Source organism: Grus americana, chromosome 4 (genome assembly GCF_028858705.1).
Source record: "Grus americana isolate bGruAme1 chromosome 4, bGruAme1.mat, whole genome shotgun sequence".
In the NCBI taxonomy this organism is placed as follows: Eukaryota; Metazoa; Chordata; class Aves; order Gruiformes; family Gruidae; genus Grus; species Grus americana.
Window position 1 is genome coordinate 2086143 of NC_072855.1, and position 142139 is coordinate 2228281.

Genomic DNA, 142139 nt, shown 5'->3' on the forward strand with positions numbered 1-142139 from the left:
GGAAGGAAAGGGTCGGGGCGAGAAGCCGGTTTGTGTGAGGAGACCCACCCCTCAGCGCTTCATCCGGGCACTCACCACCCCTCTGCCCGCCAAAACCCCGCCGCCCGCTTCCTCAACCGCCGCTCGGCGGCGCCCGCCCCGCCCCGCCCCGCTTGGCCCCGCCCCGCCCTCCAACGGCCACTCGCGGCGCGTGCCGGGGGCGGTACCCGCGCATGCGCGGGGTGGGACCGAGTCCCTAACGACGGGGCGGGTTCGTAGGGCGGCGGCGCGTGCGCAGCAGGGCGGGGCTGGCTGGGCTGGGCTCGCGCCGGCCCGCGGTCCCGGGACGGCCTCTGTGAGGGGAAGGGGCTGGCGGGCAGCCGGGCGGTCTGCCTGCTGCCATGGAGCCGGGAGAGGAGGAGGAGGAGGAGGAGAGCAACGAGAACGAGCAGGTTCCTGTGAGTACGGGGGTCTGCGGAGGAGTTCGGGCAGGCGGCCTTTGGCGGCAACGCGGCAGGGAGGCGGTAACTGCTCTGGGCTGTCCCTCAGCTCTTCTCCGGCCTTGGGGACGGGGGTGTGACAGGCTGGTTCGCTCCTGTTTCTCTCTGCGTGTGTGGAAACTGGCCTGATCTCGCCTTCTGCCCCAGGGAGGGGCTGTCACTGGTTGGGTCTGCCCCAGAAAAAGGGAGGATGCAACTGACCTGAGCCCCCCCCCCGCCCCTCTTCTCTTGCCCTGGAGAAAAGAGGGGCTGTAACTGGTCTGATTCCTCCTGCCCTCCTGGGGAGAGGATGTGTGTGTAATTGTCCTATTTGTGCCTTACTCTGCCCTGGAGAGGGGTGGGTGCGGTTGGCTTGACCAGTGCAGTTGGCTTGGTCACTAACCCTCCTGCGAAGTTGGAGCCAGTGGGACTGGAGTGGCCCCAAGGAGCCATTCACACCCTAGGAGGGCTCGTACATGGCTCTGTGCACTTTGCTGTCTTTGTATCACTGCTGAAGACAGGGGATGAGCAGATTTCTGGAGATCATGGGTGTCCCATCACATGCTGCCGCCCCCATGTTCTGGGATCAACATCTTCCTGAGCTTGCCTCTTGTGAGAGCATTGGGAAGTGTCCTTCCTGTGGTATTACACTGTTCTGGCCCCTGGTCCGAACTGTCCTGCTGTTCTCATGCTGGTTTCCAGAAGTGTGAAGGGTTTGTAGAACCTGCTCAAGTTCTGACTCTTGCAAACTGTTGAGAGACATCTTTGTGCAGAGTATTAGAACAGCTGATGTTGGACACTTGGGTCTGGAGATGTTTATGGATGTCACGTCCATAGTTATGTATTAGGAAGGGTACAAGAGGACAACCCAAAATGAAAAGTTACAAGGATTGGTGATTGTCTCAGAGCTCTGAAGGAACTCACAGAAGCGCAGCAGCCAAATGAAGATGATTAGGGGACCGGAGCATCTCTCATACGAGGAAAGGCTGAGAGAGCTGGGGCTGTTTAGCCTGGAGAAGAGAAGACTGAGAGGGGATCTGATCAATGCTTATAAATATCTAAAGGGTGGATGTCAAGAGGATGGGGCCAGACTCTTCTCAGTGGTGCCCAGTGACAGGACAAGGGACAATGGGCACAAACTGGAACACAGGAAGTTCCATCTCAATGTGAGGAAAAACTTCTTCACTCTGAGGGTGACCGAGCACTGGGACAGGCTGCCCAGAGAGGTTGTGGAGTCTCCTTCTCTGGAGAGATTCAAAACCCACCTGGATGCAATCCTGTGCAACCTGCTTTAGGTGATCCTGCTCTAGCAGGGGGGGTTGGACCAGGTGATCTCCAGAGGTTCCCTCCAACCCCGACCAGTCTGAATCTGTGAAATGGCAACCGGTTGTAGATGCCGTATCAGTTTTTATAAACGTTCCCGGGGAAGAGCCGTGGATTGGTACAGGATTCAATCTTACCAGGAAAAGTAATAGAAACTAAAGGAAAGAATGGAAACAGCTATGTGAATAAACATGACATGTTAAAGGCAAGTCTGGCCTTAACAAACATGTGAATATGGGAACTCAGCATAATCTTAATTCAGTTTCCAAAAGCTTCCTGCTGAAGGACCTTCACCATATGTTTTCATTTGCCACAGAGTAGGAGGGACAGTTCTTGCACTATTGTGTATTCTTGTGTATATTTAAGTAGAAATGAAGTTCATTCGAATGCTGATTTACAGACAAATTTCACAGTTAACTTTATGATTCTAAGTTATGTGTGATGTTATAGATCAATGAACTTGCCTCCTGCTTCTTGTTTTACCTTCGCGGTATTCACCACAGGTCAGTTTATTTTGATGCTTTTTGGGTGTCAAGTTTTGTTGTTTTACGGTGGCCGTTGCTTCCTTCTGTGTTTGTTTTGCACTGTAGTTTAATTGCTGCTCTGACAACCGGAGCTTAGCTCTGGGAATACCAGATGGAGCTGAGCCAAGCTTGTTGCTAGTCTGCTGCTGCTCTTCTGGTTCAAGGGGATGCAGGTGCAGATAGACAGTAGGCCAGGCAGATCTTCTGTCTGTTGTAGTATGGCTGCTCTTACACCTTTATTGTATATTTCTGTTGCAAGAGACTATTTTAGTTATAATTTCAATTGACAAAGAATAACACTGAAAACCTCTCTTTGTAACTTGTAACATGCAAGGCTGTAGTTTCACGAGTGCCATATAAATCAGCAAGCCCTATCAAAAGTGACCTGTGCTGCTGTGCCCTGGTTCCTTGTTGTTGCCTCTATGTTGTTTTGTCACGTATTCCAATAGACAGCAAACCAGCACAGCTAGGCGCTGGACTGTTAACTGTGGTTGAAATTGGTTTAAGAAACATCCACTCAACTCTTACCTCAAGTTTTTGCTTACTGAAGAGAGACTGGGACTGTATCTTCCAGCCAAAGTGCCAGTTTTTGATAATTTAAAGGCATTATGGAACTTTTGGCATCAGACTGTAAGAGTGAGAAGAAATTCTGTAACCAACATAGTGATATTTTTTTACTGTTTATGCTGTTTCTTGTTTTATCAGTGAAAATACTTTGTCTATTTCCTCTTTTATTTTTGATTATGAAGATGATTTAAGCCCTGTCCTGCAAACTTTTTGATTCTACATTTAGTTAAGCATAAGTATTACAGATAAGATCCAGGAGGATCAAGTTTTGATACCTACTGACAAAGGTACCTTTTATTTCAATAATAATATAGTGTGGAAAAGATAAAGGAATGAGCATTTTCTTAAAACTCAGAGGACAGTAAAGTACAAATTATAGCTCTTGTAAGTATGATTTAAAAAAAAATAAAATTAAAAATCAGGGGATACTCAGTGCTTTTTCAGTGGTCCAAAGCTGAGAATGTAAAGAAGTAGTTGACTTTCTCATTACATAAAAGCATTCAGGAATGCTGTTAAATGTTGATATTGGAGTTATGATTTAGACAGCAAGCAGTTAAGGGATTTTTTGCACAGGAATGAAAATAAGTGGCTAAGCTACCTTGTGTGAAATTAAATGTTGTCTTTGATGCAGGTTGATGCTTGGAGGAAAGGGAATAGTTTTGAGCATTACCTGTTAGATTGCTGAAGTGGCTGTAGAACTGAAGGAGCTGAAGAACTACTACCCAGTTTTCCTAGTCAGCTGTTCAAAATTTAATTGGTGCTGTTCCCCTGGGGTCAGTCCTTGCGCTAATGCTGTGTAATGTCATCACTGGTGACCCAGGTGGATGGGGTGAATGCCCTCACATCGAGTTTGTGGATGATAGCAATTTGGAGGGAGTGGATGATATGCTGGAGGACAGGGCTGTGTCCTGGTTGCAGCTGAGAAAGAGTTAATTTTCTTCCTAGTAGCTGATATAGTGCTGTATTTTGGATTTAGTATGAAAATAACGTTGATTAAACACTGATATTTTAGTTGTTGCTAAGCAGTGTTTACAACTAAGTCAAGGACTTTTCAGCTTCTCAGGCCCTGCCAGCCAGGAGGCAGGATCCGTCCACAGGAAATGCACAAGAAGTTGGGAGGGGACACAGCTGACCCCAACTGGACGAAGGGATATTCCATACCATATGACGTCATGCTCAGTATATAAGCTGGGGGAGTTGGCTGGGGAATGCCGTGGCTCAGGACCTAGCTGGGTATTGGTCAATGGGTGGTAAGCAGTTGTGCTGTGCATCGCTTGTTTTATATATTCTATTATTATTATCTTCCTTTTCTGTCCTATTAAACTGTTTTTACCTCAGCCCACGAGTTTTACTTTTTTTTTCTTTCCCTCCATCCCACTGGTGGGGGCGAGTGAGCGAAAGGCTGTGTGGTTGTTTTAGCTGCCTGCTGGGTTAAACCACAACAGACTGTCCTTCAGAGGGACCTTGGCAAGCTGGATTAATGGCCCAAGAGGAATCTCACGAGCTTTACTTATGAAAAATGCAGAATCTTTTGCACTGAGAAAGAAAATCCCCATGCATCGGTACCAACTGGTGGCCCTTCAGAGAAGAGCCTGAGGACGTAGTGGACAGCAAGTTGAAGATGAGTTGACATCTCTTTGCAGCAATGAAGGCCTGCCATGCATTGGGCTGCATTGGTAAGAGCATAACTGGCAGCTGGAGGGAACTGAATATTCCTTCTTCTTGGCCACAGCTGGATCCCGTCTCCTGTTCTGGACAAGAGAGAGGTCAACAAAGTGGCCTGAGTCTGGTGGAGGCCACCAAGACAGTCAGGGGGCTGGAGCAGATGGTGCATGAGGAGAACCTGCAGAGGCTGGGTTTGTCTGGCCTGGGGAGGAAGAGGCTGAAGGTGAGGACCTGGCAGTGGCGCTTCCCTGCCAGACGAGGGATTTGGAGAAGGAAGTCTCTTCATGCAGGTGCCCAGAGAGAGGACAAGCAGTGGTGGTGATGTGTGGCAGTAAGGAGAAATTTTAACTGGAGACGGGGAAATCTGTTTTTCCTGGAGAGGATGGTGACGTGCTGGGCCAGGGCCCACAGAGGTGGTCGAGTCTCCATCCTTGGAAACAGTTCACAAGTTGATGGGATGAGGCCTGAACAACCTGATCTAGCCTTGACGTTAGCCCTGCTTCAAGCCGGAGGTTAGACTAGGTGACCTCCAGAGGTCCTTCCAACATAAGTTACACTGATTACATGAATAAAAGTTCTGCTTCAGGGATTAAGTTGTATTACAGTAATCGGCTTTCAGATTGCCTTACAATGCCCATGGCTGAGGTGTGACTGAACAGAGTACTGTCAGCCTTGGAAGCCTTACTCTCTTAGGAAACTGAGCAAAAAATAGGCAGTCTTGTTGCAGATCAGCAATGATTAATTTTCCACTGGTCGTTTTAGGACACTCCATAAAGCTATTGATGTTATAAATTTGACAGTGAAAACTACTATTTCTAAAAGATTCAAAATAATGCACTAGCAATCTTTGCAATGTCAGTATCTATTGTGTAAATATACAGGTTAACTTTCTGGGACGCTTTCAGCACATCCCTGACAGTTTACCATGTCATGAATCTTCCCTTGTATTTGAGATCTGCCGCACTGGTTCTGATCTCTTGTGGCCATTTGGAAACCCAACGTTCATTGCACAGAAGTGATAAATCAGTTCTGAATTTACATAGTGCCTGATGTACTGGTTGGTGGTGCCTTCTGCCAGGAGGGAATGGCGTGGGTCTGAAAATTACCGCTAGCATGTCAGTCTGTATTGAAAAAACAAGGCGCAACTTAAATAATTTGTGTTTCTCACACCTGACAGCACCAAATCGTTACGTTTCTTCTGAATCATATTTTTGAAATTATATTATTTACTAGTATGTTCATAAATGAACTTCTAATGCTGAACTATTTGCAGGCAATGAGAATTTTGTTACTGATTTCAGTAGCTGGGCTTAAATGCTAACAATTTTCATACAACTTGTGGTGCTGGGCTTCTGGCCAAAAAAACCCCTCTCTGATGTAAAAACTTATTCTACATTTTGAATGAGGCTTTTTTTTACTGTTCTGACATGCAAAGTAGGGTTCATACGGACTATAAAGCCATGATAAATTATTGGATTATTGTGAAGTGCAGTCGCATTTATGTAGCATTAAGGGAATTCTGAGTTTGCATGTAGCCTGTAAAGCGCTTTGGCATGGCAGTTGCTTTGCTTTTCCTTGACTGTTCATTACCAGCTGAATAACTGCCATGAAATGAGCAGGTAGGTGTAAGACAGCGTGACCTACATGCTTTGTGTTCTGGCAAAATTGTTTCTTTAATCTTGAGGGACGCAGTGGTCAATTCCACGTTTTAAGAGGTAAATATGTTCCTGTTTCTCCACGTCCTGTTCTCCTTTGTTCCTTACCCACAGCTGGGGAAGACTTTGCCCTGCAGCAGTGGGTTGCTGACTCCAAGTGGCATGAGGCTTGCACTGCACTGTCCTTGCAGGCGGTGGGAGGGAGTTTTCTTGGTGTGAAAGAACACTCAGACTCAGAGGGGTCAAAGCCATGCTACAGGCTAGAAAGCTTGATTTAGGTATTATTTGTGACAACTTTTTATACCTTTTTAAAATTTATTACCACATAAACTAATGGACAAATAAAACCAAGAAGCTTTTAGTATGTAGTATAAGTTGTGCAGCTATGAAGAAACCTCCAGTGAAGGGATTTCAGTCACGCATCCTTTGGGTCCAGTTATTCAGCAAATGTGCCTGGGGTTTGCAGGGTGGGCACTTTTCTGGTATTCAAAAGTAATGGTGTATACAGACAGTCAAATTCATGCTTATCTGAAATATAAAATGTTGTTTGTTTAATTATTCATTAATTGTGGTTTTTATATTGTGTGTTTGTTTATCCACTGGGAGTAGGTGATAAAAGTCCATAAATGCAAGGATTTAGAACAAGCTATTTGAAACAACTTGAAATAAATTGTTAAGAAAATAGCTAGTGTGACTTTGTTAACAAATGATTTCAAACCCATTTAATTATTATCTTTGAGAGGGTAAATAATCCAGTAGCTAAAGGAGTGGCAGCATATGATTGTATCATGACCTCGGAAGAGTTTTTGATCTTGGGACAAACTAAGAAAATATGCAGCAAGTTTGGAAGGCATTTCAGGTACAGTTTTTGATCACTTTTCTCGGCTCATTGTTAAGTATTTTCATTGATGAATTGCGTGGTTAGTAGATGATGAGACCTAGAAAGTAAGTAGGTAAGCCTATTCTGGGCAAAGTGATCAGTGCTTTTGAAAATGGTATCAGAATCAGGAATGCTCTTGACAAAATGGGGAAAAATAAGTCCTCAATTTAGCAAGATGGAATCCAGCAAAGCCAAATTCAGAGTGGGATCTACCTCTAGCACTCTTACGTGATCACCTAATTTGGTGTAAATGCTCACTGATGTTGGAGGAGTTGGTCCTGAACTCCACTGCCTGTTTGTTCACAGCTGCATGTTCAGATGGATAAGGAAACCGAAACACTGATTTATACTGAATTAACTTGGCCACGTTAAGCCAACTGTATCCTGGGCTGCATCTCCAGCAGCGTGACCAGCAGGTTGAGGGAGGGGATTCCGTCCCTCTGCTCTGGTGAGACCCCCCTGCAGTGCTGCGTCCAGCTCTGGGGTCCCCAGGACAAGAAGGATATGGAGCTGTTGGAGTGAGTCCAGAGGAGGCCACGGAGATGATCCCAGGGCTGGAGCACCTCTGCTATGGAGACAGGCTGAGAGAGTTGGGCTTGTTCAGCCTGGAGAAGAGAAGGCTGCGGGGAGACCTTAGAGCCCCTTCCAGTCCCTGCAGGGGCTGCAGGAAAGCTGGAGAGGGACTGGTGACAAGGGCAGGGAGTGACAGGCCAAGGGGAATGGCCTGAAGCTGCAGGAGGGCAGATGGAGATGGGATGTGAGGCAGAAATCCTTCCCTGTGAGGGTGCTGAGGCCCTGGCCCAGGTTGCCCAGAGAAGCTGTGGCTGCCCCTGGCTCCCTGGCAGTGTTCAAGGCCAGGTTGGATGGGGCTTTGGGCAACCTGGGCTAGTGGAGGGTGTCCCTGCCCATGGCAGGGGTGGCACTGGATGGGCGGTGAGGTCCCTTCCAACCCAAACCAGTCTGTGATTCTGTGTACCTCTGATTTTTAGGAGGGAGAAATGAGATGAAGTGTTTGGAAGAAATTATAGTGTATTTCTGATGTTTTGGGTAGATGAGATTGTTCAAATTACTCATCTAGGTAGTTCTCTTTCCCATATCTCTCTAGATTTTTTTTTCTTTGCTGTGCTGTGTTCTGTTGGATATTTTCACTGGTCTGTAGGTCAGAATAAAGTAAGGAGAGCTAAACCTGGATATTCAAACTTCCAGTGGTTCAAAACTAACAAATGTTTAATTTTCTTTCTATGAAATACAGCATCAGTTAAGAATACCAAACAGGATCTGCTGTTCCTACCATTTAAGTTAATGGCACTGTGTTGTCTGGGGGTGGTTGTAGTTGTTCAGCTTTATTTTTGTCTTTTCCTCTCATTATGTATTTAGCAGCAAAAGCCAACTTTTGTTGTATTGCATTTCAGGAAGAAAAACCTTGTTAAATTTTCTTCATTTGAGTTTAATTATATGGAAGCCCTCAGAGATGATTATACCCATTTACTAGATCCTAATTTTTTTTTTTTTTTTGCAACTGCCTTGTTATGTACCCTGTGTCCTGGTATGCACAGTGCTAATATGTGGCCGATCTCTTCCATTGTGCTGTTTCTTTAATATTGCTCTTTAGTATAAGGATTAAAAATGAAATAATGAAACAGAATGTGCTGTTGCCAGTTTGCTTCCTTCCAGCTACTAACCTATGAGGTCCTAGTGACTTGGCTGTCTTTGAAAAGGAGGGATTATTTCCTTTGTGGTGTTTTGTTAAAGGAACCTGACACGGCCTTAAAGAGCAATGCTAAATGCATAGCACAGGCTTATGTATGCAAGCATGAGAGCTGCAGCTGATGAGTGTGTGGGCCTTAGGCCCTGCCACTTTGAGCTGGGGCATTTGTTAGGTGAAAACACAAATCAAGCTCAGGTGCTAGCAGGAGACTCTGACCTGTGTGGGAAGTATTTGACTTCAGGAAGTGATCATCTTTCCTTGAGGTCCTCCTATTACTTCAGTATCTCAAGCATGATTGGCTTTTGGTTCTCTTTGATTTCAGAACACAAAACTTGGATGTATGCAGTTGTGGGTATATGCAGTTGTGTAAAACTTTTTATTTTGTTGTTTTCTTTGAAGGAAATTTTGAAAGAGCAAACTCCAAAGTCGTCTTAGGTTTTTCTGGGAAGATTTTATGAAATGAGTTGGTATAACTAATACAGTTTGAGAATCATGAGCACAGTTCTTGTGAGGATGTGCAAGAGTTGAACAATTGAAGTAGCGGTATTGGAATGGGTAAATGGATTGGTTTCACTGTGCATTTGCCAGGTGGGCTGCTCTGAAACTGGGGTGGTAGGATTGCTTCTTGATTTGTAGAGCTTTTGGTTTATTGGGTGCCTGGTTTTTCAGGATGGTTGCCTTCCTGGGAGAATCAGTCATTGATGGTAATTTTTTCTTTCACATGAGATGTCTTGGGTCGAACACTACTGATGTTTTCTGAGGAACATGTTTCAGTGGAGAATTCCTGACCAATTATAAGTATATTCCTTTCTCGGGGGTCCTGCTTCATCTCCCTCCCACCACCCCCAATTCAAATCTTCTTCCCTTCCCACCTCCCAACAGCTTTGCAGACAGATCAATCCTTTACGGGCATTTTGATAAGAAATGTTGACAAACAATGAGCTGGAAATCTGAACTGGTAAATCTGGATGGAGTTGGGAGACTTAACAATGAGTGTTTCCTGCTTTTCTGTCATCATATTTTTTCTGCTTGCTTAAGGAAGTATGTTTCTTGTTATATGAGGGAGATGCACACTGCAAAATCATTTGAATTATGTTTTAGCAGGCATTGACTCTGTAAATATCTTTTTTTTCCTCTACAGTCTGCCACTGTGCAGACCACTTCTCATGTTCATGATGCTATAGCATCACTGTGACAATGACAGCAGCTACTTACAAGAAATATTAAAATAGATAAAAGGTATCATATTATCTAATTGTGATACAAATATTTATTTCCTGTCTTATTTCATGTTCTCATTCATGCTTTAATCTCCTTGGCTTGTGATGCTGTAGGTGTTCTTCTTTTTGACTCTTCCTTATAACCTACAGGCAAAGAAAGATGAAATTTTAGAGCATCAAATAAGAGATGTTTGCAGTGTTATGGTCAGATCAGACTACTTGAGGAATCTGCTCTGCCGCTGATTTGCTCTATTGTTGTACACTAAGTTCTCTGTGCCTAGTAAAAGGAGGATAAATATTTATCATGTACATTCTAAAGTAGTGCTGTGAATCAGTGTTTATGAAACATTTTTGGATCTTTGCATGGAAGGTGCTATGTAAGTACTCTTAGCAACACTAATATTGCTTTGATTCCTTCCTGCTCTTCTGGGTGACTGAATATTTGCGCTTTTTGGTAGCTCTGGATATAATTGTACTCTGAATCTTCTAGAATATTGCTATTTGTAGTAATCACATCATAACTCATTAGCATTTTTCCACCAATTTCTTCTTGAGAAATCTGCATATGATACATCTCTGACTCTGTTTTCCCAGAATAAGACTGGTCGAACTTATTCCAAATTCTAATGTGAAATGAATGGGTTTTGAAAACTGTAAGTGCTAGAGGAGTGTTTGGGAGGAGGAAGTACTTCTGGGAAAGAAATTTCCGCAAAGTGGAAACTCGGTTGTATTTTATCCTTCTATACTCTCATTTTATCCCCATTTGCCCAAGACTTGTTCAAGTTAAAACACTCTCTAAGGAAGACTTGGCTGACTTGAGTTGATAGCGAACTGTGCTTTTTTTCATTCTATAATAAAATATTTTGGTAAAAGATTAAGATAGGAAGCTACAAGTGGAAGAAACCTGTTCAGATGATGTTTGCCTTGTTACTTAAGCTGAAGGAGGGTAGATTTAGATGAGATGTGAGGCAGAAATCCTTCCCTGTGAGGGTGGTGAGGCCCTGGCTCAGGTTGCCCAGAGAAGCTGTGGCTGCCCCTGGCTCCCTGGCAGTGTTCAAGGCCAGGTTGGATGGGGCTTTGGGCAACCTGGGCTAGTGGAGGGTGTCCCTGCCCATGGCAGGGGGGTGGGACTAGATGGGCCTTGAGGTCCCTTCCCACCCAAACCAGCCTGGGATTCTATGATTTTTCTTGAGTGTGGTGACAATGAATATGTCACTCCAGGTGTGCTGAAACTGTATGGGGAAAAGGCTAAAATTCAAAGTTCTGCTATAAGGTTTAATGAAATTATTATTTTGGTCATATTTTCTTTAGGTTGCTAGTCAACTTTTTTTTTTTTTTTCTTTTACTGAAAGCAAGTTAATCAGTAGACTTCAGGAACTGAAGAATTCTCTGCATGTGACATGGTTCCTCTGGCATGCTTGTGGGTAGAGTGAGGTGCAGCAGCATAGAAAGGATTTCAATTTAAGTGGCTGACAGGTATACGAGTAATTAAATGATTTTGAGAGGAATTGCTCACCATAGGCTAAAGAAGGTCATTTTAAAGGGGAGAGTAAAGAATAACATGCATGGTTCAGTTGTTTAGTCTTTTGTTCATTGTTTGCGTCTTGAATGCTGTCATTACTCATCTGTTCTAATATCCTCTAGAACACCCACTTAATTAGCTATGCTTAGCGTATCTAAGTAAAATCAATACCTTTTTTTTGGGAATTCGTTTTCTAATCACAGTATGGGTGCCTTATGTAATGCTATTAATTTCCAGTACCTAACACTATTAATTTCCAGTTGGATTAATAAAATTGCCCTTTTCTGAAGATGCATATTGTAAAACCAAATTTTCAATAATAGGCTTTAATTAAATTACCAAATAGCTACTGGAATGCTTTGCCTTCAGAGCTATTGTCACGTACACTTCAGTGCTGCTTCTTTTAATGACTTTATTAGTATGAACAATAGGAACTAGGAGAATGCAATAGGGATTTAATATATGCATACAGGCTACAATTATTATCTTTAGTCCCGACACAAAGCCCAAACAAACTTATTTTGTACAGGGACTTAGTTTGGGAGAGTAGTTTCTGCCTGGTTGAGTCCTAGTTTCACAGTTGTGATTCACACACGATCGGTAATAAACATCTTCCTTTTGAGTGCTATAGCTTTTTAAACTTGGACAAAAATATTCCTGCTGTTCCAAGTAATGTACTTTACAGTGCTGACCTGTATAGAAAGCTACGTCATGTTTTTATTTCGGTGATGCTATTTTTTGGAAGGATTTAAGATGGCATATGGTACTGAAATTCTGGAAATTGTCCTTCCAAAAGCTAAAATTTGCGAGATTACTATGTAGAGTTGAGGTTTTTGTAACTGTGCCTGAAAGATGCAGAGGTGCTGCCCCAACAATGTTCTTCACTTTGCAATTGGACGTTTGAGCAAGTGGCTTATTTTAAAGGAAAACTGGAGTAAAAGGGAAAATCCTGACTTGGAACCCCATCTTACTAGTGCAATGGGCTGCAGTTTCCAGGGAGGAAGAGTTTTAGGGTTACCTATTGTTCATGGGCAGAATCGGGGCTGAAGCTAACTGGAGTGCCTGTGATGCTTTGCCGGTGGGTCTTGGCAGTCTCCTGACCAAATGCTCTTTAAAGGCAAGAGAAATTCAGCCTGTCTTCAGCTCCGCACATTCTCAGACTTAATAAGGATGAAAATAAGCTTTTCACTGCAAGCTCGGATGCCTGGTGATTGGGAATTAGAGGGAAGACCAAACTCTCTCTCTGTTGGTGACAACCTGGCCACCAGATAGTGATTATTTCAGATATCTCTTGAACAGGTGAGTCAGAACCGAAGGGGCTTTCCTTACCTTCTCTGAAATTTGTAAATCCGCTGTCTCTGTGGCAGAATGAATCGCTTTTTAGGAACAAATATGGAGACAGATAAAGATTCATTTGTGATGGCTGTAATTTATTTTTTTGTAGATAGATTGAAGGTGTTATGTTTTGTATGAGAACCACCTTCAACTGAGGTGCCATAAATAGTCAAGAGTGAACTCACCTTTCTTAAGTTTAAATATGAACTAGCAGTCTTGTAATAAATTAAAAAAAATCTTAAGCTTTTATTCACATCCTTTCCAGCTTTTTAGTACATAAGAAAAATGAAACAGAATTCAGGTGTCAGTTTAGCTAATCTAGTAGGTAATATTCACATTTAAAGAAACAATCTCAAATGGTGAATTTTACGTGTTTCTTTTACATTGAAACAGGTCTGTGTTCTGGACTTTTCTCTAAGTTTGTATCTGAACTCTTCCCTTAGAATGTAATTAATGTCTTCATGAAAACTCTCGTGGCTTGCTTTTTTTGTGATAAAGGTTGCAAGTGGTATGCTCAGTCCATCAAGGTAGATTTGTGCTACTGAATGGAAACTTCCACATGAGTATTAGACCAATTTATCAGAAAATCTATTAAAAAAAAAAAAGACAGTTATCACTGAAGGACTTCATAACTTGGGCACGTATCCAGCACTATTATAATTATTCATGTAGAAGGCAGGCTTTTGGGAAATCATTTGCGGCTTCCTCACTGACCCTCTCCTTTTCTCGGTCTGTGACCTTTTACTTCTGCCCTTCACGTGTCGCTTGCCCACATTATGGGTTGCTGTAATTCTCACCACTGCCAGATACCACTAGACAGTAGATGTATAATTCACGGTACCACAGTTGGGGCAGGAGGAAGTTCCCCACCACCTACTTGCGTTCACTGCAGTGTTCCTCAGATCCCACTGTTTGCTAGCTTGGTCACTGAAAATAGCTCCAAGGGCAGCTTGACTTTAAAAAAAAAAAAAAAAAAAAAAAAAATCAGTGAGTTAAATTGGAACTAGAGTTGACATGAGGAAGAGGATGAGGGCAGGGAGGGGTATTAAAGAGGTGAGGGAGCTGCAAGTCCTCCTTCTAGTTTAGGCTTCATGTTAAATTGCTGCATTAATAGTAATACCTGTGCTAGTCTCTAGGGTTGGTTTGTTTGTTTTTTTTAAGCCGATAGCTACTTTCCTGAAACATTTTTGTTTGGGCTGAGTCTTGGTATTCCAGAAATATAATTTTCACAATTCTATACCATTGTGTTTGAACCTGGCTGTCTGTCTTGTCTGGGGAAAGCTGTTACAGTTGCTGTGACCTCAGGCATGGGATATTATGGATGAGAAATTTCATTCTGACTGTAGAACAGCTTCCTCTGTTACCTCGTGGGAAAAAATGTTACAGCTGCTTTTCTAGGCAGAAGTCCAATTTGACTTCAATTCATGCCCTCAAAGTGTGTCAGGTATTGCTAAATTATAATACAGAAATCAACCTAGACTTGCTTTAAGATATTTACATAAGATGCCTTTTAAAATTTAGTTTGACATATAACTTATGAAAGTAAAAACCTTCTGTTTTTTAATAAAAAAAAATATAAAAAAATGAATAAGAAAATGACTATTGGAAATCCCAACAACCACTGTTAATAAATCAGGCAGGACAAATACCAGAACCTGGCTTTGATCTGGTGATAAGTCTTTTTGGTGTTTTGTGATTTACTCAGAGTTGCATGTACGTGGGTTGGAAATGAGAAGTAAATTTCTGTCCCTCAATAGTGATAGGCTAATGTGCAGAAAATCATGCTCGCTGTTTTTTGGGATCTAAAGTGGCAAATGAACCTGCCCCTTTTAGTTACGTTTTGGGACTCTGGATGGAATTTAGGTCACTGCCTAAGTACGTTGAGGTAGATGCCTCGCTTGCGGTGATGGTTTAAGTATTTTATGTATTTCATTGTTCATGACGTAAATGTATACAAATGTTGAAATACCAAGAAATTATTTTCTGTTTTAAAAAATACATATTGTTTCTTTTAGCCTATTGCAACAACTCCACCACATCGTGGCTGGAAGGAAGAATCCCTAAGCCGCAGCAGCAGTGAAACCCAGGCATCAGTTACCAGCGGGATCTCCCTAGGAGAAGCAATACGTCAAAAAACTACCATTAATTGGGTATTTGTACTGTGCCTTTTTTGAAAATAATATCAAGTACTTTATCTGTATACTTTAGACCTCCACCGTCCTCACCCTGTAAAGTGCTGTGTTTCTGTCTCTTGGAACTGTAGAAAAAGAGGACTGTTGTGAATTCTGACAAGTCATTTAATCTAGTCTTGATCCAAGTGCTACAAACCTTTTTGACATTTATCATTCAAAACTGAATCCCCAGTAGTTCAGTGTGTTTGTTCCCCCCGCCCCTTTTCAGTTTTCTGGTTATAAACCTAATATATTTTCCAGTGTAACGTTTTATTCTTTGCAACAGTATCTTTGATCGGTATTCAGTTTGTAATTTGCTATAATCCTGGTCCTGCTACTCCCCCTTAAATTGTCAGATCTGTCTACCTCAAAATCGCCAATTTACATGTTAGCACAGAGCCATGCTTCAGTTCATGTGAAGTCTGATTGCTTTTAGACCTTAGTTGTAATGTTGTTTTCCATATGTGATTAAGAAAAACTTTACTCACATTGTCATAGAACCACTATGACTGTATCTCATGGATATACTGCCAAATATTTCATTACTTTGAGAATTGCATAAGACCACAGGTGTTTTGAAAAGACTGAGTTAAAAATCATTTGGAAATAAAATTTTTTATAAGAGCCTTGTGCAAAAAATATAGTTCATATATGCAAAATTCTGATGTGAAAAGTAGCTTTTAATACCTTAGTAGTGTTTCAAAAGGTAGAAGAGCTTGAAGCTATTCAGTAGGGATAGTACTGTACTTCTACCAATTCATTGGGACACTTTCTTGCTTATATTAACATATATGTAATTATAAGTTATATATACTGATAATAATGGTTTGCCTTGTAAATGATGGATATTCTGAATTCTCTGCACTGAAGACTTGTCTGTGCCTTTTCTATAATTAAAACTTATCTGTTTAATTACTTCCCCAGTAATCCCAATGCAAATTCTTTAATGAATTATGTGAACTAAAGATGCTCCTTTCCATTTGAACATGAACTGAAAGTCTTTTTCTTAAAATATACCAAAGAGTTGGCTGGGACTCTCAGGCATTATCTGTGAACTCAGAATTTCTGTAAATAGAAACTTTCTTTAAAGACAAATCAGAAACTGTTCTGCTTGTTACTCCCCAGTTGTACAAAGCAAACCATCTTTACTACGCAGTGTCAGGAACTGTACTGGCCCAGCATCCTACTGAAGCATTTGTCCTTATCAAGATTTTTCTTTCTAAGTGAGAGATTTCATTCTAGTTTGGAAAAAGCCTTCTGCAGTGGCAGAATGTAGAGATGGAGCTCAGTTTCAGGCAAGCGATGGAAGGCTGGCAATCAGATAGTGAGCAATGACAACTTGGGCACTAGTGAGAACTGATGACTTAAGTGGTTCATAGTGTATCGTAATTCTTTTACATTAAAAACAGAGTATTTGTATAGGAAGTAAAACTTAGAAGCAATAATTCCATTGTTTCACAATGTAGTCTTTATTTCCTTTGGAAATGTCTCTTATAAAACTTTCTTGATGCTTGAATGCTTTTTTTCTCCCTGCCTGTTCTTAGGGTATCGAGTCATGGTATCAACTTCCAGCAGAAGAGGATGCCAGCCATTTAACTGCTGCCTCGGAGACGAAGCTTGGCCAGACTTGTGATAGAAATGACCTGACGGACTTCCCTACACTGGAGGAGGGAGTGTTGCCTTCAGCAGAAGCATCTAGAAGGCGGTCTCTTGGAGATACAGCACATGGCTTACTGCTGGGTATGTTCAAAGATGCCTTTTGTTTAACTGCTAAACAATTAGCATTTTAGTTTTCCTTTTAAATTAGTCCCTAACCTGCGTTTGACTTCTTCTAGTGAGAACTGGTGGTTACGAACTACATTCTGTGTAATTTTATTGTCAAAGCCCATCTTCAAAATGAGATAGAGGGCTTGTGTACCTTCCCTGGACCTCTTAACATGTGAACTGATTATCTTTAGTCTCAGATAAAACTGTAGTCTTGTTTTTCTTTAGAATTAATAGTAAACCTGAGTGAAGTTAGACATTATGGGGGTTCTGTCTAGGTGAGGTGGTAGTCCTCTGTGTCCTTAAAATCTGTACTAATTGGTTAGTCAAAAATCTTCGTTAATTTCAAAATAATAGTTATAGTACTAAAGTAGATATAATTGTATTGATAACATGAAAAACTGTTTGATAAGTGTGTCCGTGCTTTCACCCCTTTCTCATACATTAAAACTACTGTGTACTGCTTCTGTTTCACTGCTTTTTATAGGATTTCTTTATAGACAAGGTAATCTCTAAATACAGTTTTAAAAGCTTTTCAGTAGCCCTTTAAAAAGGTCTAAGTGTTACTGCTCTTTAATTAATCAGTATATGTATTCCTTTTCAGATAAGAGGAAAAACTGAGGAATTATAGCTAGAAGTACTGTACTACTGCAAGATTTAACCCAAACTATCCAGATAAAGGGATTTGCTTATGTAGGAAGTTAGCATAACAAAGACTACATGGAAGGGGAAGGTGGTAATTATTTACAAAATGTCTAAGTAAGTTGATGTTTATCCACTTTCACTGTTGCACTCACAAGCACCAACCCTGTTTTGATTTCTTTTCTTTTTTTCCCCCTCAAGTAGTATAGCTTGCCTGTAACACAGGGGTTTAGGTATAGTAGCGATGAGGTCCTGGCGTGGTGCTTTGCTGTAGCCTGCTATCCTGTTGGGCAAACAGGAAAGGGAGCCGTGTATGTGAAGTGCAACAACCTTGTTGTCATCCTCCAGATGTTGTCAGAGCGCAGGACCTTCTGCTAATGAGTCTTCTGTTCTGGTGCTTAAACACAAGTGTATACACACATTTGTACTTCATTTGTATCAATATTAATATCTTTGTTAAAAGTCCTTACGTTTCTCTCTGGGTCTTGTGCTTTCATAGAATCGTTTAGGTTGGAAAAGACCTTTAAGATCACCAAGTCCAACTGTTAACCTCACATTGCCAAGTCCACCACTAAACCATGTCCCCGAGCACCACATCTATGTGTGTTTTAAATCCCTCCAGGGATGGGGATTCCACCACTTCCCTGGGCAGCCTGTTCCAGGGATTGACAACCCTTTGGGTGAACAAATTTTTCCTAATATCCAATCTAAACTTTCCTTGGTGCAACTGGAGGCCATTTCCTCTTGTCCTATCACTTGTTACTTGGGAGAAGAGACCAACCCCCACCTGGCTACACCCTCCTTTCAGGGAGTTGTAGAGAGCAATCAGGTCTCCCCTCAGCCTCCTGTTCCCCAGGCTAAACACCCCCATTTCCCTCAGCCGCTCCTCACCAGACTTGTGCTCCAGACCCTGCACCACTTGGTTGCCCTTCTCTGGACACGCTCCAGCACCTCAATGTCCTTCTTGTAGTGAGGGGCCCAAAACTGAACATAGTACTCGAGGTGCGGCCTCACCAGTGCTGAGTACAGGGGGACGATCACCACGCTGGTCCTGCTGGCCACACTCTTTCTGATACAAGCCAGGATGCTGTTGGCCTTCTTGGCCACCTGGGCACACTGCTGGCTCATACTGAGCCGCCTGTCGACCAACATCCCCAGGTCCTTTTCTGATGGGCAGCTTTCCAGCCACTCTTCCCCACGCCTGTAGCGTTGCCTGGGGTTCTTGTGACCCAAGTGCAGGACCTGGTACTGAGCCTTGTTGAACGTCATACAGTTACCTTGGCCTATCGATCCAGCCTGTCCAGATCCCTCTCTAGAGCCTTCCTACTCTTAAGCAGATCAACACTCTTGCCCAGCTAGGTGTCATCTGCAAACCTACTGAGGGTGCACTCGGTCCCCTTGTCCAGATCATTAATAAAGATATCAAAGAGAACTGGCCCCAATACTGAGCCCTGGGGAACACCGCTTGTGACTGGCCGCCAACTGGATTTAACTCCATTCAGCACAACTCTTTGGGCCTGGCCATCCAGCCAGTTCTTTACCCAGTGAAGCGTATGCCTGTCCAAGCCACAGGCAGCCAGTTTCTCCAGGGGAATGCTGTGGGAAACGGTGTCAAGGGCTTTAGTAAAGTCCAGGTAGACAACATCCACAGCCTTTCCCTTACCCACTAGGCAGGTCATAGAAGGAGGTCAGGTTAGTAAAGTGGGACCTACCTTTCATGAACCCATGCTGACTGGGCCTGATCACCTGGTTGCCCTGTATGTGCCACATGATGGCACTCCAGATGATCTACTCCATAACCTTCCCCGCCACTGAGATCAGACTGACAGGCATGTAGTTCCTGGATCCTCCTTCCAGCACTTCTTGTAGATGGGCGTCACGTTTGCTAACCTCCAGTCATCTGGGTCCTCCCTGGTTAGCCAGGACTGCTGAAGTTCCAGTATTTAATATTTCACCTGTATCTGTTCTTGGTTGTGTTCATTTTCATCCGTGTGGAGTCAGAGTATTCTGGTCAATTCTGGTGGTATAATATTTAGTCCACTGGTAGTAGTACATTTTTGAAAAAGAAAACTTCTCTTTATAATGCAGCATTATTCTCTGTGTCTTAAGACACCAACCGTATTACTGGCTCATTGTAATAATTTTTAATAACCCTCAAAATGGTGGAAACAGAGACACTCGCTTTTTTTCACTCAGTGGTATTAATCACAGGAAGCACATCTGTCCCCAACAAGGTAAACTTGTTTCTCTTGGAAGTAAAGCCAACTTTTATCAGATCCATTTTTCTTTATTACCTTTATTTGCTCATATTTTCCTCCTTGTTTTTTAACTTGAAGCTTCAGCTGTGGCAATTAATCTGTAAAGAATTATATCTTTCCCTTTTTGTCCATGCGCATTTAATGAAACTGAAGCCAGCAAAAGCAGAACTAAGCCATGTATAGGTAACAATACTCCTATGGCTGAAGTGGTTAGTTTCTCTTCTGTGCTATCTGTGGAAGACAAAATTAGCCAAGGCTGTTACCGAGAGCTGGTTTAGTTACGCAAGCTAGAAAGTTTTCCTTGCCTTACTTTAGTTGTGTTATTTCCATTTGTTGCATTTCTGCTTCCTTATGCATCCAAGTTACTATACTAACTGTTCACCAGACCCCCAGACGTGATTGTTATCCGTTGGTTCCACTCTTCAATTAGCAGTTGTTGCATTTAGGCATAGATTTCTATTTTTTTTAACTCTTAAATGCTAGTTCTAACATCAAATTCAATCATGCACTATATATTAACTTTTGACTTTCAAATTTAGCTCAATTCTAATTGAATTGTTAATTTTTCCTGTGCAAACCTTCATGTATGTATTCTGTAACTGACTGTTATGTCATCTGTGAATTTCTTCTTACCTGCTGATAATGCTTGCTTTTCTTTCTTCTTTACTTTCATGATACCCCACCTAGACTCCTTTTCTGTATATACTTCCTTGGAAACACATAAATTAACAATGCTGTTACTAAGCCCAAAGTGTGTCTTTTTGTATTGATATCCCTTAGAGGATCACTCTGCAAAACCAAGTGTTACCCCGCCTGTTGGGTTGTTACACTTGTGACTCAGTTTTCCAGGATGTAACTGAAATGGCTGAGTAAAGCTGCTTCTAAGGCTGGTTTCAGTATACCATTGGGCTAGGTTTTTTCACAAACAAAATTATTATAGGCAAATAACATGATTGCTTGCGATATTTTAAAATAATAAACCTGCATTGCTTCCAGTTAACTGCAAGTTCAACTTGCAATTTGCCATTCCTGTACCTGCTTGTGTAATCTTACTTGTATGTAGGTTGCTTTTTGGGTTGTTTTTTTTTTTTTTATTCTGAAGTTAAACAACAGCTTAAGGGGATGGACTTGAAATTGCCTTGGGAATAGTCTGGTGTGGTGGGTTGACCCTGGCTGGAGGCCAGGTGCCCACCAGAGCTGCTCTCTCACTCCCCTCATTCACTAAACAGGGAAGAAAAGGCATAACGAAATGCTTGTGGGTCGAGATAAGGACAGGGAGAGATCACTCACTAATTGTTGTCACGAGCAAAACAGACCGAACTTAGAGAGGAAATTCATCTAATTTACTACTAGGCAAAACAGAGTAGAGTAATGAGAAATAAAATCAACTCTTAAAACACCTCCCCCCACCCCTGCCATCTTCCCGGGCTCGACTTCACTCCTGGCTTCAACCTTCCCCCCCTCAGTGGCACAGGGGGATGGGGAATGGGGGTTATGGTCAGTTCATCTCACGGTGTTTCTGCCGCTTCTTCATCCTCAGGGGGACGACTCCTTTCATCGTTCCCCTGCTCCAGCATGGAGTCCCTCTCATGGGGTGCAGACCTTCAGGAGCAAACTGCTCCAGCGTGGGGTCCCCCACGGGGTCACAAGTCCTGCCAGCAAACCTGCCCTGGCGTGGGCTCCCCTCTCCACGGGTCCACCGGTCCGGCAAGGAACTTGCTCCAGTGTGGGCTTCCCATGGAGCCGCAGCCTCCTTCAGGTGCCTCCACCTGCTCCGGCGTGGGGTCCTCCACGGGCTGCAGGTGGAATCTCTACACCCCCTCATCCTTCCTCCATGGGCTGCAGGGGGACAGCCTGCTTCACCATGGCCTTCACCACAGGCTGCAGGGGGATCTCTGCTCTGGCGCCTGGAGCACCTTCTGCCCCTCCTTCTACACTGACCTTGGTGTCTGCAGAGTTTCTTACATCTCACTCCTCTCTCCGGCTGCAAAAGCTCTCTCCCTAGCTTGTTTTTTTTTCCTTCTTAAATATGTTATCACAGAGGCGCTGATTGGCTTGGCCTTGGCCAGCAGCGGGTCCGTCTTGGAGCCGGCTGGCATTGGCTCTGTCAGACACAGGGGAAGCTTCTAGCAGCTTCTCACAGAAGCCACCCCTGTAGCCCCCCCCCCCACTACCAAAACCTTGCCACGCAAACCCAACACACCTGGTAAACATTCATGGCAACTCCCGAGGGTTTTGTGAGTTCAGCTGTTATTACAATATGCAGGTCTTGCTCATTTTCATCAGTTTTGGTGATTATTTTGATAATGCTTTGCTCCATCCTTTGTGAAGGAGCCTGTGACGGGAGAGAGAGAGAGAGAGAACATCTGTGTCTGGTGGATCTGGATCCAGAGGTTCTGGTTCATACTGAACCCCTCTGAGGCCCAAGGCCCAATGCCTTCCACTCTAGGTCTCGCACTCATGGCTGGAACTATGCCTTCTGTCTCCTGTTATGCTTTATACAAAGATTGAATTTGATTTTGGTGACTTGGATTATCTGATTAAAAAAAATTCTGTTTCTCTGCTTGAACCTCTTGTTTTACTTGTTCAGGGATTCTTGTGTGTGGTTCTCTGTTAACTTTATGGTGGTGAATATACATGGATTTCTATGAAGGAAAACAAGACAGAAGATGACTTCTATCTGTAAATGCAGAATCTGGGATGAGGTTAGCTTTGGTGGAGGTAATCCATCTGCTGAAGGAACTTTTAAAATCGTACGTGTGTTACAAAAGCATGAAAGGAAAGACCAGCACTTTTTTTTTTCTTTCTTAGAAACTTGAGGTAATTTACTGGAAATCCCAAACTTTTGCCCATATTAATATGTTGGTTTTAGTCTACACCGAACACTAAGCCCCATCCCGTGCTGCTCTAAGCCTTTTTTATTTTTTGTAGACAACATGTTAGGAAGATGAAGTGAGATTTTATTCTAGCATAACAACACAGGCAGACGAGCTTGGTGTGGCTGAATTAATTGCTGGCTGCTGTGGATTTGGAATTACTTCTGAGATGTTTTTGAAGAGATTTTCTCCTTTATGAATTAAAAAACACTCTTGACTATCTCATGTTTGGGTCTACAGACAGCTTTGTAATTAAATGCCATGTGTGCATGACTGTCTGGCTAGAGTTGGTTTATATTGAATAAAACCCCATTTTTTTTGTTGTTTTGCCATGTAGGAAATCCAGGTTTAAGACAGATTTTAAAAAGTAGAAGGACATGGTAGGTTAGGCATGCTTTGGTTTTGCCTACATCCTCCGTATAAGACTGTTGCATTTAGTGTATTTTATAGCATTTTGTCCACGTTATTGTGGTTTGCAGAACTGGAACCCATTTCATCATGAAAAATTTCCTGATATTTGTCAAAGTTTGCTTTTTAAATGCAATTGGAATTAAAGAGAAAGCATAAGGCTTTTTAATACCATACAGAGATGTAAGAATTCTGTATACTGCTGGTATTTTATTTGTTGCTCTGTAGTGAGTGTGCCAGTAACTACAGCCTTTTTGTATATGCACTTAAATCTCCAGTTATGGGAGGAAAGGTGAGAGCAAAGGGAAAAGCATAAGCTATAATATTAGTTTATTCCTCCTTCTCTTCAAAAAGTGTTTTGAATTTAATTTGAGGAAGGGGGGAAATCACAATGACAGTGTTATTGAAATCATTCCTGCTACACTGTGGAACAGATTGACAAAGCCAAGAAGGTTTTGTTTTTGTTTTGCCTTCCTTTTTTATCTCCCACAAATGGCAATTTGACTCTGGCATTCAGAATTGTCAGCAGGCTGTAAGATAGAGTAGCATGCCCAGCTTTGCTTGCTCAGTGAATTCAACTGTGAGGAAGCTTTTGACCTTCAGAGCGACAGCAGGAAGAATTACTGTTTTGACACAAGATGTTCAAAGAGTGTTGTACTGACGTCACTTGCTGCTTTAAGCGTTGAGCACCTGCTTTTCTGCCTGCAAAACCTAGGTTATGTCTGAGCGTAATGAGCCCCTAAATCATCGCAAGCATCCAAAATATGATAGCGATGATCTTTCTGCCTCCTGAAGAAAACAAGTTACTGAAAGCATTAGAGTTCATGTGCTGTAAGATTAGAAAACATTCAAAACAGCCGGAGGAGGTAGAACATGCGACATGGCTGGAATTATATTTTATATATATAAAAAAAATTGTTTTTGTAGCCCTGGTTAAATGTCATCTGTTGAGCTCCATAAAGGTGCTTCTACAGGTCATCTCTGCAGGTTGCTGCAGGGGGTGAGCTGGAAGAGAGAGTTTCCACCGAGGATGTGGCTGCAGTGGATCTCGACTATTCTCTTTCCTCCTTTTTTTTTTTTTCCCCTCACTCATCTTTCCTGGCCTTGTCAGTCATCTGCTGCTTCAAGTCAGCTATCACCACCACAGTTCCTTCGACTGGAAACCTCTGGGGAAGGTAGGGTACTGTCAGTCTAAGGCAGATTTCTGCTACACGCCAAAACCAGGACGCTCTTTGGAGCAGTCAGGGGAGTAGGACTGCCCGAAATGCAGGCTAGTCTGAGGATGCAGTTTTGCAATCTATTTAGTCAGCTAAAGACTGCTTCTGTAAAGGAAGAGTCTGGCTTTTCCTTGTTCTGCATAATTATTCCTGCTGCATCCCCTCTGCTGAGCCCACTATGTGGATTGGTACAATCAGATCAGCTTGCTGTTCAGACTGAAATGGAATTATAGAGTTGGAAATGGAGATGGTTATGTTTCAGCTGGGTCAGAGTTCTCTTGCCTGTGCAAAAAAAAGGAGGGGGAAAACACATCTCTGGGCTGGGAGGGAGAGACTGGGTCTGTCCCTTCTTGCTGAGATGTAGTCTTACTGCTTCAAACGGAGATGGAGAACGCGGGGGGGTCTTGCTCAGGACTGCATGTAACAGGCTGAGAAGGGAGGGAAGAGAGAATTGAAGCAAGACTTATTTGTGCTGTTCAAATAACTGTTGAAGCCATTAATGATCTATCTAAACAGCCTTGCACATTTTGTAGAGAGCCAGCTACGTTGTTATATTGATGGACTCAGCTGGTCTTATTTGTTGTCTAGGTTTGCATAGCTTCCGTGTTTTAAGTTGTATTCTTGTTATATATTATCTCAACTGGAATGCTCTTAATGACTGAATTTCTGGTCTTGCATACATATATACAAATGTAATTGAGTCTTCCTTAATCTTCTCTTTGATTGTACTAAACAGATCTAGTTCCAGGAGGCTCTCGCGATGAGGGATGTTTCTCCAATCTTTTAGCTGTTTTCTCTGTTCCTCCTGTGATACTAATGAAGATGGAGTTACAATCATTGGAACCTGCAAATTTCAATAGTAGTTTCAGTAAAAGGTTGGAAAGAATAGTCCTTGTTACTATTTATTCACCATTCTTCTTATTATACATGAAAAAATTGCTTGCCATTTTGGATACAGTATTGCACTAATCTCCTGTTGGTGCTTTGTTCATCGTGACCCCAAGTCCTTGTCCAAGTTGTTGCTTTCCATCCTCGACGCTCTTAGATTCACTGGGGTGCTTTGTTCCAACCAATGTATGGCTGGACTCCAGTTGTACTAAAACTTGTGTCCTTTGCCGTGCTGTGATGTCAGGTGATCCAGACTGCCCTGTATCGATGCTCTGTGCAGTGGGATATTTATTGCTTGGCAAATACCTACCTCATCTCTGAGCCTCTCTGTGCCTTCTCTGTAAGAACGTAGGGATTTCTGAAGTTTCAGATAGAGCAGGGACAAGAACGGCTGTTGAAGGGACTGACTAGATACGTACCCACGTAGTGAGGATTTCCTGTTTATAACTCTGCTTGGAGAATGCAAAATCATTTTTCATCTGTTTGAGTGCTGGGTTGACTTTCTTGACACAAATGTTGAGCGGTACTTAAATTTGTGTTGATATAATCCATCTTTTAAAGCATTGATTTATCAGCCAAATGTTGTGACTTGTGTGTGTGTGTATATATATGTGTATATACACATTTATTTTTATCAATACCTGTGTAGATGCATTAAAACTGTTTGGCGAGATCTATTTTTTGACAGCATTTGACAGCTTTTTTTCCAATTGTTTTTTAGTTCCCTCCCACAGTCTTTTTTGTTTCTTAATTTACAAAGACAGCACACCCAGTCTTTATTGTGTGGAAAAGCTTTTTCTTTAATTGCTCCTGACTTTCAGTTTAGCTTGAAAACACATTTTCATTCAAAGTGAAGAAGTTAAGCTGAAAATCAGGAAAGCTTATTTTCCTCTTCTATTGTATGAATAAAAATGAGATGCCAGTTCTGAAAACATTAAGTGTATCATGATGTGAAATGACAAGTCTAATTCGATAACTGCAATTACTGTTGCCTTTGTTCACTAATATAATTTTAAATGTAAAACAAGATTTGGGAGGAAGAAAGTACATCTAACACAGCTAAGATAGGTTAGATTCCAACTTGTTTAATATTTCTTAAAATATGTGTGTTTGCATCTTTAATGCAAATCTGTATCCAAGCTAGCTATGGTTAATCGGTATTTTCAAGTACAACAACAAAAAAATTGTTTGAGTAAATGTACACCAAACAGAATAAATGTTTGAATAAATGCATTGTAAGTACTGTCTACTCCCAGTTAGTGGTTGGGAATAAGGAATCTAATGCGTGAGATGTATTTGGTTCTAAGTCAGTATCAACCACTGAAAGCAAACCTCTTTGTTTTCTGTAAAGTACATTTCAAATAAATGCTGAGGAGATTACAGTGAATTAGATTAGTCTCCTGTTCCATGATTTTAAATCACGATTCAAATTGTGTTTAAAATCACCTAAGTGCCAGTCAGTTCGGTACATTAGACCACAATCTTGCTTGTGCCCTATAATATGACAGAGCCCTGAGGTGCTATTATATTATAAATGAGACATCCCTGACCTTGTTCCTTATTTTCTTGGCTCCTGCTCCCTCTGTGCTGATGCTGCCATTTTCTGTTCTACTTTTTTTACACTTCCATGTGTGGTGGTGTTATTTTTTCATCCAGCTTTGCACAGGCGCTTACCAGTCTGTATTGGAGCCTCTCGTCAAGTTGCTCAGGAGTAGCTATTCATACCTATTTTTTGAAGATGTGTATCGTTTCCTTTCCTATACGCTTCCAAAAAAAGCAGGTGGCCTTTTTTACTTTTCATTCATGTTTGGCATTGCAAATAGTGAAGACAAAAGTGAAATGGAGCAGCGACTAGTACGGTGCATTTAATAATGTAATGAGGAGAGTTTAGCTTTAAAGAGGTACTGGGTGCTAGAAAAACAAAGACTCCCCACTTAAGTTGCTCTAGCATGTTTGTGCCATCTGTACTACAGATGCTGAAGTATAAATTTGGCTTCCTCTAGGAGACATTAGGCCGGCCATGTGGTGGAGACAGCTGCTGAGATAGAAGGGAATCTTTGGAACTGTATAGCAATCATATTATTATTTTTCTAGCTGCTGATGGGGGGAAATAGGGGGCATCCAAATTTTGAGCCAGCTTTGCTGTGCGATGTAGAATTATTTCTATCCATATAATTATCCTCTCACTACGTAGAGTTCTAAAGTAATTAAATAAATGTTAATTGGAAGTATTAAATTAAAAATGAATCAGAAAGGTCATCTTGTGGTTGGATACCACTCATCAGGTGATGTAATACAGGCTGTGGAAAGCTTCGGGATAAAGCTGATGTAATGTGAACTTGATTTTTGGTATGTAATGGTCATCTTATCTGATATGATTATGCTTCTGTAAGTGATACAGAGTGTAGCTTGTCTGAGAGAGTTGAAAACTAATGAGCCTAAATTAAATGAATGTGAATTCTGGTTCTGAAATCATACTCTTCATGAAAAGTAGCTTGTTTTGCTTTAAAAAAAAGCTTATCAAAGTATTGGAAGTAATTTTTTTTTGCATCCATCAAACATGTATGTAGTCACACCTCTCAGATATCAGCTTATAGTTGTTCTTATTCTTGTGGGATAAAACATTACTGTTTGTTTTTGTAAGCAGTGAACTGAAAACAGTGCCAACTACCTCAAAGAACAAAGAAATATATGATAGAAACTAAAATTTATTGCTATGGTAGTAGACAGTGGTACTAGTATAATTGTGATGACTAAGTTTTATTATTACTTGCATCTTGAAACCCTAAAAAAAACCCAACGTACACAGCCTTTGCTATAATCAAAGTTTATGGAAAAAATGGAGACCAAGAAAGGCATGAGTGGGGATTCTTGGTTTTTAAAGAAGTAAACGGTGATCTGGGTAACAGCCCTGTGGACGTTCTCCGATATATACAGGCTGCATGGAATCACGAGGGGGGGTGCTGACTAGTAAGTGGAAAATGACAGAGATGTGTGCAGAAAGAAGTTTAAAGATAAGCGGGTACGTTAGAGATGTCAGTGTCACATGTTTTTTTGAGATTGACGAGAAGAAACCTGAATTTGATATGTGATAATCAGAATTTAATACATGAGGGAACATGCTTCAGCAGAGGATTTAAATGATGGGATTACATAATTTTCACTGTGGTTGGCATGTTTTTGAATTTTGAAGGCTATATTAGTTGGCAGGGCAATTTAAAGAGAGATTGCCTGGCAAGGTTTTGTTACTGCGTTATTGTTATTTTTAACAGATATTCAGGACAGTCAGTCCTCTCCCTGTCTTCCACTGCTGATGTATTCAACACAAGGCCAGAGGTTTTCAGACGAGATGCTTCTCCAGCAATCAGAAATGGATTTTATTCCCTTAAGGTAGGATAAAGTTACCTGGTGTCAGAATGCAAACCTTTTTTCCTGAGTGGCCGTGAATTGTCCTGCATTTGATAATTAAATAATTACAGTAATGGTCACAGAAATAAGACAAAGGTGTGGTTTACTCTTTGTGTTGTATAAAGAGAAGGCATTGTCAGAGTTCTACTCATCTTTTTATTTTGCCTTCAGAAGAGTTTGAACCAGGGAACAGAACAAGACTCTTCTGAACTTGTCATCCTAATGTCCCTGAAGAAAATGGGAAAATGAGGAACTCCACCCTCTGAGACATCCTTCTAGTTTTCTTAGACTCTGAAATAAACCTTGTGAAATTTTGGGGACAAAAATCGTAGAATCATAGAATGGTTTGAGTTGGAAGGCACCTCAAAGACCGTGTAGTTCCAACCCCCTGCCATGGGCAGGGACACCCTCCACTAGCCCAGGCTGCCCAAAGCCCCATCCAACCTGGCCTTGAACACTGCCAGGGAGCCAGGGGCAGCCACAGCTTCTCTGGGCAACCTGGGCCAGGGCCTCAGCACCCTCACAGGGAAGAATTTCTTCCTAACATGTAATATAAATCTACCCTCTTTTAGTTTAAATGCCTTCCCTCCACCATGTTGACCCGCCACACAGCTTGGTGTTGTTGGCAACCTTGCTGAGGGGGCACTCGATCCCACTGTCTGTGTTGCCAACAAAGATGTTAAACAGCGCCAGTCCCAGTACCGACCCCTGAGGAACACCACTTGATCAGATACAACTTGTATTTATGTATACGTATAATATATATATATACACACTACAGTAGTGTATGTTATGTGTAATTTAGAATACACACTTTTATATAAAGCATGAATACATAAAGAAATAGTTATTTTGGTAAAAGTCTTTGTCCAAGCCTTCATTTCAAGGCATGACAAATGATTTCTTTTGTGCAAAGAAGGGAAGAAATCTTCTGCCCTTTATTGAGATCAGTGAGGAGTGGCGTTCCTCAAGGGTCAGTACTGGGACCGGCACTGTTTAACTTCTTTGTTGGCGACATGGACAGTAGGATTGAGTGCACCCTCAGCACGTTTGCTGATGACACCAAACTGTGTGGTGAGTTGATGCACTGGAGGGAAGGGATGCCTTCCTGAGGGACCTGGACAGGCTGGAGAGGTGGGAACGTGTGAACCACATGAGGTTCAACAAGGCCAAATGCAAGGTCTTGCACATGGGTCGGGGCAATCCCAAGCACAACTACAGGCTGGGCAGAGAATGGATTGAGAGCAGCCCGGAGGAGAAGGACTTGGGGGTGTTGGGGGATGAGAAGCTCAACATGACCCAACAATGTGCGCTTGCAGCCCAGAAAGCCACCCGTGTCCTGGGCGGCATCCCCAGCAGCGTGACCAGCAGGTTGAGGGAGGGGATTCTGCCCCTCTCCTCCGCTCTGGTGAGACCCCCCTGCAGTGCTGTGTCCAGCTCAGGGGTCCCCAGCACAAGAAGGACATGGAGCTGTTGGAGCGAGTCCAGAGGAGGCCATGGAGATGATCCCAGGGCTGGAGCACCTCTGCTATGGAGACAGGCTGAGAGAGTTGGGGTTGTTCAGCCTGGAGAAGAGAAGGCTGCGGGGAGACCTTAGAGCCCCTTCCAGTCCCTGCAGGGGCTCCAGGAGAGCTGGAGAGGGGCTGGTGACAAGGGCAGGGAGTGACAGGCCAAGGGGAATGGCCTGAAGCTGCAGGAGGGGAGATGGAGATGAGATGTGAGGCAGAAATCCTTCCCTGTGAGGGTGCTGAGGCCCTGGCCCAGGGTGCCCAGAGAAGCTGTGGCTGCCCCTGGCTCCCTGGCAGTGTTCAAGGCCAGGTTGGATGGGGCTTTGGGCAACCTGGGCTAGTGGAGGGTGTCCCTGCCCATGGCAGGGAAGTTGGAACTAGATGGGCTGTGAGGTCCCTTCCAACTCAAATCAGTCTGGATCTGATGAAAAAGGAAAAAGCTTAACTAATAAACATCCTGTTAGTAAAAAAAAATGCTTCAGTCCAAATTGATTGAAAAATATTGACATACTAAGTAGCAACTAATATTTTCAAATAGTAGGGTTTTTGATATTTTTTGGATTTTGTTAAATGTAAAGAAAGATGTAAAGAATTTCTTCACGTTTTGGCCTGTTTAGGGAATGTATTGATGTTTATATTGCTAATCCCAATTATTTGTTTGAGTGAAGTTCTACTTTTGCCTCTAATATTAAAGCAGAGAATGTGGATGTTGAAGTTAAAAGTATGATCAGAAATTCACTTACTTTTCTTGCTTCTTATAGGGGAGTCCCTGATGTTTCTGGTCCGTCTGAGGAGCGTTCAAAGCCTTCGCACATCTGTGAAGCTGTGTCACCGACAGATGCAGAATCTCTCTCTGATGCCCCTAGCGACTGCTTTACTTTGTCCCAGCATCCTCTTTCATTTGGACACATGGAACCCTGTGATGCCAGTTGTAGTGGTGGTTTATCTCAGCAAACCTCTTTTTCTGGACAGCTACGCATGAACAAGGAGGCAAATGAAGACTGTAAAAATGATACTAACGAGAAGGCGTTAACTCCCCAAACGAGTGACAATTTAGCAAACTCCACATCAAAGGTGATGCTAACTAAGGGAAATAGACTGAGCCAAATGGAAGCTTCTCCTGCAAAGCAGACCTGTAGTACGTCTGTAAGAGAGGAACGTTTCTGCCCTGACAGCAATGTACCAGCTACTGTTTTTGAGCTTTTGGAGAAAGAAAAAGAGTCATCGAGGCATGATGAATTCTCATCTTCAGAAAACTCCTCTTGTAAAACAGCACTGACTAAGAATTCGGAAAAAAGCAAAAGAGAGGTGCAAAAGGAAAAGGTAAAAATGGCTGAGAGGGAGTCAGAAGGGTGCATGAGGCAGCTAGAGAAGCTGGAAAAACATAAGAAGATTTCTGAGCTTGATTTGTCTAATAATTTATCTGATTATTTGAGGCAAGAGAACTGTAAAAATTCGGTTGCACAAGATGTTTTTTCTGCAAAGATTTCTGAAATAGCCAAACTGTCGAAGGAACATAGAGTGGACTTCAATGGCTCTGAAAGCACGAAGTTCGTGGCTGTTACTGAGGAACTCCAGGGAGCTTTCCTTGATCATCAGCGGAAACAACTATCTCCTGCAGTGAGATTTGAGAAAGAGTTTATCCCTATTGTGACAAGCACCAGTGATTGTTCACCTAAACAACTAGTTGTGACTGACATGGAAACTCCTTCTTCATGCAGTGAGAATGCTCCAGTGGAAGTAGAACCTGGAGTAAGCAGGAGTGAATTAACTATTTCAGATTTTTCCATTGAAAGGGGACATAAAGTTACAAACATTTCCCCTTCATTTAATCTTCTTGTAGGTGACGGCTCATTCTCTGGATACTTTGCTCATCCAAGCTACCAGTCTACTCCAGGGATACTTCTAAACAAAAATGCAAAGGCAGAAGAACTTGGTGTCCTTATGATAAAATCAGATATTCAGACCTCTCCTTCATGCTTAAATGAAGAAACTTCAGGGAACTCATCTGCCAGTATACCGGTATCTGTTGAGAAGCAACATTCATGCCAACGCTCTCAGAAAGAAAACAATGAACATTTTGAGTCCTTAAAACTGAAATATCCCCACACTGGAAGAATTCAGTCTCTCCCATCACTGAGTTTCATGGAGAAGGTAGGGGCTTGGAACGTGAGCCAGCCAGAGGAGATACCTGATGCATTGACTTCATGTGACCCAGGTGGAGCTTCTCCTAGAAGGAAAGCCTACAGTGCAATTGCCAGTTCTTCAAACAATATTTTGTCAATACAAAAAAGCAGTGGAGACCCCAAAGTTTATGTTGGTGCTTCCTCTCTGGAGACAGGTTCCCTGGGAAGTTTGCGTTTTCATAACAAAAACTTGCTGCTTGTGCACCCTCTTACTAGATCTCAGTCTGACAACGTGGTAAATGTTTCCAGTAGGAACACATCCTTGGTTGAAGTTACTCCACCAGCAAACTTGACAGAGGCACTGCAGCCTCTAGAAGAAAAAAGTAATGTTTTAGGAGTGTCTGAAAATAGTTCAGGAGGCTCCATGATACAAAAGCTTACAGATGAGATTGTTTCTGGATCTGGTGGTGAAGATGTAGAAAGTAATAGTGCAGGACAAACTCCGGACTCAAATGTTTTAGTTTCCAGTGAAGGAGTTGCTCAGTTCCTTAGAGAGGATGGAAACTGTCCAACTGATGACCAGAAGAATTGTGATGCTCTTCAAAATAAAAGACAGTCTCACAACTTAGGTATTCCTACTGGCCATGTCAGCACGGACAATTTTGGTGATATTTCCCCAGATAGTTTGAATCTTCCTGTTAGTTCTGGGGAAAGTAGTCACGGGGACTTGGGGTCTGCAGAATGCTCTTCAGTGGTTTCGAGGCACCACTTCACCAGCGCAAAAGACGATAACTTCATCCCCATTGGAGCAACTTCTTTGGAAACTCCAGAGAAAGAAGAGCTTAATATTGAAGAAAGGATCCCAGTAAGTTAGTTTCTAACAAAAATTTGTAACTCTTCTTTACCTTTTGGTTATGAAGAGATCAGAGTACGCTTGGCTGTCATAGAGTGAGTAGGACGGAAGTGCAGAAGGTATCACAGGAGTGAGACACTAGCATGCTTATAGTTAGTTTTCAACATCCAGTCATGTTGGGAACAGGTCATGTGATAGTTCATCTTTTAGAAATACGAGTGAATATGTGTTTTATGTAAGCCTAAAAAAAATCTTAACCCTTTATAACTGATTCTAATTTTAAATGCTTGTTTCAGGGGTATGACATTTTTTTTTCCCCACTGCTCTTTTAGGAGACTCTGGTGGAGTCTACATCACTATGGACTAAATGAAATAGTTTTATACTGGTCTGTGCTACTGGTGGATGAAATTCAGTTTATCTTAAATACAGAGGTGGAAGAAATAACTGTTAGATAATATTTAACATGGGCAAAGAAAGGGTTGGATATGGGAAAGACTTTTGTTTGTTCATTCCAGGTATAGATTCTGGTAACAGAATGCAAGAGAAATGTAAAGATTGGTGGCGGAACATAAAGGACAGAAGAACAGGTCATAGTTTTAGTGGTAAAAAGTGAAATCTGTTTGATACGACTTGTAAACAAATTAGGTATAGCTCTTTTAGCAGAGCATTGATAAGCCATTTCTGATCTTCCAGATTTGTTCAAAATATCAGGTTATAATTATCCAAACATGAGGTTGAGACTCAACTGCTGACTAAGGAAATGCTAGGCTGCAAAGAGAGATGAACTTCACACACCCACGGATCTGCAATAATAGCAAAACCAACACAGAACTCCTTGGCAAATCAAATTGCTTTTTTTTCCTATAAATACTCTTTCTGCTTGTTCACTTTGTTCCAGTATCTAAGGCACAAATTCTTGATTCTTTGTATATTGCTCATAAAGGATGTTTGAAGCCTCAGCATACCTTTCCTCCTTTATATCTTATTTGGCAAATGCAGATTTCTTTCCTCCCTTCCCTGTTTGGGAATGGTTGGTGAGAGTGGAGGGCAGATTGTGGCAGCCATGTTAACTAGACTAATAGCTGTTGAGTGTTAGAGAAAATTAAATGCAGATTTATGTTAATGATAAACATGTAATTATCTTTTGAGTAAGTGGCTGTTCCTCTCACAAGATGACTCCTATAATCATTAGGTCTTTGGAACTGTGTTTTAGAAGCACTCTTCTCTGAGTTGTCTCTGCAAATATGTGTTGAAACAAATATAAATGTTGTAGGGAGGGTATTTTAAATGAAATTAATGAGATGTAAAGGTTGTCTGTTACCTCCTTTTTGAATTACTATAATTAGGCATGTTCTCCAGCCTTAGTTCTGAGGAACTCTGTTCTCATAAATCACTGACAAGGTAAAGGAGATTAGGTCACATATATGGCTATTAGTATGTAGATTTGTAATAAAATCGTAGGAATTAGAGTTGGCTAAGATCTATAAGGTAATTTATTTAACTTTGGCTAGTTTAGGACATAGTATAGGTGAGTTGAATTTAAGTTGCCCCTACAGGTGATTAAGTCAAGGCAAATTTTGTTGTTATTTTTTTCTGCGTATAATGTCTGCATGTAAACTTAGATGCTTTGTTAAAAGGGAAGAAATTACTTGCTCAGGAGATCCTAGATGGCCTGTGGTAGGCTCTTACCTCCGTGAGATTCCACCAGATTTCAAAATATATTAATACAGAGAATGATGCTGTGTGTCTGAACTGACAATCTCCTGGATGTTGCAAAGGGAGAGTTGGTCTCATCCTCATTACGTTTTCCTCCAGTATATCACAGAGTTTTAGGTTTTGAGTATGACTTTCTTTTGGCTTCTCTAACTGCTTTGTTTAATGTTAATGAAGTTATACTTGGATAGTGATTTTTATATATATATATATATTTGGTGTACAAATAGTGCTTGTGTGTATTTGTTCTGTGCTTACAGAAAAGGACATGCATTTTATGCTGCCTTTACTAAGAAGGGGTTATTGCTTTAGCTGCGATAGTAAAACTAAGTCTTGGTTGTATATGGAATTTGTACATTTGAGTATCCTACATTTTATAGACTTAAACCAGAGTAGCAGGTTGTATCCAGAAATGGTTTCATAGCCAGGGAGTTTTTTTACTGCTGAAATTTGTTCATTGCACACTAAGCCGTTGAGTAAACGGGCAATATTATATTAGACTACCTGTGTTTCTTTGTAAAACTATCAGTAGCAGAAAGTGATTCTACTCTTTGGCCAGTACAAGGGTATTCCTTACAGCAATGTCATAAAAGCTACTTCATGATGTTTTTTAACTGGCTCTGACAAAAGGCTTCCCAACTAATTGCCTTGAAGACTAGCTCATATTTAACTTGTCCTTAAGAGTGAGGAACTTTCCTGCTGCCTAGCTTGCATTTCAAAGTCTGATAATGTTTTCTGTGCAGCAGTCATATGGGGAGAAAAATGTTTTTAAACCAAACCTTTGTGTTCTCCTTCCAGCTAGCAAATGTCTTTTTAAACAGGTGAGGCTGAAGCTTACCAGTCTCCTCTGAAGTTTCAGACTTCTTGCTCGTGCAGTGTACAGAGCACGCATTTGAGTAAAAAGACTAGAAGCAGTCACAAGAACAAGATATGTGGCCTCTTCTTTGCTGAACTTTTCCAATGTTTCTGGATTCTGTGGAAAGGGCTGGGCACTGGTTACTGCCAGTTGCCATCTTTCGCATGTAATGAAGAAAAGGTCAGGAAAACCCCAGAAAAAACCCCCCTGTTGGTGAGCACAAGCACAAGCTGTCACCACCAGAACAGTTCTTGCAACTTATTTATGTTTGGTAGCAATTCAGAAGGTAATGAAGAAGAGTTTGCAGGATATGTCAGTTGTTCTGCTGGGCTACACGTGGCTTGTGAGGTGTCCACTACGTAGGCCCAGTTGTACTAGCTAGAAAAAAGGATTGTCATTCATGGTCCAGGGAATAGAATAAGCTGGAAATGTTGTCTCATACATGACTGCTTTAGTGTTTTGGGTGAACTGTTAGTGCGAGTTGAACAAGACTGGGGCTCAAGATGTCTTAAAGCCAGTTGTTTGCGCTTAGGGTGATGTGGAAAACATGCAACTTCAGAATCCATTGTCATTCTGTAAGACTGCTGTTTGCGTTACTTATTTCTACTTTTGCCAGATATACCTTCGCAACCTTGGCATTGATCAGTCACCTGGAACTATACTGACACCGTTTGTACCCCGAGGACCCATCAGGGAGGTTGAATTTTCCCCTTCAGAGCTTAGAACGCTGAAGGACTCCACTGACACGCTGGCGAGGACCGTTCCGCAGCCACAAGGTATGGGGAAGGGAAGGAAGACCTTGTGCTGTGCAAGCCTGAGAGAATGCAGAACTCCAGACTCACCTGGGAGGTTGCTCTTGGCCTGGTAGTGTCAAGTGTGTTTCTTCTCGTGTTATGCTCTGTGTCATTCATATGAGTTGATCTTCTCCCATCTCAAATGTGAGATATTTGGCATTGAAAAAGTAAGCACTGAAACCTTTGAAAACATGCCTTCTCACTAAGGAGTCATGGCCATGTGGCATCTTCCAGCAAGTGCAGTGGCATTTTAAAAATTTTTATGTTTACTATTTCTCTTTTTGCAAGAGTTCTTAAGAAGGAAATGCATTGTATCTGAAAACTAAAGAAATATTACCAGACTTTTTCTTCCTGTGAGAGCAATAAGTCTTGGTTTCTCTTTCTTTCTGAGACTTCTTGATGTGTTCAGTGTGACAAAAAGTCATATGTATTTTATAACTGACCAGGTCAGTTCATCAATCCATCCATCTCAACATAAAAAAAAAAAAATCAATACAACCTTAACAAGTGTTGAATCGTTTCTATGTGAAGAACAGAGTGTGCTCAGTTAGGGTTAAGATGTTCTTCAGTGGCATGCCCATGTAGTATATCATTAAAATGTGAAAATGTGCATTGCAACTAGTTCAAATGTGTATTTTCCTTAGCATGTTCTGTTTTGACATTTGTATCTTGTACCCAATGGGGAAGAGCAGATCTGAAGGAACAAGTACCTGTCTAACCCTTTGAATATCTCCGACTTCAAGAATCCTGCACTAACCTGTCTTTCGAACCAGAAGTGATGCAATGCATCTCTTCTTATGCCTCTTGGGCTTGCTTATTTTCTTTTTTTTTTTTTTTCTCCTTTTGTTCTTTCCTCCTTTAAGCATTGTGGGAGATCTGGAAACTGAAACATATTTAGCAATTGGTAGAGGGGTGGAGTCGTCCTCAACAGAAATACTGTTCAACTGGGCTCTGGACTACTTGCTGTACTTAAAAATATCAGTGGTTGGGCCATGAAACAAAACTCTGTTTGAACCAAATAAAATAGCTACTGGCAGGCACGGTTGGGACCTGGCTCTTCACTGTTGTTTTACCTGCCAGCATGGATTTAAGAGCAGCATGTGCACTTAAGTTTGGCACTTTTTTTTTAAAGCAATTAGATATTATATATCCAAATGCTAAAAGTGCATTTTGTCTGCTTGTAGACCTTTTTAACGGGTAGTGGGAAACAAGCTTATCTGTAGTGTATCCTTTGCCTCTTTCCAAAAGGATGTTTTGGAAATCATAGAATCATAGAATGGTTTGGGTTGGAAGGGACCTTAAAGATCATCTAGTTCCAACCCCCCTGCTGCGGGCAGGGACACCCTCCACTAGACCACGTTGCCCAAAGCCTCATCCAGCCTGGCCTTAAACACTTCCAGGGATGGGGCCTCCACAACCTCTCTGGGCAACCTGTTCCAATACCTCACCACTCTAGCAGTAAAGAATTTTTCTAACATCTAATCTAAATCGACCCTCCTTCAGCTTGAACCCATTACCCCTTGTCCAGTCACTACACTCACTGATAAACAGTCCCTCACCACCTTTCCTGTAGGCTCCCATCAGAAACTGGTAAGCCTCAATCTCCCCAGAGCCTTCTCTTCTCCAGGCTGAACAATCCCAATTCTCTCAGCCTGTCCTTATAGCAGAGGTGCTCCATCCCTCTGATCAGCTTCGTGGCCTCCTCTGGACTCACTCCAACAGCTCCATGTCTCTCTTGTACTGGGGCCCCCAGAGCTGGACGCAGTACTCCAGGTGGGGTCTCACCAGAGCTGAGTAGAGGTGCAGGATCACGTCCCTCGACCTGCTGGTCACACCTCTTTTGATGCAGCCCAGGACACGGTTGGCTTTCTGGGCTGCAGGCGCACACTGCCAGCTCATGTTGAGCTTCTCATCAGTCAATACCCCCAACTCCTCCTCCTCAGGGCTGCTTTCAATCCATTCCTCACCCAGCCTATAGTTGTGCTTGGGATTGCGCCGACCCATGTGCAGGACCTTGCCCTTGGTCTTGTTGAACTTCATGTGGTTTGCACAGGCCCGCTTCTCAAGCCTGTCCAGGTCCCTCTGGATGGCATCCCTTTCCTCCAGCATGTCGACCACGCCACACAACTTGGTGTCGTCGGCAGACTTGCTGAGGGTGCACTCGATCCCACTGTCCATGTTGCCGACAAAGGTGTTGAACAGTGCCGGTCCCAGTACTGACCCCTGAGGAACACCACTCATCACCGTTCTCCATTGAGCCATTGACCACAACTCTTTGAGTGTGACCATCCAGCCAATTCCTTATCCACCAAGTGGTCCATCCATTGAATCCATGTCTCTCCAATTTAGAGACAAGGATGTCGTGCGGGACAGTGTCAAAAGCCTTGCACAAGTCCAGGTAGATGACGTCAGTTGCCCTTCCCTTATCCACTGACGCTGTAACCCCATCATAGAAGGCCACCAAGTTTGTCAGGCACGATTTGCCCCTAGTGAAGCCGTGTTGGCTGTCGCCAATCACCTCCTTATTTTCCATGTGCCTGAGCATAGTCTCCAGGAGGGTCTGCTCCATGATCTTGCCAGGCTCAGAGGTGAGACTGACTGGCCTGTAGTTCCCTGGGTCTTCTTTTTTTCCCTTTTTGAAAATGGAGGTTATATTTCCCCTTTTCCAGTCGGTGGGAACTTTGCCAGACTGCCAGGACTTCTCAAATATCATGGAGAGTGGCCTGGCCAGTTCATCCGCCAGTTCCCTCAAGACCCGCGGATGCATCTCATCAGGTCCCATGGACTTCTGCACCTTCAAGTTCCTGAGATATTCTTGAACCTGATCTTCTCCTACAGTGGGCAGTTCTGCATTCTCCCAGTCCCTGCCTTCTGTGACCTGGGCAGTGTGGCTCAAGCAATTGCCAGTGAAGACTGAGGCAAAGAAATACTGCCCTTCTGTTTCTTGCAGGGATACATTTATAATCCAATTGTTCATCTGGACATTCAAGCACCACTGTGTCATTTATCGAAGAACATTTATTTGAAATCTAGTTTAAGCATTTAAATAAAAGTGAGTTATTTCAGTCAAGTTCTGCAGTTTCTTTGATATTCTATATTTATCCAATATGATCTAAAAGATTTCTTTCAGTAGACAATTCTCATGGAAGTCTTAGTTCAAGTGTCATTCTAAAAACAGTTTCCTAATTTTTTCCAATATCTGAATTCTTCCCTCCCTTTACAAACTCTCTACTACAAGAAAAAGTTGTCTTTACTGATGCAGCTGTTTTCTGGAGCCCTAAACTTGATGAATCTTCTGTTTCCTTGTAGGTGAATTGCTGTCAGCAGTTGAAATTACACAAACAAGTTTTAACTCTAGTGCTTCCACTCTCAGTATGTCTATACCAATGAATTCAGAAGTTGGCTCTGATATTCTGTCACCTCGTGAACCTTCTCCCCGCTTCTCAAGATCTTTTGGAGACAAACCAGTGAGTCAGTGCAGTATGTCATGCCACCAACTGGAGAGAACTGCTCCGCTTTCCACACGACAGGAGGCAGAGTGTTCAGCTGTCTCCAAACCAGCTGAACCAAACCAGAAGCTGTGGACTATTTCACCTGACTGCCATTCTGACAGAGAGGGTCTCATGCTTCTTGCAAGAAGTGTTCAGGATCTGCTAGTTAAAAATGAGTCAAAAGATGTGAATAGCAGCCCGCAGAGAGGGACTGCCAGTTCTTTGGCTGGAGTTAAAAATGAAATGGAAGTTGACAGAGGATCACAAACTTCAAGTGTAGGTAGTAAGACAAGTAGGGGTCAAGAAAGTGATTCTTTGACTGGATCAGGTGCATTGCAAGAGATACGTAAGCTTTTGGCAGAGGCAGAGGATATAGCTGGCAGGTGGGGTGATCCTATCTTTTCCACTGCCTCTTCTAGAGAAACTGGTGAGTCTTCCCCAGTGCCAATGAGAATGGAGGATGGCCCCAAAGATTCCAAGTTAGTAAAAGACACCATCCCTCAGTTTCAGAAGATACTATCATGGGATGAGACTAAGACCCGAAGAAGTATGCGAGAAGAGGGGTCAGCAGTAAAGCTTCTGAATTATAACACGGGCAATTTAAGATGGGAAAATTCTTTTGAAGTCAACTTGCACAATAGTGAAGAGACAATGAAGGAAATGACCAAAGAGTTTAGGACAGGAAAATCTGTAGGAAGGTCTGAGCCAGAAGGTTGTAGTAGTGTAACTACAGACAGGAATCAACTTGGTTTTGTGGGTCTTGCACAAAGCAATGGGAGTAGTGAAGTCAGTGCTGGAAGAACTTCAGAGTTGGGGAATCCTTCTTCCTCAGAGCCTCTAGGCAGCGTCACTGATGTCTCAGAAGGCTTCCAGAGCATGTTGTCTAAAGCTGGTGCAGCAAGAAATAAGGCAGGAGGCATGCAAGAGAGTGATGACAGTAGCAGTGGAAGTTCACTAGCTGCCCGTATCAAAAACCTTCTGAGAAATGGATCACCTGTGATACACACAACACAAATGCTGAAGAGCGCAGATGAAGAGGAGGGGAAAGCACGAGGTAATAACATGTCTCAGTTGTGTTTTATCAAGTGTTAAGTTAGAATGGCAAATCTTTATTTAGGTGTATGTTTAAGGGTTTGCTTTGAAATTACTTTGAAATAAGGGGTATGGACGTAAGAGGACCTGAGGTTGTTCCCCTGATTTTAAAGGTGTTTATATTATATATGATAAGCTTTAATGGGACAAGGCTTAAATCATTGATGTTTTTCAGTCATCTTATGTAGCATGATAGAATTGGACTTTTCCAGTTTGAGTACCTTCTTTTGCCTAATATTGACACGAGAAAGTGTTTTGTCTACATAGCTGTCAGACATGCGCTAGGTTGAGAATTTGGGAAGGGATTGTGTGAAAGAGTGTCTGTCGACTTCAGTCTGAGACTGTAAAGATGACAGAACCAGGCAATGGGTCCTGGATCCGTCTTTCCAAAGAAATGTTCCAAAGAACCATTTTTGTATTCCCGGTCAGTCTGTCAGCTCTGGTATTTGATAGAGGTCTTTGTTCCTTCAGTCATGGTAGCTAGAAATGCATAGCAAAGTTTTGATTTTAAGTTATAAAACTTTTATCATACATGATGTGAGAAAATGGAAAGGGAACTGCTTTCTGTTTTATATTCTTTGTCTAGCATGGGTGAAGCTAAAACTGGCCAGCCGATCTCAGGAATCTGTGTCAGACTTGAATGAAGAGGACCAACAAAGAATAAAGGAAATAAAGGCAGAGCTGCTTCTGAGCGCCAAGAAATCGGTACTAGCCAAGGTACAAAAGAGACAAACCAGCTGCTCCGGAGAAAACTTCTGAAGTTGGGATAAATGCTACTGTTTTGCTTGTGATCTTAAAATGATGAATTATATTCCTGCGATATTTTTGAAGATTGGTGGCTAGACAGGGAGAGGGGGATGCAAACTAATGACAGCTCTGTTTAGTGGAGATGCTTGTTTCGGCTTAGTCAGTTCCTACGTATGTTTTAGAGCAGCCATGGCACATGCTGTTGTGGGGTTTTTTTTGGTTTTTTGTTTCTGATTTGCCCCAGGTAGTTAGATATCCTGGGTGGGAGGGGTGGCACACAACTGAAGATGTTCTGAAGGAAGGTATGAAGGAGAGAGATGTGGTCAGTGATGATGTGATGGGAGAATTGGTGGTGGTGTGGTGAGAAAGTGTGCACAGCTCATGATTCTTCGTTGGCTTAATGAGTTCTGCTTTTCCCAAAATACTTATGCATGTGCTGATTCCGCCTTGTAAACTCCTCCTCCTGTGGAAGTTTGATGTACAATGCACTGTCATCTAGGTGATAGTACTATCTGTTGTGTTACTTCCCATGTGTTCTGAAATGTTTACGAAGGAGTGTGATATTTATTTTTGAAAGGATGCTTCAGGGAAGAAGGGAGTAAATTGTTCCTCCTTTGCGTTGGCTGTCTCAAAGGTAATGGGCTTCAAGTGCGAGGAAGAAGTTGTATTAGAAAAGAAACTCCTTAATGGTAAGAATGATGAGATGATGATTGTGGAGTGTTAATCATAGTATGTTTTTAAGAGGAGTTTGGGCAAAAATAATGTTAGTGTAGTTAGTTGGGCAAGAATAATCTGTGTAGTTAATGCTGATTTGGGGCAAGGATATAGACTAGATAAGTTCTCACAGCTCTCTTTTTCTTGACATTGAATTTTTTTAATCTTTTGCATATTCTTTTGGGACAGCACTTTGGAACGTTTCTAGTTCATGTATTAACATACAGTATATCTGAATTGGAATGTGTCTAAGCAGGAGTATATTACCTTTGGTTTGACTTTAAATATCTATTTTCAACGTTCGTTTGGTGTCCGGTCTAATTATGTCATGATTTCTAGGGGCTGTCTGTGTGTCCCAAGATAGGCACTATTCATAGAGGGTATTTTGATTGAAAGAACAGACTGGAAAAATGTGGAGATGTTTGTATAACAAGAAGTGGTTGGATGATGTATTCATGTGTGCGGGATAGAGAACCCTGAGTTGGTGGAAGAGAGAGTGGATGATTAGGCATAGCTAAAGAATGGAGCAGTTTGAGGAGAATGTAGAAAAATTACAGTTGAAAATACAGTCATTATTTGTCCTAAATCTGGTGTTTCAGGTAAATGCCCTTAGCTATAGCAATAGCTTTCTTTTTTTTTCTTTTTTCTTTTCTGTAGACTGCCTGCCTCCCAGGAAAAGCAGTAGGGTTTTGTTTGTTTTAATTAAAAGCCTTGCATCAGCAAGAAGGAAAAATAGTGTTTTAAGAGTAGGCTGTGTTTGTGTTTATAGTTCCTTGGGCATGAACAGTGTAGATAATATAGACATCAGCTTCCAGAAAACATCAGACTAAGATTCTCAGTTATTCATGTTTTGATGTTATCTTTGACTAGGGAGACTGAAAAAAAACCCAAACATTTTAATGATTTTTACTTGTTTTTAGAAATTCAGACAATTCTTTAAAAAAGAAAAATAAATACATTTTTGCTTCAATCTGCTCATCAGAAAGTAGAAGCCCTGAAGCTATCTTTTTTCCTCAACTTTTAGATTTTGTTAGAATCACAGCTTTGTCCTTAACATGAACTTGTTACAGACTGGAACCAAGTATTTTATCTTTATATGATTCAGTGTCAGCTATGAATTGTTTTATCCCAATTTAGAGTAAGAAAAAAATTAATCATAGTTTTGCAAACCAAGATTCCAATAAATTGCTTTAGGTCAACACAACACTTTCTACTTTGTTCTTGAAAATATTTTTGTTCTACAATGACTCTAATGTGAGATAAAAAATAGTTTTGAATTTGCAGAATGAAGGTGGCTGGGGTTTTTTGTTATACTACTTAAGATAAATGTATTTTTCCCTCCAAGCAAAACAATATGTCACTGAAAAATACAGATTGTTGAAAACTATTTAACTGAAAAAATTGCAGCCAGTTTTATTGCTGACAAAATAATCTGCTATAAATTTAATGGAAACTGTTCTATAAAATACCTGTTGAATTTATAGAGCAAAGCTGGCAATGTGCTAACTTAAAAAGAATGGAACAAACATTATGAAAAGATATTTTCCTTCTACTAAACTTTAAAGACTGAGAAAGACAAACTGTTCCTAGCACTCATGCAAACAATTCTTTCGTCAGACCGTCATCTTTATTTAGTACTACTGATGCAGGCTTATGATGGGTGTTCTTTTTAGAAACTTTAGACTCTGCTTCTCGTTTTTATAGGCGACAACTCAAGAAATAAAATGTACCACTGTGATATTTTATTGTTTCCCACAGGAAGCGTGTGAAGCTTGTCTATAAAAAGAAAAGAAAATGCAATGAAGGAGCAGGACAGCTTGGGAGATTTCTTCTCAGTGATCTTTTACTTCTAAAGATTGTTCCATCTCTTGAGATAGTCGAATATCTGTTTGATAGCTGTTTGTCACTGGTGATGTGTTAAACACACGCTCTAAAAAGGAAGCATCATAATGATTTCTCAAGTTCTAGCTGAGCAGAGTGTTTAAGGAGGTGATTGGGACATATGCACATAAATGGGCTCCAAACATATACTCAAGTGCTCAGCTGAATAGTGCCCCAAAAAAGGGAGCATTCAATACGAAAATTTAACTTTGAAGAGGTGTCCCTAATAGCAAGCAATGCTCATGAGTGTAACTCAGAATTTTATTTGCTTTGTTTTCTCTTCTGTAAAATTGACAAACCTTGCATAGTGAATCTCTTTTCTGTACCCTCAATTCATGGAGTCTTCCTGGTGATTTTATAGTTCTTCCATTACACAAGGAGGCAAATACTCTACTCATGCTGTTATGTTTTATAATAAACACTAAAACTTGGCAGAAATGCTTTGGAATAGATGGGTAAACATGGAACTTTTGACATAGAGGTTTTTTTTTTCTGAATTTCATACTGACTCCATTTGATAATCACTCTTCCTAAAGGTCTTAATTGGCTGTTCATGGAAAGAGAACATACAGTGCATTGGGCTTCTTTAGGAGGAAAAGGAGGGAAAGGCCATGGATTTATTAACTGCAAATGTTTTGTACATGTGCATAAGTTACATTTCACATTGTCCAGACATGGGTCCTGTGAAACTTATGATAAACTGTTGGCACTCTCCTAGAAGCTTGCTTGTGATGAAGGGAGGCAGAGAGTTGCCAAGACATTCCATAGAATGAGATGATGTTGGGATTTTTAAGAAAACTGCTGTTCTTCCACTGAAATCATTAAGGTCTTTCCGGATAAGAAGAATATCAAGGATAACAAGGAAAAGCCGAAGACTTGTAGGTGGTCTTCTGTTCCAGGAGCATTGTCTTTCAAATTTAACCTTCTTGTGCCATTTGTACATGTGCATTAGTTGTGGTCCCCCCAGTTGAGATTGAGGGGTTTTGAATTGCTGTTAGATGTAAGTAAAGTTTCAGCATATTAAACTTAAGAATTTTCCTTCTAAACTGAGGACCTTATTACCCCACCTGTATTTTTATGGGGCTAAATAGCTATCTCTTACCTAAGAGTGTTCTCCCTTTGTACACTGTATTCTTCCACTATATGCTGTATTTTTCCACTCCTTGTACTTTCTCACTTTTTCAGGAAGTTCACGGAGTTGTAGCTATAAATTTGCACTGCAATTTCTTGTGGATCATATGCCATACAGATCTTTTTTGGAAAGATGACACATAACAAGCACAATAAAACATGTGAAAGGCTGGGGAAGATGAGTTTATAGCAACTTCTGTGCTTGCTTTCAGTAGTAGGAGTTGCTGTGTATTACTTCAGGCCATTTGAACTGGTATGTGGTTTAGGAAAGTGATGATCTGGGGAGCACCCCTACCCTGCAACAGGACCACTGTGTGTCCTGGTATTCTTCTGCAGTCCCTTGTTGTCCCTCATGGCTATAGGAAATGCAGGAAGCCAAATAAACTAGTTTACTTGCTGAGACTAGATAAGGCCACAGGAAAGTACTGCTTTGGAATAATAATCCAGACCTTGCTGAAATGATATCTGGGATGCTTTCCTGCTAATGATATCTGGAATGTAGAAAGGATGGAAAATCTGTTGTGGAATACTTGTTTATACTTTGTGATTTACACCAAAAATGTTTTTGACTGATTTTTATTTCTGAATTCCAAGTAGCTGCTGAGAATGTAATCATCCAGGGAGCTGTGTTGCACTTTATTAATAAAATATACTCTGCTGTTTCCAGAGTTGTTCCAATCAGTAGGAAAAAAATAAGTATGGTCTAGATTTTTATTTTTATTTTAAATAAGCTTATCTGGTGCATCTCCATGGCAGTACCTTTATCCCAGATTTCCTGCCTGCACCTCAATGAAAGTATTGTAATTTTAATGACACTTAAGTAAGTGTAGATATCGATAAATCAATAAAATGATGTCCACACTTAAATTCTCTCTCTGGAAGGCTGGTGGCCTATACTTTAACATACGCTAACATGAGCTCTAATGATTTTGATGTAAAGTTTGGACGCTGATGAAATGATTTGTCTTTTGTCCATTTCCAGTATTCACTAACCATGATTCTGCCTCTGATGCTAAACTGACCCGTCAAAAAGAGTTGGGGTGAAATAATGTAAGAAGGAACTGCATGTTGTGTGAAGCGTGGTGTGGTATTTTGTGTCAGGAATGGGACTAACTGTATGATACCTGTTTTAGTTAGCGTGTATCTAAGTGAAGGGAAGCTCAGCCTGTAGATAAACGTTCATTTCTCTAGAATTGATGCAGCTACTTCCAAAGGTTAGTGTTTCAGTTGATCTGTTATTGCCCCTCGGAGGTGCAGTGTTAACACATCAGGTGAGTAGTTGTCTTAATTTGCTTCAGGGCAAAATCTGTTGCAGTGTTTTGATCAACTCTGACAGTGATACATTACCATGAGTGGTAACTTAAGGTTTTCCCAGTTGTACTTGCAAGGTTTGCTCTTTGTGCTGTTAGAGTAACAGGCTTTCTGCATGCACCTGGCAGTGTGATGTTTTATTCACTTGTTTGTAGTGTGGTCTTTGATCTAGAGGTATTTGCATTTCTTTTCTTCCAAACTACCTTCTCCTTACAACAGTCAGGTAAGTTGCCGCAAAGATCACTTGTCAGCATTTGGGAGCTTCTGCTGTAATGAGAGAAGTCTTGGAAGCAGAGGTCCTGTCCATCCATCCCTGCCTCCTGCTCCCTCCACACGCACGGGGGAGTTGCAGAAAGCAGAGAAATGAGGGTGGTGAGCCAGTCAGAGAGAGAGGATCACATTTTGCTTGTCTGTCTTGTTGCTCTCAGTAAACCTCTGCAGACAATGAATGTGCTTTGTTAGTATCTGTTGTTTGTGATGAGTTGAAAGAAGAGTTTGGAATATCCAAACTCTATCAAGTATTTAGACACATTTATTTCTACTTGGCTTGGCAAGTAACGAGCCGTTTGCTGAACCCCTCATACTTTTAATTTCTGTATTTAGTGCTTTGTCTGCAAAAGGTGTGTCGAGAAGTCAGGTTACAGTTTGAGATGCCAGAAGAAGGTGTAGGTTCCTTAGCAAGCAGGGACTGCAGCCCTGGGAGTTTTCCAGTGAACTGCAGTGTCAGTAATCCACCTCATGAATGGTGTTGCCTTTCGGCTGCCTAATCTGTTGAGTATGCTCAGAGAGGAGGGTGTGGATTTTTTTTCTGACTGATTCTGCTGAGGGCCTATAGCATATGTAGCTTTAATTTTATTTACCTGGTATGATAAATTGCTGTTGATTGTTGCTGTTGGGACTTTTTTTTGACGATGAAATGGGGCTTGAGGTACAGGAGAAGATGAAGTAATGAGGACTGGAGAGCATGCTGAAAATTGGGAATGATTAGTAAAATCAGGCAAAGAAACCAGGACAGAAGTTAGTATTAAAGTAAATTGTTAGTTTCAGTTTCCTAAATGACCGCAGGCAGGTAATTTAAGATGCAGCATTTTATACTAGTGTGTAAAATACATGCTAGAGATGCCTGAGTATGTGTAGTCAAATAGCAGAATCCTAAATATAGTGGCTCTGGGACTGGGGGGTGATACAGATGTGGGACTGTTTGCCTGGTCAGACAAAGGTGTAAATGTAAGTTATTTTTCAAAAGATTTTATGGGCAAAGGCAACTGACACTGAACTTCCTTTGTTTTGGTGGGATTAGTGTCTCATCTGTTGCTAGGAATACCTTTTCTTTTTTGCAGCACTGTCACCAGCTTTCCAAACAAAAAAGTAGTATTTGTGGCAAACATACCTGTTTCAATGGGAGAATGAAAATGATCTACACTGAAGAACTGGAAAGTTTTTACAAGTTATCATTTACCTTAAAGAGCAAATCAGAGCTCTGATTATTTTCAGTCATTTTTTAATTATTGTCAGCAGCGGGTGGTGACCATAAAATAAAAAGCTTTATTACAGCTCTTGTCTGAGAGGGAAATTGTCATACTTGTTTTAGGGGAAAAGAGAAATATCAATTATGGAAAATTAAAGCTTTTTAATTAAATATTTTCTTATGCTTTGTAAAGAACAGTTTTCTTTTCTTCCCACTTGTTCCCATGTAACTGAGTTCCTTTTATTTTAGTTCTGCTTCATAAACACCAGAGTCAAATAATTCAAGTGCAAGGGAAAACCTTTTATATCAAAATCTGTTTCATGTAGTGACAGCAAAATGTCAGATGCAGAAGTATCCCTTGAACCCTAAAATGTCATGTACTGTAGTGCTTGGATAGTGTGGAGGTTGTTTGGTCCAAACCAGAAGAGTTTTAGCATGCGTCTGCTACCTGATTTCTTGGCGGCTGCCAGAACTTCACATACTTGGTTAAAGTTTGAGTACTTACAACTGGAAGTAAACGTGGGTTTCTGCATTGTTTTGTTTTTTCATGGAGCTCTGAAGGGACGCCTTTCATCAGTAATTTACAGATCACAAGTAGTTAAGTTGCATACAAGATCTCCATCCTTGGAGATTTTTGAAACTTGATGGGACAAGGCCCTGAGCCAGCCTGTTCTGCTGTTGAAGTTAGACCTACTTTGGGCAAGAGGTCAGACTAGAGACTTCCAGAGGTCTCTTCCAACCTAAGTGTTTCTGTGACTTTGTGTGGCTAATTGGCTATATTTCTAATTAACAAAATTATCAGTGAAATCACAAAGTTTTAGTAGGGTATTTTTGTGTCTCTCTAAATCCCTTTGAATGTAGATAGTGAATAGATATTCATTCAAAAGATAGTCATTATCCCTAGTACATTATGAACTAGGTTTATGACAAATGTCCAACTGTGTATGAAGTCAACTGATAGAAAGGAACAAAGGGATTTTTTATTGTTTTCCAGTGATGTTGAGAGGTATTTACAACTTAGCCTAAGTAACAGAGTTACAACTTTATAGTTTGTTTATAGTTCACAAATCTAGAGGTTTCTATTATAGATGTCACTGCTGCTGTTTGTTATAGCATCAAAACCACGTTAGCTAATTTGCTGGCACTTAAAATATGACAAATTTTTAATTAGTGCCATTAACAGATGAGTTCCAGAGGAAGCGTGTGCTCATTCACGATGACAGACTTTTGATTAATGACAGCACTAGTCTGTCTTTGAATTCTGCACTCCAGATTTTGGTGAGAGCAGGAAGTTATCCACATAACCTATGTGAATTCCTCTGTATTTTTCAGGATTCATGGGGATGCAGTTTGGAAGCTGCTTCTGAGTATAACCATAATCAGGAACAGGACATAGAGCATTTCCAAACTTCAAGTGACAAAAGATTTCAAACTGACAGACAAACAGAAGCAGTCAAGACTAAGGAGCTTTTAGAGTCAAGCTTACAAGAAGTCATGCCATTATATAGAGCTGATCTTTCTGATAGTTGTCTGCTGAAGGATACGCAGTCTCAATCTTTGAGTACCGCTCAAACACCTATCTGCACCCAACATCAGACAGTTGCAACTAGTCATTCTGATGGTGGTGTTGAACTTCACCCGTCTATGCAGAAGGAGAGAGACACATATGCAATGAGGTCTGCAGCAGCAGAAGTCCATTTACCAGCTCAGAAGAAGCTGTCTATGGAAGAGTGTTCTGACGAAACGCCTAAGCAAATTACTTCTATCACCTTTTCATCCCGAAAACGTTTGCAGTCACCATTGACTTCCATGGTCCTCAGCAGCAGTCTTACAAGAGATGGTCTTGATGGGATAATGCCTTTGGAGGTGGACTCAGCTAGCACTGAGGAACGGAGCCATGACAGACAACGCTGGGAAAGATCTAAGACCTGTTCTCCTTCGAGTCCAATGCTTGCTGGCTCAGTATCTAACGAGATTGCTTTTATTGCTGAGAAAGACAGGTTTCATCATGTCTCTGCTGACAGTGAGAGAGTTGGAGCTTATCAAGAAACAGACTGTTTGTCAGATCAGGATTCTGTAAGCATCCATGCTGATAAGAGACAGACCCTTAGTGCAAAAAATTCTGATGTTCTACCTCAAGATGTGACTGAATTGGGCAGGCGTAGTGCCAGACTCGTGGGGCTTGACTGCAATATAAAATTCAGTCAAGAAATGAGCAGATTTAACGAACCCTATTCTATAAGCTCTTACCAGCAGGAGAAGAGCAGCCCACCTGGACACAACCAATTGTGTGAGAGCTTAGAAGGTTCAGATCCAGCTGTACAAACTGATCTGCTGAAGGGCCATACTACATTATTGGAAGAAGAGAAGAAAAGTCTTTCTGATGAAGTACCTCTCATTCAGAAAAAGGTTGTGAGAGAGCAAATCAGTATGTCTCACCATTCATCTATGGATGAGATTTTATCCACCACGTCTGTATCTCCTTCATCACCAACTAAGAAAGTACTGTCTTGTGTCCACATAACTCTTTCCTCAAAGTGTAATAACTCAGAGCTGCATAGTGACTTGAATACTGAAAATGAGATGGGATCGTGGGATAAGCCTGAAGTTAATACTCAACCAGTGTCTTTAAAAACTCCGGAAACTTTAATAGAAGCTGTTTCTAAATTATCAGCTGCTGACTTTGTTCCAGAAGATCAAAGACCTTCATCCTTCCCACTGGCAGTGCCTTCAGCAGATCCCTGCCTAGTGCCTTCCTCTGTTACAAGCACAGCAGGGCAAGAGCTGCCTCTGCAAAGCAGTGAGAGACCACAAGGTACTGTTCTGGGTGCAGGGGAGTGTAATCTGAAGAATATCTTCAACTCTGTAGTTCCTCCAAAAACTGGGAAAAGTACTTCTGATGCTACCACTCAGATAACAACAGAAAGTCCTGAAAAAACAACCTTTTCAGCAGAAATTTATATTAATTCACAAGACTGTGAAAAGGCTGTCCACCAATCATCTCTCCAGAAAGCACATGAACTTCCCAACAATACAACTTCATCTCATAACAAGATTTCCTCTTTCCCAAGGCAGGGTGGTGAGCAAATTAGTCTCTTATATGTATATGTAGACTTTCATCTATTCAAGTTCAAGATATTTATAGGTATTATAACCCAAAACCGAACCCAGCTTTTTTGGTGGAAGTAACATTCTTGAATGATTTTGATGTTTAATGTTGCTCATGTGTGGAAAAAACCCAACCCTTAAACTTGGGCTCTACAGTCTTGTGGGTTGGGAGTTGTATAAATACAGTTGTAGTTCGATTCAGATTTTTCTGGAACTGAATATGTTGGGTACAAGTCTGGTTTGAGAAAATTTTCTGACCTTTGTTTCTAGATAATTTGATTTGGTTCACTTCTTAGAGTTTATCAAGAGATATGGCTGATTACTGATTTACTCTCTACTCAAGGTAGTACAAGAGCTTAGAGGAGACTATGCACGTCACAGTTTTCTATAGAATAAAATAGAAAATGTGGTGGGCTTTTAAATCTGTTGGTGGAGGGATGTGGATGTTGCACAGTAGTTTCCCACAGTGGTGTCTTATACTACTTACGTGTGTAGACTTGTGTAGTTTTCAATTTTTCATGGGCTCCAGGCTTTCTATCTCTGTTCTCAAGGTGTTTAAAATAGTATGAATTGAGAGTGCAGATTCCTTCGTTGTATCAGAGTGCAAAAAATACTTCAGCTATCTGATCGCTTCTCCTTTTTGCTATTAGAAGTCAGCTGATGTTCTGGTCCAAACAATTGCTGGAATACTGTGATGGCAGCACACTGTTTTTATTGACTTGACAGATATTCATGCTCATTTAAAATTGTTTCATTAAACATGGATCAGCTGGGAGCTATGTAGGTATATGAGTAATCTTTTTTTAAGTCAATGTTTGTCACCTTAGTCACCAGTTTAATACGGAGTAGGTAAGCCGTTTTTTCTAGTTAAGCCACAGTCAACTTTCTAACCATTGGGTGGTTATTAATTAAACAATTAATAATTGCAGTTTCTTTTCCTAAAGAATATGCTATCTCTCCAGATTTACCACAGTGAACATCTTCAGCAGTCTCCTTGGATCCTGAGGAGGATTAAAGAAGTCAGTATTAAAGCCTTCTTTAATTACTTTGCCTTCCATCCCCACAGATCAGCCCTTACTGCTGCCATATAAACCTTCTGGAAGTACCGGCATGTATTATGTTCCTTATGTAAAGGCAGGATCCAAAATTTCTCCAACTGGGTCAGAAACCAGTGTTGAGAGCTCTCGCTCAGGTACTTATTTATCTTAGGTCTTCCAAACACAAAATAATGGTTGTAGTTCATGGATCAAAACATATCTATTCTGTATGCAGAACTGTCTCAGTTGAGCTCTACTGTCCTACCCATTTAGAATGAATGTGTTGATTTTAATAGAAAAAATGTCTTTGTACGTGTTCACACCACTTTGTAACACCAAGATGTATGAGTCCTGACTGAAGGCTATGGTTTCAATTGCTTTGATGAAAGGGATGTTAGTATTATTCCATTCTGGAAGTGAAAAGAAAGAAGGCTCAATGTTTTACAGCTTGATAATTCTTTGGTTTCCTCTGGGAATTACTATTCAGTTTGGACTCTTTCATATCTCTGCCAGTTCTCCTTCTTTTTAGTTCCCTTATTTATGTACATTCTCTCTCTTTTTTTTCTTAATTTGGTATGTGTGCTTTCTGAAATACCTGCATAATACAACATGCATTTCAGATAATAGCTTTCCCAGTAGTGAATTCCTTTCCTCTGTGTTGGGGGATTCCAGTGTGGAAAGTGTTTCTATAAACAATGTAATTTGTAACTGTGGTTTAAAATATATATTCATCTCCTCCCCACGTCCTCCCATCGCCCAGTAAAAAACACTTCTCATTTACTGGAGGAAAGGATGGTCTGTGATTCATCAAGTTCTTTTGCTTTGCCTGCTGTTATTTTCCAGTTCTCTCCTATATGCAAAGAATGCATCACTTAAGCGTTATAGGTTTTATGTGCAGATTGTTTTCAGTCAGGGCTTTTTGACGTCCAAAGTTATTTGTAGACAAAACTAATATTACAGAGATGTCCAGTTCCTGACAGATGTGCCCCAGGGGAGTAGATTGATACAACAGTGACAGTAAGTGCACAGGTTAGTCATTGTAGCCACAAATTGTGCTTGTAATTGTTTATGCATCTCCGCTCATTACCTTTTTCCAGTCTGTCTGTCGTAATATGGTCAAAACGAGAGAAACAAATGTGATGCGAGTCTGTTGTTTTGCAGAAACTATGATGCTAGATATAAAAATTCAATATGCATATAAAGCAGTGCAAGATTCTAGAAAATGTACAGCAGAATTAAAAAATAAATTTGTTTTTTTAAACTCCCTGCTGCAGCTAGGATTCTTAGCTCAAAAGTAGTTGCTGAAGGAAACTGTGTTGAGTAAGTCTGCTGAATGTAACCAGGTGGTGTTGACAAGGACGATAAATCAGTTAGGGGCCATTTTAGGTTTCTAACATTAAGGGACAGCGATATGATAGTAAGAACTCTGCTGCTGTTGTCTTGTATTCTTGTTTAGAGGTTATACAGACCTACTGTAGTCTTTCAGTTTTTCTCCATTGCTATTCTGAGCTCAGAAAATGGATATTTACTTCAGTCAGTGAAAATGTCTGGAATTTTAATGTGAACAGGAGGGAGTCTGGACATTCCAAGTCCTGTATCTGGCTTCCTAGCAGACATGTCTAATGCTCATTTTCTTATGGTGTTCTCTGCTCATTAGTAGAACAGGTAAATTTTATCTCCCTCTTGGGGAAGAACCTTGTCACCAAAGATCGTGGAAAACAATATGGCGCAATACCTACTGTTGCTGTATTAGTCGCTAGAACTGCTCACTGGGGATCATGGTTGTTGGTTGGTGAAAAGACTGGTACTTGGATAACAGGCTTTCTTTCAGACATTGTCTTTGTTGTGAAATTTCTGTATCTGTTTTTCCTGCTTCCTCTTTTTGCTCATGATTGTAGCTCTCTTTCTCTGCAGGGTCAAATGATGCTCTTCCTCCAAGGTTTCCAGCAAATGTGCTTGGTTTAAGGGATGATAATCCTCCAGACAGTACGGCTCTGAAGCGTAAAAAAGCAATCTATAGTGAGAGGGCCAAGCCCAAGCTAGCCTGGACTGAGGAGCAAATGATACCACTGGAAGCTTCCCCAGGTAGTTAAAGTGTGTGTTTAATTTTGTGTGTGTTTTCATACACATGGAAGTAGAGCAAAAGAATTATGTTTTAGGATAGTATTGCTGATGATCTGCCTGAAGATGCTGAATTTGACTCATTTTCTCTTCCCCGTCTTTCTGCTTCTCCCTGCCTGCCCAAATACTTAAATTTGAGTGTTTGCTAGCATTCCAGTGGCCCCAGTGCTCATGGAGCCTTTGTAAGATATTTTGGGTTTTGTGGGGTGTGTTTATGTGGTTTTTTTCCCCCCACTTTTTTAAGGTACTCTTAAGTTTGTGAAGTGCAAAGTCTTCTTTAATTGTAGAAAATGACAGAAATTCCCTGGTAAATAAAAGCAGGCGGGATGGCTGTGTACACTGGGTTGGGGTTGTGTTCCTGCCCACAAATACACTGGTGTCTTGTGATGTCATGTAAAGTGTCTCTGTAATGTTGGTATTTAAATGAATTTTAATTTTATTTGACTGATGTCTCTTTCTTTCTCCCTTCTATTAACCTTGTTGGATGGTGCTCTGAGGTATGAAGGTCAGGGTTTACTACTATAGTAACCTATTTTAAGACTTTTATTTGTTGAGAATGCTGACAAAATGACATTACGCTGCGCTAATGATTTTAACACTGTATCTCATGACAGTAGCTAAAATTAGTCCTGATGGACACTCCTTTGTACAAAAACTTCATTTTGTGATTTTGAGTGGCTGATAAACTTCCTCAAGTCTGAGTAGGGATGAGGATTTTTGTTGTGTTTGAGAATTGCATCTTGTTCCTGGGCAGAAGTAACTGCAAACAGAAAATTGCTGAGTAGTTGCCATCTCTCCTAAATGCCGCTATTAATTCCTCGGGGAAGCTGTTTATTGCACAGTACAGTATTTTGCAACATGTGCTATATTAAACAAAGAGTGAGCAAATTGCAAGGAGGTAATAGAATTGTGGCTGTTAATGAGGGGTGGGACCTGAAACGTATGAACAGTGTAATGGATTCTGAATTAGAGAGTTCCTGCTCTCTTCTAGGCAGTCACATATACACAGTTTTTGGGAGCCCATTGATTTTTTTCTTAGTATCATGTAAACTTGTTATATGAAGACATTTAATGAAACAGATTTTTATGGAGTACCTCAGGGTGATTGTTGTTGTCCTTTTGAAGCAGGCAGCTCAATATGTCTGGGGTAAGGTCACCCCAGAGCTGTACTGATGCATTGATAGGGATTCCTTCTGATGATTTTAATTCTTCACTTTAGAAGGGGTTTTCTTTGAAGATTTTCTCTTCAGAATGGAGAGTTTTTGATATTTCCAGAAGATAATTTAGAATGATTGCATACAACACAGTGAACCTCATTATTTTACGTTCATTTTACTTTTTTTGGTAAATGTACATAGGGCCAATAGTTTAATTAATGCAACAATAAAGACAATGTTGTCATAACCTCATTTTTCTAATGGAAGAAATAATTCTGTGGGAGTGTTTATAAAAGGTAAGGATACAGAAACAAGTGGAGTTATGATGGAAAAATGCTTTTCTTCATTCACCGTAACTCAGAAGAAGAATGCTGGGTCATGGCGGTAGAGCTGAAGAAAGAGCGTGTGTATAGAAGCGAGCTCTCGGAAAAAGAATCTTCAGTAACAAACAAAATATCATGTTGGAGCAGAAATCGATGGATAGCTGTCTGGCTGAATAGCCTGGATAAAAATAAAAGGGGAACACAAGTGTTAATATAAAATTATCTAATAGTATTTTTCTGTAGCTGTGATGGTCTGAAGACACAGGCAAGAAAAGAACTGTAAGTAGAAATAATCTTTTGTTAAACCAACCAGTACAGCTGGAAATCTAAGCAAGCTTTCTGAAGAAAGGCTTGCATGTCTAAAATCTTCTGACTTCTTCAACTATATTTTTAGATGGTCTAATAAAAGATTACCTCTACCCACAGAGCTTGTCTAGAGTTTAAATTATGCAAGTTATGCATTTTTTTAAAAAAGTTTCTCTATATAAATTTATTTTTATTTTTTGCCTGTTTGCATTCCTTCCATTTTGTTGGTAATTTTTTAAAAATACAGAAATAGCAAAAATTCTGCATAGTATTCCCAAGCCTGATCTCATTTCTCAGGAGGATGTGGAGGAATCCTCTTACATGAGTATATAAACATTGACCTTGTATGGAAAGACAAATTCCTCCAGTTTCAGAGTTAGTGAGACTGGGTCTGGTTATGCTACTCATGATCTTGACATTACACTGAAGTGTGTGTGTGTTGGGAAGGGAAGGGATGTATAGAATGTAAGCAAAACAAGTGACTAAAATTAAGGTTTGGGAGGCAGTGTTACAGTATGAATACACACAGTCGTTAACTCTTCCTGAGCATCACTTGCATCACTTTTTCCCAGGTGGAATTGAGGCTTTATAAAAACATAGCTTGTGGTTCTTGATGGTATTTTCTTGAAGGTATTTTCCTCCCGGGGTAGGGAGAGGCTTGGTTGTGGGACTTGCCACCCTTTTGCTGAATTGGTGGCAAAGCTTGCTCAAATGAAGAAAGGAAGACCTGGTTTCCAGTTCTGTTTTCATCAGTAGATCACAATCATGGAAACAAAACAACAAAAACACAAACAAAACCCCAAATTTGAGAGAAATGTTGAAAGCTAGAGTAAAACTAGTGTGAGCGTGATTCCTGCCATTAATGGAGCTTGATATGCATTTGCTGACAGCTCCCTGTTACCTAGTCACTGCTGTTATCATTAGTAAATGGACTGTTCTTTTTTTTGGATTGACTTTTTAATTTATATTAAAGCCATTACTTCTCTGTAAGGCATCTTTAAATGACATACTTGGCTAAAATGGCATGGGGAATATCTTTCAGTAAGCATAGAGACTTGGGAAATCCTTCTGGCACTAGCATCTATAATCCCTGCTTTCTGCCTTGATGGATCATCGTATAACTCAGCCCATTATACAAAGAACATAACATGAGACACATTTTTACTTTTTAAAATTTGGTTGGGTTTGTTTTTTTTTTTTTACAGTATATTACAAAAGGCTTTAAAATTATTTTGGAGTATATTCCTGCTAGCACATACTGCATGCATACTTAATGTATGTCTATTACAAATAAGTTTATAATTGGATTTTGGCATATAGTCCTTTATAATTTCAGATGTTAGTGTATTCTGGGGGGATTTCACTGCTGCTGTGAACTAAAATGTGTCATCTGAGCTTGAAAGCAAAGCAGGGCTGCATCTCAGTGTGCTATCAGAGATGGTTCTAGGAGCTGTAAAGACAGCTATATTGGCTGTCTTACATGTAGTGCTATTCTGAGTTAGGTAAGAGGTAATGTTCGGACATAGCCTTAGGGGACATTTGTACTTCCTGGGCATTTGTCTGAATAAAAGGCAAAATGAGTTGTGGCTGCCTGTTAGGAGTTTCCACAATATAAATGCTCAGTCCAAATTTTCGTCTGTTGTTGTATACCTGTGGTGATACCTGTGGTGTATCAAGATTCCTCCTTCAGATTCAGTTGGATATAATATTCTCTTGGATTCCATGTTGCATATGATAGAAAATATTATTTATGTAAGTCCAGAGGAGGCCACGAGGATTATCAGAGGGCTGGAGCACCTCTGCTTTGGAGACAGGCTGAGAGAGTTGGGGTTGTTTAGCCTGGAGAAGAGAAGGCTCTGGGGAGACCTAATTGCAGCTTACCAGTATCTAAAGGGGCTACAGGAAAGCTGGAGAAGCGCTGGTGAAAAGGGCAGGGAGTGACAGGCCAAGGGGAATGGCCTGAAGCTGCAGGAGGGGAGATGGAGATGAGATGTGAGGCAGAAATCCTTCCCTGTGAGGGTGCTGAGGCCCTGGCCCAGGTTGCCCAGAGAAGCTGTGGCTGCCCCTGGCTCCCTGGCAGTGTTCAAGGCCAGGTTGGATGGGGCTTTGGGCAACCTGGGCTAGTGGAGGGTGTCCCTGCCCATGGCAGGGGGTGGGACTAGATGGGCTGGGAGGTCCCTTCCAACCCAAACCAGTCTGGGATTCTATGTACTTTTAATAATGCTGAAGCTTCATTTCCAAGTTTGTTGCATTTCGGGAATGAGTACAGTGATTCCCGCTTTTAATCCTTGGAAGTGATTGGAAGATGTTAGGATGAAAATCACCCTAAGATGTGCAGTTTGCTACTTACTTCCCTGTAAAGAAGCAAAAATTTAAAGTGTTTTCTTCTCTTCTAGAACACACAGATCATTTGAAATCTGTAAAAACCACTCATTCGGTCTTCAAATCTGCACAGTTCTACCTTCACCATCCGATGCCCAGGTGTGAGAGCTACTTCCTGTCCAACAGCGAGCTGTCAGAAGACAGTTCTGGGATTGGACATGCTAGACCTTCCTCAAGGGCCGTCCTGCAGAATTGGAAAAAAGCACATAGTCATCAACGTGTTTTCTCTGTTCATCATAAAAAAGATGGTGAAAATGAATTCTTTCCACTCACTGCAGAAGCAGATAACAGCAAGATCGAGGATCTAAATGTCAGCATATCTTTGGGGAATGAAACATCAGGGAAGGACCTACTTCAACATGGCAGAAGAGAAGCAGAACAAAAAGCAACTAGATATTATCCTGATACATGTAGCCAAACCACCCGCCTTAATGAGAATGTGGACAAAGGTCTGCCACTGAGACAGAGAACCTACTCCAGTGGTAGCTTAGATGAACTCTGGATTAAGTTTCTGGAGTGCCAGAAGAGACATCAGCACCATGGTTGTAGGAGTAACGGTGAGCTGTCCCTTGTTGAACGCCTTGATCGATTGGCCAGGGTCCTTCAGAATCCCATTAAGCATACACTAATACCAACAAAATCTGAAAAGAATGTTTCTGAAAAAAAAAATAAGGGAAGAGAGCAGAAGAAAATAAGATTGCCAGAAAAGAGTATGTCTGAAAGTACCTTTGAGTCTAATGCAACACATGTTGAAGAAAGACCGCATACCACCCATGATAAAAACAGTTTTGCTGAGCTCAGGAAAAATAGGTCAGGAGAAAAAATTATCTGCCACATGAAGAAAATTTTGGAGCACCAGCCATACTTGGAAACTCCTAGTGACACTTCTTCAGAGACAAGGCTTAGTAGAGGTCATGGCACCACGATCAGTTCCACCACCTCTGAATCAGATGTTGTGACCCAAACGGAGATGGAAACTGCTACTCAGACTGAGGTGAGCAGTTCCATTTCCACCATTGACACTGCCAGGCTGATTAGGGCTTTTGGGCATGAAAGAGTGTGGGTGTCACCAAGACTCTCCCAGCTTTATTGTACCATCAACCACCAGAAAAATCGTTTTAGAAAGTGGGACAAGGGAAGTGGCAAAGCAACGGGTGTAGAATATCCAAAGGTTGCTTCCGAAAGACACAGGAAAAGGAAAGAGATCCAGGTATGTGGTCAGTTAGACCAAATGACAATTTTAACTGATCCTTATAGGAACTCTTAAACTGCTGTACCATAGTAGAATTTGTTATTTGGAGAATAATTTAAAATTTCTCAGAGTGTGTTGTTTATATGGTAGGCTTCTGTCTTTGATCTAAGTAGCTCAAACAAGTCTCTATGCCTTTCCAGGAAAAAGGCGAGATCAAAATATCTTAAAACATCAATTGTGCTTTCTTTACCTTTGTTCTTATTTGTCTTTTTTCTCTTTCTTTATTTGTCTTGTCTTTTGTAAATTTTGACTGCATATTGCTACCTGAATATCTCTGGGCAGCAATAAATAGCACTTCGTAAAAATTGTAAATTATTATTTGAATTTTCTTACTCTTGGTCTACTGGAACAGGTTGCCCAGAGAGGTTGTGGAGGCCCCATCCCTGGAAGTGTTTAAGACCAGGTTGGATGAAGCTTTGGGGAACGTGGTCTAGTGGAGGGTGTCCCTGCCTGCAGCAGGGGGGTTGGAACTTGATGATCTTTGAGGTCCCTTCCAACTCAAACCATTCTATGATTCTATGATTCTACTTTAAATGTTGGAATTATTTTGTCTTGCTGAGTGTTGATTGTAAGCTTCTTGAATTTCTGTATTTGGCAGCTTAGACGTATGAAGACCAAGTCTGGGCCCTAAGGATTCTAGGTGAAAAGTCTGGAGTCAAGCTGTTTTAAAGTGGAGAAAATCTTTCTGATTACTTAAGTTGAATTTGGCCATTGCCCTTTGGAAGAGAAATGAAAATTAATTTCCTGAAAGGGGTCCTTGACATGGATTTGGTGATTATAGAAAGAAATTACAGAGCTTTGGTGTTCTGTAATATACATTAACGCTGAAAAGCACAGGAACAAGCGAGAAATATTTCTTTTTTTCATATTACTAGAGGAAGGTGGTAGTGTTATCATTACTAATAAATTTCATTGAAATGAGTTAGGGTTTGCTTTTTTTTTTTTACTAGAAACAACTCAAACTTGGTCTGTATGTCAAGTAAGCTAATGAATACATGTTTGGGGAAGAAATAGTCTTTTTCGAGACTATGAATGGTTTTAAAAATATTTTATTTAAAGATAAAAAAATTATCATAAACTTTGCAACATTAGGACCATTAATCAGAACACTGACCATTTAACCATGAAATTAGGATCCAACATTTCTTTCATGGTTATAGTATTTAGGAGATGATTTTATTCTATATTCCGTGCATAAGACTAATCTTTCAATGTCTGTTTGGACCTTAAAACCAACATCTAGTCCTTTGCCTGTTAAAATCACTCATGAGATAACAGACCGCAATAATACTTATATGAGGATAAAGGTTCACTGTTCCAGGTGCTTGATGTTGCATTGAACCCATATGGCTTTAGAAAGTAGTATCCTTTATCTGCTGATGTAGTGTTCATTTTTAAATATTTATAGAGACACATGACCCGCCTCAAATAAGGAAAGAAAATTGATGGCAAAATGGTGAACTTAATTTTAAAATCCAAATGTTGGTAATATCTGTGATGCTTGGCAGAAGAGAAATCAAGATTTATTTATTTTTCTTAGTTGTAAATATCTGTGGTTCAGAGACAGATATTTATTTATAGCAGGAGCCCTACTCCTAGAGAGACTGCTGTACGAATCTTTCAGGCAAGTGCTGCGTTTTGTAGCTCAGATTTTTTTATGAGAGCCTATTGTCAGCTCTGCTTCCAGAAAACTTGGTTACAGCTTTTTTTATTTATAGATGCTGAACCCATCCCAGAAGGTTTTTATCTATTCCAGTTTCTGTTATTTCTGAAGCGCTCTTCAAGCTGCCATCTGGTAGCAGGTACAAAGCTAAAGGTTGCGCTATTCAACTGCTGAAGGGCTTTGAAAGCACTGCACTGAGTATTCTAGTCCAAATAGGAATATTCATGTCAATATTCAGTATTGAATGGTGGCTTATATTTATTTCTGCGGGCTGATATGCATGTGCATGTAAATGACTTATCTTGAGTTTATTTTTTTTCCTTACTTTATACTGTCTTCCCTTTTGCTGAGCACATATTCAAATTTGCTTCTATTCTCTGAAAGAAGATACATATCTACTACATCTGTCTAGTGCACTCTAGTAGAGCTGAAATAGCTTTATGAAGCTAAAAACCAGTTCTTGTCAGTATGCATGAGAGTAAAAACTGCTTCCTTTCAATGTTGAAATTGTTTTGCATTGCAGGGGTGATAGCAGAGGTTCAATAAAAAAGTAATAAAAAAGCCTCTGTTCATTTCCACCGTGGCTAGCGTTATGAGTTACTAATGGGATACTAATTGCTATGATCAAGGAAAAAAAAAAATCTGTTTCATAATTAAAGTTTAAATTCAATGGAGTTGCAGAGATTGGTCTGTGCTGCACTGTTGGATTTGAAGCCTGGGGAAGCACTGTCGGTTAATTGCTGTTAATAAAGCACTAACCTTCTCTGTATTTTATATAACCAAAAAGCTTGTGGACTAGATGCATTACACTTACAGAGTATATTCCTTTTCAAATGGCTGTAAAGTTATAATGTGTCATAAAATATAAATTTATTATAACAAAGGTGCTGCTTGCATCCCTGCAGCTGGAACTTCTGTTTGGGTGAATGGTGAAGATGTGAAACTAGCGTTTTGCCTAAGCCGTGATCTTACCACATCTCTCCTTTTTCTTGTTTTTGTTGAGTTGAGTTTTCTCCACCTGGAGAACTTTGCGTAATGAGCATCACAGGGTGAGAGAACTTGCCCTGTTTTGAAAGGACTTTGCTCCTCCATGCCAATAGTACAGAACTAGAGATCAATGTGAATTTACAAAGGAATGTGTTTATCTTTCAAGACAGTTTGTCCCTCCAGCAAACCCAGCAGCCTTGAAAGGCTTTTGGTTTGAGAGGGTAGGAATATAGGATTCAGCTTAGATGTTTATTCTCCCTCTTTCCATAGCAGAAATATTTCACACTTTGCGGTCTTTCATGAAAGTACAGCCAATAAATGATCTTGCCACAGCAAAGGGGTTCTATAAGGCTGCCTCGACAGGCCACATTGGCTCATGAACTTTGGACACACGACTTGGAGAATGCCCAGCACTGAACAGAATCTGATCAAGGGCAGGCTCTTGCCCACAGAAACTGTGCGCTCTTCTTGCTAGAACGGGATGTAGAAAGTGCACTGGTGCATGAGGATAAAGTCGAGGCTGACTGTTGTGTGGCGTAGCAGTGAGACACTGATCAGTCTGTGATAAATGTCCAAATAACGGTAGAATCAAGGTACAACAAGTCAAGTGATGACTATAACTTTTTTTGCTCTTTAAAATCTGCTTTCTGTTCATTTTGGTTAGTATTTCAGGAATTTCTGTTCTCTTGCATGTGGTTTCTTTTTTTTTTTTTTTTCTAGAATGCAATCTCCCTTTCATCGGATTCAGCTTCTGCAAGCAGCAGCTCTTGGGGACCAAGCTCTGCTCTTAGTAACAAGCGACAGACACGGATGTTAAACAAAGGTATCCAAGCAGGTGAGTTGTTGAATTCCAGACTTGTCTTTTCTGTATTTGCTTCTGCCTTTCATCTCTTTGGAAACCGTTCTCCAAAGTCTGTTGCGTGTTTCTGGTGATGGGTATGTACGCACAGCATTCTTCAAATTCACTTCAAATGCTTTTAGGAGAGATGTTACGTTCTAATTAAAATGAGCCATTGCATGGCCTTTCTTGGTCTGCTTGAGTAGTAGCCAGTTTTTTTACTCGTAGGTTTTACTAACCTAAGCTTTTGATCCATTTTAATAGTAAAGGTCGACTAACTGTATTTTTTTTATATATTGTTTTCTCCACAAGACATCTGTTACTCACAGAACGTATTTTGTAGGCATATGCTATTTCAGAAGGCAACTACAGTGTTTCATATTCTTCTTGGTAATATTTTGGATGTTATATTCTATTTAAAACATAAGCTGATCCTGGACTGATGCAGTTCTGCATTCGGGTATTTCTGGTGGCAATTATCAGTTTCTTCATTGCTTTCATTTACATGCCAAGTTCCCATCATCGGATTGAGTAGTGGCTTTGTTTTATTCATCAGACATATCAATTATTTATTTATTACTGCTTTTTTTTATGTGCAAGTGGATTGAATCAGAAAAGTATTTTCATGGCTTGTTTTCGAGATTGTGTTATGACTTTTTGAATGTTAGTTGACACCTTCCACTTCATATGTTTCTGCTAAATATTTGTGGTGGTGTTTCTGTTAAATATTTGTAGTGCTGTGAGCAACCCAGTCTTCTATAGTTAAAACATAGTTTTGGATAGGATGCACTGGATAAAGTAACAGGTCCAGAAAAATCTGCAGTTCCATTTTCCAAAATGTAGAGCTGTATGTTGACCTGCCATTGTGTCTTTCAGCAGCATATTTGGAATTGAGTCTTCAGAGAATCAACAGAGAATCAACTCAGCATATATATAAATATATATGTATATGCTTGTTTTGCTTGGGATGTTTGGTTTTAATTTAATTTTACTCAGATTATCGTATAGTAACAATCCCGAGTCACTATAAACTCTCCTTGAATTGAAAGTGGGAATATAAAAGATTTTGCCTTTTGAAGGTGGGATAAAGAATGTGGTTCTTCAGGTTCGAAGTAAAAATTGAGGGTCGCCCCCTGAACTATGCATGTCACACGTGCTGATGTTAAAGTAGTTCCAGCTGCTCTGGAATAAGATGTTACTGCTTCATTTTCAACTACAGGAGACTTGGAGATTGTGAACAGTGCAACTAAGAAAAACACTCGAGATGTTGGTGTGACTTTTCCTACTCCAAGATCTAGCCAGCCAAATCAACGACCACGGGAACCCTGGCATTGTGTTGGTGGTATTTTTGGAGAGTCAGATGGTATGGTCACAGATCATCAGGCAGCAGGAAGCAAGGGTAAGCAGAAGGGACAGCCAGGCAGTTTTTTCATGGAGAAAAGGATGAAAAGGAGCAGAGTGCATTTACCACAAGGTCAGTCCAAAATACGCTTTCTGTACAGCAAAGCTGTACATCTCAACAGCAACCAGCAAAATACATGAGTAGGATTAGCTAGGTCGTAGAATAGTCTGTCACTAGTACAGTCAGTTTTTATTCTGTTTTTAATCAAAGAATTTTAAACAAAACCACTGGGTCAAGTGAGCTCTCTAGTGCTCTGTTATGATGGCATTTTCAATCAAGCTGTTAGATGCAACCTAGCCAGTAAAGGTAGTAAATAGGAAGCAATGAATAAGGCAAGGAAAGATGAATGGGATGGGAATCATGTAGATACTTAATTTTGATTTTTCAAGGTATAAAATGTTCTGTTAAACTCTGAGTCACTGGAAGTTGTACTCACTGTTTCATGTACTGAGGCTTCAAAGAACAAGTATTTTTTTCAGGAGTACTTGTGGGAAGATTGTGGTACCAGAAGAACTAGACTCATCTCCCTCTCTTAGCTAGAGTTGCATTTTTGGACTGATGGTGTAGCCTCCTGACTCTTTCTTTTTTTTTTTTTCTTTTTTTTTTTAAATTTCCCATCCATCTTCACAATGTCATGATTAAATGTTTAAAAATGTTTTCCTTAGTCATCGTTGTTGTTGTAGTGACAAATCTCTCTCATACCAGTTTAATTTAGAATATCTGCTCACAGTACAAGCTGATGTATTCAAATCACATTATGTATGTAAATTGTGAGTAATCTAATTCTTGTATACACATTTAACATTTGGAAGATGTAAAGCTTTTGATCTTCAAAAATATCTATAAAAAGCCGTAGGGCTTAAGACAGCACAGAGGCTTCTTAAAAATTTGTAATTACTGATAAATAACTATTCTTTCTATAAGAGAGAAACTTGCAAACTAAGCCATTTTGTGCTTTTTCAAAAGTGTTAATAAAGAATTGCTGGTTTTCTGACACTTGGCAAAGGAATTCTGATACAGAGTCCCACTGTTATTAAACCAAAGTGAGTATTTACCACCATGTTAGGCCACTGATTGAGTTTAGCTTCGACTTTGGGCATTGTCGTGGTTTAACCCCAGCTGGCAGCTCAGCACCACCCAGCCACCCACTCACTCCCCTGCGGCGGGATGGAGGAGAGAATAAGAAGGGTAAAAGACAGAAAACTCCTGGGTTGAGATAAAGACAGTTTAATAGGTAAAGCAAAAGCTGTGCACAAGCAAAGCAAACCAAGGAATTCATTCCCCACTTCCCATGGCAGGCAGGTGTTCGGCCATCCCCAGGAAAGCAGGGCTTCATCACACGTAATGGTGACTTGGGAAGACAAACGCCATCGCTCCGAACGTCCCTCCCTTCCTCCTCCTTCCCCCTAGTTTTATTGCTGAGCATGACGCCATATGGTATGGAATATCGCTTTGGTCCCGGCCGTGTGCCCTCCCAACTCCTTGTGCACCCCCAGCCCACTCGCTGGTGGGGTGGTGTGAGGAGCAGAACAGCCCTTGGCTCTGTGTGAGCGCTGCTCAGCAGGAACGAAAACACCCCTGTGTTACCAGCACTGTTTCCAGCACAAATCCAAAACACAGCCCCATACCAGCTACTGTGAAGAAAATTAACTCCATCCCAGCCCAAACCACCACAACCATAAAGGACCATAGATGGGGATGGGAAATAGGCGCATGTGTTGTCTACAAATTTTTACTCTCTTCCGTGGTCTTTTAACAGGGCTTTCATGGTTTGTCCAAGCAGAAGACTTGAAATCTGAATCCAGAAAAGAAAACCATTCCAATGTCTTTACTGGTCCCGGTCCTTCTTGGTTTGAACCATTGACCAGCACAAAGCCCTGGAGAGAGCCTCTCCGAGAGAAGAACTGTCAGGAGCAGCAGCGCAGCACCGTGATTCAGCCAGCAGTTCCAGAAAGAGATGCTGAGAACAGGGCCTCCCGGCCGTTTGTGAAGCTTACGCTACAGGTAAAGGCGTGCTGTACTATCAGGCTGCTGGGATCTCAGCAGGATTTCAGGAGTAGTGCTGAATCTTGTGGAAACACAGTTCGTTCCTTTTTTATTTGTTGTTTTTGTTATTTCACCTTTATAATCAGTAGAAGCCAACATGTTACAGACTACTCCTGCTTAAAAATCAAAAACCATCCAAGAAAACCAAGGAATGTGTCAGCCCTGTTTGGTTTCAGTTATCTGACTTTCCACAATATGGTAATATATTTGAATTGACCTAATATTTTAGGGCTTAAATCATTTGGCTTCAGGAACTAGAGGGATTGTAGCTGAAGTAGTGTCAAGTCCTACTTGCTTCCATGCAGAAATAATTTTGAGAGATGTATGTAGTATGTGATTAAAATAGGCTCTAATTCATACAGAATAAACAGTGTATGTACCTATATATACATACGCATGCATATACAGTATACACTTTAGATCAGGTGTGATCACTCAGTATCTGTGGAAAAATACAGATGTAGTGTACAGAAATATTTTTGAAAAAGCTCATCCGCAGCAAGTGAAATCTAAATTAGGAAGTGCTAATTTAGGTGCGCTTTGGAAGTTTCTTTAAGTTCACTTGCATTTGCTCACGTGTTCAGAGACTGCCCTGTGCTGGAAATTGAAGCGTGGCAAGCAGAGGTATCAGGAGATGGCTTTCAAAATTCCCCTTCTGATCCAAAATGAATTGCTGATGTTGATGTGCCCACTGATTTTATAGCAAGGGAGACTGTAATAAGTTACAGAATCACCTATCCCGTGGGCTCAACTTTGTTAAAGTTGCTGTGCTGTTTTGAGGAAAGGTTTGTGTCCCTTTTGCTAATTTTTTTAGCAATTTTTTTTTCTTTCTGGCCAGTTAGTTTTCTGATTCTTGACAAATAGTTTGTTAAGGATCTCTGAGGATCTCCCCAGCATTAAGGATACAAGATTTTGTGTTATACCAAATACTACTTTGATGGGATTTTTTTTTCCATGCTTTCGTAATGCTGTTAGATGTTTTGATTATTCCCTTCCAGCTGTAGGGAGACAGTCTGGCCACTTCAGACTTTGTTTTGTGTCATCCCATCTTAGGAGGCTCTTGCAGTGCATCGCCCTGATTTCATCTCCCGCTCTGGAGAACGTGTGAAGCATCTGAAGCTTGTAATGGAGGAAAGGAGGATACAGAGTGTACTGCAGTCTGAACGAGAAGAGCTATTTAATCCTCCGGAGAAAAGGAAGGGCTACAGGAACGCAAGTCACATTCTGTCTGACAGAGGTACCTTCATGGTTCTGCTCTTTATGTTCTATAGGAATTAATGAATTTCCATATTATACTTAAGGGTGTGTGTATTTTCAATAAAAGTATTACAATTATTTAACAATATTGTCTATAAGAATCCATAATTTATAAAGTAGTCATATTGCTGCAGTAGTATTCTTTGTGAGAAGTAGACTTGTTCACTGTTCTTTTTCTCAAAATTTTCCATTTAGGTTTTCTGATGAGAGAAAAGAGAAGAACAATCCCGAAGAGTGAAATGGTTCAAAGATCCAAACGGTAAGGTTAATAAAACTTTGTTTCAGGTAGGTAGGTGATCTGAGTAAATGGGTAGGAAAGATGGATGAATTGTATCGGCAGTCAAAGAATTGGCTGTTGCGGGTAACTCAGCTTTTTTAGCACAAGATGTAGACACATCAGAGGAAGAGGATTTCTCTAACTAAACCTGAGTATTCTGCTGCAGGACCTGCCATCCGAGCACTACAGCAAATTTTGCAATGCTGGACCCCAAAAGGAGAGGAAACGTAGGGTGTGGGCTGCTAGACTGTCTGTGTGGTTTCAAACATTAACAAACTAGATCATTGGTGCAGGAATTGAGCCCATTTCACCAAATGAAAGTAGCTTTATGTAAGAAATAACTACCCTCAAAGGAATACGGAGGCTTTTACCCTTGAAGAAAACCATCTTACGGTGGATTTGCCTTATTTTTCACTCAAGTAATTAATATATAAAATGCACAACACGCTAACAATGTATTAAACATTTGGAATACCTACGCTATAGAGAGAGCGTGTGAAGGTATAATAAAAAATGGCGTTCGCTGCAGCTAGATTCTGAAATGGTAGCGGGGACAAGAGGAGGTGGTTTGGAAGAGTACCAGTTGAGAAACAGCATAAATACTAAAAAGTAAATTAGAGACTCATGAAGTTGTCTGATACCTTGAAAAGTTCCATAAAAATACAATGATACTGTAAGTTATTTAGATTCAAAACAAAACAAAGGTCAAGAGTATATTCTGAGGCAAGGGATGTTTTAAGTAGTTGGGATTTCAGCGTATATGTAAGTGCTTTGTTGCACTGAAGTTTTGGAATGTACGTGCTACATGAAGGGAAGGGTTTGTGCTGTGTGAAAGGGACGATGCTGTAGGCCAGGACTGTTTCACAGCATCTTCATCGGTAGTAGCAATGGGATGGAGTGCACCTTGACAGGTTTGCTGGTAACACCAAACTGGGAGGACCAGTCAGTATGCTGGAGAGTAGGTCTGCAGTTTGTAGAGATCTCTGCAGGCTGGAGGAAGGGGCCAAGAGGAATCTCGTGAAGTTCAGTGACAAATCTCAAGTCTTATCCGTGGGACAGAACCGTCCCCCAAGGACACCCACCTTGGCAGTGTCTGAGGACAGACTGCCTGTGGAGTGCCCCTTCTGGAAAGGGCCTTGGGGGCCTGACAGCTGATGGACAGCACGTTGAAGATGAGTTGGCAGTATGCTCTTGCAGGGATGAAGGCCAGCTACATGCTGTATTTCGCATAGGTGGAGGGAAGTGGATATTCCCTCTGCTTGGCACTTGTGGGGCCACAGCTGGATCCTGTCTCCTGTTCTGGACAAGAGAGAGGTCAACAAAGTGGCCTGAGTCTGGTGGAGGCCACCAAGACAGTCAGGGGGCTGGAGCAGATGGTGCATGAGGAGAACCTGCAGAGGCTGGGTTTGTCTGGCCTGGGGAGGAGGAGGCTGAAGGTGAGGACCTGGCAGTGGTGCTTCCCTGCCAGACGAGGGATTTGGAGAAGGCAGAGGAAGTCTCTTCTTGGAGGTGCCCAGAGAGAGGACAAGCAGTGGTGGTGATGTGTGGCAGTAAGGAGAAATTTTAACTGGAGACGGGGAAATCTGTTTTTCCTGGAGAGGGTGGTGACGTGCTGGGGCAGGGCCCATAGGGGTGGTCGAGTCTCCATCCTTGGAAACAGTTCACAAGTTGATGGGATGAGGCCTGAACAACCTGATCTAGCCTTGACGTTAGCCCTGCTTCAAGCCGGAGGTTAGACTAGGTGACCTCCAGAGGTCCTTTCCAGCCTAAGTCACATTGTGATTCCACAAAATACCTACTGGATTATGCAATATATAAAATAGACCCCTTGATATATATGCTGGGAGAGTCCAAAAAGAATGTTTTATGTCTATAGCCTTTTGCATTTCAGAGTATTTTTAGGGCATTAATGGAGAGGTGGCAGAAGTGGTAATACGGTAAATATGTCAGTTCCCCAAGGAATGCATCTCCATGTGTTTTAGCTGAAGTAGAAGGATTCGGGTTTGGGTCACTTGGACTGTGACATCGATGTATCTGAACTCGTGTAATCACCGAAGTCAGCAGGACTTGTACGGAGATTGCTTCAGGCAGTCACACTTGGTGACTTTTTTTTTTGTTCTTGCTGCTTTCATGCTTCAGCTCTCAGTTGGAGCTGAGAAGTAATTTATTCTGTACCATTCTTTTGAAATCCACACCTATAATGAATGCAGAAGCTTCTTCTTTTTCTCTGTGAGGATATAAATGGAATTCTCATGGCAAATTAACTAGAGGTAATGAAAACAATTTTCAATTAATTTATCTACAGTTCTGCATTGCCCACTTCTTGTTCTAAACGTCTTTGTGGTGGGATGATTTGTGATGGTTGTGGGGAGCCCTAGAATGGTGGAAGCCTTTAGAGAATGATCTTTAAGGTCCCTTCCAACCCAAACCATTCTCTGATTCTGTAATGGTGAGATGGTAGTAAAGCAAAACCACAAATCTTGGCAGTATCCCTCCCCCATCCAGTAACAGATGCATAGACCTAGCACCCTCCGCTGCCTTCCAGCAAAGTGTAAGAGGAGTAAAATAAACATAAAAATGTGATTTATTTCCTCTTTTCTGTAGCGGTAATGTGGGTAGTGACGTTTTAGAAAAGATGACCTTCTAAGAGCACCTGCAGACAGAGTAGGAAAATAGGGATGCACAGCCAGGAAGGTCACTAGGAATGCAGTTGCTCTTTCCCCTCCCCTCCCCCCCCCCTTTTTTTTTTTTGGTGTTGGATGTGTATTTGCCCATCAATTCCACTGTGAAGTCTGATGGACTGGTAAACACATTTGTGTGGGGGACTGTAGGAGCTCCAAATGCGTATGGCTCTCCCTAGCTGATGTTGGTGAATTGGACAGGAGATACTGATTCAGTACGGATTGAGGTTTGGATCTGATCTTTGCTTTCTTGATTCTGCCGACTTAGTTTTGCATTATCATACAGCTTCCTATTTGTTTTCCAGCTAACTTCTCGTCCTTCTCTCCTTTGAAACACAGAAGTGACACCTAACTTGTACTGACTAAATAGCAAATGGGTGCAAACTGACACATGTTTGCTTCCCTCACTTCTCTTGCCGGTCTGAAGTATTCCTTATTTTCCTGCTGGAATTAGTACCAAGACAACTGTCAAACATGCCCCTGCTGGCTGGTGGGCTGTATTGTTTTGCAATGTTCAAATGTTCAATTATTTTGGATACTAGGAGTTGAACATAGATGTGTTTAAAAATATTTGAAGTGCCGACAGTAATTGTGCAAAGATATTATAATGACATGAGAATCAAACAGTCTCTAAAAGACACCTTTCGCAGCTGGGTAATCATATCAGCTGTATGGTCATTTTAATGTTATAAATATTGCTTTTAGGAGGATGCTGCTTGTAAGGGCACGGCATTATGGGCTGTGGGAATTTCCGGTATCACAACTGCTATGTGTTCCACATTTTCCCTGTGTGACGCTAGTAAACACCCAAATAATTTTTTCTCTGATGTGGTTGGCCAGTAGCCTTTTACAGAATGCGAAGATAAAACAGAGGATTTTTTTTTTTTTTTAAATATCAGTAAGTTCCTTCCAAGTCACTATTTTTGACTTTTTGTATTTGCACTTAAGGATCTATGAGCAGCTGCCAGAGGTGCAGAAGAAGCGAGAGGAAGAGAAGAGAAAAATGGAATACAACTCATACCGCCTGAAAGCACAACTTTACAAAACGGTGGGTGTTTGGGTCGAGTATTTATACTGGAACATTTAGAAATTTTTTTTTCTTGAGGTCACAAGCATTATAGTAATATTTACTGAATGTTAATTCTGTGGTATTATTTTGCAACTTCTAGGTGGTTATATTAGCATTCAATCAGGGTCAAAGCAGTCAAGCTTAGGAAAACATGGAACATGTTTCCTACCTAACCTGAAATCCTTCCAGTACATATACATGGTGTATGAAAAAATGACAAGGAAGTATGGTCCCAATTAAAGCCTACAAAAAAGGTCTTGCGCAGTCTTGAGGGCAGAACAGAGGGATTGTGGAGTGTATTTAAAGAAGGTATTCCATGGACAGGCTCTCAAGGCTGCTGGTTTTGCTCTCGTGTACCCTTGCTGTAGATGGATTTTGCTTACACAATTCACAACTAACTTTGCAACTATGGTTAACAAGCCTGGAGTCATCGTTCTTAATGTTTCCCCAGTGGAGAATTTGCAGTCCTGGCGGTAATTTGTTAATTTAAGGGCTGTGGATTTCACCATTAAGTGTTTGTTCAGCTGATAGTGTGGTCTTACCGCACTGACACTGATCAGCCTAGGATCTTCTCTGTCTGGCAAGCTGTGGAATAAACCAGTGTCCCTAAGCACGAGCGTGACTAACTGAACCACAAACACTTCTCCAGCAGTTCAAGAACAGTTTCAGTGCTGGGGTCTTACCACACAACCAGCAGCAGAGCAAAGGTGGAGTGAGGACTCCAGGATTTTGGTGAGCAGGAGAAGGAAACAGTGTGGCCTATTTTGCTGGGTTACTCTAGGAATCCGTTGAATCCTGTCACATTCTGCCATGAAGCAGTGAGAATCCCTGCAGGGAGCTGCTTATCCCAGCTAACAACTGCTGCTAATGCTCTTCCTCCAGGTTGTCCAAGTTGTGGAACCTGTGCTTATCAGACAGACACAAAGCACCGGTTTAATTAATGATAGAAAGATTGAAGAACCCTGTGCTAGAGACTCGCCTGGGTTAAGCATGATAAGTAACAAGGAAGAGAGTATTCTGTCCCTGTGCCCTCTCATGTGCACACACCTAATTATCTAGTATTTCTGCGTAAAAAGCAGTATCAATGTATACACAGTGATGTGATAAATGTCCTGATAAAACTGAGGAGGTCCATTTGTCCCCGCTGAGAAGTGCATCTCCAAAATTGACCAGTGTATCACTTCTTGAGCTGTTCTAGGCATCCATATGCTTAAGCTTTCTCTTAAGACTTAATAAGAACTAAAAAGATGAGAAACAACAGATTGCAATACAAACACCCTAACTACCTGACTTCCCTTCTCGCTCTTTAACTAACCCATGGACCATAAAACGTGCCCTTCTGGAGAACTGTGGCAGCAGGCAATAAACTGCATTGTAAGCCTCAGTGATTTAAGGACAAAAATTAAAACTGATTTTTTCTCCCCCTCTGGATCTTAAGGTTACACTTTAGTTTTAGCATTGCAACTCTTTCCTGGCTGAGTTGTCCTTCCAGAGCTGGAATAATAGGGTTGGTTATGTGTTGGGAACAGCAGTAATTGGATTTTAAAAGTCAGGGCTTGTAACACAATGTATTATCCAGAATACCTTCCTAATCTGATTGTGGGTACTTACGACTAGAATTACCGGAATTTGATGCTATGCTTTTGCAGGGCATATTCAGGACATATTCTTTCCACCAGTCTAAGAATCTCTGATGCCGGTACAGTAAGGTCTTAGGAGTTAATGAATGCTGGCAGTCATTGACTTGAAGTAGCATCGTCAGCTGGAAGCAGAGAGGGAATCGGCTCAGAAGTTTTGTATATGAGTGTGGTTTTGATTGGAAGAGGGATGATGATTCATTGCAGTAAATATTGTAATCTTTTTGTCTTCCTTGATGATGCAGAATAGCTGTAGAGAGGCGCTGTATACAGTGAATAGCTTGTTTAGAATTTGGTTAATGTGTTGCTGAGGGCATCAGTTTCTAAGTGGATCCGATTGTGCATGAAAAAAAGAACCACAGATTTTGTGGAATGACTCCAAAGATGACACAGACTATTAGGAGAAGAAAATGGCTGGTACAAAAGCTAGGCAAAAACCATATGTAGTCCAGAGTTGTATCATTGAATGATCTCTAGCACTGTATCTCTCCTAGTGACAAGTTTGTGAACTGCTGATTATAGAATCACAGACTGGATTGGGTGGGAAGGGACCTCAAAGCCCATCTAGTTCCAACTTCCCTGCCATGGGCAGGGACACCCTCCACTAGCCCAGGTTGCCCAAAGCCCCATCCAACCTGGCCTTGAACACTGCCAGGGAGCCAGGGGCAGCCACAGCTTCTCTGGGCACCCTGGGCCAGGGCCTCAGCACCCTCACAGGGAAGAATTTCTGCCTCAGATCTCATCTAAATCTACCCTCTTTTAGTTTAAACCCATTACCCCTTGTCCTATCACTACTCTCCCTGATAAACAGTCCCTCTCCAGCTTTCCTGTAGCCCCTTTAGGGACTGGAAGGGGCTCTAAGGTCTCCCCGCAGCCTTCTCTTCTCCAGGCTGAACACCCCCAACTCTCTCAGCCTGTCTCCATAGCAGAGGTGCTCCAGCCCTCCAATCAGCTTCGTGGCCTCCTCTGGACTCGCTCCAACAGCTCCATGTCCTTCTTGTGCTGGGGACCCCAGAGCTGGACACAGTACTGCAGGGGGGTCTCCCCAGAGCGGAGCAGAGGGGCAGAATCCCCTCCCTTGACCTGCTGGTCACGCTGCTGGACACGCAGCCCAGGACACGGTTGGGCTGCAAGTGCACATTGTTGGGTCATGTTGAGCTTCTCATCCCCCAACACCCCCAAGTCCCTCTCCTCAGGGCTGCTCTCAATCCATTCTCTGCCCAGCCTGTAGTTGTGCTTGGGATTGCCCCAACACATGTGCAGGACCTTGCACTTGACCTTGTTGAACTGCAGGCCCACCTCTCAGCCTGTCCAGATCCCTCTGGATGGCATCCCTTCCCTCCAGTGTGTCAACCGCACCACACAGCTTGATGTCAGATGTTGGATGTAGAACAGCAGATCAGTACTCTGGAATCTGACTCTTATTTTGATCGCAGTCACCTAGAGGAGTCCTGTTGTGCCTTATACAAACCTAGCAGGGGACAGTTCCTTCCAAGATAGTTTGGCATATGTCCAGAGAAAGCTTGGGAAAGGAGAGGGAGGCAGAGAGACTCAAGTGCCCTACTCAAGTTTGTGTCTGGGGCAATGGTGGCGCCGGGCACAGTACTCATTCTCTGACTCCCAGGTCAGTGCTTGGTGGCGTGACCTGTGTCTAATAACACTTCCCTATCCTTCACTCTGGATTTTGACGGGCTAGCACTGGACATCTTGATGGGGAAAGGATGTACTCATGCCCACAGCCACTCCGCAGTGTAGGTTAAACTGCAGGTGAAAGTGTGTGCTGGAGGCATCCTGTTCAGGAGTGTCTGAGGCTCACGCTCGTATTTTCTTGGCTGACTTTCTGCTGTGTGCATGTTAATACTTATATCCCAAGTTTATTACATCTCAACCACGATGTATTATGGCACTGGGACACTGGTTGCTTCTGTTTCTGTCACTGATACCAAAGGAGTAGACACGTAAAACGAGGCATACACCTCGCTAACAGCAGTTCAGCTGGCTCTGGGGAGGGGATTGTCTAGCAGTACAGTGTGCATGCCATTTCTACGGGGCGTTGAGGGCTCACAGGTTAGGGGTGATTAAAATTTGGGAGAGGAAGCAATGAATTAAACATGTACACACACTCTGATCTGTATGGACATGGACAAGTGTTGTTTGCTGAAGTGTCCTCACACTGGAATTTAAAGGTATGTTAACTGCATATTGATGTGATTTATGGGCCGATGCTTCAGAAGAAAAATGAACACCAGTTTCTTAGAAATGTGTTGAGAGGAGAAAACAAACAAAATTGTGTTTCCAGTGTGAGCAACGACAGCTACTGTGTGGGACATACTGCTCTCTGGAGGCAGTGTCTCTATCGTCATTAGCTGTAGGGAACCAAGGATAACGATCTTAGTGTCCAGGTTGAAGGATGAGATGAAACTGAGTTTATTTGGCTCAAAATAAGGCACCAAATTAGTGAATATATATGAACAAAATTTGCTTACCTTTTGTAAAGTACAAGTGAAAATACTCATACAGGACACCTGAGGAGTAAGGGCTGTCAGTCCTTGTTTTAAGGCATTTATGTGCTGCAGTGGGAGGTGAAGAGAGAATGAAATAACAGTTTTGTTAGCACTGAGTGAGGATGGGATCTTCAGGAGGAACCAGTATGGGCTCATACGTAACTGGAAACTTATCAAAATTCCTGTGCTAGAAAGCGACTGAGGGTTGCACAGGCATTCTTAATAAAGATAAGTATTTAACAATTTGAAAAATTAAGATAGCAAAGTTATTTTTATCGCAGGACGCATGTGGGTCTGGGCTGGTGTTCTGTCCCAGGATCTCCTTGTTTTTGTACTTTTAATTTCAAATGGAGCATAAAATTATATTAGTTAGATAAGGGAATGGTGCGTGCCCTTTAATTTTGAAGCTGTAGAGTCGAGACACGTTTCTGATCTGATGGCAGCATAAATCAGAACTCTTTCAACCCCGGTGAAGTGAAAATGAATTTTATGAGTTTATCAGATACAAATTTGTTCCATTACTGAGGCTTTTCCATTAGATCTAGTGAGTTTGTAATTTTTCTAAATAGGGAGCATGGGAGAAACCTCCATAAAGGGGACAGCAAAGTTACTAATTTATATACTTCCCTCTACCCCTTAAAAAAGAAAAAATATATTAGCATTCAGGAACACTACACACTATTTTATTTATGATGGGACGTGTCCTTTAGAGCCTATGCAAGACAGGGGCCACAAGGTGTCACTACCCCAACAGAAGAAGCACTAACTTCCAGAGGTGTGAAACTGAAATGCACTTTGCTTGCTGCTTTACAGTAAGTGTTTTTTTAAATGTTTTTTTCATCCCCTTGGCTACATTTTTTCCTCCTATCAGCAACATGGGTTGTTTGGGTTTTTTCGTAGTCACTTGGAAGTGGAGCGAAGATGGAAGATAGCATCTCATTGCTAGCTGGGTTTGCCTATTAGATTGCAAAGGTGCCGCTGAGCTGTAAGGGCTGTTCAAAGGTTTTGTGGTGTGAGGCATTTTGAGCCCTTCTGAGGTTTCCTGAAGTGGTGGGGACAGATTCTGTGCTGACATTCATGTCAGCAGCTTTGCTGCTTTTTATATGTATGTATGGACGCAGAGTCTATTCTGTACTGGTATATACACTATATATACCATGTGTACATACTGTATACGCGTACACTGCGTACTCTGTATGTGTGTGTATAAAAAGCTGAGCTGCATGTTGCATTCATCTGTGTGATGCAAAAGGTCTCATCAGGTAATGGCTGTATCATTCACACTGCTGTTAGTAATATATGAGTTACTCAAAGCTCTTACTTTATCATACACATCTATAAAGCCACATAATATTTATTCCGTGCTTAAAAATGTCAGTGATCTGCCGGCTGAGCTAGCAGAATGATGTGGCGTTTCATTATCTGGATTGCTTATTGCCATAAGAAGGGGTCACGCTAGCAGGTGCCTGGGAAAGAATACCATAACAGAGCCAGCATTAGCAGTACTGCGAAGATGCTCTAACAGTCTGGTGTGATTTATGTCTGAGGGACTTTGAACCATCTTCAGATTGGTGGGGTTTGATGGGGGTTTTTCATGAATTTGTCCACTTGTTTTGTGAAGTCTGGTGTTCACAGCACTGCAGGGCAGGGCTCCACAGTTTAACTGCATGAGGCCGTGACTCTTCAAACAGAGTATTCTGTGTTTGTTTCTTTAAAATCTATTACCAGTTATTTTGCATGATCCCTCCCCACATTATTTTTGGAAGAGTTTGCAAATAACATTACCTTTTCACCTGCTTCAGGCTGCTGAAGATTGTAGAGACTTTCACTTCTTCCCCTTCAGTCATGGCTCATCTCTCCCACTGTAGCAGAGTCCTAATTTATCTAGTTTTTTATTGTAGCGAACACTGTCTGTGTCTTCCACTGTCTTCATGTTTAGTGTTTTTAATTTTTAGAGGAATACTACTTATCTCTTGCACTTTGTTTTTATCTTTCAGAAAATCACCAACCGTGTCTTAGGGAGGAAGGTTCCTTGGAACTGATAAAGATCTCCTGTTCAAATGAAGGTGTATTGTGCTTAGTAACTTGCAGCATAAAGGAGATTGTAACGTGAAAAAGATACTGCAGTAAATACTTGTGCAGTGTATATTTGGTGGTATTCACTTGTGTAATTTTTGTACTAATATAATTTGCAGTATTTAAGAATCAATGATTTGATATGAATGACAGGTTTTTAAATAAATGGCTGGATTTTGTATTGGTGTTAGGGACATTCAAAGTAAACATAGTTTGGAAGTACTTAGTTCATAATATATTTATAACTACCTGGTTGGAATGGCAGTTTTATATATATTTATTTTTAAATTGTTTTTAGCAATGATTTTTTAAAATTTTTTAATTTCCTATCTCAATGTAGAAATCTTACTTGTAATATTTTGTACTGCAAAAAAACCCTTAAATAAATAACATCAGATCAGTTTATAGTAACTATTGCAGCAATCATGAAATGTATCTTCGCCATCAGTATGGACATCATCTAAAGAAATCTGGCCGCAGTCACCTCTTAGTGTACCCAACACTGAGCTTGACGTACAAGGTAACTGTAAGGGCTGTTTAAACTGGGCGTTATTAGCAGTGAAAGAGTGGAGGAGTCATGACTTCACTGACCTTTCGCTTGGTTTGCTATCTTTCTGTATCAACCAGGAGAGTCTAATCAGAGCAATTTTTTTATCATGTTGGGAATTTTTAAGCCTTGCCCAGGAGAGTCCCCTTCACTTCGTTAGATGCTTGCATGCTGACAGGCTACTTGGTTGTACACTTAACTAGCATCACGATGGCATGTAAAGATTGTGATTCTTGGTGATAGAAGCCTGAAGTCTCTGTTTCATTTGCTAGACTTCATATGATGTATAAACAGGAAAAGACATCTAAGGAAAACTACGTGGGTGCAAACAGCGGTTTTGTATTTTCTGTGCTTAAGATGTTCGTAGCAATTTAGTTCAAGGAACAGCTGTAACGGTACATCCGATTCTGCAGAGAGTGAGTCACAACCTGGAGATTTTGATCTGTTGTGTTCACTAAGAATTTAACAGAACTTCTCATTTCGCCCCTTGGCTAAGCCGTCCAGCAGTGGCTACGGTCCTGCTCTGCCAGTTACCCCTGGAATTCACACTGGCATGTAGCGAATCAAATCTTCAAATGATGGGAAATAATGTGATTCCCTTGAAGGTCAGTAGAACTACACTAAATTACACGAGACAAAGATTCTTCAAACAGTGTCCTGTGCTGGTGGTATCACATGCCGTTAAAGCGGCTGTTATATCCTACACTGGAGTTAAGTGTGAGAATAAATCTGGGTGTAAGATTTATAATTTATCTGGATGTACTCTTCTTATCAGAATAGCATGCAAAAAACCCCAGTCACCACAAAACCATGATCTAGTATGTCTGAAGGCCATGTCTGGTCTCAGAAATCTGAAGTTAAAAGTGCAAGTTAAACATAATACAGTATCACATGGCTGCAATAAATCAGCTCAGACCTTTTTACCTCTTTACACCTTTCCACTTTTCAAAATCCGGTTTTACCTATTTGCTCCTTCTGCTGTCTTGTCCTTGGGATGAATTTGGATGCAAGTTGCTGCTTTGCTTTTGCTCTTCTGGGGCTAGAAAGCAGCTCTGTGTGTTGCTGAAGCAGAAGGTGCTAAAACTTGCTGGTACTGAGATTCGCCTTGTGATTCTCTGATATACATATGAATAGACTTTTGCCTTGCGACAAGAAATTCAGTTGTGTTGGAGTCCTGACAAGATCTTGCCTCGCTGAGTGCTCATTTAAAGCCAGTTAGCTTCTTAAATATGCTTTTAAAATGTTTTACCTTGCTTAAAAATGCTCACTGACTACCAAAGTTATCTAACAGTTGCTGTCATTCTGTGAGTTGTTAGATTTGCAGCTTGAGAGATTTAGCAACAAGTAGCTGTAATTCCTCATTTGATAATAATACTGTAGTGTTTCTCCTTTGCTAAGGGAGAAGTGTTTGCTTCTGTTAAGAATTTTCCGCTCAGGCATGTTTTAGTATATCAGAATGTGTGATCTGAAGATTGTGCTTGGATGTTTTAGGCTGGTCTTGGGCTGCACAAAGAGTTTACACTCTGCTTTCTGAAATACCATAAAGCAAACAGTGCGAGATTGTTTGACATTTCTCCCCAGAGGAGCGAGCACCTGCAATTTCAGATGAAATTGGGAGGAGCTGCAACTTCTCAGAACTTCTGAAAATTAGGTCCCTGCGTGGCCAGGTTGAAAGGAGCCAGGTTTCCTCCTCAGTCCTGCACTCTAACAGCGTTATCATCCGTCCTCCTCTTGATTTCATCATGAGGGATGCTAGTGAAGCTGACTCATACCCATTCCACTACATTCCTTGTTGTCATCAGGTCAGATAAAGCTCCTGCTTGGTGCAAGGCATCCAGTGTTTATAGTTCTATGGAAGGGGATTGTTGACATTTGGAGTCATTGGTTCCAACGCGCGAAACTACTTTCCAAAAACTCAGGAAATTGTGCTTGTCTTGAGTTGATTCCGGAGTGGAGTCATCTCTTCTTAATCCACTGCTACAAAAAGACTTTTAGGGTAAATTGTACAAATCTTTGTAAGTTTAAAGGAGGCAGAACTAGTCTCGGGGGTTTTTTTAACCCTACAGGAGCAGGCTTTTGTTCTTGGTTAATCAGAAATGTTCTTTGATCAGCATTTGCCATGCCCACCCCTCACCATGATTATTGTGTAGGTGCCAAATGCACGTTTGAGTCTCACTGAAAGGCTGGCTGTTGTAGCTGCTGTTGCAAAAACTGGGAAGGGGAAGGGCAGCACGGTTGTCTGTTGAGTTGTCGCTAGAAACTGAAAGCACCTTCGAACATTGTTCGTTTGTTCATCATCAAGTAAATACAATGACTGGTCTTTGGCTTTGGATTGCCTGTAGATGTAATATCTACAAAGTGAGCTTGAAGTGGGCATGATGGATGTGCAGGTGAGGTGGACAAGGCAAGGCAACAGCAGAGAAAAGGGGTGTAAAAAAGCCACGTTATGCTTTGAAATGTTCCTTATTTTAAAATAAGAGGCTCGTTGCCCTTTAGAAACAACTTCCATTTCCTCTTTCATGATCATTTCCACTAGTTCACAGATTCACAGATTGGTAGGGGTTGGAAAGGACCTCTGGAGATCATCTAGTCCAACCCTCCTGCTAAAGCAGGTTGCACAAGATTGCATCCAGGTGGGTTTTGAATCTCTCCAGAGAAGGAGACTCCACAACCTCTCTGGGCAGCCTGTCCCAGTGCTCTGTCACCCTCACAGTGAAGAAGTTTTTCCTCACATTGAGATGGAACTTCCTGTGTTCCAGTTTGTGCCCATTGTCCCTTGTCCTGTCACTGGACACCACTGAGAAGAGTCTGGCCCCATCCTCTTGACATCCACCCTTTAGATATTTGTAAGCATTGATCAGTTCCCCTCTCAGTCTTCTCTTCTCCAGGCTAAACAGACCCAGCTCTCTCAGCCTTTCCTCATACGAGAGATGCTCCAGTCCCCTCATCATCCTCGTAGCCCTCGGCTGGATTCTCTCCAGTAGTTCCCTGTCTTTCTTGAACTGGGGAGCCCAGAACTGGACACAATATTCCAGATGTGGCCTCACCAGGGCAGAGCAGAGGGAGAGGAGAACCTCCCTCGACCTGCTGGCCACGCTCTTCTTAACGCACCCCCAGGATACCAGTGGCCGCCTTGGCCATGAGGGCACACTGCTGGCTCATGTTGTCCACCGGGACTCCCAGGTCCTACCTTTTGTATTCCATCCTGATGGACCTTTTATAGTAACATGGTAAGTCCTTTGGTTCTTGGTGGATGTTCTTGGAGGCCTTTCTATGGAGAACCAGTGTCAAGTTAGAGGTCTGTCGCATCAGGCAGCCATGGAGGAATGCCTGAGGAGCTTTAGCGGATGCTGTTTGGGACACATTCTCTCATCACTGGTAACTGGAAAGATTGCCATGGAAACCAATTGCAAGGATGATGCAAAAAAAAAAAAAAATAGTTGAAGTGCTTGGAAAAGGAAGTTCCCTGCAGAATATAGTCGCATATCTGTACATCTGTCCAGATATGGCCTGGACCAGAGTGGTTGACTCCTGGAGGACAGCTTTCCTGAAGGACTTCTGAGGTCTGCCTTTGTTGGTGGTGAATTTGATAATGGTTGTGCCTGTAGGAGAATGCAACTGGATGACTTTGAAGAGGAAGAAACTGAAGAAGGAGATTTGCCCCGTGCAAAAGCAGGTAAGCTAATCGCTTCCCCTTGTCCATGAGAGCATCCTGGTTTATAATTCACTTTTCCTGAAACAATACCCTAATGAAGAAAATACTTCCTGCCTGGCTGCTCATTAGTCCAGGTCAAACTTTAATTCAGTAAAGAAGATCTTAATATATTGCTTCCTTTGTGCTGTATTTATTAGTCGGCCAGCTGGGTGGCTGTACTTCTGTAAAGCTTAAAAGCGTAACATGAAGTCATTGGACATGCTCGTCGTAGGCTCGGGGAAGGAATTCAGCTGAACTGCTGTAAATGGAAAGGACACGATTCTTTCACACAAGCAAGGTTTGAAAGTCAAACTTTTTATTAATATTTTTCTCCCTACATCAGTAGATAAACTGAATTCTTCAGGCCAAATTAGACCCTGCGGGAGGGTGAATGACCTCTGCATGACAAATGAAAACCATGTTGATTAATACACTTCTGGAAGGCACTCAAATTCCACGGTGATGAGGACAGTTGCAAAAAGTCTTCATAGGGGACAAGGTTGTTTTTGGTTTGGTGGTTTTTTTAATACAATCTGATGTTATTCATGTACTTATGTGCTGCAGCCCTGTCTCTAGCTTTATCAGAAGCTACTTCAAACTTTTCTTGGTGATGCAAAAGAAAGGAGAGACTCCAGCTCATTTTCCCAAAGTTGTGTTGGCTCCTCTACCCGAGTTGGATTCGGTACATCCTGTGAATTGCTCTGCCGTAGCAGGCTGGCTGCTGGCCTCTGCCAAGTCTCCTCGAGTCATCTGCTGAGTAGCCAGCCCTGGCCTTCCCCTGGAGAAGAGTAAGTCTCCTGGACCCTGAGACTCGCCTGCTGGATCTGGAGAAGGTGGTGTGCCAGCTACGCTCCATGGCCTCCTGAACACCTGCGTGCAAGGAGTTGAGTTTCTGTGGCATTGCGTGCAGACCAAACGGTCATTTTAATGGGAGATTATGTGAAACTGGGTCTAAGGAGACTTTTTTTTTTTGTCTGTTGGGTTTTTATGAATGGCATAGAGCTGTTTTACTACGTTACGACTGTCCTTGTCCTTTGCAGAAGGACCTATAGCAGGCTAAGGCTGTCTGCTGCCAGTGCAGTGGTGAAAGACCCAAAGTGTGGGTGCCCAGAATCTTCCTCAGCACATCTGCTGTGCTTGTCTGACTCTGTGTGCTGGTTGTCTTCTTCATGCCTATGAAGAACCAGCGCCTGGGAGGAGAGGAGCACACTGAAAATAGATACCAAGGGGCTCCTCCTGTCTTTAATTCCACGGTTATGAGTGATCCCCCGCCCCTGCTTCACACGTGCTGCTCTTGGCTTACACCGGGCCGCAGAAATCCCCGATCTCGGGCTCAGCTGCCAGGCTGCGTGACCCAGCTGCAGACCACGGTTGGGTGCCACAGCCTCTGTAGGCTTTTGTCAGCAGAGATATCAAGTGATTGAGGCTGTAGACAGGGGAAGAACGCCTGTTCCTTTGCACAAAAAGGCCTTTTATGAGTTGCTCTGGATAACCACCAGCCGTTGCGATCCCCAGCCCCGCGTAGGGCCACGTACTTCTTCACGGCCAACCATTACGCTCAGGTTCCCTGCGCCGGTGGGAAGCAGAGTGCCTTCTGCCTTCACCTACCCCCAAGACTGTGCTACTTTTGAGTAGTTTGCACTGGCTGAGAAAGCAGAGGAATTAGGAAAAAAGTCACGTAATGTGTAGTAATGGTGAAACCATGCTGGGGTGACGGCTGCTGGGGGAAGACTGGGGCCTGTCTGCTGCCCAGGGTTTCCTCTGGCTTATGGTGCCTGCTGTATCCCAGCCTCTGGCTCACCCCTCTGGCAGTCCTGGCCACCCGCTGCCCTTTCTTGGAAAGACGTTCCCGGTGCTCTGCAGCTCTGCGCAGCCTTGTCCCTCTGGGCCTTGCTGCTGATGGTTTCCTGATGGCTGAAAGCCCTGACATGTGTTTGAACCTCTCCTAGTTGTGTGCCAGACTGCTGATTTATGGCTGCTCTGCTGAGCTTCTGGATCTGAGGGCAATGCCCTCCATTTCTCACCACACTTGCCCAGGTTCACTCTTTGCAGTGGCACTGTTTTTTGCAGGGGGAGGTGATGGGACCTGCACAGCCCTTCTGTGGTGAGCTTTAGCAGGACACCATCTTCAAACTTAACCGAGTCCTTCCTGGTGCTCTGCAGAGCTTGACCCAGAAAGGGTGGAAGATGCTTGGGAGAGCTTGTGGTAAGTGAGGTGTTGCTAAATGGTGTTAACCCACCTGAGAAACACTGTGTCTGAGGCTGATGAGGCCCTGAAGGTGCTGCTGAGCTGGGGAAGACTGGCTAACAGTGTGCGGATGTTTGCATCTGCTGGTTGCATCTGAGGGCCCTGTTAACTGGACCTCAACATGTGTTTGAGTGCCAGGAGGGCTCCGACCATGCCACTGCCAGGGCCGTGCCGTTTCGATTTGTCCTTTGTGCTGGGAAACCTGAGAGAAGTCCCCTGTCCCTCTCCCGAAATGTCACCTTGGGCAGGCGTGCCCACAGAGCTCTAGAGCACTTCGGCTGTCCCCATTTTTAGAGTAAAATCATTTGCAAAGCTTTAATTACAAGCATTAATCAATATTACTATTAGGACTTCAATAACTAGTGATGAATCCTTGCCCTGAACTTAAGAGGAGAGTTAGGCGACCCAAGAGAAGGACCCAAAAGTGCTGAAGCAGAGCAGGGACAGGATGGGGGGTGTGTGTGCAGGAAGGAAAACGAGCAGCCCCCCGTGGCTGCTGTGCGGGGCGGTGAGCTGTGCCACCCCCGGCACCCCTCTCCTGTTAGGAAAAAAAAAAATATTAATAACGACAGGGGAGTGTATGGAGGGTTGCAGAAGTGTCTCTGCCTCGTGGGATGGATGGGGTTATTTGATTGCCTTTTCCCCTGCCCTCCCTGTGCAGGCAGCCTCTCCGTACCCCCCTGCATCTCTTCCCGGGGGGCGAGCGGGGGGGGGGGGACTCGGCTGCTGCCGGCCGGGATGCCCCGGCGGGGGGAGCCTGGGAGCAGCCTTCTCCTCCGGTCTGGTTTTCATTAAGCGGCCCGGCTGGGCCAAGAAACACAGCAATAAATAAAGGCGAACAATGCCGTCCCCCTCCCTCCCTCCCGCCGCCCAGCCCAGGATCCAGCCGGGCGCCTGGGAAAGGGGGCTCCGGCCGCGGGCGAGCGGGGCCGGCCGGGGCGAGTGAATGGGGCTGGCGGGGGGAAGCCGGGCGGAGGGGAGGGGACCCGAGAGCATAAGAGGGGAAGGCAGGGCCGGCGGCGAGCGGAGGCGGTGACAGCCCCGGGGAGAGCCGGCATGGCCGGGCGGGCCCCCCGCAAGCCCTGCGGCCGCCGGGGCTCGGGTGATTTTTGGGGGAGCCGCATCTTCTTCTTGGGGTTGCTGCTGCTGCTCCCTGGCCGGGGGGATGCTTCTGGACCGCGAGGTAAGGGGAGGGGGGCGAGGGAGAGGCGCACCCCAGGGTCAGCCCGCGGGGAGGGGGGTGCGGGTGGGGGTACCCCGGGGTTTGCAGGGGAGGAGTGCGGGGGGGGGGGAGGTCGTGGGCAGCGCTCCTTCCCTTCGGCCCCACTGTCCTGCTGGGGATGTGCCCCCCAAACCCCCCCTCTCGGCGGGTCCCCCGAGCCCCATGGCAGCCCGGGCCGGGCTCTGCGCTATGACTCTATATGGTCTGGTCGGGATGGGAGGGCTGGGACCGGGCGGCCCCCCCGGGAGAGGGGATGGGTTCGGCTCCTCACCCCCCCACTCCCCCAGCACCCCCCGAACGGCAGAAACACCCCTCGTCTCCCCATCCCCTGCCTCCCCTGGGTCCCCGCAACCATCCCAGCTCCGGGCGGTGGCACCTTGAAAGGACCTGGCAGTGGCTTGTGCTGCTGATGCTTGTTTTGGGGTGAAACTTGCCTTTTTCTGTTGTTGAGGAAATACATTATTTTCCCCAGAGGTTCCTACTACTTTTCAAATAGGAGGAGTGGAGGGGTTGCCAGGTTGGGTTCAGCCTCCTGTAGTTTCTCTTCTCCATCCCTAATTCCTTCCACAACCCCACCGAGACGCTGGGGCCGATGTTTTTCCACGCAAAGCGCTATTTTTATTAGTTTTTTTGTTTTGACTTTTGAGCTTTGCTGGGTTCTCTGCTGCTGCTGAAAATAAGTTTTAGAGCAACTCCAAGAGAGACCCGTGCGAGCTGTGTGGCTGGGAGAGGAGCGGGGAGGATGGTGGGAGCCAGAAAACTCTGTTTGGATTGAAGAGGAGAGGAGGATCAGATGGGAAAGCTGGAGCCGATGCGGGGCTCATCTCGGGGCTTGGGCATCCCCCAAACGTGGGGCTGCCCGGCCGCAATGGTGCAAACACCCCAAACGCCAAAGCAATGCTGCTCCCGACACGGCATTCCCAGAAAGGGCTGGGAATGAGTGTGTTTTCCAGGAAAAAAAAAAAAAAAGAAAGAGAAGGGGGGCCGTGCGTGGGAAACCCCTTCTGCACTGCATTTGGGTTTATTTGACTTAGATTTTTAAGGCCCTGTCTCATGCTCTGAGTGTCTCCGATTCCCAGCGAGAGCTATAGTCAGAACAGCACGAGGCTTAATATAATAACCAAGAGGTTTTTATGACGTGGCCCGAAGCCCAGCGCAGTGATCCCTGCAGAACGGCTGCCCCTCATGTCTCATCCTCTCCCCAGACAACGTGGGAGAAAGACGGGCTTTGCAGCAAGCCGGGAGAGGCAGCGTCTCTCTGCCCTTCTCCCTCCACGGCAGCCAGGGAAGACAAATTAGGGGTTTTGTTCTCCTTTCTCTGAAATGGGAAGGCAGCAAAACCTGCTGGAGCTGCCCACACTTACGGCTAAATGCAAATCGCATCATGGCCGTGCCTCAGTTTCCCCAGCAGAAAATGAGGCTTATATACGGCTGGGGGGGTTGGAGAGCCTCGCTGACGCTTTCGGAGGAGGTGAAGAGAAAGAAACTGAGATCGTGCCACCACCTTATCTGCAGTTATTCCTGGAATCTGATTCAATGCTATATATAATGAAGGCTGATTAAATGCCACTGTGCGATAGTGCCGGGCATGTCCTGGGGCCTCACGGGACAGACGTGGCTGGGCTGGGTAACTTGATCAGGTTAAACGCTCAATCTGCAGTTCCCAACCAATAACTTCATCTTTTTTTTTTTCTTTTCAATAACTTCATCTTTCCTCAAGCCAAATCCCCCCAGATTGTTGCACGGGGAACCAAAACAAGCATATAAAATTATAAAGCCGTAAGCCCTGTTATTCCACTCCCTTAGTAAATAACTTTGCCCTTTGCTGGGGAAGGTTACTAGATCCAAGCTTTCACTGACAACATTTGGCTTGGCAAGGTGGTCCAGCCCTTGACATTTTTGCTAGACCTCATCCCCTTTCTGCAGCATCTTCAGATTTTTTTTTTATTTTTTTTTTTCTGTTGTTGTCCAGGCTTAAGTCATCAGTAGCTGCTCGCTCTGCTGCAATCAAATACAACCACACTGTTTAGGGAAAAAAAATATCTTAGAAAGTCTGCCTGTCTCTAATCGAGCCAAGGAATTGCTTGTACTGCTCTGCCCGGGGGAGTTGGGATGGCTCAGAGAAACCCGTAACGTGCTGCAGCTATTTTAGCTCCTCTGCTCCCTGCTCGAGCCCGGTTCTGGGTGGAAAGCTGACGGCTCGATTTCTGGGTGATCGAACCACGCTTCCCCGTCCCGTAAATGACGCCAATCTATGGTGTAAAAGCATAAAGCCAAAAATAAAAATAAAAAAGCTGTTTGGGTGATTGAGGAGAGATGGAGCAGGCAGGAGGATGTGCTGCTGCCTGCTGCCGTGCTGCCTGCACAGCCCCTGCCTGCACCCCGGGCTGGGGTGCTCGGTGGGGTTTGTCTGGGCTGGTTGGTGATGGCCGGGACGCGAGCGGGGCCAGGGTGATGCCATCCGTGTACTGGCTGCTTCTCCAGGGTGGGTTTCAGGGAATTCAGGCCACTGGTTTGGGACCTGGGTGGGCAGCAACGCTCCTGGGGGGCTTCCAGGAGAAAGGCTGGGCCAGGGATGAGGGTGCTGGCCTGGGGAGGGGGCGATGCTTTGGTTTCGTGCTGGTGTCTGTACCCCAGAAATACCTAAGAGGTGGCTGGACGTTGGCCAGAGTCCTCAGCTCTGTCCCTTCCCCCCATTTCGCTCTTGATGTGGCTGCAGAGGAGCTCCTGCTCTCAGGGACTTGCCAGGTCTGTTCACACGCTCACCAGGTCTTCTCTTTCCCAGGGCCACCGTCCCATGGAGAGCGGGTCACCCCACACTGGCTCCTCAGGGGCCGTACCAGACGAGCTGTCAGCCTGGATGAAAAGGTAAGAGCTGAGATGGTTCCTCTCCCTGGCACCGCGCGGCTGGGTCCGGCACCTGGAGGTCTTCATGGTGGGACTTGGATGGAGATGTTGAGTTTGCAGAACCCGTGAGCGGGATGCTGAGTTTGCAGGACTCGTTACCCTCTTCGGGTAATGAACAGGGAAAGCAGAGGGTTCAACAGTGAGTTAATTAAGCGTCATCCTAAATATTGGGCAGTAGGAAAGATGGCCAAGAGTGATGAGGAGAAAGGAGTTGGGCGCTTTGGAGAGAGGAGATGGAGGTAAGTCATCAGATTGATGGTTTGGCCAGGACAGACAGACCAACAATATTCGTTAGTGGGAAAGTGCTGCAGGATTTAAGAGCGATGTCCTTAGGAAGACTGCAGAGAAGCCAGGCATGGGCTGCATGGCAGAGAGGACATCTCTTCCCAGGGCTGCTCTGCTGGCTGTTGCACCCTCCCCACTGCCCCCACAGTCTCCAAATCCTCTTTATGAGATGTTTGTGGTGACCCTCGCCTGGGTTTGGCGCCTTGCCCGGCTTTGGGGTCAACCAGCTCCGCAGCTGCCCATCGGCCGCAGCAGCTGGTCCTTGTACCCAGCAGCTGGGAGGGTCTCGGGGGCTGTGGTCTCCTTCGGGGCAGATCAAATCGCTTCCCAGCACAACAAGCACCAATGAGGATGTTTGTGGGAAACTGTTGTGTTTTGGGGCTGGGCAGATTTGCTGCTGAAAAGACTCAGTGCTGGAAGTGACCTTCTCTGGTGGTACCTCCCTGGAGCAGGGGCTGAGGATGCAGCTTTGAAGCTATCTGAGATGCCTCCAAGTGAGACCTCCTTGCTCCAGGCAGGAGATACTGAGCAGGGTAGTCAGCCCCGCTTCCCGGCAGTGAAAGCGGAGGGTGGCTTTGTGCTGCCCTGACTCCTCCGAGGGGCTGGACAATGCCTTTTCCCCAGGGGAATTGGGAGCATCGCTCCCATCGACACCGGCTGCTGGGAATCGTGGTTCTCCGGCAGCTGAAATAGCCCATCGCGTTAGGGATGCTGTGGTCAGCCTGCAGAAATGTCCCCTCCCTTCCTAGCAGCGCCGGATCGGTCTATATTTAGGTTGGAGGGCACTCGAGACGGGGAACGTGTGGCAGCGGGAGGTTTATTTATATTCTCGTTAACACCCTGCTGCCCAAAATTGTGCTGGGTGGGTGCAAATCGCAGGCGTGCAGGGGGTTCGGGAGTCACCGGGGCACCCCGGGACGGTGGGGCTGGATGGCCACCGGCTGGGGACAGGGAGGCTGGGCAGGTCCTGGCGTGTTTCCTGGCATCTGCTCTGCCTCCGCTGGCTCCAGCCAGCCCGAAACAAGGAGGCTCCTGTTCCTTGGAGGGGGGGAAGGCGGGGAGAGGGAGGGTGGTCGCAGCCGGGAGTGGGGAGGCTTTGTGGGGGAAGGACGGTGGCAGCCAAAGGATGGGGTAGGGGCGAGCGGGCTCCCCGCTTGGAGACGTAGCCCCAGAGCAGCTCTTTTCGCCCTGGTACTGCTGACCAGCGTATTTTTAGGATCGATTTAGTCCACCCCATCCCCGCCCCGTCTCCTCCTGCCCTCTAGCAAAGATCCTGGAAATAAATACGGCTGCGTGATTGCCGCCAGCCCGCTCTGTTTGTCCGGGCACAGCTGGCTTTTGGGGTGGGAGTCTGAGAGGAGACAACATCCGAGCACGTGAAATGATGGTTTTGAGCGTGGTGACCGCCCGGGGGCTGCTCCTCCACGGGTGGGATGCTGCGGGGTGGCCTGTGCCACGGTCCCGGGGAACATCACTGTGTCCCCTTTCCCTCCTCCTGGAGAAGCGAGGTTGAGCCGGTGGGAAGAGGAGGAGGATGGTGGTGGTGGCCCTGCGGTCCCATCGTGTGCGGGCTGGCACGGTGCTGGGGGGGGCTGGACCCTGCCTCCCCCCTTTACACCCTCCTCTCTCCTATTGTTCGGGGCTGAACTCCCCGCGGGCTCCACGGCTCCCGGCACACATGGAAGCGATTTCGGAGAGGCCGGGCAGGAGGTCGTGGGGACCCTGATTGCAAACAGCTCCCTCATCGCTGCCGGCTTGGGGTGGGATCCTGCCCCGCTGCTGCCCGCATCCTCCTCCCACTCCTCCTCTGCGGCTCGGGGCACGGAGTGAAGGCTGCCAGAGCTGACAGCTCGGAGCTGGAAATGGAGGTTGTGCCCAGCATCCTGGCCCAGGCGTGCGGGAGTCCCCTGTCCCCACCCTGGGGACCCACCTGGCCTGTTGCGCTGCCTGTGGCATTCCCTGTTTTACTTCTTTCCCTTTGAAATTGTTTTTTCCGAAGCATGGTTTCTTGCCGCAATGGTTTTAAACTGAAAGAGGGAAGGTTTAGATTGGACATAAGGAAGAAATGTTTTAAGATGAGGGTGCTGAGGCCCTGGCCCAGGTTGCCCAGAGAAGCTGTGGCTGCCCCTGGCTCCCTGGCAGTGTTCAAGGCCAGGTTGGATGGGGCTTTGGGCAACCTGGGCTAGTGGAGGGTGTCCCTGCCCATGGCAGGGGTGGGACTGGATGGGCTGTGAGGTCCCTTCCCACCCAAACCAGTCTGTGGTTCTGTGATTCTATAAATCACGAGGACTGAGGAGCACCCAGGCAGAAAGAGCCCCTCAACCTCCCTCTGGGTCTCTCCTGGCACCCTGTCCCTGTACGGGAATGCACCTTGGCACCGACGGAGCATCCTCCCACCCACCGCTTCCCCTCACACCACGGGATCATCTGCCGGGTCCCTGGAGCAGCCAGTGTCTGTCCTGGGGGTGGGACGTGGCTGTCCCCTTCGTTCTCTGACAAACGCTTGGAGCATCCCCGCGGGTCGTGGTCGGGGTACGATACCCCGTCCCTCCCCCGTGCCAGCAGCACGGACCCCTCCCCTGGGAGCACCACATCCATGTGGGGTCACAGCCCTGCTCCGGGTGCAGGAAGGGAGGGGAAGGGAAGGACCCGTTGTTTGGGGCGAGCTGCAGGTGCCGAGGACACGCACTCCTGCAATCTGTTTCCTGCAGGGAAGCCCTTTTCCCTTGGCAACATGTGGCAGGACTGAGCAAACCCTGACGTGGTCCCTGAGCTGAGTTTGCTTCAAAATGACCAAAAATCCTGCCTCTGTCTCCAGGGCCTGGATTACCCTGGTTCCCCTGACTGCCCTGGAGCTGGCTGCCCCCCGGGATGCTTTTCCAGTGAGCAGCTGGAGCGAGGGGCTTGTCCTTCAGGTCTCGGATCCCCATCCCGGTGTGCGTTTAGGATAAGGCAATGCAGTCCCCAAGCTGTGCTCTTCAAATCCCAACTCTGCTGCTGGGATCCAGCTGCCTGGGGAGGACCTGGCTCAGTCATGATGCTCCAGCTGCAAAACCCATCACCAAATCCTCTACGGACCATCTCCTGGTAACTCCGATCCTCGTCTTCCTCGCTACATCCAGGCTTGCATGTGCTTACTTAGGAACTCAGGGCTTGTGGGACCTGCCCGAGCAGATGGCCGGGCTGTGATTTGAACGTGGCTTTTGGATTTTGGCTTAACTAGTGATTTCCCAAGGAGCTCAGAGCTCTCCGAGCCTGCTCCCGAGCGAGCCGTTCTCCCGCAGGGCAGCGGGAGCTTTCCAGCAAGGGCGGAGGAGGGAGCCTGGGTGAGGAGGATAGCCAGGAGCCGTGGGGAAACAAAGATCGTCTTTCCCCTCGAAAAACAACGCAAACCCCTTGGCCTCAGCTCCTCTGCAAACATCGCTGCGGTTTTGTTCTGATCAGCAGATTGAAAAAGAAAAATAGACTCGAGCTCGGCCCAGTGGGTCTTCTGGGCTGCTCGCGGGCTGGGTCCCGGCCAGGGCAGATTCATCCCAGCTGCTCTTCGCCTCTCCCAGCCCAACCCCTGGTGGGACTGGCTTTGCTTGGGATGTCCTGGAGAGGGGCCACCACCTCCACATCCAGCCAGGTCCGAGGGAAGGTGGTTCCTGCAGCCTGCGGCGGGGACTGATGCATCGTTTTCGTGGCTGCTGGAGAAAGAAGGTGGTGGTGTTTGGGTGGGGGAGGAAGATGCTGGAGCCCAGAAAGGTGCTGGAGTCTGGGATGATGATGGAGCCTGGAAAGGTACTGGAGCCCCAGATGGTGCTGGAGCCCAGGGTGATATTGGAACCTGGGATGATGCTGAAGGCCAGGAGGGTGCCGCAGCCTGGGACGGTGCCGCAGCCTGGGACGGTGCCGCAGCCTGGGACGTTGCTGCAGCCTGGGATGATGGTGGAGCCTGGGATGATGCTGGAGCGTGGGATGATGCTGATCCCTACTCATTCCTGGTGCACAACGTCTTGGCAGACAGTTCTTGAGGACCCAACTACCTGCCAGTTAGGCTCAAGGCAAAATTAGCGATGTTTAATTAATGCAATAACCTTTCCTGGCCTTAGAGTTGGGTTGACTCCTGCCTGGCATGAGTGGTGCTCGCACCCTCCTTCTCCCACTTTTTACCGCTATTTCTTTCTCCAGGGGCTGAGCAGCTTTCAGCCCGTCCCAGCTGAAACTGGGATCAGTCCCCTGCTCCCCAGTGCCTCTCCATGTGCTCTCAGGGGAAACTGAGGCACGGGGAAGGGGAGAGCTTGCGATGCATCACCTCGCGGGGGTCAGACACAGATCCCGTTAGCAGCGGTTTGTGTTCCAGTCTTTGGCAGCCTGGGAGACGGGACGGTGCTTGCAACGGGGAGCTGTGAATGCCGGGATAACCCTGCACGCACACGTGTCCCTTTAAGACGGCAGCTGGGAAAGAGCATTTTGCCAGTAAAGGCCCTTAAGTCAAGGCAGGGAGTAATTGCTGGGGAATTCAAATCTGGGAAGGAGCCGGCAGGGACTTGGGGAGGAGGTGGAGGAGGAGGAAGAGGAGATGGGCTGTGGGGAGAGGGTGTTAGGGAGGGCAGAGACGGGGAGAAGCAGGCTTGAAAAAAGGGAGGGGGAGGCAGGGGAAAGGAGGGAAACGGCAAGAAAAATGTACAGACCATGTTTGGCCAAGGAGTGATGTTTGTATAAGATCATGTTCTAAAAATACAGCCCGTTCCCACCATCGCTGAAGGAGGGGAGCCCTCTGCCCCGGCTTCCTCCTCCCTGCATTGCACAGGGCCCCTCGCCGGGAGCAGGGACCGCGGCCGCGCCGTGGCCGTGGCTGTGCTGAAGGGGCTCGCCGGGAAGCGGCGGGGCCTTGGACTCGGCTTGCTTTGCTGTTGTTTTTATTTTAAAGCGCTGTGTCTGGTCTCCTTTTTTGGAGCTGGGAAGATGGTGTTGGAAGCAGAGGGGGGGGCTTGGCTGGCCTGGCTCCGTCACCACGTCCTCGTGCTGCCGTCCTCAGGAAATGAGGCCGTAAGGGCTCAGACCCGTGGGTCTCCTTGGGGCCAGAAGCATCCCCACAGCCAGTTTGAGCAACTTAATGGGGTTCCTCCATCCCTAGAGCTCAATTTGGGGTGGACCTACAGGAACACCCGTCCTGGGAGCACAAGCCCTGTGTCCTGGGGTGCAGCAGTGCCTGGCTGCCCTGCACCCCGAAACGCTTTGTCCTGGCCATGCTGCCCCTTATAAGCATGATGGTCCCTGGGACGGTGGCCCTGGGGCTGCCAGGCTGGAGGTCCCCCCATCTCGCCGGTACCCAGGGCATGGGGTGAGGACTGGGCTGCGTAAGGAGCAAAGCCTTGCTGGCCATCTCCATAGGGATGAGAGGGGACAGCAGGATTTGACCTCTGGTTTAGCCCGAGCTGGGAATCACCCAACTTTACCCCCGCCCCGCTGCATTCCTAGTGACCGGCTGCAAAACCCCGTGATGCTAAAAGCAGCCGGAGCCGGAGCCTTGCTGGGACGGCTCCTTCCTGGGAAAACCTCGCCAGCTCGCAGCCAGGGTGCCGGGGCCCCGCGGCAGATCCCGAGTGCAGGGCCGAGGGCTGGCAGCCCGCCGGGCTCCCTGCATCCGCCACGGATGGGGAGGGCCCGAGCGGGGCAGACAGAGCCAGCAATGCCGGCCGGGCCATGAACAGAGACAGAGCGATGCTTTTAGTGTCCCCAGTGCTGGAGCTGGGGAAGGGATGTGGGGACGTTGGAGGAGGGCAGCACTTTGGGCTCCAGCCCATCCCGTCACATGCAGATGAGCCGTGCTGGTGTGGATCCCTGCGCAGGGTTCCCATTTAACACCCTCCAAAGTGAGGGAGTGAGTAAAACCGCCGGCATCCTGGGGAAGCTGAGTCAATCGTTTCCTCTTGCTGCCCTGCAGTATTTGTAATGGTGCAGTTATCCGGTGCCCAGGAGGTTGCTGTTTATTTCCATACCCCGCAGGGGTGCACGCAGGTGCTGACCCACCCCGGGACAAGCCTCCGCAGGATCCGGCTCAGGATCTCCGGTGGGATGGAGCCGCGGTGGGACAGAGCACGCAGAGACTCCGTTCAGGATGCTCGGGGCAGTGCTTCTGATCCTGTATCCCCTATCAGTTCTCTCTTGCTGCCTTTTTCTGGGGGAGCTGCCAGCAGAGTTGGGATTTGCTTTCTCACCAGCTCTTGCGGGGTGAATCCCAGCGCAAATCCTCTTTTATCTGCTGCTGTTCATGGAAAATCAAGCAGCAGGGTTTATTTCTCACCTTCCACGGGCTTGTAGCAGGGGATGGAGTAGGTGGAGCAGGTCCATGGAGGAGAGGCTGGGATGTGTCCTGAGTTGGGGAGCAGAGGAAGGTGCTGGGGACAGGGATGGGCAGAGGAGATGGTGTCTGGTGGGAATAGCACAGGGTGCCCCATGGTCCATTGCCAGCTTGAATTGAGGGGCTGAACTTTTGGGAGGTGAGAGTGGTGTGGGTCACTCCCCTGAAGAGTGGCTGAGGATGCTCAGGGACCGCCTGGCCCCCGTGTCCCCACTCACCCCTGCCCTGGGGCACGTGTGCTCTCACTGCTCATTTCACTGCTCCTGCTGCGGTTTTGCGGTTGGAAAGGCAGCTCCTGCTTTTCCAAACAGGGATGGTGCTCAAAATCCATTGCATGTTCTGCCCTTTGCGTTGCTAATGGAGCAGTAGGTCCTACAATAATACAAGCAGGCAGCAGCATGGACAGGTACCCGGCTGGCAGCGTCCTGGGCTCTGTCTTTTCTAACCCTGTCCCTCCTTTGCTTCCTCTGTAGGTGCCAGCGCCTGCCCGGGCAAAGGTGGCCGTGATGGCCGAGGGCAGAGAGCTCGTCCTGGTGCTGGAGAGGAACCAGTAAGTGTCGGGGCTGGGGAAGGGGCATGGGGTGCCCCTGGCACAGTCCCACCTGGAACAGTAGGATCCTGGCCACCCTGTCCTGGCTTTCCTGCCCAGAGGGGAAGGGACGGCCCGGTGTGGCTTCCTGCTGGCTGCAGCTGATGCGGCAGTTTGGGCTGAAATGTTCCTTTTTCCCACTGCCCACACCCATCCCATGCAAGAAACAGCCTTGGCTCCATGCTGCGGTGCAGGACCCAGCACGGGTAAAGGTGGTGTGGGGTGCTTAGGGGATGGAGATGTGCCAGGCAGAGGCTCAGCGGGATGGGGGGGCTCTTGGGCTGCCACCCCGCTGGTGGGGCTAATCCTGTGAGGTCTTCGGAGGTATCTCATGGTGGGCAATGCTGACTGCTGGCAGTGATTTGGAAACCTCTACTGCTCTTCTGCTGGACTGGTCTTGGGGTTGGCAGCCTGGCACCATTCCTGGGTGACCTTGCCTTGTAGCCTTGCTCGAACCTTTCTAGGCTTCTTTGGTTCGGCTTGGATGCAGGTGCCAGCAGCATCTGTCCCCTGTGACACTCACCCAGCCTGGCATCCCCTCGTGCCTGGGCTGGAGCAACGAGAGCAATCATCTCCATCCCCTGCCCGGCTCTCCTTGCCTCTCTCCCTGAGACCTCATGACATTTGTCCCTTTTTTGGTTCAGGTCCCTCCTGGTGCCAGGTGGCCCCGTGGTGCAGTAGGGCAGAAAGCTGATCTCTGCAGGAACGGCTTCTGCTTCCGCTTCTGCTTCTCACCAGCAGCTGTGGGAGGCTCGTGCGTGGCAGAACTCTCTTCTTGCTGCTGTTTAGGTACAAAAGCAGCCACCATGGTGTCCCCCAAACAGCCCTGCCGGGGAGCAGGTCCCAGCGGGACCTTTGGTGTGTGGGAAGGAGCACTGGGGGGTTCCCATGCACGTTGTGTTTTAGGACTGTGGGCAATGTGGGGGGTTGGCAGTGGGGGTTGAAAGCTCACGTGAGAAGCTTAGCCTTGTTTCTAGCTGGTGCACCAGGCCTGGAGATATTTGTATGTCCTCTCATGACCCTAATTCTGGCTTGGTACCACTTTGCCATGCTGAAGGGATGGGTGTGGCCAGGAGGGGTGAAGAGCATCCCTGGTGGCTGTGGTGCCTCTGGCAGGACTGGAGAAGCATGGGGCATTGCAGGATGCTGAGCTCTGGATGAGGGCACAGTGAAACAGATGAGAGGGTTGGTGGCAGCAAAAGGGAGCTGAGCACCCAAGGGCAGTCCGTGGTACCTAGGATCATCCATGGCACCCAAAAGCATTCATGATGCACAGGACTTTTGGTGACACTCAGGGCTGTCTGGGGCACCCAGGACCATCTGTGACACCCAGAACTGTCTGTGGCACCCAGGACTTTCCATGGCATCAATGAGCACTCATAGCACACAGGACCATATATGGCACCCAAGATAGTCCATGGCACTCAAGATCATCCATGGCACCCAGGATAGTATGTGGCATCCAAGAGCATCCGTGGCACCCAGGACCACCCATGGCACCCAGGACAGTCCATGACACCCAAGACATGGTACCCAAGAACTTCCATGGCACCCAGGACCATCTGTGGCACCCAAGGCAGTCCATAGCACCCAAGAATATCTATGGCAGTGAGGACCATCCATAGTACCCAAGGCAGTCTGTATGGCACCCAGGGTAGTCCACAGCACCCAGGACTAGCTGTGCCTGGTAGTTGTGTCTACTGGGGAGACCAATGCAGCCCTGGCCATCTACATTGCTGTCTTGTGCCAGCGTACAGGGCTACCTTAGCCCTGCTAAGACGGGCCAGTGAGGCTGTGCTAGACCTCAAATCTTCTTTCTTCTGGTACTGGGAGATGTGGTCAGCCTCTGAAACCATCCCTTGTGGCATCTTCCAACAAGACCTTCCCTTGTGCTGGAGGAGAATACACATCTCCTTGTCCTTCCTTCCCCGGGGCTCCTGGTCCTTGGTCTGCCCTGGAGAGGACATCCCAGTGGTCTGAGCCATGCTGGGACTCGCTGTGCCCTGGATGGGACTTGCTGTGCCCCTGGTTGGGCGATCAGCTCAACCCTTCCAGTTCCCCCTATTCCCCAGGCACGGTATGGAGGCTTTTGCTTCTCTGCTGTCCTCAGCCGACCCGTCCCCATCCCTGTCCCCGTCCTGTGTGGGCAGCTGTCTATCTGCCCTTGTGCTGGCTGGGCACTTGTCTTGCCAGGCTGCCCACGGGTCCCTTTCCAGGACCCAGGCTGAGCTCCTGTCTCCTTTCTCTGCTGTAACTGGAGTTACTGGTGCCAGGCACCCACTCACAGGCGGGCTGGGAAGCCAGGAACGTGCCCACAGCGACATTTTTGGGGCCAAACTGGTTGCAAAATAGAAACTAAGAGGCGGGAGGGCTATTCTGGGGCCGGCTGCTTGGTTTATTTTCTTTTGCTGCAGAATAAAACCTCTGGGACAGGGCCAAACCCCACAAACCGAGGGCCAAACTGCCAGCATGGGCAAGCCCAGCCCTGCTTTGTCCTTCTCTGGGTGGCTGAGACCCCTGTGTGCTCGCTGCCCTTCCTTTGGGGGACCTGCCATCCCCACGGCGGCTGCAAGCTCACGGTGGGGTGCCCATCACCGTGGCATCTGGGCAAGGTGGCACAGATTTGGGTGGCGTGGGAAACCCCCATCCCCTTCTCTTCTCTCTCACCACCCGTGGGGTCATTTCAGTCTAAATCCCCCCCGTCTGCTCCCTGAGCCCCCCCCAGCCCCATGCGCTTGCTGGTGGCAAACTCAGCTCTGGCTCTTCCCCGCGGCAGGAAGCAATTTGTCAGGGTGGGACAGGGCTGCGTCACGCGCAGCTCCGGGACCGGCCTCGGTGGGAGATGGCCAGCAGCTGGGGGGGAGCCGAGGCACGTGGGGTGAAGGCAGGGGCAGAGCTTTCTCACCATCAGGTCCGTTTTTTTCGGGGACCCCCAACCCTGTTGCTGGGGTGTTGCGTCAGGAGCATCATCCTCGCTGTGCTGTGGGTGAGGCGAAGTGACATGCCCGAGGCCAGAGGGAGTGGCTGTGTCGGAGACCCCAAATCTCCTGTGTCCTCGGCTGGACTCCAGGAATGGGGTTGACCCCTTCTTTGCCCAGCAGGAAGTATTACTACTTCGGTAGTCCCGCAGGGCTTTGGTCCCTATGGAGAAGCTGTCACCCTGCCTGGCTGCTCGTCCTTGGTGGTGGCGAGGTGGCTCCTGAGCCAGGGGGTGGGTGGGCAGCCGGGCTCCCCCTGTGTGGGTCACCTGTCCCAAACCAGGAGCACCCCAAAGCAGAATGGGCAGCTCCTTCCTTGCTCACTTGTTGGACTGTGATTCATGTCTCTGCTGGCAGTGGGCAACCTCTGGTTGGGGGCCAGCCCTGATGCAGCGGTGATGGCCACGCTGCCAGCTCTGCTGCCCAAAGCTTTGCAAAGGGGGGCTGTGAAGGGGGGGGTAGACAGCTCAGCCCATGGCTGCCCAGAGCTGGTCACAGAGGCTTGGTGTGTCCCTGTGCCGGGAGCAGCCCGGGGTGTCCTCACCCCTCTCCTCTCTCCGCAGGCTGCTGGCGCCGGGCTACACCGAGACACACTACAGCGCGGATGGGCAGCCTGTGACGGTGACCCCCAACCACACGGTGGGTGCCGGGGGACAGGCATACCTCATCTCCGTTTTTCGGGGTGCCTCAGTACTTGGGATGAAGCCAAAGCCCCCTCCGGGATGGGGCGCGGTGTTTTCGCTGGCAGCATCCCCGGCGCCTGTTGCGGGAGGAATGCAGCAGCACGCGGCTCCTGTATCTCTTGGCCGCGATACAGCACCTCGGGAAATAAACACAGGCAGCGCCTCGCTCTCCCTGGCGTCCCCCCACCAGCCAGTTGTCACCCCTTCCAGCGTGCCGAGCCCGGCGCGGGGCTGTCTGTGTCCTGGGCTGAACTGCCAGCGCCAGCAGCCTCCCGGGCTCCATCCTTCCCCTTCCCTGATGTGAAGAAACACCGCTTGCCCGGCCGGGAAATGCAAAATGGGTGGTTTTTTGGGCCGAGCACGCGGGGTTTGTTGCTGTGCAGCCCAACGTGGTGGTTTCTAATGGAGGTCTCGCTCTTGCCTCTCTCCAGGACCACTGCTACTACCATGGGCATGTCCGGGGCTACGGTGGCTCCTGGGTTGTCCTCAGCACCTGCTCAGGAATACGGTACGGAGATGTGCGGGGTGGGGGGGGCTTGTGGGGCTCACAAAGAGGGGGACGGATCCGGCTACGCCCCCTTCCTCTCTGCAGGGCCACCCCCAGAGCAGCACTGATGGTCCTGCAAGCCCAGTTCTAGGTGCTTCTTTGTGGGGCTGATTTTCAATCCTCCCCTTCTCCCATCCTTCACCTGACCCGTGGGGCGGGCAGCGGGGAGAAACCGTTTTTCTGGCAGCATGAGCTGCCTTCAAGGAAATTCCTCTCTGGAGGAGGCACGATCCCGCACGCCCAGCGGGTACCCCAGGACGGAGCTTTGCCCTGTTGCAACCACCAGCTGCCATCCCGCCTTGGCGTGGTCTGACCGGCACGGAGGTTTTAATGCTAAGGGTATATTAATTCATAGGGCTGTACTGACAGAGACACTCTTGTCTCTGCCCTCACCCCGGGTATGGACCAAGCTGAGGTGCAGTGAGTTTGTGGGGCCTCAGCAGGGGCTGGGGGAGCCGGCGTGGAAGCACAACAGGAGCCATCGGGGGCTGCTCTCCATTGCCAGGGGCCTGATAGTGCTGAGCAGCAACACCAGCTACTACCTGAAACCCCTGGGGACCCCCGAGCCGGGCCACCACATCATCCACCGAGCAGAGCACTTGCCCATCCAAGGTGGGACCTGCGGCCACGGCGATGACTTCGGGAGCACCATTGCTGACATCGCTCGGCTCTTCCAGCCGGTGCACAACCGGGTAAATCCATCCCGGGGTCCTTGGCTCACGGAGGGGCATTGGGTGGGGAGCGGGGCTGTCTGCACCCCTGCTAAATGCCTGCAGCTTGTGGCGGGGTGCCCATCACCCCTGGCATCAGGGCAGGGTTGCACAGGCAGATGGGACATGAGGGGTCTGTGTGGGCAGCTTGCCTGGTTTGAGTTTAGGCAGGAGACCTCAAAGGGTTGGATACCACGTGCTGGGTCATACGGTGTGGGACATGATGTGAGGTGACATTGGGAATTGTACTGTAGCCACTCACGTTTTCCTTGTCGCCCTGTGCCTCAGTTTCCCCTCTCAGCTGTCCTTCTTGAGCAGCTCTGTGGTGTCAGGGAAGCCTGAGATGCCCAGAGCTATGGGCTGCCCACTCCTTTGCTTCTCTGAGCCTTGCTGTCTGTCTTGCAGGCAAAGAGAGATGCCTGGAGGACCATGAAGTACATGGAGCTCTTCATCGTTGCTGATCACACACTGGTGAGCACCGCAGGGGGCAGAAACCTGGTCCCCTGCCGAAAAGCCAGGACCCCTCTCTGTCTCCCTCCCTTCTCTTCCTCCGGTGACCCTTCCCCATCCCTGTCTCTCTGCAGTACAGGAACCAGAACCTCAACCTGGGCCACACCAAGCAGCGCATCGTGGAGATCGCAAACTATGTGGACAAGGTAATGGCCGGCGAGAAGGACCTGCTGGTCCCTTGTCACCACCCTCATCATTCCCAGTGCATGTGAAAGCAGCTGAGCTCGGGGCCAGCCTGGTGGTGGCCCTCAGGGACTGTCCCCATGTCGCTGTGGCTAGGAGTTTAGATGGCAGATGTGAGCACGTGGTGGAAAATGCTTTGCCACCCATCGGCTGAGATGCAGCCATGAAGAAGGTGCTGGCTTTTCACCCCGCTGTGGTGCTGGGGATCAATGCTGGCATCCTCGACAAGAGCAGGGATGTGCTTAGGTGTTGTCAACTGATGGATGGCATCGTGCCACCCTGACTGGCTCCTGTGCCTGTAGAGCTCATGCTTGCAGGTTGGATGTGGGACAAGCGTGTCCCCAAGTCACCCAGCCGGAGGGAAAGCATGGTGACCCACCAGATGAAATGCCGTGGCAGGGATGGAGGATGCGCAGCAAATGCCAGTCCCCGTCCCCTCCATCCCTGTCCCCTCCCTGCAGTTTTACAGGTCACTGAATATCAAGGTGGCCCTGATCGGCCTGGAGGTGTGGACGGAGCGGGACCAGTGCACCGTCACCAGCGACGCCAACGCCACGCTCTGGTCCTTCCTGCAATGGAAGAAGGCGCTGAGGTCACGCAAGAAGCACGACAATGCCCAGCTGCTGACGTGAGCACCCCTATGGACCTGGGGACGTTGGGGCAGGGGGCTCCCAGCTCGGAGCGGGGTCTCCAGACCACCCCTGGGGTGCTAACTGCCCCTTCGTTTTTCTTTCTGGGCAGAGGGAAGACGTTCAGGGGGACAACCATCGGCATGGCCCCGCTGGAGGGGATGTGCAGCGCGGATAACTCCGGAGGTGTCAGCATGGTAAGAGGGGCACGGGGGTCCCTGCTTCTCCTTCCAGGCTGAAGGAGCCCATTGCCACCCCATCTTGTTGGGGTTCTTCACAGGCTTGGTGGACTAGCCATCTGGGGTTGGTCCTGGGATGCAGCCTGAGAGCGAACGATGATGCTGATAGCCCCTTACCCCTCTCAGATGTTGGCCAAGTACTAAGGAGGGTGTGAAAGATCTCCCACCCCATGTACATCCCCAGGTTGCAGCTAGCAGCAGCGTTGGGATCTCCTGTATTGCTTCTGCCCCTCATATTGAGTAGTCCCTGCTTGTTCCCTGCTTGTGCTCTCTCGTTTTGTAGGGTTGTCGTTGCCCCAGATAACTCTTCTCCTCCTGAGGCGCTGGTGACCTGAGGTCCCTAGGCAGGGTGGTGGTGTGGGACACCGAGGTGTCTCGTTTTTGGGATGGACCTTCCAAGACCCCAGGTTTTCAGTAGTTGGCTCCAGCAAAAATGCTTCCCACCAGTCCCATGTGGAACTTGTAGGAGACCAAACCCTACTTCTGCCATAAATCCTCCTCCATCCCTCTCTCTGTCCCTCCCACGGGATCCAGTTGCAATCCCAGGGATGTTGTGGTCCCTCCATCACCCCAGCCCCATTCCCTGCTGGGGGATCAGCCCTCTACCATCGCTCCTGGCTGCTGTGCTGATACATCCCCCATCCCTGTGCAGGACCACTCGGAGCAGCCCGTCGGAGCAGCCGCCACTATGGCCCACGAAATCGGCCACAATTTCGGCATGAGCCACGACAGCACAGGCTGCTGCGTGGAGGCCACCCCGGAACAAGGTGGCTGCGTCATGGCAGCGGCCACCGGGTAAGTGGCGGTGGGGACGGGGTGCGACCCCTAAGCCCCCCAGCAGGTTGTGGATGCTGTTTGTGTCTGGGTGGGCTGGGTAGCAGGGAGGGGGCCCTGTCCTGCACCATTGCGGGTGCAAAGGGGGACCTGGCTGGTTGCCCTCGTCCCCGTTTGCCCTGCACATCCCAGTTCCCAGGAGCAGGCAGGGCTGGTGGGCTCCAGGGAGGTAGCAGAGGGGTAGCAGTCCCATCCCGAAAGAGCTAAGGGTGGAAGCAAATGGATGTCACCTGCTAGACACATTATGTGAGTCCAAGGCATTTTCCTGGGCTAACGCACACCTCGGCACGATGAAATTAATTTTTGTTGTAAGACCGGAGGTCCGAGGGGTGCCCGGTCCCTGGCCATGCCGGTGGGGACTCACAGCATTGCGGGGCTGCGGTGGGGTGAGCTCGCATCCTGCACCCCAACCCCACTAAATCTGGATGCGGGATGCTCCGGAGTGGCAGTCGCTAGCCTTCGTGCCCTCTGGCATCCCTCCGGGGTTTGTTTTCCTGTGCTTTTACCCTTTAATTCAGCCCAGAGCTGTACGAAATTCAGCCGGTTGGTGCCACTTACCCTTCCAAAGTCCTTCTGCTGGGCTCTCCAGCTCCCGAGGATACAGTCGTCCCAGATTTCTCTGCGCTGCAGAAAAGCGGCTGTTTGTTTGTTCCCTGTTATTTGAACCCACCCGCTCTTCCAATTAATAAATAACAGAAACCACGACGCGGTGTCAGGGTGTCCCCAGGCTGTTTTCCCGTGCCTCTCAGGGCTGTCAGACCGTGGCGCTGACCCCGTGGGGTTTAGTCTCTGGCTAGGTGGATTGTGGTGGGGAAAAGCACCGGCTTTCCAGGACGAGGCAGTTGTGCACTTATTCTTTAGTTGTCCTACTAATTAATTATCCTTCCCCACCTACCAGAGCTGTATGCACTGGTGCAAAACAGTAGCAGATGCTGTAGCTCAGCTGTGCCCCTGCTCACCCCCACAGGAAAAGCTCTCTGAGCTGACATCTCCCCGTAATATTTTTTCCTTCTTATTTTTGCTGAAATATTTTTTTTTCCCAAAATGGGCAGGAAACTTATTTTTGGCTGTCTTCAGCCTGTCCCTATTTGCACGTTCATGTACCAGCTCATGGGTATGTTTATTTGCTCACCCTTCCATAACTTGCGTGGACTTACAGCTTTCCTGGCAGCTCAAGAGATTTCCCCCAGCCTTCAAAATTACTTTTAGAAAAAAGCCCTCTGTGTCATCTCGGAAATGAGATGTTCTGATATGAAATAAAACCTTTTTTTCAGCAATAGGAGGAAACGAAACCAGCACTGAAGCGGAGAGCTGTGCACAGCTCTCTCTCTCTCTGCTTCCTCCTTCTTAATACATCACGCAAAAAAAACCCCAAAAACTTGTGCAAAATTACGGAAGAACCATGCTCAGAGCTTCTCTAGAAAATCACTGTTTCTCTCCAGCTCCTTATAGGAAAGGCCAGTTGGGCTGTTAGAGAAATAACCTTACATGTAGCAGGCTCTGACTTTGGTGGGTTTTTTGCTGCTCAGGCCTTGTGAATGATTTAATACGGGGTTATTTTTCTGTTTCTTTTCCATTTTTATTTAATTTTTTAGAAGATTTTTCTCCATCTCAGCCTCGGAGGTATTTTAATAGCCCCAAACGGGTGTTTCCTGTCAGCGGTTTGGTGGTGGCAGGCACATATTTAGCAGACATCCTGAGCAGAGAGTCGCTGCAGATGTGGAGACCTGACTTGCGCTCAGGATGGGGGTGTCTGTGGTGTCCCAGGTGCAAAAGACTGAGACATGGAGGTGACACCTACACCTGCATGGAGCTGGCAGAGCCTGCAGGCATGGGTGCTCCCTGGGCTTTGAGGTTCAGACCATGGGTGTCTCCAGTCTCCAAGAGGTTTCTTGCTGGAGGGTTGATGCTCTGGGGGTGGCAAATAGCAGCTCTGCTTGTCCACCTCATCCCATTCTGGAAAATATTTGGGTTCGGTGTGGTGTCCCCTGGTTGTTAATCTGATGCTCAGCCATGTGAGTTGGGGTGGGGGATGTTCAGGGTCTTGATGCATCCGGCCGATGGTGGCTTCTGCTCTTGGAAGGGTTTGTGCTAGTTTGCCCGTGTCCTTATTTCCCAGCTCTGACTGTGGTTTTCCACTTCTCCTGGTCCCGATCGCCCCGGTTCCCATCCCTCCCCATCTGTCCCCTGCGCAGACACCCCTTCCCTCGCGTGTTCAGCTCCTGCAGCAAGAGGCAGCTGGAGAACTACTTCCAGAAGGGAGGTGGCATGTGTCTCTTCAACCTGCCCGACACCAAGGACCTGGTGGTGGGACGGAAATGTGGCAATGGCTTTTTGGAGGAAGGAGAAGATTGTGACTGCGGGGAGGTGGAGGTACGGTGCTGGGTTCTGCATCGCTTTCCTGCGGCTCAGCTCAGCTGCTGGGTGGCTGGACGTGGACCATGTGGAGAGGGGTATTTCTAAAGGAAAGAGGTTTGCTGATCACCACAGGGACTCCATCTCAAGCACTTTTCCCAGTCCCACCTTCCTAAATCCATTTAACCTGGGTCTGGCTTTCTTCTTGACTTTGCCTCAGAGTCCTCAGGTCTTCCTCATCCCCCCTGTACCTCAGTTTCCCCATCGTCAAAGTGAAAAGAGCAATGCTGTGATGGGTGGAGAAGGGGCTGGGGGCAGCAACGGGGAAGGGATGGACTCACTGACCGTGGTGGTGTCTTCTTCTCCCCATGCAGGAGTGCACCAACCCGTGCTGCAATGCACACAACTGCACGCTGAAGGCGGGGGCCCAGTGTGCCCACGGTGACTGCTGCCAGAACTGCAAGGTAAGCCCCCCGCTGTGCCCCCCCACTGCGCCCACCCGCCCGCCTATGGGCTAAGCAGGGAGATACGTCCCCCCCACCCCCCCGGGATTCACACACCACGTGTCCCTGAGGTCAGCCCCCACCCGGTGCCAAACAAAGAGGGTTATATGTAAACTCATGTCCGAAGGGGAGTCTCTGCTGGCTGCTTTGTGGCTGGGGTCCAGCCCAGGAATTTGGCTTTATACCTTGACAACCCCATATAGTCCCACAGGGGACATTATAGAAGGTTTATGGCCCCAAGCTGTACCGTGAGGGAACAGCAATCCTGGCTTGGCCCCTTTGCTGCCACTCAGTGCTGATGTTTCTCTCTCCTCTTGCGGCAGCTAAAGGTGGCTGGGACGATCTGCAGGGAAGCGGCGGGATCCTGCGACCTTCCCGAATACTGCACGGGTGCCTCACCCTACTGCCCAGCCAACGTATACCTGCTGGATGGCTCGTCCTGCGCCTACGGCGAGGCTTACTGCAGCAACGGCATGTGCATGACCCACCACCAGCAGTGTGTCCAGCTCTGGGGACCAGGTGAGTCCCACCAGCCCCAGCCCTGTCTCCTTGCCACCCATCTCTGGAGCAGGAGCCACGTCGGGTCTCGGCGCTGTGTCTGTACGTGGGGTCCCCGTGCCCCCTGCCCGTGGGGTGGGAGGAGGGCTGGATGGAGGGGTTGTGCTGTCCCCATCCAGGGTTGGGGTCAGCATCCGTGGGGCTGGCGTGGAGAGCTGGGGGTGCTGTGCAGGCACACTCACGGGTGCCTGGTCCTCTGCTGTGCACAGCCCGTCTGCCCTCTGGCTATAGTCCGCACGCTGCATACAGCCCATACATTACATGCAGCCCCCATGCTGCATATGATCCCCGTGCTGCACATGACTCCATACGCTGCAAGTGACCTCCACGCTGTAGGTGCAACCCGTACGGCGTCAGCACTGCATATGGCTCATGCACAGCATAGACTGTATATGGCCTCCCTGCTTTAGTTAGCCTATATTCTGCATATGGCCCTCACCATATAGACCCTATACTGCATATGATCCATAGGTGATGTGGCTTATAAGGTATACCTGGCCAGATGCTTTGTATGGTTGTTAAACACTGCATACATATTGCCCCCACTGCATATGGCCCATAGCTCATAGGCTCCATATGGCCCTCTGCTGTGTATGGCCCCCAGCTGGGTACGACCCCATGCTGCGTAGGATGCCCACACTACGTATGGCCACGTGCTGCAGCCTGCCCCGTCACGCTACAGTCCCCACACCCTCACCCCCAACACCCCGCTCGCACCTGTGTACACCCCGCTACTGCTCCTACCCCATACAGGGCACATAGGTCCCCATTTGCATCACAGTGCTGCCACCCCCAGGACCAGCACCTGTGGGTACCCCCAGGAGAGCTGCACCAGACACAGGGCAGGGAATCCTCCCCCAGGGCCAAAATCCTCTGCTAGACCCCAGGGAAAAGGGGTTTCACCCCTCTTGTGCTGTTCTTGACCTGGCACCCACAGCAGCAGCTCTCTGGGAGACTTTTCCATGGTGTTTTCTCCATGAGCATCCAGCCGCTGCTCCCGGTTTTGGTATTTCTCCCTGCTGGCGGCTTTCCCCATCCCATGCAGGACCTTTCCTGCCTCCCTGCAGGTGCCTGGCCGGCCCCGGACGCCTGTTTCCAGGATGTGAACATGGCTGGCAACACCTACGGCAACTGCGGCAAAGACAGCCAAGGGCGCTATGTGAAATGCGACAAGAGGTGGGTGCAGCGCTGGCACCCATGGGTGCCCCATCTCCTCCTCCCACACCCACAGCCCCCCCTGCCCACCCCTGCGAAGGGACTGGAAGGGTCCTACCCCAGCCTCCTGGCATCACCCCTTGGGCCAGATCCATTTTGGACCTGAGGAAGCCACCAGGTCCTTCTTGGGCTCAGTCCCCATCGCTGCTGGGAGGTTGTCCCACCGTGCATCATCTCCCAGCCCAGCCTGAAGGGAAAGTCAAAGGCAGCATCCGCAGGAGATGCTATTTAGGGAGCGTGTGCTCTCCAGTGTTCCCAGTTAGACCAGGGATGTCAGAGGGCTCCCCTGACCCGTTCCTTCCAGCATTTCTCTGTCCTGCCCATGATTTATCTAAGCCCTTTCTGAACCATCTGAGCCTCCCCCATCACAACCTGACATGGTCATAAATTCAGGGGGAGGTGAGCCAGCAGGCAGTGGGGCAGGGGGTGATGGGGCAGGGAGAGTGAGGTGGCTGGTACCCACATCTCCTGCCCTCACCTTGACTGTGCCCTGCTCCTAGGGATGCTATGTGTGGAAAGATCCAGTGCCAGAGCTCAGCTAAGAAGCCCCAGGGGACCAACACCGTCTCCATCGACACCACCATCCGCTTCAATGGGCGGGAGGTGAAGTGCCGAGGCACCTACATGTACACCACAAAGGATGATGAGGAAGACCTCTCCGACCCTGGGCTGGTGATGACGGGGACGAAATGTGGAGATGGGATGGTGAGTACCTCGTCCTAGGGCTGGGGTCTCCTCCAGGAGATCAGCTCCTTGGCTCTTGTCCCAGCTCCAGTGTAGACTTTGGCTGTTCTCTGCATTACAGCTGGGCCATGGGATGTGGTTCACCCTACGCTTGCAGTTGCCTCAGTGACATCTCAACTGGGGCATTTCTGGACTTCACCAGAGGCTTGTGTGTAGGCCACCAAATTCTTTTCTCTGGCCTCCATGCTTCTTTACTGATTTAATAGTGGACCAACCCCAACAAGAATTGCATGCCCCAGCACTTGATGGATGAGGCTTCCTCCTGTGAATAAACTGTTCCTCAGGGGAAAGCTGTGTTAGGAATCAAGATGACAGATTCGAACAGATCCTATTAACTGAGCATTAGGGTTTTTTACAGCCCCTGCCTCTCCAAGTACTTTACAGAGGGTCAGTTCAGCTGAGAAAGGGTAGAAGCCTGGTTGACAACATGGTAGCAGGGATGCACGCCAGACAGAGCTGGCTGGGGAGATACAGCCTTTGCTATTTGGCATTTTAATTGTGAAATTTTCATCCCAGTTTGGGATGGAAGGCCAGAATGTCAACATTTTCATGAGAAAGGATGGCTGAATTTGAAATCCAGTGTTGGTTTTCTTGGCTGGTGCCTGCCTTTTAGGACCAGATGAGAAATGCCTTCTCCAGGAGCTGCCAGGTGGGTTGTCAGGGGAGGGGAGTGGGAGTGGAGGTGGCTGGTCTCTGCTGAGCCGTGCTGGATGGGGGAATGGCAGGGGTTTCCTGGGCTGTGCTGAAAATTGGAGTGAAATGTGTTGACCTGGAACAATACAATTTAACCAACCTGCATTTTCCAACGGACAGCATTGTTCCAGAGAACTCCCATCTGTGAAGCCAGAAGATCACTGTCCCCCCTCTCTCGGACCTTTCCCTAACCTTGGCTTCTTGGCTCTCTCTCAGGTTTGCAAAGATCGCCGGTGCCAGAATGCCTCCCTTTTTGAGCTGGAAAAGTGTGTTTCCCGGTGCAACAGCCATGGGGTGAGTTATTGCCTGAGACCTACAGCAGGCTCCTGAGATGAGCGCAGATTCTTAAGCAAAACCAAGCGTCTCCCACAGGGATGACCCTTGCAATGCAGTGGGCATCTGCTTTTCATAACACTCTCATGCTCTCATAACATCAAGGGGAAGATGTTTAACAAACTTCTAGCCTAATGCGAAGTATTAAGGGCATCAGGCTTGTCTAGTGAAGCAGTGTGAAAACTGAGGGTATAAGATATCTGTCTTAAAAATTTCTGCAAAGAGCAGGGAAATACAAGTATCAGCAAGAAAATATCTCTGTACATTGCAATCACAGATTTGAAGGCAACACAGGCATGATGTAAGTGATGTTCAAGGGGTGGATATTGGCAGGGGTTAAGCTCCTTCATCCCCACTGTACAGACCACCGTTTCCATACATCCCTCGTGGTCTCCAACCATCCTTCTCTCTCTGCAGGTCTGCAACAGCAACAAGAACTGCCACTGCGATGCCGGCTGGGCTCCCCCATACTGCGAGAAGCCAGGCTTGGGCGGCAGCGTGGACAGTGGCCCTGTGCAGCGTGACAGTGAGTCCCGACTCCTCGTCCCGTGCCTTGTGATGCTGGTGGGGCTGGAGCGATGTCACGAGATGGGGAGATGGGGTGATAAAGCTGCTGGCAGCTGTGCTCCCAGATGTGCTGGGTCAGGTCTGTTCAGGCAGACTGTGCCCAGCTCTGGTTGCTTGATGGCCACTCGTTTTAATCAGAGGCCACCAGATGGTACCATTCTCTTTTTGGAGATGTGATCAGCAATGATGTCTCTAGCCTGGGTGGCCGGGAATGGGCAGACACGACCAACGTTTCCATCGACTGAAGCTGGAGGCTGCTGGCTCTCACAGTCCCACACTCATCTTTGTGCTTTCCCTGCCAGATCATGAAGCCATCTTAATAACCCTTCTGCTCATCTTCCTGCTCTTCCTCCCGGCCTTGATGATGATCATCTACCTTTGGTACCGGCGGGAGAACTCGCTCCTGAATAAATGGATTAAGGAGATGAGGAGGAGGAGCCAGGAGACTTATAGGTGGGTGATGTGTCCTAAATCCCTCCTCTCTTGAGGACCCAGTAAGACCCTGAAACCTTGTTTCCTTGCAGCATCCAGCCTGGTAGGAACTGTTGTGGGGGAGCTGGTGGTACACAGGGTCTGTTTCAAACTGCTATGAGACCTGGTTGAGATATGAAAAGCCCTCTCTCCTGGGACAATCCGAGCCTTTCAGCTCTCCCGTGAGCAGAGGACAGGACAACCCCAGAGAGTGATGATGAAGGTGGCCTGGTACCAAGGAGCTTTCTTGCCATCTGCTCCTAGCAGGCTGTGAGAGCTGGAAGGGCTCTAAAGTAGTGCTGAATTTAGATATTCTCATTATTTCCCCTCCCAGTACAGGTACAGACACACATATACCTCAGAGCCCCTGCAATAATTTGAGAAAAAAATCCAGAACCAAACAACCTCTTTCATTACTCTCATTATCTCGAGACAGACTTGTCATCCCTGCTCACCCAGCACTGTAAGACTGTCTGTTAACAGAGACAGGATCTGGCTGACGTGCAGCATTTTGGGAGGCAGCTGTTGCAAAAATAGTTGCTTTATTTTGCCATCTGTGATTTATGTTTGTGATCCTGGGCAGGAACAAAACCTTCAGTCGGAAGTCACCCGGTGGCCATCCCAAAGCTGCTTTCACCTTGCGGAACATTTCCACCTCCAGCCACACTAATAAAGTAAGTAATAATTCACCTTCTAGGTTTGCTTTGCCCCCCTGGGACTTGAAACTTGTGGGTGAGCACATCTTCCTCTAGCAACTGGGCAAGCAGCTGGTACTCCGTGCTGGTTGTGCACTGTGTCTACACTGTCAGCCCTTGGTCAATAATACACATCCCTCCTTAAAGTGAGTCTGTTGAGCTCTGCCTGCTCAGAAAGACCCCGGTGATCGCCAGGAGCCTCTGCCGGGAAATTGCCCATCACCGTGGCAAAGCTTAGCAGGGGCTCTGCAATGATGCTGATGACTTTGTGGTGCGTCTCTGAGGAGGCAGATGCTTCTGCTGCGGTTGTGTCAGCTCTGGTGACCTTGGGGTGAGTAAGCCCGGGGCTGAATTTATGTAGAAAGCGATGGTCTTTTTGAGCATGGCCACAGTGGCTGAGGTTGAGGCGGAAGGGATGATGTTTCTCATCTCTGTAATTCAGTCTGGTGGAAATGTGGTGTGGATTCACCAGAGATGGCCCTGGTCCACATCTCCTAAGCCCAGCACCTTTCTCATCCATGTGTACTCTCATATGGTTAGCGAGGAGCAAACATGTTCAACTTTGGGGTGGGATGATAACAGTGGTGGTCCCAGAAAGTGGAATAAATACACAATGCTTCTCCTGCAACTCCCTAGCACCCAGCCCTTGAGGGGACATCTGCTTATTGGCACCCAAGAAAACGCACCTAAGGATTTTCTCCACACTTCTGTTTTTCTCGTCCCTGCAGGCAACGCGGGCTGCGTTCCCCCCCAAACCCAGCACTCACCAGCCCGGCTCTCAGCCTGTCAACGTTGTCCACCCTCTTCGCCCGGCTCCCCACTCCATCCCTTCGCGCCCAAGAGATCCCAAGCCTGCCAGGCCACCTCCGCCACTCAGCAAATCACCCATGGTGCCCACCAAAATGGTTGTCTCCCAGGCTAAGCTGCCGCCTCCAAAGAAACCTCTTCCCTGCAGCCCCGTGAGGACCCCGCTGGTGAGCTTTCCTGGTTGGCTGTGCTTTCCTTCCAGACTCATCAAAATTGCCTGGTTTTTGGCTGCCTGTGGCTCTTTTGGGTTGGGCACTATTAAGGAGCTGTCATGCCACCCTAAGAGATGAATCTGTTGCAATGATGAGGAAAGCTCATTAGATAAAGATAATATTTTAAGGTAGTTTGGGTGTGGTGGTTTTATGCTTTAAAGCATCTCAGCTCTGCAGCAGGGGACAGAGGTTTGTAGGAGGTCATTGGATGCTCCTCTAAGGATGTTGTCTCTCTCCATACACTTTGTGATCCCAGATTGTCCCAAAGCTCCAGCCTCCCCGTCGGCCTCTGCCTGGAAGTCCTCTTCTGGCCAAAGAGCTGCCTCCTGCACATGGACAGACCCTGCTGGTCATGGTCCCTCCTACCAACTTCAAGGCATCGGGTACAAGTGCCGTAAGCCACCCCACAAGGCCATTAAAGTAAGTAGAGAGAAGAGTTGAGCTATCTCCCACCACTGCTGGGGTCCTACAGGTGGACACAGTGTGGGGTCTTGTGGGCCATGTCTGGGTGGGACATCCCAAATATCACTGTGGTGTGCTCTGATCTGGTGTGCTCTGGTCTGCCCCTCGTGGTGTCTTCACTGTGACCTGGGTTTCTCCTCCTCCCCAATATGGCTGGTATGTACAGGTCAGGCTGCTGAGGAGCAGGAGAAATGCTCTGTGCTCTGGGCTGTGCGGGTCTGTACCTGCTGCTATAGCTACACAGGAGTCTGAAGCCCACCGTCTCTGAGGTAGCTGGCCTGCAGGGCATTGGAGATCTTTGGTATAGGGAATCTGAGGGCAGCAGCAACAGGTAGAAAGGAAATCAGAAGATGTCCCAAAGCCTGCTACCTGGGGAACAACCACAACCAAAGCGTTTGGCCAGATGGGAACTCTGTGGAACCCTGTGCCTATGCTCCCTCTTGGACGGTGCAGGAGAAAAGCCTGACCACCAGAGCAAGGTACCTGTGAGTGTCTGGGAGCTGCAGCCATGCCTCCACCTGGCAGGAGCCCACAGGGTTTGGCCAACATTGGCCAGCGGTGACCAAGGTTGGGACTTTGGGTTTTATAGGGTCCTGATGGGTTAAGGGTGATCCCATCCTTTGGGGGTGCATATGACCCCCCGTCCCAGAGGACGGAGAGGGCTGTTGGTGAGCTGTTGGGGGATAGTGGAGCGAAGGGATGTACATTGATGCTCTGTTTCACCTTTCCTCCCTACAGACTGATGCCACCTCAAAGGTGAGTCGCAGACACCGTGCAGGGATGGTCTTTGCTGATGTGGGGCACGGCCTTTGGTTAAGCACTGGGCTGGGACCCAAGAGACTGGGGATTAAATGCCACCCTTCCCAGAGGCTTTTAGATGAGCAGGACAGAGCCTCTCTGGGTATCCAAACAGTAGCAGGGCTTGGGCACCTGTGTCCAAGGGAATGGAGGACACAGGCTTTCCAGTTTGGAGCTGGGAGATTCTGTCCAAGTCCTTTACAATATCTCTACTACTTTCAGCTCTCGCTATGTTGCTAAACCCTCTGGAAATAGGTCAGTGGGGCCTCAGGGGATTGTGCTTGCATCCGCTCCTGCTAGCCAGGCTTGTGGGCCATATCCAGCCATGGAGAGAAGGCACCATGCTGGATTGAAGTTGGCCCTCATCCCCAGATGGTCTGCTTTGCTAATTACTGCTTTGACCCTCTTGGACCATTTTAGGTTCCTATGTCTTTGTTGTTACCACCACAAGGAGGCTGAATATACCCCAAAATTTCTCAGTGTAACTCAATCCCTATAGCTCATCTCTTCTAGTAGGTAAGCCAAGCCTTTGTGTGGTCCCAAAAGAGAAAGATTTGGCACATCCCGGAAGCCAAACTTGGCTCACTTCCCAGACAGTGTGGTTTTGTCCTTGCTGCCCTCCAGGAGGAGTACTTGGCCATCTTCTCTTGAAATGGTGCCCATGTCAGAAAGTGTTGACTGGCAGGGCCAGACTTGTGCCAGGGAGCAGGATGTGTCCAGGATGTGCCCGTGTCCTGGTCCAGATTCATTACTTGACACCGCCAACATGCTAGGAGAGGGACTGGGAACTGTGGTCTTTCCTGGATGGATGACATGAAAGATTTAATGAATTCCCAGGATGGACTGTAAGTTCCATATTGGGTTGGTTGATTTGGTGATGTCTCTTGGTAGTGCACAAACCACCTTGGCTGTTTTTGGGAAGCCAAGACCAGTAACCCCTTGGGGGGACGTCACTCCTGCAGCTGGTGGGCTCCCAGTTCTCACTGCTGGTTACTGCCCAGTGCCACCACATGCTTTGGTAGACTCTGCATCCTATCAGGGTTTTGAGGGTACGCTGAAGGAGAACACCTCAAAGCAATACAATTTGGGGCTGTATCTTTGAGAGAGGACATGGGTGACCATGACAGTCCCAGGTCCCCTCTGGTCTCAGGGACAGCAGCTGGTCTGTCCTCCCCAAGCTCTGGAAGGATGGTTGTGGTGGAGGTGGTGGATGTTTGGTCTCTGCACTTGAATGAGTTGTCTCTTTTCTCTTTCTTCTTGCTCTAGGCCAGTCCCAGCCATCAAAGTCCAATCAACCTCCTTGCCCTTGAAGAAGTGACAAACCAAGGACACCTTAAGCCCATCCTTCCTGAGCTGGCTCTCCTGATTTGCACTGCTGCTGGCGACAGGGGTCTTTTATTCCTCTCTTGTTTTATTTGTCTTTTGATACCAGAGGACTATTTTTATAAGACAGAATATGTATTCAGCACAAAAACTGTAGTGGTGGGGGGAGGAGAGGGGAAATTGGTACCATGACGTAACTAAGGGTTTTGGTGGGTTGCTGGTGGGGTTACCATGATGGAGACTCCACCACAGCTCCTGGCATCGCTTCCTGGCCAATTTATTCCCCAGCTTTAGTTTCTTCTTGACATTGCACATGGGCTGGGATGGGGTGACTTGGGGTCAAGTGAACATCCAACACTTACAAAAGATGCTGACGACAGTGGCAGCGAAAGCTGTGTAATATGCTTCTAGCTACCTCCTCCTTCTCCTCCAGGCCTGTTGAGACCCCCCCACCACTTGCTGCCACCAGAGTTCAATGCTGGGCATTGTCTCCGGGGAGACATTTGCCACCAAAGAAAAGTGGTTTCCAGTTTGGACTGTGCCATACAGTGCTGGGATATTTTCATGAAGGATCCAAGTACTCAGGTTCCTCCTGGCCTCCTGCCTGATTGCACAAGAAAAAACAGTGACAATCCTGGGGTCCTACCTGGAAGGAGAAGCTGCCTGGGAAACGGTTTAATGTCTGAAGTGCTGGTGGCAGCTGATTACCAGGGTGCGTTCAAGGGGCTCAGGAGCCCTCCATAAACATTGCATGTTCCCTGCTCATGGGACAAGCCCAGCAGTGGCTCTGTGAGCTGCTAACACTCTGCTGTCCAAAGGGGGAAGGAGCCACAAGCCGGGAACAAGAGCAGGAACACCTCCTGCCTGTGTCATTGGCTTGCCCAAAGGCCTTGGCCAAGCCATTGCATTTCTCTGTGCCTCAGTTCCCCCCATCTGTAAAATGGGGGGTAATACCTACCTCACAGGGGTGTTGTGAGGTTTAACAAACTGATATCTTGAAAGGGCTTTACAATCCTCAGATGAAAGGTGCTGTTGACCTGCACAGTATTATACCGTGCCACTTTCCTATGACTTGACATGCGGCTCTGTCAGGGTCTGAAATGAGAACAAAGGCTTTGTACAGTCCCCTGGCTCCGACTCCTTTTTTGCTCAGAAGTTCCTTGAGCCTTTAGACACCAAGGGCTATGGGTCTCCTACCACATCGGTGCAAGCAGAGCCCTGGAGCCCCTTCTGTTAGACCTTAAACCTGGGATCATTTGATCCAACTGTGTGCGACATGTCAGCTACCCTGGGGCAGATCCCATCTGACCTAGGACAAATCTTTTTGAGATGTGTCCAACCAATGTAAAGGATGTTCATGATGTAGGCTCAGGGAAGACCCTCAGGAAACTGTTCTGGTGTTTCATTATCCCCAGTGTTACAAAAAGGGCTGCTAATTGCAGGTTGTGGCTAAGGCTAACTTAACCTAAGCTGTCCTTTCTTATGATCAGGCTTTGTTCTGAAGTCTTTGTTCATGCACGTGGGTCTTCCCTGAAGCATTTCTGGTACCTCCATATCTTTCTTGGTTGGTGGATGTAGGATGCAGCATCTTCTCTTACTCCCATAACAAGTCACAGAATCAGTTAGGTTGAAAGGGACCTCCTGAGATCATCCTCAGATGACCTCCAAAGGACAGGATAAATGAACTGGTCTCTAACCCTTCCCAGGGTCACATTCTTTTCAGTGATCTCCCAAGGACTTCTGGCATGGTCAGACTTGAGGAAGACCCTACAGAGCTCCTAGAGAGGGGAAACGCAGCTCCCCATCTGTGAATGCCTTCTCTTCTACTGTCCAGTGTAGTGTTAGCAGAGAGTTACACTCTTGGAGAGGGTTTGGAGAAGTCATTGCAATGATGAAGTGGTTGGAAAAACTTTTCCCAATGAGTCGGACCATTTAGCTTAATGGCAAAGTGAGGGATGACAGTCCTGCAGTCAAAAAAACACCTTTGGGGCCAGCAACTGAATGATCACGTCAAGCTGATGCAATGTCCCTGGGCTCAGCTTCTTGCCCATTGATGTCACCTACCTGGTCATCACACTTCCCTTCATCTCCTCCTGTTGCCAGTGGGGAGAAATGGGGAGTTCACCCCCTATAGCTACCCAAACTTCACTGACAGTGCGGAACCAGGACGTGCACATTTGGGGGCTAAATCTGAGCTATTCAGGCTAGAAAGGAATTGATAGAAACCCCGATTTCTGATCTCAGGGATCCTGCTAAGATGTACTGGTCTAGGGCTCTGCTCAGCAGCACAGTAAGTACTCAACAATGATGTTTTTACCCTTCTCAAAGACCCTTTCTCTGCCTGGGAGATGTCCTTGCATGCACCAGCAGATTTTTCTTGAGGCAGACTGGCTGTGCCGTGATGCAGAATGACCCATCGCATCCCTTTTCCCCAGGCAAGAGCAGCAGTGCTGAGAACAGCCCTCCTGGTCCACGTGCCCAGACCAAACCAGCTCCTCTGCCCTTGAGCTGCAAGCTGGCTCCCCTCTGAGAGCAGCGGTATTGGGGGTGTGCGTGTGTAATTTAGGGATGGTGCACACTGGTCTGTTTGCTGGCTCTGTCTAACCTGAGATGGTCACAGGGAGTGCAGATGGATGATGTCCATCCTGATGCACCCACAAATGTAAGATGTGGCCTGTGGTCCATGGGATGGGCAAGACTTGAGGCCTGGTTAGAGAAATTCATGAATCCAGGGTGGGCTTTTGGGTGTCCAGGTGACACTAGATGGCAGCAGATGACCATGAAATCGTCTGCTCGGCCTTAACCTCTGAATTGCTGCTGGGATTGCCAGGGACCAGATCCTCAAGTGCAGCTCTTCTCCTTGCTCTTTCTTCCCTGTCCCATCATCTGCAACCCCCTTAAAAGTGTGAGATGGGCATGAAAGCTGCCAAGTGCCTCTGATCACTTGTTGAATGGAAGTACGTCCAAATGGAGCTTTCCCCTTTATAAAGGGGTCCGCTGCCAGTTTGGATATCTTTAAAAAATGACATTAGGAGAGCAGAAAAATGATAGCCCTTTACCATACCATGTCTTCAGCATCAAAAGCATCTTCTTGGATAATGGAGCCTTGCTCAAAGCTCCTGTCTCAGTCATTTCACTGAAACCTGGGGCACTGGGATGTGCATCATGGTCACATCTCCTGCTTAACTGTCTTTCAGTCTCCCCAAGGCTTGGAGGAGTGGGTATGGGATTGAGGATCAGACCACTTTTACCGTCATCACCTCAATGTTTATGGGGCCTCATCCCAGCTTTGCTGCTGTGTAGGCAAACTCATATATCACGCCTATTCCTGTACGTACTTTGAGGTGGAGACCAGCAGCAGATTGAGTACACTGAATGTTGTAACCTGCTTTAGCCCATCTGCTTTTTTTTGGCATTGATCTTGTTGTCTCTTGGGGTAAAAGTGCCCACAAAATGCTGCATCTCCTGGAGGTTGGGCCTCACTATTTCCCCTCTGGGACTGTGATTATGAAGATGTGTGCTGAAACTCTCCAACTCCAGTGAGCTCTTGAGCAAGGGCTGAGGCTCAGGCTCAGGCTGATGGTTCACTGGTGGTTTGAGCAGTCATTTCTCATTTATCCAATGGTATTTGTACTTACCATGTGTCAGTGTTTGTGAGATTGAAATGAGGAAGACAAAAACCTCCTGGCTAGCTGAGGAGAAAGCTTCTGTATCAACTTCTACAGCCTTACATTGTACATGCTGGAGGGAGCAACCATGCTTTTAATTCCCAGCAACATGTTGGAAGACAGGATGGACCCATCCCCTTGGTCCACCTAGTCTATTATCTAATTTCCAAAAGCAACCAAATCCGGACATTTCAGAAGACAGGTGGAGCAAAGCCCAGCTCTTTTTAGATTTTAACCTGAAAGACACCTGATCCCTGACAGAGCCTGGTGCCAGCTCTTTGCTCTTTCCCCATGTAATTGCCCTTGTGTTCTTCAGCCCTCCAGCGATGGAGAGCCCGCACTGTGCCAGGGAGCATCTTCCTGTGTTTTCCTCCCCATGGCACAAATATTTTCTCCAGCTTTGGTCTGATTTAACAGTCTCTGTCTTCTTCCTGCACTGAGATGCTCCAGGTCCTACGTGAAAGAAACAAGGGAGAAGTTGGGGTAACTTGGGTGAGGCATCTCTTACTGGGGCTGATTAGGAGTGTGCGTGGGGATGTTTTAACATCTCCCAGGCTTCCTTTTAACACAGTGGCCTCCTTGCAACTAAACATCCAGGTGATATGACAGGCACAGCCTCAACTCTGGAGAAAGGTCCTGCTGAGCTGGTAGGACTCATGTGGGACCATTCTGGTCTTGGAGGTGGCCAAGGAGATGTGAAACTGTAGGGAAACATCTTGAGTGACAGTGGTGGGGAGGCTACAGCTGGCTTCATCTCAATGCCAGCAACTCCTCCCTGAGACTATTGGTCACAGGCAGACCTGGCCCGAACACTGGGCCTGGGTCAGGTCCTGCATTTGAGGCAGCACTGTGGTAGCTCACTGGGAGGAGGACGCCACGCTCTGTGGATGCCTGGCCCCAGAATACCTGCTCCAGCACCTTAATGGCCTCATTGGGACTGGCTGCTTCTCCTTGTGGAGCAGAAGCAAGCCCAGGTTGCAAAAGGACCCGGGACTGCACCTCCTTGGCCATTTCAGGGGGGTGCTGTCACCCACCACGCTTGTGATGAAGCTGACAAGATCTCCTTGCCCTTGGACTGTCTCTGTGCCTAGGTTTTCCTTGGAGTGTGAAATGGACCCACTGGTCCTTCATCTGTCCCACCTATACCCTGTCCTGCCCAGTCACCCTGGGGTGCAAGAGCCACAGCAAGGAGCCGGATCCTGACCCACAGCAGCTCCATGGGCTTCTGGCCTGCTTAGTCTCTGCAGGGGCTTCTAAGGGTTGAAGGGGGATGTGGAGGAAGGACCAAGCAATGGAGGGCACAGGGGAGAGTCTCCAGGGATTGAATGGCTTCCAGTGAGCTTCAGAAATGGGGGGGGGGCAGTTTCTGGAGCACACTGGGGAAGTCGCTTTGGGACAAGAAGTGTCCTCCCTGGCTCCCTGGAGCCTGAATTTCAAGGTGCATCAAGTTTGCACCGAGTTTTTTGGGGTGTCCTGGCACAAGGCAGGCTCTGTCCCCTGGGAAGCAGCATGAGGTGACATTGCTAGTGTGAAATGTAAAACCATCTTCTTTTAATTTTTCTCATTTAATACTGCATCCTGGGGTGGGAGAGGTGAGGGGACCTGAACAGGGACCAGCTGCAGGCAGGCAACACACTCATGGGCATACAGAGCTGCAGGCAGACAGGCACATGCACAGAGCCAAAGGAAAAAAAAAAAAAAAGCCACAAAGAAAAAAGAAAAAAAAAGGCGGTGAAGCGGTTAATGAAGAGCTCCTGCAGCTGAGGAAGTTGAACCATTCATCATCTTCCAGTGCCTTTTCTTTCCTTTTACTTTATTTGTCTTTTGCAGAAGACGATTGCTCTCTCCACCCGTTCCTGCCGTTTGGGGGCTGATAGCTCTCTCCTTGGAGCCAAGAATGGTCCCATTAAAAATGAAAGTATAAAGCACAGCTAGATTTTAATTCACTGCATCAACATTTCTATATACACAGAGAGAAGGAGAGAAATAAATTTATAATACTATACGCACACATGCTAAAGACTGAGGTCCTGTTGAGTGCTGTCACTGAAGTGTTGCCTAAAGCTGATGTCTTATCTCTCTAATTTCCAAATATTTCTTAAAAAAGTGAGTGTCTTTCAAGTCCCCGCGCTATGAAGTACAAAGCGAGCTTGGAGATGGAGCACTTCTGTGTCAACAGTGTCAAAGCAGGATGCAGGTCTCCCTCTCCAACTTTCCGCTGTGTTTTAAATCCTTACTCAGAGAATGAAGAAATCGGTGCAAGTTTGGACAACGTTTGGAGCTGAGGAGAAGCCCTGCCCTGTGGCTTCATGATGATGTGGCATCTCCATGCAGAGACACTGCTGCTGCCATCCACCGTGGTTTGAAGCATTGGTGAGTAGTGGCAGGGCCGTACCTGGATATCAGAGAGCGTGTGCAATGTGCCTGTTTTGGTCCCAGATGCTCAACAGAGATAATCAAACCAAACCATTCCAAAGAAGTAAAATTAGGAAGTTGGAGAATGTAGAAATGGGGGTGGAAACACTGCAGTGTGGCTTCAAATGCGCTGCATGAGACCCAGGTGTCCAGCTCTGGTCAACAGATGAGATATGTAAGTCAAAGGAAGAGCTGTTCTGGACTAATTAGCAAAGATGCACCAAATTACTGCCTTGAGAAACACATCTAAGGGGTCTTTTGTAGCCTCCTTCACTCAGTGGCCACTGAGGATATGCTACGAGATGCTTGCGGAGGACAGTCATGCCTAGCCAGGGACTGAACGGGGCTGACAGTGCCCAGGGGCATGGCTGAGTTTGCTGCCGCCCCCCCCCAAGCCCACACCTCCACTGTGCTTGCCTGCAGCAAAGTGCTGAAGGTCAGGACGTTGCTCACCAGCCTTCCTACCTGGACAGGGAAAGCTGATGGGACACTCACCCAGGGACAGAGGATTGCTTATTGCTATTACTGCCACTTCTTTGGTACCCAAAGGTGCTTTAAAGAAATAGGTATGAGATGAAATTTCATCTTTATTGGATTTGCATAAAAATAAATGAATAAGCTGTTTCAGTCCAAAGTAGCCTTCTCTGACTGAGGGACTTGATGCACTTTGTGATCCCTAGGCTTGCAGAGCGAGGAGCTTTGGTCATGTCTCTGCTTGTAGATTAAAATATGCTTGGGAAAGTTTTGGGGGTCCTGAGGCCAATGGCGCAGAGCAGTCTTCATCTGTGTTATTAAATTCTCCTACCTTCAAAACAAAGTGGCCATCAGCAAACTGTCTGCTGGGATGATTCATGGCCCACATAAGTGGCTGACCCATGCAAGAATCATATAGTGCTTTGTGCTAAGGCCAAACGTGTGCCAGGAAGGGCTAACAATTCAGCAGCTTGAGTTCAGTCCACTGTTCAGTTCACGAGTACAGACACAGCTTTGGGGACTAGGTTAAAAGGAATATATTTCATCTCTGTGGCTCTCCTCAACCAAGGATGGTCCATTTTTGGCCCTCCTGCTTCTGGCTGTGATTGGTAGGCAATGGTTGAAGACAGAAGAAGAGAGTTCTTAAGTCATCTTAGACAACATTAGTGCAAAAGGACTGATCTCAGAGGTACCTCTAAATGTAGGAGTCCCTGGTACCAACGTCCACTTCCATTGTAAGAAGCCAGTTATTCCTGCAGCCAGTGGTGTATATGAGGAACAAGAAAATGTTTGCAGCCTTGCAAGGCCACTTTTATTTGTGAATAGCCACCTTCCTATTCCCAGCTGGATCAACTCAATACAGCTTTTGGACTAATTTTCTGTCAAGGTGTGAATTCACCCTTTTGGATTCACAGCAAGCTTCTGCTAACATGAAGAAGGGCAGAAAGCACAAGGGGAAGGGCAAGGCAGAGCTTCCAGCTGCAGGACAGGACCTACCATGGTGGCACTGGCATAGAGGGTCTCCAGCACATGAGACCTGCTCTCCCATGGTGTCCCCATCAAGACTGCTCCCACTGTGCAAACGTCTCCAGCCATAGATATGAGCGTTGGGGCAGGACCTGAGCTGGGTATATACATCAGGTCAAACACGCAGGACAGAGGTGCAGGTGTCATCCAGGGAACATGTGACAGGAGGTACCTGGTCTCCACTGAACTAAAGCAACCATCATACACCTAATAGTCCTTGAGGTGGCCAAAGGCCAGAGTCCAACCTGCCAAGCCATTCTGCTGGGTCTGCTTAGTGAATCCAAAATGAGTCACAGTTTGGAGAAACAGCCTAATTTTCTCCTGGGCATAAAAATAATAGGTGGCTTTTTTCAACTTTTTAAAAATTCTGCTTTGTTTTGTTGGGTTTTCTCCCACTGCCTGCCCTTTCCAGAAAGAAAAAACAGGACTACAAGGCAAAGTTCTTTTAGTTTCAAAGAATTCCTGGCATGATTTTTTTCACCACACTGTGTCCTCAACAGCATCTTTCCCAGGAGGGTTTGATACTTGTGAAGCTTTTGTATTGCAAGCAACTCAGGACTGAGTGAAGGTATTATCGTCCCTTCCTGTGCCTTGTCTCTACAGGGCTCTGTTCTCGGACACTGTATTAGCATCAGTCGTGCAGTTTGGTCTTTGCATGTTTTTCGTTTTTATACCAGCAGTGAAAATAGCTCAGTTCCCTTTGATGTTCCCTTGGATGGAGCTACTTTTTTTTCTTTTTTTTTTCTTTTTTTCTTCCCTTTTAGAGCAGAAGCAGAAGAAAATCAATTTAAACAAGATGCAGAAAGGTTTCAAAACACAGTCTTAATCAAGTCAGCTTTGCCTCCGATCTTCCTCCTGCTCAGCTCTGAACCACCCCCAAAACCTGGCAGTTAATGACAAAAGAAAATCAACGATGACACACTTTGAAATCCTTGGCACTGAGTGACATGCACAATACTTAAAAAAAAAAAAAACCCAAACACCAGACAATTGGCTGGAGAACTTTCTCCATTAAACTTCAAAAACTGAATTGTTTTCTGGGGTGGGAAATGGCTGCTCTTCTTTTCTGCTCTGTCTTGTTAGAGAATAGGCCTTTGAGTATAGCTAAATTTAGCTCTGCTGTATTTTCATCAGGAGGTCAGGATCTTCTCCAGGGCTTGCAGAGCTGAGACTGGGCCATCCCAAACATCCAGATGATGCTGTCCCATTCAGTTGTCCTGCAGCACACTGGGAACGTCTCGTGGTAGGACTTGAGGATGGAGGAGCACAGGTAAAAGTGGCATGACTGCCCTTTTGGATGCCCATGTGCTGGATTTCAACACTTTTCAGGCAAAAGCTTGGTGTTAAAAGAGCTTTGAGATCTGCTGGCCCTTTTTGCTGTGAAATGGTCTTGGTACTTGGTCTGACCTCTGCTACCTGGACCTTTTAAACTCTGCAGAGAGCAGAGGTCCTTGGACATCGCTCAAGTAGAGCTTGCAATGCTGGTCTCTCCTTGAGAGCCAGGGAATGACCATGGGGTTGCTGGCAACTACCCCAGGACAAATGCTGCTTCTGATGGAGATGTCCTGGTGCTGCAAAGCTCTGTGACCCTCTAGATGGGACAAGGTCCTCTCTTGGTTTGCAGAACGTGAATTTCATCCATTCCCAAGAATCACAGAGATGATAGTTGGAAAGGACCTCAGTCAGCTGTCTAGAGTGTGTGCTCAAAGCCTTTCCTCTTCTTCCCAGGAAAAGGCCAGCAGTGATTGCACTTAGTGTCTGGTCAATGCTAACATCCTTGCCAGCTTCAACAAGGGAGTCTTTTATAAAACCCGATCTATGCTGGAGGGACAAGTCTCATGCCGAGTAAGAGCCAGTCCCTCCCTGCAAGACTCCTCAGGGCCCCTTTCAGCCCCTGTCCCCTGAGTGACAGCTATATGTGCACGTGTGTGGGTTACACCACCTCCTAGGTTTGGGTTGTTCCAGCTCTGATGGTGGTGATTCACTTTTTTACCACCACAGTTGTGCGAATGGCTCAAAGACTCTGCCAAACACAGACCCAGCCCCAAGGCCTTGAAGATCTAGCACATTGCTAGTTTTGCCACAATTGACCTCCAAAACAACATCACACTTGAACTCTTCATGACTCCAGGGCTGATTAAGGCTCTCTCCCAGTTATTTCCCCTCCTCACAAGCACACAATGGGAGTTACTGCACTTAGGATCCTGCTTGCTCGCTCTGCCAATGAAGGAGGGCTGAGCAGACTTTGTGCAAGAACTGATGTGAGGTGGACTCCGTACTTTTTCCTTGATCCCTAATGACCAGCAAAACTCAGCCCGGATGAAAGCAGGGGCTGGATGATTTGCAGCAGAATACCAATTTTGATGATTATACACTGCACCGACACACCATCAGAATAACAGGGGCAGCTGATGGATTTGGTAGCACCGGGCGCTTAACGTTCTGCCTTGTTTTGCCTCCTGTCATTTCGTGGTGCTAATGGCTTCTCCGTGATTTGTTAGATTACATGACCTCAAGGACACCCAGCTCCGTCCTTCTTTTCTCTTCCCTCCTTCTCTTCCCGTGCGTGCGGACGTGCACCTTTGTTTTAATAGAATCTAAATGACATGTCTCTGCTTTGGACAGAGTTCAGGAAAGCCATCACAAGGACAGCAAAACCACAAGCGTTCTATGAATGATTTCAGGTCTCCCTTGATAAGCCGGTGACCTGTTCCAGCGATGAAGCTGGGGGGCTATTGATTCAGCTCAGGGCAATTGTGCAAGTTTTTGCTGAATTGGCTTGGCACGTTGGCTGGAGATTACACCTATTTTCATGATAAGAATGAATAGCTGTTGAGGTGTTCTGTCTGCAGGCTACCCAGCAGGACTGGGAATGGAGGAACTGCTCTGGGAAGAGTCAGCGTGTCAGATGATAAATGATGCATTTTCAGTCATAGACCTTACTTCACCATCACCAGCTCATGGTGCTAGGGATGGTGCCTGGGTTGGGGAAGCCAAGGTCTTCCTAGTTTCCAGGACCAGAAATATGTCCTAAATAAATCTTATTGTCCATGTAGGAACAAGACCTGGGAGTGCATTCTGCCACCTCACAGTCCTACCTTGCTTCCCAAGGACAGAAAAGCCTCTTGCATGGTTCAGGGGGGAACCGTGTGTGAGTACAGCCTGCAGGAATGGCAGAGGAGGACCTCAGTTAGGGGCAGGGGCAGCCGGACACCTCGACTGTGTAAGTCAAGCAGAATAGACCCTGCAGACACACAGCACCCCTCATGCTTGTGCTTTGCCTCCTGCAAAGGAGTCTTTTAAGGGGACGGGAAATAGAGACAGGGTCTGTGATACCCTGGAGATTGTTCTGGAGGCCACTATGAAATTGCCAGTCTTTGGGTCTCACCTGGCTGCTCTGCTGAAATCGCTGGATCAAGTTCTCTGCTGGGATGACACCATGGCAGCAAATGGTTTTGCTCCTGGACCAGTCTGAATGGGTGGGTTTATGAACCGGTGCAGAGCTGCCTCCGTGGGCTTTTGCACAAACCACGGAGCTGGACCATGGTACGGACAGCTCTTCAGGGGAATTTGGCTCTTGTCCCATCCCTGCTGACCCATCTGGCCTGGTCTTACCATGCTCTTACCCTCCTGCCCCCAAGGCTGGGAGTAATCCATCAAACAGCTGTGCCTCCTCACTCCATTTGGGTTGACCGTGAGCAAGGGTGGCTCCTTTTCTGCTGCTCTGCCCGAATTTTGCCTTTCCTTCTTAAAGCAAGCTGGGCCTCTGTCTTTTGGAGGAAGCTGGGTAATTCACAGTGCACATACCTTATTGGCATGGTTAGCAGACATTAAAAACACTAATGGGGACAGCCATTCTCTACTGAGAAGCTGGAGTCTGCTGAGACCAGTCATCTGGGTCTAATGTTGATGCCCTGGTGTAACTCGTGTCCTCTATGTGCTGCTCCAGAAGGATGCAGGTGTCTTGCATGCCTTTGGGCATCTCGGATGGCACAAGATGCCTGACTTCAGGTAAGTGAACCTTTGGTCTCCACTGCCTGTGACAGGAGCGTAGGCAGCTACACTTACACACTGAAATTTATGTGTTTCCATCTATCAGTTAATTCCATCTAGGGATTCAATGTGGTTGTTAATAATAAGTGCCTAGCAGGGCAGGAAGAAAGTGTCTCATTAGGTACATTCAGCCTTGAAAAAATCATTGCTGCACTCTTGGGCACCTGCGGTGGCGGAGCTGCTTGCAGGATGTCTGAGGAGATGGTGGACCCTGTGGATTAGCTGTGGGGGGCATTGGCTTGAGCATCTTCGCTGGAGTGAAGCACAGATGAGACCTTACAGCTGGCATGGAGGCAGCAAGGGGAGGAGATGGAGAGCTGACAGCTGGGCTTTGTCTTGTCCAAGGGGGGCAATGCACATGCTTCAGGGACCGGCTGGGAAGTTGCAGCTGCAGCAAAGAGAAGTGGTCCCACGCTGCAGACCTGCCCGTTGCCTGGTGGGGAAGGGGAAGGGGTTTATGCAGAAAGCTGTGGACCAGCCCAGCCCTTGGGTCCCCCTCTTCCCTACAAGGTATTTGCAGCAGGACTCACTTTGCTCCTGCTCCCATTTTACTCCTCACTTTGCTCCCACCCTTGCAAGAGGAATTATTTGGTGGTGAATAGTTGCAGACTGCTCTTCTCCGGCTTCGGCAGCTCAGTCAATAACAACAGCCCCCTGTGTTGTTCCCTCCTGCCACGTGAGGCTTTTTTCCTTTCTCTTCTGTCTTCAACTTCCAGATTCCTCTTAAGCTTCAAAACCGAAAGATCCCTGTTCTCTGTCCTTATCTGCAAGGTGAAAGGAGGGAGAAATTGTCTTCTGCTTTTGAGAAGATAAGTCACGTTGGAGTCTTCCTCTTTAGAAAACTCTCTAATGCCATTTATCAATTAATTACTGGGTTGCATTTATGCCCATTAATTCCCCCTGCTGTCTTTCGTTTTTGGAAAGGTCTGCGTTGCTCAGGATCTAATTGTCGTAGTCGTACACTGCTTGCTTTCTCATTTTCAAGTTAAGTGGATGCCAGAGCCTGCTACAGCTGCTCTTGTAGTTCCCCTGCAGATTTCCCTGCTCCCCCCGCCCTTCTCCTCCACCTCAGTCGTGTTCAAAGCAGATTTCACTGAGTTTGGGGGTAGTGGATTAAACTGTGTGGCCCAAGCTTTAAATCCTAATTCTGCTCATGAATCAATTGTTGCTGAAGCCAGGAAAACATTTTCACCTGGAACTTTTTACTCTGAAAGATACACTTTCAGGTCATCTGCAACATGCTGTGGTTTTATATCAATCTTGGTTTGTTGTTTGGGTTGAAATAACCAAAACAGACAATTTTGAAAAAGAAAAGCTTCAATTTACTTTCTTTTTTTCTCCCAAACAGTTTGATGTCTCTGTTTGAAACAATATTTCACTTGCTTCACTTCAACTTAAAACACAGAAGTATTTATTTTAAATGGAAAGAAGTTCCCAAGTAAACAAAATGGGCTTATTTTGTTCAAATGATTTGCCAGTGAAAAATTGAAAAGTATACCTTTCAGATAGGTCCAAAAGAATGTTTTTCTTCAGTTCAATCACTTAATCATAGAGCTTCTCTCGCCACCCTCCTGCCCCACAGTCACCATCCCTGATGTCACTGAGAAGTGCAGAAATGCCGCCATTGAAGCCTTGCTTGAGCCGGGAAGGACTTTCTAATCTGTTTTTAACTAAGCCAGCTTTCTAGAGACCTGCACAGGGTCAGTCCCCTGGGGCAACGTGCTTGATACTCAAATTCAGCAAGTTTCAGCATCCTTTCCCAAGGGACCCCATGGATTTTGAATATCATATTGAAAGCTAATCAGAAGAAAATATTTTGTAAACCCCCCAACTTTGGTCAGAAAGAAGAAGGATGCAATTTTACTAATGCACCTAAATCCCATGGGTTCCTACTGAGATACAGATGTGGCTGGTGGGCACAGAAGTGGTTGCACCACAAACCAGTGGCGTTAAAGCCGTGTGAGTTCTCCTATTGCCATGTCTCTCTGGAGCTGAGGAGGAGATGAGCTGCAATGCAAGGAGAGGGCTTTCTTCCAGGGTGTCTTCACCCAAGATCATGGGTGGGCGGTTGCTTTTGCTGTCTCTAGCAGGTCAAGGAGTCATGAGCCCATTAATCTTAACTGGGGAGAAACAGGCATGTCTGTGGTTAGTTTTCCTCATTTGAGCCCACCAAAACATGAGCTAAACCATGCTGAGTGCTCTTCAGTAATGACCCCAGGCAGCTCAGCAGAAGTACTGAAGCACCAGGTACCTGAAGCAGAGCAGGTTATCCTGGCTGTGAAGTAGGTGCAGCAGTGACTGTGTGAAACCAGTAGCCTAAAATATAGGACACTGCAATGCTGTAACCCCGCTGGCAGGTGGGTGGTTGGGCAGACATCCATGCTGTGTCCCGTGGGAGCTGTCACACCAGCCAAGGTAACTGGTTTGGAGGTGGCTGGGGTCCGGCCACGCTGGATCACAGGGGGCCACAGGCCAGATGTCCCTGGTCTCCTTGCTGTTGTTGCTACTGATAAGAAATGCTTCAAAAAGAATCCAAACTCATGAGCCATGGATACAAGTGCATCTCTCAAACCAAGTGTCTGGAGTTGGGAAACCATTGTAAGCCCTCAGTGAAGTTGTGGATGCCCCTCGCCTGGAAATGTTCAGGGCCAGGCTGGATGGAGCTTTGAGCAACCTGGTCTAGTGGAGGGTGTCCCTGCCTATGGCAGGATGGAACTAGATGGGCTTTGAGGTCATTTTAACCCAAACCATTCCATGATTCTATGATATTAGAGGTAGCATGTCAGACCCAATTTTAGCTTTGGACTTGCTTCTGGGGTTGCTCGCTGAAGAAAACAGAGCTGGAGAGATATGTGGGTACCACCTTGGAGTGTGCAGAAGACAAGTCAAGTGAACAGATAGTCTGAAAGATCTCCCCATGCCTGCGTCTGCATGGGGAATGCATGGGGCTCTTCTCCAGGAGGATCAGAGCAGGGAAATCATAAACAGAGGTGCTGAAAACCTGATGAAGCCTGAAAACTCTTAGTAAGATTAAGATTTACAAGCACAAAACTCCCACTCCAGAGAAGAGGAACTTTATGCCTGGGTTTTGCACACTTAAAAACATTTGTGAGTGGCAGTATGTGGTTGTCCCTTGGATTCAAAAGGGACAGATATTTAAAAATTCACTGTTGGATGGGATGCAATGGTTGGGCAGAGGCAAGAGGTTCAGCTGAGATCTAAAGGGCTTGGTAAACTGGGAGATAAGAAAGGGAAATCCACGACAGCTGGTGCACTTGTTATGTCTTCAAATTCTGGTTGAAATTGTGCACAGACCTGATGCAGGCTTTTACACCGGGGGTGAGCTTCACCTGAGGAGAGCAACAAAAGCATCCTGGCAAAGCAGGATTGTGGTGGGGCTTTAAGTTAACTGTCTCTCTAATTAGTGAGTCTCATTCCCCATTTTCCACTGAGCTTCGGTGGCACTTGAAAGCAGCTGCTGTCAATGGTGGCTTTGTGCCTGCTGCCTCCGTGTGCAGCCTTCAAGCAGTGGCAACCCAGGGACAGAAGCAACTAACCTTTCTTTCTCGGTGGCTAATGACAAAAATGGGCTGTTTGAAAGCCTTCCCAAATCCTGGGAGGAGGTGGTGGCAGCAAAAAATGCAGCACTCCTTGCTCAGGGCTCATCTCCTGGTTTTTCTTCAGGGACTGAACCAAAGGAAGAAAACTTCCAGGTACCGTTAACTCCAGAGGTGCTGTACCCCATGGCCAAAGCTGGCACCCCAGGGCCATCTCTGCAGTGATCCCCATTCGCTCCGTGCTCAGAAAAACTGGATTTCTTGCCATCCATCCATTCGTCAAATCCTTCCATCCTGCAGGGTGAGTTATTGCAGGGCAGCGCAACCCTCTCCCCGATTTTCCCCTCTGCTGTGGGAGGATTTATCTGCAGTCGTTCCAACCGGGCTGTATCAAGTGATTGCCACTGCACTTCCAGGTTCCTCACCAGCTTCATGTTTGGAGCTGGGTTCCTCCCCTACATGGGAACACGTTGCTTGATGAATGGAGACCCTTGGAAGGCCCAAAGCCAAAGCCATCCCACAAATATCAACCTACTGTTATTTTTTGTATTATGAAGAAGCTGATGTGAGGGGGAACTAAAGCTGGTCCTTGACTTTATACCTCCTTGCTAAGTGATGGCGAACTTCTCTTTTCACTTTCAGCCACATTTCTGTCCGTTTGTGGAAAATCAGATCAACTTGCTAAGCTGTGGATGTGACTGTGATTGGGGGAGTTTAGCACTCTTTGTATGAATGGGAAAAACAAACCCAACGGTATCTGTTCCTGCTTTTACTGAAGTTGGGGGGAAGTGTGAGAAAATGAGTGTCGATTGGTGACAGCTCAGTTCCTCTAAGGTGGAGAGAGAAAAACTGAAGTAACCCTGGCAGCATGTGGCCACACTGCCTGGAGAGCCATTAACTACCCTTAATTGTCTTTGACTTCTCATGTCAGGGTGGAGCAAAGAGTGGACACAGCAGATAAACACAGTTCTCACCCTGAGAAAATGGAGTTTCTTGTTGTTTTGCAGGGTGTTTGAAAAATGGTGGGATGCAACTCAGATAGGACCAAGTTCTGGAGGAAGTATCATGGGGAATATACATGAATTTCATTTTATTTCCTACCTAGCCTGCCACAGTGGCGGAAGAAGGGAGAGAGGCCAAGCTGATACCTGAGGGATGAGGACAAGGTGAACCTGTCTGTGCACAAGTGGGTTTAGGAAGCTTCACTGAAAACCTGGTGGTTTTGAGGTATGTGAAAGAAGACAAGAAGGAATCACCTACACCTGCAGCTTTCAATCCTTTTCTTTGTGAATCCCCAATATGTTACAATAAAAAGGCAAACCCATAAAGCCTTCCCATTTGAACCTACTTTTCTTGGGCCTCTTGATCAGATCCCTAGAAAACCACAGGTCCCTGGGGAATCTGTAGGTTGAAAACCTCTGGAGGACACAGAGAGAGGGACAGAGAGAAACTTGCAGGGCAAATTGGAAGGAGAAGACTAAATGTGGAAAAAGGAGCAGCTGTTGCCATGCATTAAGCCTTAGCAAAGCCCCTTTCCTAGTGGGGTGACAGGAGCTTAAATAAATCACCTGGAAGGCTGGAAAGAAGTGGGACTGTGGTTTACCTTGCTCAATGCGAGAGAGATTCATGATGCGCGGGCGGGAGAAAGCTGTTTACACAGCGGGTCGAGTAATCTCTGTCCAGCAAGGCTGGGGAGCTGCAGCTGGCAAGAGGGGAAGCTCACCGGGACTGTAGGAAAGGTCCTTTGGGGAGAGCATCAGCAGAGAGATGGAGGAGCAGGTTAGCGAGGGAGGTCCTCTGCACCATCAGACCTCAGCTCCTGCAAAGGTGGGATGAGGAGCTGTCATCCCAGCTTGCACCATCCCTTGGTATTCTCTGTGTGCATGTGAGGGTTGTGCTGTTAATCCGTGCTACCTGGGGCACGACCTGCTTGTGCACAAACGCCCAACCTGAAGGGTTAGAGAGAGGCGGAAAGGTACCATGCGGGGTGGTAATCAGTTTCCTGAGCCCAGGATGGTCCTACTGAGTCCATCCATCCCACCCTATTGCAACCCCAGCTTTAGGCTGCGTGTAGCTGCCGACTTCACAGCTCAGCAACCCCAAAACTAGGTTTAAGGGTGACGAAGGATGGTTAGTTTTCTTAGGAAGCTGGGGAAGACCAGGTGGCACCTTTGGCCGGTTAATGCAGGCTGCGTTCAGTCAGCCTTGCCACCTGGACTTTAATTTTCTCTTCCAGACCCTCAACCAACATTTCCTTCTTTCCTTCAGGTGGGAAGGCCAGAGAACAACATCCATCCTTCGTGCTGGCCCCTTGCCATTTGTATTTGCAGCAGCAGCTGTTGCCCACTTTACTGCACAAACCTGTGCTCGCCTTCCTCTTCTCCCCCTTCCCCTCCCCTCCCTGCTCCCCCTGCCCTTCCTCCTTCTCCTCCTCCTCTGGCTGTTTGCCAATGCCATGCCAGAAGCCTGACGGCCAAAATGACATTGTAATTTTCTCCTTGGCAAGGGAACTGCAGTGGTCTGGGTTGTCTGAGAACGTGCACGGCAAAAATGGGGGGAAGGGAAGATGGGATTTGCTTGTAAAGCTCTCTGAAATTTTGGAAGGAGGGGTTTGGTCTGCCCAAGGGCTGTGCTGGATTGTGGTTCTCTCTGGACTGGAAGGCAGCAGATTTGGTGATGGATGCTCATCTTTGACTGGGTGACCAGTACTGCCCCTGTCTTTGCCATGTCCTCCCTGGAGGTGCTGCAGATGCAGCCGTGCTGCAGCCCCACACGTGATCTCCTTGGGGAGGTGGTTCATGGAGTCCTGAGGGCCCTGCTTGGATGTTCCTGCAGCTTGGGGATGAGATGCTGTCCTCTCTTCTCCAACAGTGCAAAAGGGGGTGTAATGGGGCATGCAAGCACCCTCTGCCAGACTGCCCACAGGTTGGGTGTGCTAATGCTGGCACGCTGCACTTGTTTGGGGCTGGGACCAGGATCGTGGGGCCTCCTGGGATGGCATGAACCTCCTGTGCACCACCACTCTCAGCCCATCTAGACAAAATCATTATAAACCTCCTTGGCGGGTGGCATTGCTCTCCATTTTGTGCAGATGATACTCGCTCTCCGTTAATGCCCGCCTTAAATAACTCGCAGGGCGGTTCTGCAATTTCGGCAAAGGCGGAATCTGTATGTGTGAACGGGGGGAGATGGAGCGAATGTGTAATTGGGCTTAATCTTTCCACACTCAAGGAAGCAACAAAACATCTCTCTTCGTCTATTTAGTCAAAACACGGCAACATCATTGCTCTAGTGCTCAGGAACAATAAAGATGCAAATAATGTCAACATCTCCCAGGCTTTCGCCAGGACGGTTACTGGGGAGAATATTATTGCGTTCTGATTACTTTGTATGAAATCCACTATCAGTGCCTGCGCGTGGCTTTGCTTCTTGAGGATGCTGAAGTGAACTGGAATGAAAATGAGAACTGCCATCCCTGCTGCTTGGCCTCCACGCTCTGACGTATGGTTTAGCTCTGGAGGCAGGGCTGGGGTCTTTAGCGGTGCTGGGGGCAGAGAGCAGGAGTACGTCTGTGGTTTGTGTGGCTTGCGCATGCGTGTCTGGGGGTGGAGGGGTGTCTGGTGCATGTGATGGTGTATGGTGCAGAGTGAAGGGAATGCAGGTAATAAATTTCCAGTCTCCTTCCAGTCTCCTTGGCTGCACTGTAAGTTTAATATGTACTGTTTGTAGGGTGACCCAGGAATGCCACTTCATCCCCTTCCCCTCAGTCTCCTAGGGATGGGGAGTCTCACATGCTTTCAGATAAAAAGTAGATGGACCCTCTCCACCTCCTTACCATGACCTGGGGACATACCTAAGGCAGGTCTATGCTGCCAACAGGAGCAGGATATGGGTGAAGATAAGGTCTATCCGTTCCTGAGTGCTGGAGGAGCTTAGTTGCAGCAGGAGGGATAGGGGATGGCATCTCAGTCTGAGAAACAGTGATGGAGCTGCATTCAGGTTTTCCTCTCACTTGGGGAGTGGGAATTTTTGGGGCCTAAAGTTTCCTTTTGGCAGTCCCTTGGACATGGTGTTTTGGGGACTTATAGGATAACAGAGGGCTGAGCTGTGGTGAAATGGCTGGGTGTCACAGCCGCCTTCTCTTCTGTATGAATATGTACAGCAATTAAGCTTATTTATATCTGCCCTATATATATATTTAGGACAGATATATATATTTATATGTGTCCAATACAGAGCTAGAGCCAAGGGATAAGCAGCCTGGGCAGAGGGAGATGGGTTGTGTTGGATGAGGTGGTCAGGGTGGGAGATCGGCAAGACGGAGCTGGAAGGTCACAGGACCTTTGAACAAGAAAAAACAGAGCTTTTCTGGACTCAGTGCTGAGCGAAGGAGGCTGGGGCTGGGGAAAGATGGCCCTGAGGGTGAGGGTGACCTTAGTAAGCCAGGTTACATTGCCAGCTCCAGCATCAGTGTCTCCTGCTGAAGCGAATGAGTTGCTGCATCCCAAGAGCAACGTGATGGTGTGTCCCAGTTGCCTCTCCATCCTGGGAGGATCCAGGAGCTGGTGGTGGTTTATGTCAGTACAGTGACTGTCAGCTCCTTCCCCAAAAGAATTTGTTACCCATCAGCAACAGCCACGAACCGCTCATCACCTGTGACGCTGAAGGCTGCATCATATGACTTTAATTACTGCTGATAGGAGGCAGTGACAGATATTTATCCAAAAAAAGAATCCAATGCTCCTGAATGAAATATTTAGCTGAAAAGTGAATGGCATCTCTGATAGAGGAGTTGAAAAAATTCAAGAAAAGAGGTAAAAAGATGCATGGTAACCAGATACCTAGTACATGCATGACGTTAATTTTCTAATATCTAATGTAGGAGGTTTTCTCAGCGTCAGCGTGCTGCTCTAGCTGCGCAGAAAGAATAATTTCCCAGTAGCAGGGGCTGTTTGACAAAACTCTGGTTTCCAAACACTCTCCTGCCAGAATAATACTGATACAAAAGTAGAATTAAACTTTAAATGGAAAGACTTAATTTTTTTGCCAAGAAATTTAGAAACAAAATAAAATGTGCTCTTCAGTTTGGCTTGAGTTGGATTCTCCTAATTTTTAATTGTTGAAAAGTTGTGTTTTTGGAAAGTGAAAGGCATAAGACACATAATTGAAATGCAAGAGTTTTCCTGGATATTTCATTAATTCCCAGCATGAGAATAAGAAAAGATGCAACAGGAGAGCTCTCCCTAGGAAATCAAAATTGCAGTGAGATGTTAATTTTCGAACACCAGTGTATTTGGATCTGAAATCCTCTTTGGCCTACCAGACAGATCCTGTGTCCACTCCTTTCCCCCTTGCTTCAGTTCACGCTTCCCTCTTCCCCTTTTGGAGGATAAATATTGTACTTGGTTATATCCCAAACCAATGAGTTTCAAAGGGACTGTTTGATTTGTTTGGTTTGTTTTCCTTCAGCGCTGCAGGAGCTAAAGGTTGTGCTGTGGCATGTGCCTGCACTGTTGAAAGCTAGTGAAAAAGGTCTTTAAAATCTGAAGGGAAAAACATTGTAGGCGCCTATGTCTATTTTAAGAAGACATTGAGGCTCCTTAGGTAATTTCTGTGCTTTGCCCAGTCTTTTGCTTTGCATTCTTTTGCTGTCTACCCATTATAAATCACAACGGCCCCACAGCCTGTCCCACGGTGTGTTGCCAAGCTCAGATGGTTTCTACCTCTTGCCCATTCTCTAACTGGTTTGTGCTCCAGACTCTGTTTTTCCTTCCTTCCTTCCCCTCACTCCCCAACCCTTTGCTTCAACCATTTATCTCACAGATGAAACCTTCTGAGATGCTCTTTGAAAAAAATCACAGGCTGAGAGAGTAATTTTCTTCCAATACTGCAGCAGTGATGTCTTCAAAGAAGTTTGACAAATCACCTAAATGAGACCTCTCGTCCTTGCGCTCAGTCTGCTGTCTTTAGTCAGGGCAGGGTTTTATCTGGCTTTTCCAGGGTCGGCATGGCTTTCAGTGGTGTTTAACTTGCTGAACGCAACTGAGAGGTGTGTACTGAAAAGTGAGGGAGGTGGATTATTTATTTCGCTTAAGACTGATGTCTACACTGGAGAGGACAGCAGGTCTGGGAGGAGAGCAGAATGGGTTTAACCTTTCCTACTGGCCGCAGGGTTACCAAACTCTCTGGGTATCTAGGACTTGTCTACCGTCTCCCCCATCCCTTATGTCCCTGTTACCCCCAGTGCCCCACGACAGCTCTTCAGCCATCAATGTCTGCTACTTCCTTCACTGTCCTCAGGTACAACCCCCATACCCCAACACTGCCTGTTCTTTTATTGCATCTCCTCTTCCTCCTCCATGCCTCCCACCACCCCATCCCTGTCATCCCCATTTCCCAAGATGTGGGTGCTTCCCACCATTCAGACTCTCTAAGATTTCCAAGGCTCAAGGGTGGCTGATATGACATGGGACAAGGGGTCACTCATTTTAGAGGAGATGCTGGAGGGTGGATAGGACACCATTTCCAACGGCACTGGTTGCCCTGGGTGGAGAGTGAGCTCACGTGGTGCTCGGTTCAGTTGTCTAAAAATTTCTACAACCATTGAATACCCTAGGGCATCCTGCCTAGTAGGTGCCCAACTGAACAAAAAATATTTAAGCTCCTATTTAACCACTGGAGACCTACAGAGCCACTCACCTCCCCAAGAGCTGACTGTTGACTGTCAACAGAATGGCTCTCCAGGATCCCTTGACTGTGTTGACTGGGTGTCCAAAGTCTGCAGTGGGTACTCAGTCCCTTGGGTACCTACATGGAGACATCTAAATGTGAGCTTTGAGATCAGTGAATTAAATCCCACCTGCAGTGAGTGGGGCATGAGCTGTACGTGACCATCCACACTCAGATCCTGACCTGTAACTTGGCAATCCCTTTGCTAGGCGGGAAGTGAAGAAACACCCTCTCCATCATCTCCGCCTTTCATTGCAGGCCACGATGACTAATGGACCTGGGAGTCTTCCAGAAAACTTGGACAGAAGCAAGCCTTGCTACATGCTCAAAAACAATTGAGCTATTGTGCTTTTGAGAGCTACCACCCAGTGGTAACTGATCTTGCACACGTTAATTTAGGATGTGCTGGTTTCAGCTGCTGGGGAGTGTTGGTAGTTTGCTCATGCTGAGTCACAGACCTGGACAGACCTCTATGTCTATGAAAAGTACCCTGGATTGGTTCAAGAGTGGGGTGGAGAACTGGTTCCTTCAATCTCTGTAGAGCTTTCCAGCACAAAGCACTTGCTTAAGTTATTTAAGGAGTCACTTGAGTCCAGAGGGAATATGGGTAGCTAACCCTGCATCGTCCTGCATGGTGCAAGGCAAGGAGGGTCAGTGCTGTAGATGTCAAGACAAGTTTAGGGACATGTAGCATTAACTCTGAGTGCGGTCCCCATTGAGGAAGCAGGTGCCTGATGTTGCTGGGTCTTAAATACATACTTCAGCTTACTCAGAGTTATCAAACAGGAATGCTTTTCTGAAATCCTTTGTCACCCACACTTTTTCAATCTCTTTGGGTTCTCCCCCGCCAGCTGTTCCCTCTCATGACACATCTTTCCTCCCCTCGCACAGGCAGTGCCAGCACAAATGCCCGCACTGGTATTAGCTACTTGCCCTCCAGCAATACTTGAGCAAAACATCCTGAAATGGATGTTCTTATCTGGCGTCTATTGTGTGCAGAAGGGAATGGATTCCTTGCCGCTAATTGCCAATGCTCTCTGCAATTTGTTGCACATTATTTCTTTTTCCTCTGCTAATTAATGACTGCTTTGTGTTCTCTCTGCTTGTTTTGTGGCTCTCACTCTCTTTCCCCAGCTCAGTCTCTTTGCTATATTTTTTCTCTGATGCTGCTTCCTCCCCACTCTTCCCCTCCTACATCATCTGTTTGCTCTCTTGGGGGGTCTCTTTCCAGCTAAACCACTGCTGTTTCCAGCACACCGAGAAGTTTTTTTCTTTCCCCCAAAACAAAACTTCCCTTTTTTGTTGTTGTTGTCCTCTTGATTGCTTTCTCCCCAGCTGTTCCTTAAACACTCCTTACATTTCTGCTTCAAGAGTGTGCAGAAATTGTCCATTTTACTCCAATTTGGACTTGGGTTTGCATTTCTAGAAATTGCCCTGGGTTTTCTGGGTTGTTTTATTTTTACAGAGACTTCTAGCCAATGGTGTTTCAGATCAGTGATGGGGAGGCAAGTCCTGAGGTACATGTAACAAGAGAGAATCCGGAAGATTGAATAGTCCATCCTTCTCCAAAACTGTTGACATAGCTAGTTGAATATAGAGTCCTTGATTCAAAAAACACATTGACCATTCAGAAAGCATTCAGAAAAGCACCACTAGAAACATCCGAGTTGTGGCAAACTTGCTTTCCAGGGAAAGACATGGGTTAACAATTCAGCATGGATTTCACTCTGCCCATTGTTGGAACCAATTGCAAGAGAGCTCTGAGGCAGAAATGAAGGAGATTTGGCAAGCACAATGGCTTTCTCAGGTTTTTAAAGCTCAGCAGTGCTCAAAACAAGCTATCACTTAGGTCAGACCTTGCTTGGGCAGCTATGCTGAATACGGACACAACGAGCTCAGCTGTGCCTTGAGAAAAAAACCAAACCTGCAGGTCTGCCAGTGGTGGCAGAGAGCCCTGGGCAGAGGACTTCCAGCCCTTGACCTTGCCTTCCCTACGCTGTGGCTCTGCTGTGACCTGCAGATCCCTCTCCAGCTCCTGGGGCTGGGTGAAGGAAATTTCTCACACTTTCCTCCTTGCTTTCCTCCATCTCCTTCCCCAGGGATATTGCCTTTCTGGTACTGCCTGCTTGAGAAATGTGGGCAGATGTGGTTGACCCCACAGGAACAGCAATCCTGCCTCCCTCCCCTGTTTTGCATTTGGAAGTGTTTTCAGTCCAGCAACAGCAAGACAACAACTGGTAAGATCTTTGCACAACAGCTTGCTTTTCTTGTGGGAGCGAAGCTGTTGTGCAAAGCTGAAGGCAACATTTCATGTTCCTTAACTCAGGACCAACCAGTCCTCCTTTCTTCGCACCTTGGCATGTTCAGCATGAGAGAAGGCTGTCTACACCAGGTCACCATATATCCTGCCTCTGAGAATGGTTGGTAGTAGATGTCGAAGGCAAAGGACAACACAAGCACACAGTGACACTTTCCCAAAAAGACTCCAGCAAGTCTCCAGTCACCAGCAGGCTGTAGATCAGGACCTTTCCGAGCCAAAATGTGGCCTTGACATTTACCTGATGGAGTTTTCTTCCATGAATACGTCTCCAAATCTGTCATCAGGGATAAAGGGAGCTGCATGCTCTCCAGAAACACCATAGGAAACAGAAGCTATGATGTACAGCCCTGACATTAACAGCCTGGACTGACCTGCATCTTCTCTACCTCCACCCAAGAAATTCCAAGGATGTGAGAGATGAAGCAGTTCTCCTTCACACATGTAGAGTTTTGGTTGGTTTGCTAACTACCTGGGGGCTAAATTGTGAGGGGTAAATGCCCTATGCATAAAGCATGATTTGCTTTCTGGGTGTATGAATTTTGCTGTGACATATTGATGGGCTCTAAGTCATGAAAGAGCAGCTCTGATGGCTTCCCATGCAAAAGTCAATGCCATGGTTTAATACAAGCAACCAGCTGTTCTCAGCTGAAGATCCCAAATGCTCAGCCAGCCTCCAGGAGGTATCTCCCATCCATCTAGATGCTTCTAAATCCATGAGTCCAGAGTGAGGACCTGCTACTGACATCTGGGACAAAGACACAAGCATGCCTCCCGGCTTGCTTGGCCATATACAGCTTGGAAAGGTGGTAATTATCTTTCCTGGGGTCTGTGCTGTCACCCCAGCTTGAACAAAAGCTGCAAACACTGTGTGGGTCAGGAGTCCCATTGCTGTAGTCCTCTACTTGAACTGCACATGGAGGATTCGCTTGTGAAGGGTTCAGCCAAGGGCAATTGCAAGGTTTTTGAAGATGTAGCTGGCCAAGTAGTCATCTCTGACACTTTCAGCTGCAGGACCTGTGTGGATGGGAAGGAGAGGTACCCCATGGGTCATGCCTTAACCCCTTATCCTTTTACTTTCACAGCCTCACTCTAAACCTGATCTTCTACCCCAGCATCTCCAGGCCTGCTGTGTTTGCAGAGGAGCAAAGCTATTTCTTGCAAAGGAACATGACCACCCAGGGATGGACTTTTACCTGTGGCTTCTGCTCTACACTCGCTAATGGAGGCCATTAGGTACCCTGCCGTGCTGTGGCAGTAATGGACTGTGGCAATCTAAGCGTTTCCCTGGGTAAATGTTTAGCATTCCCATCTGCTCCTTTAAAATAATGCAATTTAGCCTAATTTTTGGTGTCAAGGCATTTGGTTAGGGAAATTATATTCTGTCACCAAGGTGTCAGGCTTGTCTGGGTTTTAATAAAATTATGACACCCTGTGCAAGACGGTAAATGAGTAGCTCCCTTGTTCAAGCCTTGCCTCAGACCAGCGATTTTTCCTGCGGTCCCGGAGTAAACACTAGGTGACAGTCCTGCAGGAGCAAAGAAAATTCGTTGTGACTAAGAATCACCTGCCACATGGCTGGGAACAGTGGGATACAAATATGTTCCGGCATTGGCAGCAGGTCCCACTTGAATGGGTTTCTGGGAGTAAGTGGCTGGGCTGCTTGGAGGTGGTTTGTTCTTAACCCTTGCAAGGGAAGATGAAAAAAAGAATTGTAGGGGATGTCTGAGCTAGGAGCGGTGAAAGAAAAGACAATGGTTGAGAGGGAAGACGGGGAAGGGGTAAAATAGAGTTAGTTTCCTCAATCTCCAGTATGAGGCAGGAAAGGAACTGAGGAGACCTGGAAATGGCTAAAATCTGGGTTTCTAGTGGCCATAAGGACAGAAAGAAATGTCTTGGGAAACTTAAGTGGAGCATTTAAGAACTCTTTGGGCCTTAAAATTCAGGTTAGAAATAGGGGCTGGAAATCAGTCCCTCTCTGTTATAAGGACATCCCGAACCTGTGAAGGTGGAGCATGTGGACTTTCCATCCCTGGCTTTCAGCTGTGGGAACAAGAGCTCCTGCAAAGCCCCTGTTCAAACAGGGGAGAATATTTTTTTGTTTTTGTAAAAAGAGAAGGAATTTTCTGCACTAATACCAGCAGTGGAAGTCATAGCTGACTCGTATTTTGACTGGCAACTCCATCCCAAACCTGGAGGAGAAAGCAAGCCCTGTCTGCAAAATACGGAGCTATACTCAGCCCAGGGACCTCACCAGTCTTGTCCCCTTCCTCACGGGGAGCAGACCCATTGCTGAGCGTGCTGTTTACATCCATCTGCTGCTCTCACCAATGCTCCTAATGCGAACCCTTTTTCACATAAACCAAACTGTGTCAATGAGGAACATATGTTAAATAAAATCCTATCGCCCAAATGGAGATTTAATGCATGTTTGGATACAGGGCCAGCTTCCTGTTGGCTGTAAATTGGCGTTGTCCCACCGGCCTTCTGCTGCTGGGTGTTGGTGGAGCCACAGTGCTTTACACCACGAAAGGAACTGGCCTTCAATTACACTTCTCCTTGGAGCTGATGGGTTTTGTATTGCAGAGCTGATGGACTGTCTTTCCCTGGTGGGAAAGCCCCAGCCATCAGCTCTGAAGTGCTCCTTGGGATGGGGTTGGCTTTGCGGTAGGTTGATTATGCTGGAGAGGGATTTTCCAGGTTAACCCATTG

General features: G+C 46.2%; 2 protein-coding genes and 1 long non-coding RNA gene across 13 annotated transcripts; all 3 read left to right on the plus strand.

Annotated features, from left to right (window-relative positions):
- Positions 1 to 276: 276 nt before the first annotated feature.
- On the plus strand, positions 277 to 78699 carry ALMS1 (ALMS1 centrosome and basal body associated protein). Of its 10 annotated transcripts, none has more exons than XM_054824244.1 (19): positions 277 to 437; positions 14873 to 15007; positions 16573 to 16768; positions 28354 to 28471; positions 30759 to 32988; positions 36163 to 36322; positions 39650 to 40885; positions 41510 to 41640; positions 49508 to 51254; positions 52350 to 52475; positions 54235 to 54405; positions 58624 to 59819; positions 63232 to 63346; positions 64569 to 64823; positions 66511 to 66755; positions 67851 to 68034; positions 68250 to 68313; positions 71961 to 72060; positions 78220 to 78699. In XM_054824244.1, the coding sequence occupies exons 1-19, from the start codon at positions 381 to 383 to the stop codon at positions 78262 to 78264; spliced, it is 8511 nt and encodes a 2836-aa protein (XP_054680219.1). In that variant the 5' UTR covers positions 277 to 380; the 3' UTR covers positions 78265 to 78699. The 10 variants fall into 10 exon arrangements, with proteins under 10 accessions (XP_054680219.1, XP_054680220.1, XP_054680223.1 ...); XM_054824245.1 differs by having other exon boundaries at positions 307 to 437; positions 64569 to 64748; XM_054824248.1 differs by having other exon boundaries at positions 307 to 437; positions 58624 to 59603.
- A 7038-nt stretch (positions 78700 to 85737) lies between these two features.
- ADAM33 (ADAM metallopeptidase domain 33) lies at positions 85738 to 116313 on the plus strand. Of its 2 annotated transcripts, XM_054824900.1 has the most exons (24): positions 85740 to 85970; positions 88795 to 88877; positions 96024 to 96100; positions 99681 to 99756; positions 100232 to 100308; positions 100853 to 101039; positions 101463 to 101528; positions 101642 to 101713; positions 102212 to 102378; positions 102492 to 102576; positions 103271 to 103413; positions 105648 to 105825; positions 106182 to 106271; positions 106634 to 106829; positions 107936 to 108044; positions 108584 to 108788; positions 109737 to 109814; positions 110271 to 110379; positions 110723 to 110873; positions 111475 to 111565; positions 112315 to 112560; positions 112862 to 113025; positions 113806 to 113823; positions 115132 to 116313. In XM_054824900.1, the coding sequence occupies exons 1-24, from the start codon at positions 85844 to 85846 to the stop codon at positions 115181 to 115183; spliced, it is 2847 nt and encodes a 948-aa protein (XP_054680875.1). In that variant the 5' UTR covers positions 85740 to 85843; the 3' UTR covers positions 115184 to 116313. The 2 variants fall into 2 exon arrangements, with proteins under 2 accessions (XP_054680876.1, XP_054680875.1); XM_054824901.1 differs by lacking the exon at positions 113806 to 113823 and having other exon boundaries at positions 85738 to 85970.
- A 4341-nt stretch (positions 116314 to 120654) lies between these two features.
- On the plus strand, positions 120655 to 131597 carry LOC129206086 (uncharacterized). The gene is made up of 3 exons (XR_008576972.1): positions 120655 to 121229; positions 130509 to 130682; positions 131487 to 131597. It is a non-coding gene; the product is annotated as an uncharacterized LOC129206086 (long non-coding RNA).
- The last annotated feature ends 10542 nt before the right edge of the window (positions 131598 to 142139 follow it).

Excerpts from the sequence above, each read along its gene's own strand:
- ADAM33 (XM_054824900.1), top strand. The coding sequence starts at position 85,844 with ATGGCCGGGCGGGCCCCCCGCAAGCCCTGCGGCCGCCGGGGCTCGGGT. Across the intron at positions 101,714-102,211 it reads TCGCAAACTATGTGGACAAG|TTTTACAGGTCACTGAATAT; the intron begins GTAATGGCCGGC and ends CCCTCCCTGCAG. Across the intron at positions 108,045-108,583 it reads TATGTGAAATGCGACAAGAG|GGATGCTATGTGTGGAAAGA; the intron begins GTGGGTGCAGCG and ends CCCTGCTCCTAG.
- ALMS1 (XM_054824244.1), top strand. The coding sequence starts at position 381 with ATGGAGCCGGGAGAGGAGGAGGAGGAGGAGGAGAGCAACGAGAACGAG. Across the intron at positions 32,989-36,162 it reads ATATTGAAGAAAGGATCCCA|ATATACCTTCGCAACCTTGG; the intron begins GTAAGTTAGTTT and ends TACTTTTGCCAG. Across the intron at positions 51,255-52,349 it reads CTCTTTCCCAAGGCAGGGTG|ATCAGCCCTTACTGCTGCCA; the intron begins GTGAGCAAATTA and ends CCATCCCCACAG.